Raw genomic sequence first — 144179 nt, forward strand, 5'->3', positions numbered from 1 at the left:
AAGGGTCCCTGGCTTAGGGTTTTCTGGCTTTTAGGGGGTAGAACTAGAGTAAGGATTCTCTGACATGGATCATGGCTTTTGTGGTTTGAGTTTCCCACCAGCACCAAAGAAACACCCATGCTTTCTAATCTGCTGATCCAGATGTGGGGCAAAAGGGAAACAGGAGTGATGGGGTTTAGAAACTCTAAATAGGCAAACATCAATAATAGAGTCAGACAATTTATTAAATTTAACCCCTGATATTTAAAAGAAAACGGAAATGTGTCATGTTTTATTTAATTGAATTTGGACTTGCTTAATTAAGTCATTATGGTGCACTAGGAGGCCTGTAGCCTGAGGCTGGTAAGGGAGATGAGAGTTCCATTGAATGCCTTATTTAGGAGCCCGGCATTGTGCATTTTGAGAAGTTAAATGAGTGACTTGGTAGCTGTCAGTAATGCCTAGGACTCCGAAAGGCCTAAGTTATACCTTGAAGAGGACTTCGATAGTTGTATTAGAAGGGGTAGAGACTTGTTCGACCTGGGTTACATTAAGGCAGCTGTGAGGCAAGAGATTTGCAGAGCTCTGTACCCCAGAGGTAGCAAGCTTGGAAAAGGAATTACCGTGGCTGCCAGACCATTGGCAAGGGATGAAGAATATGCAAACATTTGCAAATGGATCGTGTGTTTTGTTTCATTTTGTTTTGCATGAGCATTTGGGGCCAAGGTAAATTCCTGAAGTCTGAAGAATTTTGTTGCTCATTGGTTCTTATCATTTATCAGGGACATCTGATCCGGTTAAGGTGTGAAAACCAACAGCTCTTCAACAGGCTCCAACACATGTCATTGTGATGGTCTCGTCCATTAAGTATACAAATCCCTTTTGGTGGTCATTTAGTTGAATCTAAAGGACTATCAAAGAGTCGAGGAGAGGATTTACACCCACCAGCACCATGACCTTTCACAAGGAACTGAAGGTAGGAGCTATGCTCTTCTGGAAATGGCACGGACAGAAGGCTCAGGTTTGGCTCCATCTTGTAGTTACAATTTACATGTTAGCAAAGAGGACTCGATGACTGATTAGCTTGCAGGGTACTGATTTCAAGTTTCAAAGCATAATGGGCAGTTAAATATGGAAGTTCAGGGTCTCAAGGCCTGGGAATGTCTCTGTTCTAGGAGAATAAAGTAGAGCGCCCTGTCATTCTTACAGCAGATAGCATGGGACTGAGGAAATCAGGGTTTGAATAGCAGTTATTGAGCAACTTACAGCCGTCATGGATAGTCGGGAAACTGCTGAGGGTATGAGTGGAGGTTGCTAATCCTCATGTCATGAGAAGTCTCTGGGATACTAATGCCAGTGACTGTAGTATGGCAATTTGAGAAGATTCTAGAGCCTTTCGTAGTGAGATATTGCAAGTAAATGGCATAAATGGGCTTTAGTAAAATTTATAAAATTAAATATACTATCTGTAAAACCAAAAAAGTCTAAAAGATGCTGGATTAGGTTTTTTTTTTAAGGATTTTATTTATTTATTCATGAGAGACACAGAGAGAGGCAGAGACATAGGCAGAGGGAGAAGCAGGCTCCCTGCAGGGGGAGCCTGATGCAGGACTTGATCCCAGGACCCCAGGATCACGTCCTGAGCCAAAGACAAACACTCAGCCACGGAGCCACCTAGGGTCCCCTGGATTAGTTTTAATATCATAAATGCTGAGTGGGTCAATAGTTGTTTCTTGACAGTGTTAGGGATTAAAGCTGTTGAAGATGGGGCACCTGGGAGGCTAAGTTGGTTAAGTCTGCTTCTCCCCCTGCCCTGGTTCATGCCCTTTCTCACTATCTCTGTATCTCTCTCTCAAATAAATAAATAAATAAATAAAAGCTGCTGAAGATCTAGGAGTTTTTTGTGTTTCTTAATTTATATCTTGAAGAAGACCTGCATAATGTATAAAACCATTCTGATTCTTCAGGTAACAAATCTAAGTCATACTTGCGTTCTTTTGATTTTTCAAGTCCAGCACTCTCTCATAGGCAATAAGGCTCTTTCTGAGCCTGTAATTTCAACCTCTAAGTTATACCATGTGGAAAATCTTTGGTAGATGAGTAAGAAGTGATGAATTCATAAACAGGGCAATACAATGTTGTATACATTTTAGTAATGTATACAATTTAGTACAATACAATTTAGCAATATTAGTGCACTTGACTAATAAATTAGCTTTATATTCACTCGTCTGAAGTCTACTTGCCTTACTAGAGTTATATATGATTTTGGTTAATATATATTCCTAAATCTTATGGGTTAGTTGCCCTCTTGACATACAGATGTTTTTAAAGATTAATATAATACGCTTTCGTTTCAAGCAGCTTGGGGTAACCTATAAATCTTACCTCCCTCTGTCTTTTCATCCAATTTCATCCAATTTCACCAGGAAATTCTCTTGACACTAATTTTTTTTTCTATTAGCACTCCTTTTAAAATATAGCTTTAAATAAATAACTGCAAAAGCGAAGCACAAATAAAGAATTATATAAATTCATTGAAGAATTAAAAGTTGAAACTGACTTTGCTTATTTGTCATGCAAGGGAACACATACTAATGAAGAAATTCACCGAGTGGATCACTAAAGGGAGAAAAATCAAGGACTTTATGAGCAGAAAGATGAGGGCTTGTGATCTGTTAATTAGGGTTGAGAAATGTGTAGTCTGGGTGAGGTAGAAAGTCTGCACTGGTTGGTTCAAACAAGTCCCGTCGTTCACTGGCCAGGGAAGACACTTAGCTGAGGTCCATTGAGGATCTGGTGAGTGAGCTTTAGCTAAAAGTACTGAGTCATTGCTCAGCCTCATCTGGTGCGTCGCTCAAAGTGCATCATTGTTTAATAGTCTGAGTTCACTGAGATACCACTTGGTTTTGTTCCCACCTAGGCAACTGCTACTGTACGTGGACATTAGTCTTATTATAAGTCAGAATCTCTCACTAATTACCCTGCTGCTCGCCTCTATAAGACATCATCATTCTCATCTGGGTAATTACCACAGCCTCCTTCCTGGTTTCCCAGCTTTTGGCTTTGTTCCCTTACGAACGTGATCATTCAGAACTCTAAGTCAGATCATGTCACTTTTCTGTTCAAAAACCCGGATTCAACTACTCATTTCAGTTGCAGTAAAAGCTGAATTTCTTATAATGGTTAATAATACTCCAAAGTTTCTATACCACCACCCAGTATATCTGAATTCCATTCTGATATCCCTCATCACTTACTTGTCCCTATGCACATTTTTTTATCCCCTATAATTCAGCCACTCTAAGGCCTTGAACAAGCTTGGATCTTATTCCCCACAGATTTACCTTGCTTAGGGATCCCTGGGTGGCGCAGCGGTTTAGCGCCTGCCTTTGGCCCAGGGCACGATCCTGGAGACCCCGGATCGAATCCCACGTTGGGCTCCCAGTGCATGGAGCCTGCTTCTCCCTCTGCCTGTGTCTCTGCCTCTCTCTCTCTCTCTCTTTGTGTGACTATCATAAATAAATAAAAAAAAATTAAAAATAAATAAATAAAAATAAAAACATTAGATTTACCTGGCTTACTCCTTGAACTTGTCAAGTTCTTGCTTCAGTATTATCTTCTCTAAGCGGTTTAACTTGGTCCCCCTGCATATATTTGCAAACTATTTATTGTGTATTCAATTATTTTCTTAAAAAATTCAATGATATGTTTCTAATATACTTTATAATTTATTTATTCATACATCTACTCAGTATGTATCATACAGTTCTTATCTCCCCACAAAGGAACTTAAGCTACACAAGACGTATAGACAGATGCTTTCTGTTCACAAATATTTCTCAAGCATATGAGTGATTAACAGATGTTTCAGCAAACTCTTATAATTTAGCAGAACAGCATATATGAGGTCATAATGTGATGCCAAAATTTAAATAATTTATATGATATTCTCTGACAATAAGCAATGAAACTGAAAATTAAGAATGAAATACCAAAGCAAACTTCCCCAGCTGCAAATTTGTTAAACAAAGCAAGTCTTATTTAGTGAATAAGAAAAATAAATTAGTAATATAAACTTAAAATGCATGTTAACATCTTTTTCCCTGTGAGAAATTTTGTTCTTTTTGTTGTTGTTCTGTTTTTATATTTAAAATTTGAAAAAAAAATAAAATAAAATTTGTGGTTACTCTTCTATGAGTAAACTTTAGCTATATTCAATTTCATTTTTAATTTTTTTTCAAATATCCTGATATTTCTGATTTGCTTCTGACTTGAATCTAGTGTCACTTAAATTTTTAAAACTTTCATTTTTTGAGGGATTTTTAAAAAAATATTTCAACTATTAAATTTTACAAGTAGTATGATATGGTTAAATAATCTTTACTATTTCTATGTTTGATAATTATTAACTCTTTTGTGGCTTGATAACTAGCTATTCTTGAAATAAATATTCTAATGGAGGGCACCTGGGTGTCTTAGTGGTTGAGCATCTGCCTTTGGCTCAGGTCATGACCCCAGAGTCCTGGGATCCAGTCCCCCATTGGGTTCCCCGCAGGGAGCTTTTCCTTCTGCCTATGTCTCTGCCTTTCTCTCTATGTCTCTCAAGAATAAATAAAATCTTAAAAAAAAAAAAAAAAAAGAACTGTGAGGTGGGTTTATAAGAGAGATGACATGTGCTAGAGATATTTAATACATCTTATGTGGTGTATTTGAAAAAATACTATTTTGATAATCAAATGACTATTTTTTATAAGTATTTTTTTAAATTTATTTATTCAGAGAGAGAGAGAGAGAGAGAGACTGAAAGGCAGAGACACAGGCAGAGGGAGAAGCAGGCTCCATGCAGGGAGCCTGACGCTGGACTCGATCCTGGGTCTCCAGGATCAGACCCCAGGCTGCAGGCGGCTAAACCGCTGCGCCACCGGGGGTGCCCAGAAATGACTATTTTTTAACTACAAATTTTAAATTAAAATCCAAATTAAATTAGATTGAGTTAAATTTTTCCATATTAATTATTAAAACTAAGTCATTAGTAGGAACAAAAGGCCAAGTTTATTGAACACTTTTTGTTGTTGTTGAGTATTCTAAAAAACAATATCAGGATCCCTGGGTGGCGCAGTGGTTTGGCGCCTGCCTTTGGCCCAGGGCGCGATCCTGGAGACCCGGGATCGAATCCCACATCAGGCTCCCGGTGCATGGAGCCTGCTTCTCCCTCTGCTTGTGTCTCTGCCTCTCTCTCTCTCTCTCTCTCTCTGTGACTATCATAAATAAATAAAAATTAAAAAAAAATTAAAAAAATAAAAATAAAAATAAAAAACAATATCTGTGATTTATGGAAATATGAATAAAAGGTATTAAACTTAGCCTTTGAAAACTACACCTTTGTACATATCAAAGAAGTTATCATAATCTCTTCACACCTCATTTTTCTTTATACAAATATGTTTGATAAGCTGATTTAAAGGTTTTTACAATATTAGAGTAACATGAGAGAATTTTTTCTATAACTCATTTTGTTCCCAAACTGTAGTAAATTTAAGAATTCACAGCATGAAAATTATATATATATATATATATAAGTTAATAAGAGTCAGAACAACAAAGTCTCTAGAAACAAACTTAATTCTTAATTCTTCAATATAAACTGACACTGTAAATACAAAATTATGTTTTAAATGGTGTGTGTGTGTGTATGTGGTCCTATATTACATTGTATACATTATCAGCAGCATGAACAATTGACAACTGTTATTAGTTTCATCTCTTCTTAAAATTAAATGATCACCATATATTAGAATAAATTATCACTGCATAGCGATTTTACAATGGCACCATTGAAAAGTATTTGTTAGAATAATTACATTTTCCTCAAATTACCCCACAGCTTGATTAGGTCCATATTGCTTATATCTTTCTAGAGCTCCACTACACTTTCCCTTTTTCCCAACTGTGCAGTGGAATATATTTCTGCTTTGTTACTTCTGGCACCTTCACTGAAGAGGCATAGGAAATGTTATTATCCACCAGAGAAAAACAAAATTCTTGCTAGAAAAATATTGATTTACTTAACTGGATGAGACATATCATGTAAAACCTAGACCTGAACACTAAGGGGTTGGCATTGGAAAAATCGATTAAATAATTATGTACAAATGAAAGAATTGATATAATAATAAAAATAGCATTTACAAGCACTTTCCACACATTTTGCTAAACATTTATGTGCAATATTTCATAATTGATGGGTGTATTTGAATTATATTCTGTCTGAAACTTAGCCAATGTGATTAAACTAAGATATTACCTTCTATTTGTCTAGGAGCCCAAATTGCCGGATAGTTCACTTTTCAAATAAAGGCTGACCTGCATTTCACTTTCCATTTATAATTTGAGTGATCATTAAATGTAACCAGACGGAGTGAATAAGAGAATCAACAAAAAGTGGATTCTATCTTCTACGAGCTTTTTGTTCACAATTCAATTAATGAAGAAAAATCACTGGTAATAGAAATTCTCATTGAATATGAGCATGCCATATTAAAGTAAGCCAAAAAGTCTAATCCATCTAGCTTTTCTCTAGTGTTTAAATAGCTTGTTGTATCCATGTATGTGTGTGTGACTGTGTATATTTTTGCTTGAGAAATAGATGAAGTTTTTTTCGTTGTTTTGTTTTGGGTAGACATACTGACTTGGGGAAGCAATAACTAGGGCAGTAGAATCAATTATCATACTCACAGTGTTTTCTCTGGTTATTAAGTATCCCCAGAGCTAACATCAGCTTAGGAAACTACTGACTCTGGAGTCCAAGGTCATGTTTACTTTCATACAACTCTCATTAGGATCACACACAAACTCTCATTAAAGGGTGCAATGAGTGGAAGTATTTGCATATTATTTTATTACATAGTTCTTTTGGCCTTTTCTCCTCCATAATTCCAGGACGCTATTTTCACCAATTAAAAATATGTTGAGAAATACTATAAGGATTTACAAGACAATGTACTCTGTTAACACTTGGCCTTCAAGCATATGTAATACCACTGTTACTATAATACTCTCCTAAGTGCATAGAGACTTACTCTATTTAGTAGAATCAATCTGTGATCTGGGAGGGTGGGAAAATAAAGGAGAGGATTAGTTCATCAATAGCAGAATCTTAAGGGAAATTACACCAAGGGGCAGAGTAATTAGTGCTGTTATTTTGATAGAGTATCCCAGTCTTAGAACACTAGAGATGGGAGTGATCCACACTTCCCATCTGTAGAAAGAATTCTGAATTTAGTGACTTCTCATGGGAGAATTTTTGAAGGGACAAAGAGATTGGAATATTTAGTTATTAACAGTATTAATAGAAAAGATGGCAGGTGGAGAAAAGCTTAATAAAATTTTAGTTGGTTAGATTTAAGATTTCTAAGAACTTCCCAGATACTAACCATCCTTTTAGTTATGGAAAAATATGCAAAAAAACATTTCTTGAGAGACTACACAAGGGTCATGCAATACTCAATCGAATCACTAACCTCAGCCAATATTCAATTGAATGTAAATTTGCCTCCATTTCTCATTAAGGGTGGTTAGCTAAGATTTTGTGCAGAATGTCATGCTGACATTGTACAGTTAGGTGGTTCCATTCATAGAGCCAGAATGGAGTCTGCATCCTAGACATTCTCGCCAATGGGCCAACATGGGGATAAGACCACTTTGGCTTTTCAGACCAGAACAACCGGAGACTGCAAGTAAAAAGAGATTCTCTTCTTTTATTAATCTTCTTTGAAAGTGGGCTGCTTGGATGAGAACTTTGTTCTGGGCAGGATCTAGACTCATCCCTCTTCACTAAAAATCAAGTATGTAAAAGGGACACTGTCATCTAGATGTCTTCTCTCCAGTTTTTTTTACTCATGAAAATATAGGCCAAAAATGCTCAAAGAAAGAAAAGACATGGGAAGCCTGGGTGGCATAGTTGGTTAAGCGACTGACTCTTGGTTTAGGCTCAGGTCGTGATCTCAGAGTTATGAGATGGAGCTCCCTCCACGTTGGGGTCCATGTTCAGGGTGAGTCTGCTTGAGATTGTCTCTCCCTCTCCCTCTGCCCTGCCCACTTGCACTCTTTCTCTCTCTCTCAAACAAATAAATAAACCTTCAAAAATAAAAACAAGAAAGAAAGAAAGAAAAAGAAAGAAAGAAAGAAAGAAAGAAAGAAAGAAAGAAAGAAAGAAAGAAAAAGAAAGCAAGCAACCTTGACAATGTACTCCATACAATAAACTGTCACACACTGTGAATACTCTCCCTGACTCATCTTCAGGTTTATTTATCTATAAAGTCACACATTCAGGGGATCCCTGGGTGGCTCGATGGTTGAGTGTCTGCCTTCGGCCCAGGGCATGACCCCAGGGTCCTGGGATCAAGTCCCACGTCTGGCTCCCTGCATAGAGCCTGCTTCTCCCTCTGCCTGTGTCTCTGCCTCTCTCTCTCTCTCTCTCTCTCTCTCTCTCTCTGTGTGTCTCTCATGAGTAAATAAATAAAATCTTTTAAAAAAATAATAAAGTCACACATTCCTCTGCAAAGGAGTATCTTCTACATAAAACAGGAGTCTCACTCCTCAAGACTTTTATACATTTCCTCACCAAAACATGATCACACTCATATCAATTGCCACTTTGCCTTGTCTCACCCAAATTTATCATAGGATTTTTTAGATTAATAAGTATAAGCTGCCTTATTTTATTCCATTGGCTGCCTAACATTCAATTGTGTGGCTGTGATTTGACTTATGAAATTACTCCTCTTCTGTATAGCACATAAGCTTTTTGCCCAGATAAGCTATTATTAAAAACAAAACAAAACAAAAACAAGCAAAACACTGGCTTGATTCTCTTTATATGTAAATCTCATGCTCTGTTCTACACAAAACAAATATTTCTAAGGGGAATTGCTGAACACTAAGAAATACATATTTAATACTTAAGGAATAATAGTAGGTTATTTTTCAAAGTTGTAATTAATTTATACTCTCCTCAGCAATGAGAGATACTTCTAATCATTTCCTTAATTCTAAGTACTTTTTTGAATTTGCCAGTATTTTCACTTAAAACCTTTCTCTATGTATTAATTGACATTCTAATGGTTAAGATAGTTGAAAATTATTTCAAATATTTATTGACCATATGTATGCCTTCTTTGACAAATTGCCCTCTGTTTTTATTTTGCTGCTTCTTGATAGTTCTGGCACAGTATGCAAGGAATTCTCATTAGAAATTACTCTGCTTCTAAACCAGAAAACAGACTGTTAATTAAAGAGAAATGATGGTCACCGGAGGGGAAGGGAGGAGGGGGCAGGTGGGCTAGATGAGTGATAAGGATACTGGAGGGCACTTGTGATGAGCACTGGGTGTTGTATGGAAACGATGAATCACTAACTCTACTCCTGAAACTAATATTGCACTGAGTGTTAACTAATTGGAAATTTAAATAAAAGCTTAGAGGAAAAACAACAACAACAAAAAAAACCCCTAAAACATACTGTGAAGTTACTCTCAAACCAAAAAGAAATTACTTTGCTTCTGAATGAAAGGGAAAGAATTCAGAAATGGGTGGGTAGATTTGGACACTCAGTGGAGATACTGACTGTTCCGCCAGGTCCATAATCTACATCATCAATATTTTGGTCTCTCTTGGTTCGGTACACTCAACCTTTGACCAAATGTTGGGAACTTTTTCAAAGATTAATAGGCTGAAGAATTAAGCAGGGGTTGGACCAATAGTACTTTGTAAAGCACCTTAAATCCAACCTAGGACTTCAGTGACCCTATGTGGACTATCAAAATGTATTCAGAAAGATGTATCATGAGTAGGTGACTAATTTTAGAAGTTCATACTTAAAAAAAAGCCTATATATGATTTAGAAAGGAAATACACTCGCCTATGAGAAAATTTTATCTGTGCAAATAAATTAGGCAGGGACTTGGAGTCTGCTAGAGGCAATGGAGAGATTAAGAGATTTGGGACCGGGTCTCGACAAACTTTGAGAAAAATTGATCAGCAGAGTGTGATTGGATGTGGGATGGGAAAAAGAAAAAAGAATTAGGACTGATACCTTGCTTTATGGTTACATAAGGACATTATTTATTAAACAGGAGCAAGCTCAAAAGAATATATGAAATAAGCTAACTGGATGGACATTTGGATAGGTTAAGGTGAAATATATCTAAAGCCTATTTCCGTATTCCATAGGGAAATGATTACATATATCAATACAGATTATTTCTTATCTTCATAGACTTACCAATGGTGAATTCATTTTAAGTCACAAGGTACAAGACAACCTAATTAATCAGGTATATTTAGAGATTAAATTACATTGCTGACCCTGAACTTCAAACAAGATAAGCACTTTCCATTAAACAAATGATATATTAAATATATATATATATTTATTTATTTATTTATAAAGCCACTGTCTAATTTATTTTATTAGCTGTTTTACTATGGAAGACACAAAAGTGAAAGCCTACAGAATTCCAAAGAAATTATTTTAAAGAAGTCTTAATTTTTTTTTCCCTTGAGATCTTTTGTTCCTCGATTATTTTTGCACAGCTCAAGTGACTCTATTTACTTTGCTAAAACAATCATCTTTCAACAAAGGTGTTACAGATGTAATCAACGTGGTTTTCTTCTGTAATTTTACTGAGTAGAAAATGTTGGCATTACCATTTAGTCACCCAAAAATATTGTGACAGGAAAGAGAACACATAACATGTCTGCATACCTGGAAAAATAATGGCCAGACTTACTAAAATATTCTAGAGGTAAAGAAGCAAGATGGGATGGAGAACAGATGGAAAGGAAGGAGGGAGAGAGGGAAAGACAGGGAAAGAGAGAGGAGGAGAGCAAGCACAATTGTTCTTTGATATTTCTCTCACAGAACTGTGCTTCCTTCGGACTCTTCTTGAACAGCAGCTTTATATCCCAGGGTGCAGTTAAATATTTTAAAAGAGGAATATAAAAAGATCTAAAAGGTTCTTTCTGAAATTAAAATGGAATAGATCAATGAAAAGGATTTCTTCTTGCAAATCCCTTGCTTTAAAGTTCATCATTTCATTTTGCTGTAAAATTACAGTAGCCTTTGAGAATTTGATGCCATTTATGCCTAGTCTCTCATTTACCCTTGATTTTTAAATTCCATTAATCCTATTTTATGCTGTATTCCATCCTACACAGTATTTTATTCTCAGCACATTTTCTCCGTGTAAAATTAGGTATTTGTTTTGTTATCAGTATCTTTCCGTTTCCTTTTCTTTCATGTGTGTTGATAAGCTTTGGTTAATATTTGCTTAAATAATGAATATCTTTAGTGCTTAAATCACCTATTGAGACATTAAAGGATCAGATTACTTATAATTACTTATGTTCTGTTTGTACTGACTCACTTTTGGAACCATCTTGGACTGAAGTTATTGAGTGAGTTCCCAGCATTTAATCTCCATGGACTGTCATTTAACTGTATTGACATTTTAGTCCATATCTTTTGTACTATGTCATGGTCCCACTCACTATTTAGTGTGATATGACAAGCAGGGTGGGCCTGATAGGACCGTGGACACTTCCCTGAGCTGCCTGGACAATGAGCTAGCTGGAAACACTGCAATTCTCCCAGAAAAAAAAAAAAAAATGCTACCCCCAGGCTAGCTTCTCACATGACTAGTTACTTGCTGCCATTGCATGTACCTAAATCCAACTCCCAAAAGGCTCCTACATCCATAGAAACAGAGCTGCTGCCACTTACATCAAGACCTTAGTTGCTTCATTTGTACATTCGTCCACTCTGACAAAGTCATTATCGTTTTGAATTAAAGAGAGAAAGGAGAGTACCTGAGTGGCTCAGCAGTTGAGCATTTGCCTTTGGCTCAGGTCATGATCCCAGGGTCCTGAGGTTGAGTCCCTGCATGGAGCCTGCTTCTCTCTTTGCCTATGTCTCTCCTCTCTCTCTGTGTCTCTCATGACTAAATAAATGAAGAATCTTTAAAAAATAAGAAGAAAGAAAGAAGAAAAGAAAAAGAAAGAAAGAAAAGAATAGAAAGAAAAGAGAAGAAAAGAAAAGAAAAGAAAAAAGAAAAGAGAAGAAAAGAGAAGGAATCAGAGCCTGGGTTTCTTTTTCTGGAATGCAAATTCATGCCTTTGCCCATCAGCACCCCCTGACCCTGGCTTATGTCTTTTTGATTATAATGAGAGTCTAAGACCTAAGTCACCTCTATTTTGCTACTGCTGATTTGTAAGTTTCTTCAATAAAGCCTTTTTTCTTAGTGCGTGCCATATAAAATGTGGAACTGGTCAAGAACCCCCATTGTCTATCAGGCAGTCACTGCAGGTAGACCTATCTCACAGGTCTTTCTAAGTTAAAAATAAGTGCTGCTTTTTAAGTTAAAAAATACATAAACTTCTGATTCATTTATTTTGTGCTCATTTTATTGTAATCCTCTGACAAAACCGCAACCTTAGCTAAGTTTATCTCTCAAGATGTTCCTTCAATATGGTGGAATCTTTCTTCTGAAACAACACACAACCCTGGTCATTGGTGACCCTTGAATGATGATTTATCTAAAGTGAGTCATCACTTGTGCTGCTAATCTCTTACCTTCCCGCCAAGCATCAACTCTTTTTCTCCATGCTCAGATCCAGCCATTTTCTCTCTCTCTTTTTTTAAAATTTTACTGAGTAAACGGAATTATCAGAAAAGAACCACAATCTTCTATCATCTCATCTGTGCCTGTGAACTTTGCCTTCATTTCTACTGTGAAAACGTTCAGCGACTCCAATCCACATATAGCAAAATGCCTATAAGTTTCCAATGGCTCATACGGTCTATGGGATCTGGCTCCTGTTACCTCTTGGATCTCATCCCGTCAGTCTCTACCTGGCTTGACAGTCATAGGATAGGTATCGATCTTTGTTGTGCCCTTTGCTTGGAATGTTCCTCATCAGATAGTCACATGCTGCACTTTCTCACGACCTTGAAGCCTTACTCAAAGGTCACCTTCTCGGTCACATGCCTGACCCCTTTCTATTGAAAATTACATCCTTCAATCTTTCTCCACATGTTCGTCCTCTCAATTTCTGCAAAGCACTTACAACCCTCCATAAATATGTACATTTCCTCGCCTTCTCTCTCCTCTCTCTCTTCCTCTGCCTCTCTCTGCCTAGTAGTCTCCTGTGTAACTCCAAAAGGATCTGGAATTATCAACTGATCCTTGGTCCTTTTATAGAATGTTGCCTACTACTAAAGAAAGACTCTCAATAAATACTTTTCATTTTAATGTCACTATGTTTTCAACAGAATAATTAGGCATTTTTTTTTAGTGGCTGATACAAAATAGCAGCAAACACAAAGGCTCACAGTAAATTTTATAATTATTATCATATGTTATGATAATTTCACATATTTGATACTTTCACATATTTCAAGTTTTTTTTCTTTACTTTTATTTATTTTATTTTTTTTTAAGATTTATTTATTTATGGGCATAGGGGCAGAGGGAAAGAATCTTTAGGCAGGCTCCCCACTGAGCATGGAGCCCAATGTAGGGCTCAATCCCGCGACCAAGAGATCATGACCTGAGCTGAAACCGAGTCAGAAACTTAACCAACTGAGCTACCTAGGCTCCCCCTATTTTCAGGTTTTTAAAAACAATACTAGAACACATGAAAATATACTAATGAAAAAAATGTTTTACAAATAAAATGTTTTACAAATAATTATTAAATAAATAAATAAATAAATAAATAAATAAATAAATAAATAAGGTTTTAAATAAGGTTTTACTTATTTATTCATGAGAGACACAGAGAAAGAGGCAGAGACCCAGGCAGAGGGAGAAGCAGGCTTCCTGTGGGGAGACTGATGCGGAACTTGATCTCAGGACCCCGGGTCATGCCCTGGACCAAAGGCAGACACACAACCACTGAGCCACCCATGTGCCTCCTACTTAACAGTACTAACTTTGTACCCAAATAAAATAAAATCTTCAAATACACATATAGAACTTGATGATTCTTCCTAAGCTTAAACTAATAGGAGCCGAGAGACTACCAAAATGTTGTGAAGATATAGTAACTGAGTAATATATATTTGCTGATACCAATTTTTTTTTTTTTTTTTTTTTTTTTTTTGCTGATACCAATTTTGTGGGATTTTTCTCTTATCAATGCAGGGTAGAAATGTAATTCTTAAAAAAAATATTCAACTATTTAAAATAATTGATCAGTTCACGCATTAATTCAACTAGATTTTGGTGAACACAGCCATATCTACTCTGCTAAGGAAAATAAGCAGTACAAAACTGAGTAAGGCATAGATATTTACTCTGAAATCTTAAAGACATCAGCTATTTGAAAGACCCATTTTTCAAGGAGGAGTTATTACCTGATATAAGTGGCCAGGAGGAAGCTTGGCGAGATGGCATTAAACTTAGTCAATTTGACATAGTATGAAGTTAAACCTACTGCTTTGGAAATTGAATAAATATTTGTCTGTTTGTTTGTTTTTAAGTGCCCTTGAATTGACTGGATCTGAGATTCTGACTCAAACATCTACAAAAGCTGTCCTCTGTAGTCCATATGTCACACTTATTGTCTAACTTATGTCAGCTTGATAGTTGGAAATTTTCAGTGGTTTCAGTGAAACCAAGTTATCTGGTGGGGCAAAAAAGTCTATTTTTTTTTTTTTTTAAGTAATCTCTACATCCAACATAGGGCTTGATCTCACAACCCTGAGATCAAGCGTCACATGCTATAGGGACTGAGCCAGCCAGGAGCCCCCAAAGACTTCAACTTCCATCTAGATAATCCTTTTAACAAAAAAAGAAATAAATATGCAAGGAAATAGGATGGAAATGAAAGGAAATAAAACCAATTATTTTTAGCGAAAAAAAAACAAGGTTTTCCATGTAAAAAAAGAATTTAGCTTTTGCATTGAATTCTATAGCAATGATTTGAATTATTTCACTTAAAATGGAGAGACACAATATATGTGAGGACTTTGTGTTTATAATAGATTCCTATTGCTGCATAACACTTTTCAACAACTTGGAGGGTTCAAAAAAACACCCATTTATTATCTTACAAGTTCAATAGGTTAGAAGTCTGACCACAGCTTCAGTGGGTTCTCTGCTTAGATCTTATAAGGCCGAAATCAAAGTATCAGCTTGGTTGTTAGCTCTTACCTGAGGCTAGAGGCCTTTTTTTCAAGATTGTACGAGTTATTGACAGAATTCAGTTATTGTGTTTGTAGGACTGGAGTCCTGGTTTTCTTACTACCTGTAAGAGGCCAGGGATGCCATCAGCTTCTAGAGGCCACCCAGAGGTTTTGTACTTCCATAGTTCATCTCGTGGAAGTTAGCTGCCGTCTTCAAGGCCAGCCGGAGAGGATCTCCCTGATTTCTTCTTGTCGAAGTCTTACATAACAGCTGTGAAAAAGTCTCCCTTACCATTTTTAACAAGCATCAGAATAACTGTTTTTTTTTTCTTTATGAAATGAAGTGTCTCATAGTCAAATAAAATGACTATAAAGTGTGATAAGTCTGTGAAAGGAAACCAACACTTAAACATAATGTGAAAGGAACAGAGGAAATGATTGGTCAAAAGTTAGATACAGGAGTGAGGGAGGGATTCTCTATATAGGTCAGGATCTCAAGTGAGATCTGATACACGGCAGGGAGCCAGATATTTGAAGGCTTTCCAGGAAAACATTCTTAGGCAAAGAAGAGTGAATTCAAAATATGGGAGGCAGAAAATGTTTAAGACCTCAGAGAGGGGAGCAGAGCGGGGAGGAGAGACCTTGGTAGTTAGAGTCAAGTCAATGAGGGAGAATATATGGAGATTGATTGGCATTGAGAATGGAAATGAGGTTGATATTATTATACCAATTAGAGAAATATGGCTTTTTTTTTCCTTCCATGTTAGTAAGCTGCAGGAATATTTGCATCATGTATGTACAGGTTTGAATCAGGGAAACAGTTTATGGAATGAGAAATTTACTGTAAAAATCATGCATTATTTATTTTGAGGAAGAGCTGGAGAAGTAGGTCCAGAAAAGGGATTTGGAGGATTGAGGAAAGTCACAAATCAGATCACCAGAAGTACCAGATTATATAGTACAAAATCTAAATTAGGTTAAATCCTTTATTACTGACATTTAGAGCACAATCAGCATTGCTTCAAAGAATGTATAGAGGTTGTCATTTTAAATTTACTCACATGGTTTTAAAAATAATTCCCTAATCTTTATTCAACTGTAGGATTCCTGTGAGCAGAGCACATAATCATTTTTTCAAAATATATCCCTGAGTCTTAGCACAATATCCAGAACTTGTATCATACATTGAATAGATTAAAATACTTAAAATTTCTAGACTTTATTTTATCCAAATATAAAATAAGAATAATTGTCTTTTTTTTAATTAAGTCTAACTTTTAAGTGTTGATATAAGAATTAAATATGGGGCACATGGGTGGCTCAGTGGTTGAGCGTCTGCCTTTGGCTCAGGGTGTGACCCTGGGGTCCTGGGATCGAGTCCCACAACGGGCTCCCCTGGAGGAGCCTGCTTCTCCCTCTGCCTGGGTCTCTGCCTCTCTCTCTGTGAGAGAGAATGAATAAGTAAATAAAATCTTTAAAAAAATGAAATGCAATAAGGAGTAAGTCGCAACAGCACCTGGCATATAATAAGCACTGAACATTGGTAAATCAGTTAAGATCTCATAAAGATTACTTTTTAAGACGGGAATTCAGTCAGCATGTTTTTAATGAACACTATGCCACTGCATTGTGCTAAACATTGAAACATGAAAACTTTTAAGACATCCAAAGTACATACTGTTATTATCATGTGGAGTTGTGAAAATTACATGGAATTGGATTTACAGACAGATTTTAAATTTTCCTTCACTGATTTAACAGGCATCTGAACTTGGTAAATACTGCTACTGTCTGAACGTCAGTGTTTGTATAAATATGTTTTTATTGGTGACAATAATTTGTATTTACAAGAGTTGTTGTAAGGGATAAATGACTTCATATTTATAAGGCCCCTCTTCTAAGGAAGACACTCTAAAGTATTGCTTTTACACGCTATTGAGGATAAGATGAATCTTCAATGAAAACTGACTTAACGGTATTCAGTACATTTCATATTTTTGTTTTCTCAGAAGCTAATTGGCTATAAGAGAATTCGAATTCAATGTCTATACTACCCACACATCGTTTCCTAAGGTGACCCCAAAAGTCTATTTCTCAAATGCTGCACCCACAGACTGAAATAGACTTAGTAGTTTGAAACTAAAATAAAAATAAACCAAAGGATAGTTTTTATGTAGAAAGATAGACCTATTTTGTAACCTAAGAAGCGGGTAAAAAACGAAAACACCTCAAATATTACCACCCCAGGAAGTGGAGTCTGGATATTCCAATTAATTTTAGCGGAAGAGTTGAATACTTGAAAGATTGCATGAAACTCTGTGTGCAAATGATGACATTTCACAACCCATTCATAAACACTTCTGGAAGAAGAGTCCATGTATCATTTGAAAGTATATGTCAGTGCAATCTCATCTAAACCAAATGGCATTTTCAAAAACTTTTATATCTTTATTTAATGGTTTCTTCCAGCACTCTAAGTATTAATAGATTATCAAATTGAAAGATGTTTGTTCTGACCTTCACATAACTCCATTTCTCTGGTGGTTTAATGTCTCTTACAAAGTACTAGAAGTGCATTAAGTAATTTCTCATTTCTCTATGATTCCGTGATGCCAATGTCACAAGACAAATGCTGAATCAATTGATGGGTAAAAACCCAAATAAAAACACACAATAAAATATTTCCTATTTTCCTCTGACACCTTAATTCAAAATCCTACAACAGGAAAACATCCAGATATTTCAAATTTATAGTTTTCCTGAGAAATTTTGTTAATTGTTAGATATTTGGTAGAGGAGATTAAGCTGTATATTTGTACAGCATTTGTGTATATATATTTTAGAAAATTGAAACAAGATATTTAAAAAAAATGTTGGGGGAACAGAGGTTTGGTACATAAGAAAAGCTGCATGAGGGATCTTTGAAGTATATGCCACAAAGTTATATTTGTAAAGCAAACCATATCCCATAATCTTGGAGGCATTTTTAATTAAGGAGAAGGTGGAGACTGTGCTCCCACAAAATAAGGAAACCATCGAAGAAGTAGACATGTTAAGAGAATAACAAAGTTCAGCCCAACAGAGTAGTCCAGGAGAGTACTATGAAGTTAAATTTGCCTTCAACCAGGGAGTCAAAAATTTAGATAAAATCAGAAAGGAGTAGGGCCATGAGAAGTCTACAAAAAAATCATGTAAATTTCTAAAGAACTCTATTAGAACATAATGTGAGAATTAATATAGGAATAGGGCTACAGAAAACTAACAGATTAGAACAGAGAGGGCAGGTATTAACTTCAGCAAAATATAGAATAAGAGGAAGAAAAGTGGACAAAGATACGCACAGGCAGTATGTCGCAGTACGTGTGAGCGCAGTCGTGGAACCAGACTCCTTAGGCTGAAACTCAAATTTGCAACATACAAAAGCTCTGCGACCTTGGACATATTCCCGGGGCCTCAGCTTCCATAAGTGTACGCTAATAATACCTTTATCATTAAGTGAGTTCATAGATATGTTTAGAACAGTGCTTGACACTGTTTTGTGTGTGTGCGATGATACATATTGGATTAACTAAATGTATAAAATGACTCATACAAAGAAGATCACAGGCATATGTCTAGAAGACAAGTTTCAGAAGTAAATATTTAATCACACTAACAGAAACACCACAGTGGATTATCCCTTAAAATGTTTGAATTGATAATTTAAAAATCCTAAATAGTAAACACATTTTGAAATATAAAGGAATATATTGATCTTTGAAAGCTTGCCATGGAGCGCCTGGGTGGCTTAGTCCGTGAAGGAGCTGACTCTTGATTTTGGCTCAAGTTATATTCTCAGGGTCCTGGGATGCAGCCCTGCATCGGGCCCCATGCTCTGTGAGAAGTCTACTTGCAGATTCGCTGTGCCCCTTCCCTCTCTCGTGTTCTCTCAGTCCCTCATAAATAAATAAATAAATAAATAAATAAATAAATAAATAAATAAATAAAAAATCTTTAAAACTAAAAAATAAAGATTGCTATAGACTTTAAAGTTTCTTATGCAGCAGGCCTAGAAGGTACAGGGGATTGTATTTTTAATAGAGACCTATAACTTATGTGATAATTGTTAAACCAAGTCCATGAGTTATATTTATAAACAATTAAGATATACTTCTGTAAATATATTTTTGAATCATTATTTGTAAAGGGTTTTTTACATCTGATTGATTCTCAAATGCATAATGAGACTAAAAAGAAAAAAAGAAATGAGGAGAACTACTGTATAGTTATTCTTGGAATAATTCTCCTTTAGATTTCCACACATCTTTTAAGAACATTTTTTCCAGACTACTTTTTAAGGATGCTTTTACAACAAACAGTCTTGGATAATAGAAGTAGGGTTTCTTTCTAGGGCAGAAGAGAGATTCATTTTCTGACTAGGATACGAAGATAATGCATCCCTTCAAGGGCAAAAGTTGGGCAGCTTTCTAGCTACCCTCTTACAAAATTGGCCTTTTTTTTTTTTAGTTGAGGATTCTTTGGCCATGATACAAACCTATTATTTGTACAAAATCCACTTATACTTCTCTGTGGGAAAAATACCTGTGTGAAATGGGAACAGGGCAAAGGCATACAAACATGAATGGCATGCAGCATGGCAAGCTCTATTGTGAGTAATAAACTATATGGTTTCTGACCCTGAGATCTCATGTCTTCTAGAAGGATATATGAAACTGCGTTAGGCTAACCTGTCAGTGTACTCACAGGATAAAATCTCGTTCTCTTCACAGTTCTTGATTTTTTTTTCTCTTGTAAAAGAGGAAAGATTGATTAAAAGATTAGCTGTATGTAGCTGAAGCAATGAACCAGTCCCTTTGCTTGAGTGACACTAAGTTGAGTTCATTGGATCTGATTGATGAAGTGGCTTGAAGCCATCCTGGGTTAGGCACAAGCTCTTATTTTAATTCTGATATGAACCATCCTGTTTGTGATAGGGTACAAGATATTTAGAGTAATTTTGAGAGAGCACGGGAAAATCTGGAAGGTGCTATTAAAGTAAAAAGAAAAGGAGGAAATAGAATGTTTTTAAGATTAATTTTATTTAATTCTGTAATTGAAATGAATGGTCACACATTATAGATAACAGTACATGAAACAACGGTGCACAAAACTGATTACAGAAAAGAAACTGCGTTACTACCACACAGACCATTCCTAACATTCTGGAAGTTCCTGGTTTCCCTCCCAATTGCTCCCTTTACTCTCTAAATCAAAGAGCAACACTATTATGATTTCATACATCAAAGAGTAGCTTGAATACATGAAAGAGGCTTTTGAGGGGCTCCTGAGTGGGTCATTTGGTTAAGTGTCCAGCTCTTGGTTTTGGCTCAAGTCATGATCTCAGGGTTATGAGATTGCCCTGCATCAGGCCCCATACTCAGCAGGGGCAGGGAAGAGGGCGTCTGCTTGAGATTCTATCTTTCATCCCTTCCCCCTACTTGTGGGAAATATCTCTAAAAATAAAATAAATCTTAAAAAAAAAAAAAAAAGGAAAGAAAGAGAGAAAGATGGATGCCTGGGTGGCTCAGTTGGTTAAGTATCTGCTTTCATCTCAGGTCATGATCCCAGGGTCCTGGGATTGAGCAGAGAGCCTGCGTTTCCCTCTCCCACTCCCCTTGTTTGTGCACGTTCTTTCTCAATCTCTCTCTCCCCCTCTCCCTTTCTCTCAAATAAATGAATAAAATTTTTACTAAAATAGATTCTCTCTCCCTCTGCCCCTCTCCTGCCTCAATCTCTTAGATTCTTGAAAGAGACTCTTGACCATTCTGAATATATATATATTTTTTTCATTCTGAATATTGTAATCTGACCTATATTGCATTTCATGTAATCACTCTTCAATAGAAGTTAATCAATTATTAAACATACTTATAAAGTTCTAAATCATATCATTGTGTTTTTAAATTCTAGATTGTGGTTTCACTGATTATTATTTCCTGCAGATTTTCTTAATCTCCTTTTTTCATAACACATAAGATGCGGTTTTTTTTAAGTCTCTCAGATAACTTTATTATCAAAATTCATTTTGAGGTCAATTCTAGTCTCTATTGTTTCTTTTGCTTTCTTCTTTTATCTTGTAATCTCACATCCTTGATTATTTTTGACTGATGAATAATTGTAGTAAAATGGAAGAAAAAAATAGCCAAGGATCATGTTTTCTCCAGAGAATATTTACGATTGCTTTAGGTGAGAGATAAGAGAGTTTAGCAATCCCTGATCACTTCAACTTCATTGTAGCATTTGGCATATTTTGAATCTTGGCTGTAGTTTCCCAGAAAGACTTACTATTTCTAATATCTTTATTTTAACGGGTATCATTTCGAGTCCCAATCTGAAAATATATGTTGTTTGCTAGGAGTCCATTTACTTGGTAACATCTGAACTCCAATTTTTATGTCTCTATATATGACACACTCAAAAGTTCTATCCCATTGATTTAACCTCTCAGCACCTTCTTGCTCTTTTTCACCCATGTTCCCTGGAACAAGCTACCTAAAACATAGCCAATTTCTTTGCATTTCCTTCTCTCAAAATACCTTGGTTCCCCCCAAAAAAAATTAAAAAAAAAAAAAAAACCTTGGTTCCATAATTCATCCCGACTGTTCAGGTTGATCTAAGATTTGTTCTTCTGCATTCCCTAATCTAACATTACTAGAAGTAAAAATTTAAGGCAATTTGTCCATCAAGGATAAGCATGAAAGAAAAGCAATGAAAACTTTCTTCCTTGCTATGATATTAGTTTCCTATGACTGTTGTAATAATTTCCATCAACTCTGCAATTCAAAAAGAGCAGAAGTGTTCTCCTTAGAGTTCTGGAGGCCAGTAGCTGAAAATCAATTAGCAGAATCATGTTTCCTCCAAAAGCTCTAAGGGAGGATTTTTTCTTGCCTCTTCTAGCCTCTGGTGGCTCTAGGAGTTCCCTGGCTTGTGGCTGCATAACTCCAATTTCTGCCTCTATTTTCACATGGTCCTTTCCCATGTGTCTGCGTCTTTTCCTCCTCCAGTCTATTATGAGAATACTTGTCCTCGGGTACACCATCCTCCAGGACAATGCAGGATATATTCATCCCAAGGTCTTTAATTATATCTGCAAAATGCCTTTATCCAAATAACGTCACAGTCAGAGCCTCCAGGGATTGGAATGTGAACGTATCTTTTGAGGAACCACCATTCAATGCACTACACGTATGTTGAAACTTAATCCAAAATAATCTCAGGGTATAGAATGTTTTGAGGACTCTGGGGTTTTAGGATTTGAAGTCAAGAGGTGAAACTCAACCACAGTGTTAAATGGAGGATTTGAATTACATTAATTAAATATAATGCATCTTTTCTACTAAACTGAAATGGAAAAACAATAAAATGTGACCAGTTTTCTTGTTTCATTTAGAAGTCAATCAGTATTTGGTCTTCTTTATACATTGGAAAAAATCATAAATATAAACGCGTGGTGAATTATATGCATTGCAAAAACTTCTAAAATGCATATAAAATACATATATAAAAATGTTATATAATTTGGATGGGCTTTGCGTCTGGGTCCGTGGGGGATGGTTTGGTCCTGGAGAGGGCTGGAGCCTGGTTTCCCAGGAGCCAGACTGCAGGCTGGGACCACAGGGGCTGTCTGGCCCTGAAATAAGCTGACCACACGGGCCTATGATTGTTGGCCTGTTACTGGAGCCTCAGAAGCGAGCCTGTAGGTGTGATCTGGCAGGGGGTGGCTGGGAGCCTGAGACTGACCTGAGGCTGACACTGCAGAAGCTGCCCAGGTGTTGGGGTGTGCAAGAGGCCTGACCTGCAAGAGTCAGCTTGTGGTTGAGGTGGGTCAAGAGCCTACTTTTCTCATCAGACTTGCACGGGGCTTTGTCTGGCAACCTGGGTGTGTGGGGAGCCTGCCAGGAGCCTGGGGTCACAGGAGCACCTAGGACACAAGAGCTGGCCAGTGCTGGAGTGAGCCATGGCTTGGGATCACCAGAGCTAGGTTCTTTAGACTACCAGGTGCCCGGTGTCTGCCTGGGGCTCTGGGAGTCTTCAGGTACCTGGAAGCCTGGTTGCATGGGAGCCCTACAGGAGTCACCTTAGATGTGGGGGGTGGCCTAGTCCTGAGGTCCATGGTGAAGCCAGATTCTCAGGTTACTCTCTTCCTCCCAGGGGGCAGGTGTCTCTCTCTCTGCATCAGGCTGCCTGCACTTGGGTGAGGAGTGATGGGGTAATGGGAATCTGTCTTTCCTGTTTCCCTTAATGTATATTAAAAAAAAAAAAAATCTGTACTTCCTCCAGGTACTACAATCTCTTACCTGGAATTCTTAGATCCTGCAAAGCTACATTCATGTACAGTTGATTGTGCAAGTCGATGCTTCTGGGAAAGACAGGCACAACTATCGCTCTGCTCTATCCTTTTGCTTTAAAATTTCAAAAGCAAAGTAGCATTGCCCCACCATGGACAGACAATGTTCTATCAGGGCTTCCTACAAAGTATTTGACTTTTGAAGGAAGAGTCGCTTATGACAAGTCGGCATCCCACTGCCTCACTCCAGGCTGGCTGTTTACCAACATTTGACACACGTTAAAAATGAGAAGTTAATAGGTTATAATTATGCTCTGGCTGCGTGTGTGAGTAGGAGAGTGGCGTATGCAAAGTCACGCAACTGGCGACTCTCAAGCATATGCAAAAACAATTTTGTAAAATGAAATTTGGAAACAAGATTTAGTAAGGGCGATTCACTAAAGCATATCAGTAAACTGAGGAAAAATAACTGAACGTTCAGCTTAATCCAGGGCAAATTCTCATGAACTCACACTGCCAGACTTTGTAGACATGCTGAGGATGAGCACATACTGCTTTGAGGAAAAACTCCATTTAGCAAAAAATGTCTCTTTATTCTTCTCTGCTTAAAAGAAAAACATAACTTTTGCAAATCACGAAGCCATGTTTAAAACATTTCAAGGTTGGTGTTCGCTGTACAGAATGCCCCATTCTTGGACATTTTTCTTGTCTTTTCTTCCTTCCTCTTACCTGAATGTATTGCACCTTGAAGTTCTTACCCACTTCTAAAGTTTTGGCACCATATTTTCTAGTTCAGGTCTCTTTCCTGGGTTCTACCCTTTCTCTACACTACACATTCCACAGGATTTTCAGTACTTAGATGACCTTAACTCATCCTCTTCTGCTGGACTCTCTCTTCTTCCAGAAATATGTTTTTTTTTTCCGGTTAAGAATATCACCGTCCACTAAGTAACTAAAAAGAATGTGTAATCTGACTTATGTTCTTTCCTTCCTTTTGCTGCTGAACCTGAGTCCGTTACTAGGGACACAAGGGAGTCTCTTCAGGGTATGCTCCGGCCTCCACGTTGGTAATCTGTCCCACAAATCCTAACCTTGTTGACCTCTCTGATCTTCAAAGTTGATCTCTTCCACTCAGCATCACTGCCTGCTTCTGATAGAGAATGTTTTCCCTGTAACAATCGCATCCTGAAACTTTCCAGGCAGCGAATCAGGCACTCCTAGGGCTCATCCTAAACGTTTCCTTCCTCCTGCAAACTAGTATCCTTTTCTCTTTATTTCAAACCTGAAAACCCGTGTTTGTATGTGGTACATGTATGTGGTTTCCTAGTTGTTAAGGCTAGATGGTAAATCTAGTTCCTCATATCCCATCATAGGCAGAAATGTTTGCTAGTGAGAATTTCTCCTTAGAGTTGGACATCTGTAGATTTTATTGTTTCTTTTTAGCAAAGCAATACATATTTTCAAACAAAAGTCTGTTCCATTACGACAACAACTCTCTTGCTTATTTATTTCCTTTAAGTGGAAACTATAAAGAAACAAAGGGGAAAAGTGGTAAAAAAGTACATTGTACCTACTGAAGGGATCCTAGACAGGAATTTAAGACTCTTGCTTCCACTCAGCACAGGTAATGATCTGTTCTCAGATGCCATCGACCTGGTCTTCAGTAGAGTAGGAATCATCCTATGATCTCTATGCTCTGGTACTCAACAGGCCTGGCACACTTTGGAAAGATGGAGGGAATCACTGCTCCCCAAAGTCTGGGTGGCTAATCCCACATACTGAGTGGCCTGGATACTCTTGACATGTCTTCTTTTTTCTTGGCTTTCAGTTTTATCAGCCTTATTTTGAATGTTTAAACTCAACGTTTCCTAAATTATTATTTATGAAACATTATTAAGAATGAGGCATTCTTTGGAAGGGGAGGTGGGCGGGGGGACGGGGTGACTGGGTGACGGACACTGAGGGGGGCACTTGATGGGTTGAGCAATGGGTGTTATACTATATGTTGGCAAATTGAACTCCAATAAAAAATATACAAAAAAATGAGGCATTCTTAAGAAAATTTCATTTCACACATTTTAGCATGAAACAAAGTGCTAGAACTTAAAGGGGAAATAGATGTACAATTATAGTTGGAAATTTCAATGCCTCATTTTGCGCAGTTGGTATTGGAAATAGGCAGATTGTGAGCAACGTTTTGCCTAAGAATGACAGAACACATGTTTTTCTAAAAAGACACAGAAAGGTTAAATAAGGTAGACCATATTATGGACCATAAAACAATTCCCTGTAAATTGTTTAAAATTGAAATTATTTAAAAAGTATATTCTATATTCTTAGGAGGAGATAAATATAAATTTGAGAATAATAGCAGAAATATATCTGAGGAATCAACAAAACATTTATACATGACAGATTTCAATGAATAAATTTTAAGGAAAATTATATTTTGAATAGAATAAAAAAATTAAATGTATACAATTTTCTGGAATGAAGCTAGAGTAGTGTGTTGGGGGATTATAGCATTAAATACTTGTATTAGAAAATAATATATGTATCAGATGTTTTATTTTCTACCTTAAGGAAGAAAGAAGAATATTTTAAAATAAATCAGATGGAAAGAAATAATAGCAGACATCTAAAATATTTTTTTAATTTTTCAAAGATTTTATTTATTTATTCATGAGAGACACAGAAAGAGGCAGAGACGCAGAAGGAGAAGCAGGCTCCATGCAGGGGGCCTGACATGGGACTCGATCCCAGGACCCCGGGGTCACGCCCTGGGCTGAAGGTGGAACTAAACCAGTGAGCCACCTGGGCTGCCCAGACATCTAAAATCTTAAACAGAAAAGAAAAAATAATTATCGATATTCGAAATGATATGAGAAACATCACTTCATTTCCTATCATTGTAAAACGACAATAAGGATATTCTGAGCAATTTTATGTCAATAAATGTTATAAAGAAATGAAATGGAAAAATGCCTTCAAAGACACAAACTCCATCACCCATTCAAGAATAGGTAATGTGTTTCCCTGTATCTATTAAATTGAATATAAAATTGAACTCACAATTAATTTTTTTCAGTAGAGTAAGTGCAACAACAAAATCTTGATTTGCAGATGGAATCACTAATCATTCCCCAAAATTTTGTTCAGAAAATAGAACAAATCATTCTGCTGTCAAGATTACACTGACCCTAAGACCAGACTTCACAAGGGACTTACTTCACAAAGAGATGCCTTTATATCATGGTTGAGCACCTGTCTTTGGCCCAGGGCATGATCCTGGAGTCCCAGGATCGAGTCCCACATCGGGCTCCTTTCATGGAGTCTGCTTCTCCCTCTGCCTATGTCTCTGTGTCTCTGATGAATAAATAAATAAAATAGTTAAAAAATATATAGACATAGAATCCCTTAAAAGCATTTTATAATATAAAATACCATGCTACACAACACAATCATGAGAAGTTTATTCAAATAATGAATGCAAGGTTGATTCACCCATTAAAAATCAAGCAATGTAAGTAATTCATAATACATGTAACATTATCCATGTAATTAAAAAAAAGTCATCTTAAAGTTGAAGATCAAGCATTCAACAACATTCAACGTTCATTATTCATTAGGAAATCTTTTAGCAAACTGACTATAAGGAAACTTTTTTTTTTTTAAACTGATAAATGGTATAAAAAAGAATTAGCACCTACGACCATACTTGATGGTGATTATTGAATACTTTCTCACTAAAACTAGAGGAAAAGCTAGGATACTCGGTTTCTCCATTTCAGTCTTATCCTGAAGTTCCTGTCCTCTGCAGTAAGACAATAAAAAGAAAGAAACCCAGGTAGATTGGAGAGGAAAGGCAACACTTCTGTTATTCACAGAGGACATGAGCATGTATAGAAAAAATTCTTCTTTTAAAATAATTTAGTTAGTTAGTTAGAGAGCGTAAGCAGGGAGGAGATGCAGGAGGATATATAGAGAGAGAATCCCAAGCAGACTCCACGCTGAGTGTGGAGCCCAACATGAGGTTTGATCCCACGACCCTGAGATCATGACCTGAGCTGAAATCAAGAGCTAGGTGCTTTAGTGATGGAGCCATCCATGCTCCCCAGAAAATTCTAAGGAAAATATAAAAATTTATGAGTTTTATAAGATCAGGAGATAAAAGATCAATAAACAAAGCAAAAATCGATTTTCTCTTTATATACTAGCATTGAAAAAATCTATTAAATAAATAAATAAATAATATATATTTAAAAATCACATTCACATCAGCTTTGGAAAGAGTCAAATAGGAATCAATGTAACAAAGAAAGAGAAAGCATTATACAATGAAAAGTATAAAAATTGATGAAAAAGCACAGAAATGTAAATAAATGGAGAGACATTCCATGGGAATGAATTGAAAGATGATATTATGGTAGTTCTCAAATTTAACTGTAGGTTCAATATGATCACATCCAAAATCATAGCTTGTGTGTGTGTGTGTGTGTGTGTAGAAATTGAACAGTGATTTTAAAATTTACATATAATTCGAAGGTCTTGAATAGCTGGAACAATGTGAAAAAGCAAATATGTTCTCGTACTTAGGTCTCAGATTTTTCTTCCCAGCACTTCACCCAGTCTTGATGAATTTGCATCATCCCTCTCTGCTTATAAGGATTTTACTTCTCAAACTTTTTAATGCTGATTTTTATTTTTATTTTATTTTAAGTAATGGAAACAATTAGAAGGAAATCTGTATACACTTTCACCATCAGAGCTACTGTGTCTTTACCTTTCTTTTTCCTTTTCCTATTTCAATGCATGGATCACCCATACCTAAAGTCACCCCTACTCGTCCACTGGATCCCACCTCCTCTTCCACTTAGGCAGTAATACCTTTCCTGAGGACCTTATATAAATAAGCAAACTTGCATAATTTCAAATCATCCTTTCTTAATTTTTATGGCATTTTAAACCAAGATAATGTAATGTAGAAGGTTGAGTTATTTTTTTTTTTTTATTTTATCTTCAATTTACCATTCCATTGAAGTATGAGGTACAGATAATGGGGGCTTTGTCTTTTTACTGTTATGTCTTCATTGTCTAGACCAGTTCTCAGCATCTGGTAGGCTGTTAATATCCTTTTCAAGGTCATCACTTTAGCAATTTTGAGGTTTTTCGTTTATATCATTAACATCATCCTCTCCACTAATCAACACCATCTGCATATACCATGTTACATTATAACTCATTTTAAGGACAAAATACAAAACAAAACACAGCATTAATTCCAAGTTATGGTTATTACTCCCTTTTATCAGATCCTTTTATTTTTTCCAGCTGAACTCCCTTAAAAAGTGTTGCTATACTCTACAATTTCTCTCATCTCAAATATTAAAAGTATCTTGTGTTTCTTTCACTGTTTCTACTCTTGTCCAAGAGATAATATTCAGTTATTTGGATTATTGTAATACATTTTTAACTGGTCTCTGGCCCCCACACCTGGACATACTTCAGTGCCAGATTGATCATTTTAAAATAAAATAAGTCATACACTTGCTTGAAATCTTTTTGTTTTAATATTGTATTTAAATTCAATTTGCCAACATATAGTATAACACCCAGGGCTCATCTCAACATGTACCATCTGTAGTGCCCGTTTTTTTGTTGGTTTAGTTGGTTGGTTTCTTTTTTATATATATATTTCATTTAAATTCAATTTGCCAGCTTGAAATCTTTTGATTTTTTTTTTCATTTTACTTATAGTGGAGGCAAAACTCTTCATCAAAGCCTCCTAAAGCCATATGCAATCTATCCCCCCACTGGTTTACTGACTTATTTTCTAGTTACTTCTTGTGCCATAGCAAACACACAGCCTCAGTGTTGGCCCACAGCATGCCATAATATCCTGAGCCTCAGGTCTGTCTGTTGTAAAGAAATATCAATACTTTAATCTGTCAAATACAGAATTAGCAGCATTATTTTCAATAGGCCTTATTTTGGAGCAGGCAGCAAAGTTTTTATGACTGAACAGAAATTGGAGATGCCATTGACATTGAGAAGTTATGTTGAACATGTCCTTTAAAAAAAAAAAATCCCATACCTTTAATACCAATGATTTATTTTAAAGGGCACGGGAGGAAAACTTAAAAATTGGAAAGGTGATCGGTTTTGGGAAGCTTTTGAGGGAGATGAGAAATAATTTTTGCTACTTTGTCCTAATGAGAATAAGGTGGTCAGTTGGATAGAGGTCACTCATTTTAAAAGGTTAATTAAAAGAATTGCATTATTTCTAAAGGAAATTTGCTATATGAGGAGCCACTAAATCACCTTTAAATAAATGACAAGAAGCCAAGATTTAGGGGACTGCTGTACCAGTATTTGAAAATAAGAAGAGTAAATATTTTATAGGTTCTAAAAATGATAGACAACAAGTACAAAAAAAAGGAAAACAAATATAGCTCAAAATAAGGAAAATTTTCTATTAATAGGATCTGTCTGGAGCTGTCATAAAATCATAAGGAAATGGCTTCAGTTTACTGGTTGTATACTAGTATAACCTGAAAGACTCTTTGGCAAATTGTTTCAAAAGCATGCAATAATCAGTTGAGTAGTCAAAATAGAACATATTTAAGAATAAAATCAAAGTTGAAGTTATTTTATTTTCAGCATTACAAGTATCTCTAGGCCTAAAGCATTTAATGACACGCTCTCATCCTGGCCTTACCATGCAGTCCTTATAAATCACCCTGAACAGGTTTTCCTTGGAGATAATAAAACTACTGACTTCTCGAACTCCTTTTTAATTGAGTTACACATAGCACAATTTTAAAACACATAGGCCAAATGAACACCATCAAATAATGTTTAATAAGTAAAATTAAAGTGGAACTAAAATGCAGGTGTTAATTATGCTAGCCTAAAGCAAAGTAAGCAATAACAGTTCATATTTTTAAAGTTTGTAAAAATTTAATAACATATTAGAACTGTAAAGGAAGTCTAACTCAACAGCAATGAAACTTGCTCCATGTACATGAAGTAAAATTGCTTTATGGAGTCAATAAAGGAACCATTTATCCTTACTTGTGGGATATTGCTTCTGTCTTTTTAATAATCATTGGTAAACTCAATTATTTCATACACATTTGTGAATATATGTCTTGAGAGAGAAATTGAGTCCATTTTAAGTTATGTCAATAATAGTCTCCAAAGGTTTGAGCTTTCCTAAGTCCTAAAATCCTAAAGAAATTTACCAAACATGAAAAGATTATATTTTTCTGTTAATATCTAGCTCTTGCCTGGGAAAATGAATTTCCTTTTCTCAAATAATTCCCTCAAATGCATATTTTAGCATGAATAGCTTTGTTTTAATAATGATTTGGATTTAAATTATGACATATGTTTTGAAGTGAAGTCAAGAATCTTCATTTCACTTCTGAAACTGTCCTGCAGAGCTAGAGGGGGACCATGCTCAGAGGTTTTAATAACTTGGCATCATTAATCATCCATAGTGGATTCATACAATCTGATTTCAAATATAAGCCAATCACCTATAGTTCTGTGGCCCAAAGTAAATTTCCATATCTAATGAGTTAAGAATCTTTACTTGTAAAATGAAAATAAAATGGAAAATGTAATTTTTTTCCTTTTGTACATCATTAAATATTATCAAGAATTAAATAAGAGTACAGGTAGAAAAAAAACTAACAATGTCTTTGAATTAATTTTGGTCAATTTCATAAATTTTATGAATTCTGAGTCTATCGATCCCTTTTCCTCCTACAACTTCATGTAGATAATCTAGACCAGGATTCAAAAAACTATGCAGGGTGTTCATATAATGTCCATTTTTGTAAATAAAATTTTATAGAACACAGTCATGGTCATTTGTTCATTTTTAATTTCCTATGGCTGCTTTCATGCAAATTCGGATAATTGCCTCAGTATGGCCCACAAATTTACTATGTAGTTCTTTGAAGTACAGGCTTCCTGATCCCTGACCTAGAGATCAAGAGTAATCTATGAATATGCTTTTGTTTTACCCAAACTTCTTATGAATTCATTCACAACTAATTTTATTATAACTTCATTTACTGTGTTTGAAATGGCTTTGAAAACAATATTTATAGTTTCTGATCTATTATTACTACTACAGTTACTAAAACTTATAAGACTTCCACAAGTCAGTAGTCTAACATTAATTGTAAGTGTATAGATTTGTGATTTTCTAAGATTTAAGTTGTACAGATACAGTAACATTTTTACAGCTTTCTTAGTTTTAAAACGTTTCTGAATTTTGCCTGTTATTGACCTGTCAGTTGTTAACCTACCCACTCTTCTTTCAATGTTATTTTACATTTATTCTAAGACACTTGATCTGTTTCAATTTTGGATCTTCTCTATGTCAAAAAGAAGAATGAAGCCAGATCATCCTTTTGGAAATACAGAAAATTACTCTCCTCCTTTGGATGTGTGGGAATCCTAATAGCAGATGGGAAGAGACTCAGGCTGGTGCCTGTGAGCAGGATATAACTTACCTAGATCTGTAATTCTGGATAATATTATTATTACTATTATTAGATTTACTTTTCCCTCAAATTTCAGCCAACTCAATGAGGTGGACAATTTATTTGCATGTGGCGAAGAAAAGTATTTCTCTATAATTATTGTACTCTTCTCCGTATCTATTATTGCAGCTCCATCCTTATTATTATTCTAAATAATTTTTAAAAATTACTATTGTGCCTTTTCAAATAATTTTGTTAATTCATTTTGTGTTTTTTCTTTCAAAACTCAGTATCTTGTTTTGTGTGGTTTTATATTTTAATTTATTTTATAATTAATTTAGTAATTTTATTTTTGATCTCTATTTAGTTTTTTTAGTATGACTCTCCTTTTTATCTGAATGCTTAGTTCCTTTTTTTGAAAGAATGTTTTAGTTTCTTGTAATTTATTTAATATTGAAGTTGATACTATGAGTTTTATTCTGAGCATCATTGTAGCTAAATCCTTTCCGCTTTAACACATAGTACTTGTCAGTGTTATATTCTTGAAAGTGTTTGATTATTGATTTATTCAAGCATTAGTTATAAAAGACTTTACTGATGAATATTAATTTACAGATGAGATTTATAAGTTTAATTTATGAACAGACTGAGATTGTGTGTATCTATACATTATATATATTTTATATGTGTATATAATATGTGATATATATAATATTTGTATACTTATTCACAAAATTATATGGAGCTATCAAAAAAAATTATATGGAGCTATCCCACATATCTGTAGGACATAGATATATGATATGCCCCATTAATTTTTTTAAAGTTTTTTTTCTGGTTTTCCTTGAGAGCTGAAAAAATTCCCAGAATTTGCAGCTTAGACTAGTAATATTTTTAAATAGTGTTCTATTTTTTCAGTTTGTTAAATAACTTATTTTTAATTTATTAAGTTTATTAAATTTTAATTTATATATATTATATATAATTTATTAAATTTTAATTTATTTAATGTATTGTTTTAATATCACAAACCTTTTCTTATTCACATGTAATTTTCTTTAACTGCTTAAATGCATTGCACTTTATATTTTACAGTGTTTTAAATTTTTTGTTTTGTCTCTACCACTAGGTGTATTCAAGTAGTATGCATGTGCTGTAATAGTTTTGTCTTTTGCTTTATTTTGTTTCAGGTTCTTGAATCACATTAAACATTTGACAATAATTTTATCTACAGGTATGACTTTGAATATACTCAGATCCAGTAGCCCCATATAAGACCATTGCTTTCCTTTGACAACTGTTGAGTGTCTCAGATGATAGCGGGCTGACAAGCCATGAGAGAGATCTGAGGTAGAAACATTACATTGGCCGTGGTCAGTAAATGTCTAGATTTGCTGATTTATGTCTCTGCTAGAGAAGAGCACAAGTGAGTCTAACTCCAAAAATACTTCTTTCCTGAGTTTTCTCTATTGGACCGTTAAATTAGTAGTACATGAGGGAGCTGCCACTTTAGGAAAAGTATTATTATTATTATTATTACCACAAATTGGCTGTTAGTGGAATAGATAAATCACCCTCATGGGAATATAGAAGATACATATGATACATATACAACTTTCTATGGGTTAGCCTAACCTAATATCTTCCACAGAAATACCAGCAGTGACATTTGACCAGTTGGTTGTCCATTGTCAAGATAGAAATACAATGGGAAAGCTGATTGAATTTTTAAGTAAGGAGAAACATATGGATTAGAACCAAATTAATATCAATCTGTATATTATTCTATCACTTCTGGAATTCCTTGTATTTCAATACTAAAATCTCTATAACTTGCATGTCTTACTTTGCAACAGTTTTACTGTGAGATATAGAAGATGGCTTGAATAAATGATGGCACATGGTATTTTCCTAAATTGACCCATTAGTGTTAAGAAATCATCCTTCCTCCCATACTAAATGTCTTCATCAAATGCAAGAAATAATTAAATTGTAAATTTTGAAAGTTTGAACTGAATAATGTAAACGAAAACTTAAAAGAAATAAAATTTACGTGGAATAATAACCAGGTGGTAATCCTTTTGAAAAAACTGTTTTGTGTAGAAATAGATCCTCGGATTACAATAACAAATCTTTAAAAATCTACTCCATCTTTATAGGTAGATAGACACGATATATAGATAAACAGATGATAGATAGATATTGTTAATAGGTAGACATAGATTAGATTTACAGAGCAGCAAAATAGATGTAGATAACTCTCTATTGGTCTATCTATCTATCTAGTCAGTTTACACCAGCATACACTACTTACTCAGTAATTTGTTAGGTCAAATAGAAAAGTTCATTAAAAGAAAAAAGAAAATTATATCTTTAGCTCTTTTCCTAGTCAAAACAAAGTCCACTAGTCAATACTGAAATGCAAAAATTTCAAATTACAAAAGTGCTTTAAGAATAATTGAGCATTAAAAAAAAGAATTGAGCACTTTCAGAGTATTGAAGAAAATGTAGAATTTCTAAGTATTAATTCTAAAGATATACTCAACAACAAAATATATAGATACACTCATATATTGTTCAGCTGAACCACACTGTTAACAACAAAGAATTTCAATATGGAGAGATTATGTAAACAAAACTATAAAAGGCAAATTGTAAAATACTTTAACCAGAATATATATGGTAGATAAATACATTTTATATAAAACCTGTATGAGAAGAAGTTAACATTTGAATTCTAAGATGTTTCGGATTAAACATCTTGTATATTATCTCAGCATATGGACGCCAGCTGGAATCTGTATTTTTGCATCCCCTACTGCTGGGTGTGCTGGTATAACTAGTGATGATGATTAAAGCAAGCAGAAGTGATGTCTATGGGTCATGATCTGATAAGTTAATGTTTTTCCTCCTCACTTCCTTTTTCTTTCTTCCAGATGCCTGGGAAATGGGAAGAAATGGAACATCATCTTGAGCTTCGAGGGGAAGCCATATAATGAGAACAACAGCACCACCCCCATCAACCCATCAGCTCTTAACGTGAGAGAAAAATAAAACTCTGCCTTATTTAAGCTATGGCATTTTGAGACCTCTTTATTTATGTATTTATTTTGAAACCTCTTTATTTATCTTATACTGAACCCTAACAAATACAAACAATAGAACCCATGGGGACACAGTTCTGAAATGATGAGAAAATGTTTCACCATTTGGGGGAGGAAACATTATAATATACATAAAAAGCCTTAAAATGTTCATTATCTGTAACTTAGCAATTTGAGTTTTAAAAGTGATTCAAAAGAAAATATAAGTACCCGAAGGTTGTTGTGCATAATTGGAAAAACAAAAGAAAAAGTGTCCATCAGTAGAGAATTGACTAAAGACGTCTTGCGGCATTTGTTAAGGTGTAGTGGACAGCTGCTATTGCTGCCTTAATAGCCCCGTTCTCCCTTTTCGTAGAAATGCTTTACTCTGGGGATTCATTTTTTCTGCTACTGAGCTTCAAGCCTCCTCTTTCTGTAATATATGGGGAATATAAACAGCTTACAAATTCCTTAGGAGCAAAGTTAGAGAGTCACTGCTTAATTAGACCTAGAGAAACACACACACTATTTTTTTATACTGTAACACATATTTACTTTTTTTTTTTTTGCTAGGCTTTTAGAAAAGCAACTAGAAAAGCTAACACTCCTGCTGCATTTCAGGATTATTAGTTCAGTCTTTCCTCCTTTCAGTAATTAAATAATTCAGTACAAACGAAAACAGCTGAAGTTTCTTTTGACACACGGTCTTTTGAATGCTATCTGAATGACCAGAGGGATCATTTTGCCCTTTTCCTACAGATTATTTTAAAAGTTCCTATTTCAAAATGTGATGCTGTCAAAGGATAATAGGCATGTACCCAAAACAGATATACTATTTTCCCTTTTGGGTACTTTTGTTTCACCTTCATGCTTAACTAAAGAAACATTCAAAATAATAATAACCCTACTTCAGTTTGTCATAGTCTCAGAAGGATGTTTTGTTTCCTCCTTTTAAAAGGAGGCTTTCAGATTTTTCAGGAACTTTAATTTTCACGGGACTTGAATTTTTAGCGAATACAGGTGATGCTAAGTTACAAACAATGGAGATAAATTAAATGATAGGACCTAGTAGAATTCTTGTACTCGATTCCCTGGGAGATATTTTCAAAAGAAATACAGGAAAAAATTCTTACAGTCATTCTATTTTTTTAACACATCTTATTTGATCAATGCACGAAGACTTTTTTTTTTCTATTTGAATACTTTGGGAATGGGGGAAAGTCTATGTATCCCATCTTATCTCCATCAGCCATGAGGAAGTTCTAACAAAGATGCCATTTCCTGAGTACTTACAAATACATTTATAGATGTTCAAGTCGTTGTCTTTACAATTAACTCATTTCTGTTGTTGGCACCACACATGCGGCATTAATTACCTCTAAAGTCTTCACAAAGATTACAGTATGGCTTGAAAATAAAACTTAGAGTGACTTTCATTTATCTCTAGCAGGGAACTAGAAGAGAGGGTCATTGCATTCAAAGATAGTGGCATAAATTTGACATTACAGGAATAAATATTTACGGCTGGAGGAAAGACTGCAATTCTTTACTTTATTGTAAAACACAAACTGAGTGCTTTGTGGAGCCTAAAAATAGAAAATACACATATATAAATAAAGCTGGGTTACAAAAGGATCACTTGTCACATGCTGTGAAATTAAGTAAGGGCTTACACTATTACAAGGTGTTTCATATGAAGGCAGTTCATATCCATCCATGATGGACTGTAAAGATAATCAGGAAAAACTTTGTGTCACTATTTCATTGTGAGTATGTTTTCTTATTAGTAGAATAAGAAAAGTTGGTGCAATTTATAATGGTGCTATCATATTTTGTAAAATATGGCATTCAAATCAAAAAACATTGAACACCAATTAAAAAAAAAATCTTCTAAAAAAAAAAACATAAAAATAAAAACATTAAGAAATATTCAGAGTAGCTGCAAAATTCTCCCTAATGCTTTTCCAGTTTCAAATTTCTTTCTAGGAGCTCAGGTACTACTTAAATATTAGATTTTTAAGAAATGCAATACATATATGTATATACACCCCATATATTACACATATACATACGTAGACATTACACACCTATGTGTTACACCCATATACACATATATGTAATATGTATATGCATATACATGTGTATGTACAAGCATGCAGTATGTATATGTAAACACATATATACACATACATTATATTTTATTTTTCCAGATGATCATTTGTTTAAGAGTAAATTTCCCATCACTCTTGCTAATTGGGAATTTCTAAAGCACAAAATGAAAATACTCAATAATATTTCAAGGCAGAAGACTATGGCAAACCATTTTTTTTAGGAAAGTTTATCAAAGGATGACACGTTTCATTGTATAGTAATCATAAGTTTTCTATGTCCATGTTTGTGTGAGGGAAAATGAGTTAAATTTAATAGTTTGCTAAGTACATAGAGTAAAAGAGAGTACTTATGAATATATTTCTTGCACATCACGTACTATGACATGTAGATGCACCTGAATGCTCCCAAGCTGAACATGGAGTCAGTTCAATATTCTTAACATATTAGAAGTGATAGGTCCATGGCAGGGCTAGTGCTTTCATGAACTGATGAATAATATGCTGCTGTGAAATAGACAGGAGCTCAGCACTGAATCTGTCTCAGGAACATATGCTCAATTTTTAAAATTAATGCTATGTTCATTTTCTATTATCATTTAACTTTTTTTTTACTTTTTAAATATTAATCCCATTTTATCATCTTAATTCAACAATGTTTCAAAAGCTCTGAAGAAATTATTTTAATGAGAGTCATAAGACACTTTGTTCTTATTCTTTTTAGCATATTATTTTTAAATGGTTGGTACAATGGGCATTTTCTATTTTATACTTAATTATAACAAAAATAAATCAAATGAGAAGGAGAGGGAGATAAATTAAACTAGAATAGGAACAGAGTAAGATCAAAGTGAGAAGAAATAGTAAATATATTAACCCACGTCTCTGTCAGCATAGGATACTCATGATGAGACGACAAATGATCCCCTAAATTTCACTGGTTTGCAGCAATTTATTTCTCTCATGCTACATTTTTTGTCATGGACTTGTCTCATATTGTTTCCCAGTTTCAAGCTGATGAAATTGCTTCTATCTGGAATACAGCCAGTATGGAGACAAAGGAAAAAGAGCACAGCTTTACACACAACTTGACCACACATTTCTCTTAAAACCTCTGATGGAGTGTGACTATGGTTCTCCTGTCCAGGTTCACTAACAACTTACATGGCCAACATGGTTTCTTCAGGAAGAGTTAATGGATATTTGTAGACTCTTGTATAATCTGTCACGTTCAGTCAAAACAGAAGATGGGCCTTGAAAAGAGTAGTGACAGTCAAAATGCATTCATTCATTCATTCATTCATTCATTCACTTAACAAATAATTACTGACCTCCTATTGAGTTGAGACAATGTAGTTGACTGGTGAAGATAGCCTAGAGCCCTACCCTAAAACACATATATAGTCAGAAAGAATATAAATGTTAAGTAAAAATTACAATAATGCATGATGAATATATTCATAGGTTTCATTGCACAGATGGAAAGGAATCAAGTAGGTGGATTCAAAAAACCTTCAAAAATAGAATGTTGAGGCCCAAAGATTGGGTGACAGAAAATGTTCACAGTAACCCTAGGTTACAAGGCTGAAATAAAATATAGATATTTAAGATTTGAAAACATGAATTTAGAAGTGATATCTCATGAAAGGAGAATAGAATGACCTAAGAGCAAAAGGCCTGAATCTTGAGTCAGACAGAAGAAAAAATAAGTCAGTGATGGAAAACACTCAAGAATTAAAAATGCAAGGCAAGAATGACCAGAATAATAGAGCTAGAGGGTTAGTACAGATGATCAGTGATATGAAATATGAAAATTCCTATTTATTCTTCTCAAATCCTATAAAACCAAAAAATAATTTTAAAGTGTCATCATAGGTTCAAATAATTTGAAATATTTGAAGTTGTTCCCAAAAAATCTGCACAAATAATCCTTGGATTCTTAATATTTTGATACAATAAAAACACATTTTTCCACACAACCCCATGCAGGAATTTCTTTATTTTTTTAGTTATTTTTATTTATTTATTTATTTTTATTGGTGTTCAATTTGCCAACATCTAGAATAACACCCAGTGCTCATCCATCAAGTGCCCCCCTCAGTGTCCGTCACCCCATCATCCCCACCCACCGCCCACCTCCCTTTCTACTAGCCCTTGTTCGTTTCCCAGAGTTAGAGTCTCTCATATTCTGTCTCCCTTTCTGATATTTCCCACTCATTTTTTTTCTCCTTTCACCTTTATTTCATTCAGGAATTTCTATCCCAAATTTATCATGAGATTGTTCAGGAATCCAGATTCTTCTATGTTGCGAATCTACTTTTATCTGATTCACCACAGATCTCCACATCCAATGAGTAGATGGAAGAAGAGATAGAAAATTCCAAGGTATATTTCAGTCCAAGAGTGAAACAAATAATTTCTGTCACATTTTATTGTCCGGTATTCTATCCTGTGGCCTCACCTAGATGCCATGATAGCTTGGAAATGCAGTCATTTCCAATGAAGCCAGTTGCCAGCAAGAAATTCTACATTATGGAAAGAATGCCCAAATCCTTGATGATAACTGCCCTCCCTTTAATAAGAAGTAATAAATCAGTCTAAATACAAGTACAATAAAGCCACAGTTCAAAACAAAGTAAGGGAAATATAATAATTTCTTTCAGAAATGAACCTGAGCTGAACACAAAGTCAATGCATAAAGAGATCTGGAAGGACAGTGAGTCAAATAACTCATAGATTAATGTGGAAATACGTGTAGTGGTAACAGAGATAATCACACATACCTACATATGCACCCACACAGGTGCACGCACATACATGTAAATGTAAGTGTAAATAAACAGGAAACAAAGAAAACTAAATAGTTGATAAAAATGAAGAGAAAAAAGGTAGAGCCAGAATAGTAAATCCTCTAAACATATATACAGTTGGCGAGGTAGCCAGAAGGATATCTTAGCCGAATGTGATTTCTGGAGGCTGCAGAACTAGAAGTCAAAGGCTATATAGGAAAAGAGATGTGGTTGTCTATCAACACCAAGGAGATAGTTGGAATTGAGAGCCTACCATAGTGGAGCTTCTGGAAAGGCTTGGCATTCTACGTAAAGATGAACTGTGAAACCTCACAAACCCGCCTCTACTGTGAAAGAAAAGGATGATTTATGTGAAATATGTCTTATCATTGGATAGGAGATGAAAGTGAACTAACACAAGAGCAGATATAAACATATAACTAATCATTGTCCAATAAACCATTTGAAGCAGAAGTAAATTCCAAAAATTGAACATAGGGAATATATCCATATGTCTCAAGAATGCCAACAAGAGGTAAGTCATTTTGGCCAATGATGACATGACAATAGAAACTTAGCAACTCTTAAGAGGCAAATAAGAGGGAAATATAACAAAAAATTACAATAATAATTAATAATTATAATAATAACCTAATTCCCTTTAAATATTTGAACTGGAGAAAACACATAATGGACAGTAACTCTAGACACAAATTCACATGATTTCAGTATTAACTACATCTAGCTAATCCTTTAGAGAGATCACATATCTTTTCTTTTTAATTTATTTTTTATTGGAGTTCAATTTGCCAACATATAGCATAACACCCAGTGCTCATCCCGTCAAGTGCCCCCCTCAGTGCCCTCCACCCAGTTGCCCCCACCCCCCGCTCTCCTCCCCTTCCACCACCCCTAGTTCATTTCCCAGAGTTAGGAGTCTTCCATGTTCTGTCTCCCTTTCTGATATTTCCTACCCATTTCTTCTCCCTTCCCCTCTATTCTCTTTCACTATTATTTATATTCCCCAAATGAATGAGACCATATAATGTTTGTCCTTCTCCATATCTTGATGGAACGGAAGAGATTGTTAAGTGTGCTCTGCATTCTGAAATTTAGTCCTACTAATCAGTTCTCTACCTGACCACATTCTGAAGCCTACTCGGGAAACACCCACACGCAGTAATAATAGCAACAACAATAATAATAATAATAAAATGTGGCTTTGAGTCAGACAGACTTGGCTACAAATTTTACTGTCATGTTTTCCCAGCTATAGGATGCAAAGAGAACTAAATTTAGTGTAGTCTTATGTAAAATCATATTAATAATAAATCCTATGCAGGACAGTTGTGAGAATTGATGAAGAAGCAAAGAACTTCATTTCTGTTTAATAAATAATAGAACACTTAAAAAAAAGTCTGTAAAAGCTGATTTATAGAATTTGATCTTTGGATATACTCTTATAACACAATTCCTTTCAAACATTTTCGTAATATGGAGCAATGATTGTTTTTTTTTTTTCTGGAATTAAAATTCTATTGTGTTTGGCCTATTCAAAACTTATTTATTTACAACTTCTCTGTGTAAGGGATCATGGAATGACAATTTATACATCATTAAAATTGCCACGTTTATTAGTGTATTCTACAGGATAGAATAGCAAACAAAAATGCTCAAGTTTTATTTGTTGTCAACTAACAGAACTACTACATGCTTGTTTTTTTATTTTTTTTTCCCTAGGTTAAATAAATAAATAGTCCCATCTCAGGCTGTGGAGTGGAGTGGGAAAAATCCTGTGGTAGGACACTAGATGCTGGAAGGAGTATGACTACAGCTGCATGCTGTTGAGCAAATATATCAGTTAATCTCTATGTAGCTTGGCTTCCTTATCTATAAAAATAAGATGGTCTTGGAGAACCTTCTAATTAGACATCTAGGAAAAAAAATACTGTGTTGATTTTCACTGTTGAGTAGTTTTGGGAGGCATACCCTGACAGAAAGGTTAGCATGAAGTCCATTAGGAAATGGAATATTCATATTGTGTATAACAGCAAAAGAGAACTAAACTAAATAATGTAATCATAGATGTTTGTCTTATAAAATGTTCATGAGGATAAAGGCTATTTATTCATCTTTAAGTACAGAGCAGGATGTGTAAGGAATGGGCAACAGCTCATGCAAAATGCATGACTAACTCTTTTCACTAAGAATATGTAGCTGCATACTCGCAAGGTGAGCAAGACTTAGCCTCATTTAGCTAATGAGAGTTGTGGCTGCATATTTCATATGCAACAATGGAGGTGCAATCTCATAGAGGTTATTTAAAAGAGCAGAGATACAAAAATACAGAACACAAATTAGCCTCGGTGACCCAGAAATGACTTAGATATCAAGAAAATGGTTTTACATCTGATATACTACTTACTCATCGGAGGGTTTAATCGTATTTTAAGAAGTTATTCAATATAACTTACCTTTCCATCATAACATCAGCATTAGTTTGCCTTCAGAAAAGACTATAGTTTTATTTTGCAAATTATTGGCATTTACCTTATTTTGATTTAAAAAAAAATAATGGGATTTCTAGCTTAAAAAGAGTTTATACCTAAAATCAAGGTACTTTAATGTAAAATCACATGGGAAAAACAGTTATTATCAACTAATTTTAAAATCCTCTGCACTATCTTATATAATAAGGTAGATAAATTCAAGTAATGTATCTATTCAAAATATTTGCTCTTTCAGCCTCTTTTGGACATGCAAACCACTTGTAAATATTCTCAATCTTAGAACTACTGCCCTGCTATAGAACAGAAATAAAGTACATATTCTCTGTGGAACTAAGCTTTCCGGAAAAAGTGCAAAAATGCACAAAGTTTCAGTTATGCAAGGGAAATAAGTCCTAGAGATTTACTGTACGGCAGAATGCCTATACTTAAATTTTTATTATATTGTGTGCTTAGAAATTTGCTGTAAGTATAGATTTTATATTAAGTGTTATAACAGGAGCACCTGGGTGGCTCAGCAGTTGAGCATCTGCCTTTGGCTCAGCATGTGACCCCCAGGGTCCTGGGATTGAGTCCCACATTGGGCTCCCTGCAGGGAGCCTGCTTCTCCCTCTGCCTGTGTCTCTGCTTCTTTCTGTGTGTCTCTCATGAATCAATAAATAAAAAATATTTAAAAATGTATTACAATAGGGATCCCCGGGTGGCGCAGCAGTTTGGCGCCTGCCTTTGGCCCGGGGCGTGATCCTGGAGACCCTGGATCGACTCCCACGTCGGGCTCCCGGTGCATGGAGCCTACTTCTCCCTCTGCCTGTGTCTCTGCCTCTCTCTCTCTCTCTCTCTCTCTGTGACTATCATAAATAAATAAAAATTTATAAAAAAAATGTATTACAATAATAGGAATAATAATAATAATAGGAGGAGGGAGGAGAAGAAGGAAGCAGCAGTGGAGAAAAACAAGAAGGGAGAAAGAAGGGAAAGAAGAAAGAAGGTGGAAGGAAAGTTTTAGAGGCGATAGATGTTTATGGCATAGATTCAGGTGATGGAGACAAGGTAACACTCATCCCCAGCTCATCAATGTACACAGTACATATGTACAGCTCTTTGTATGTCAATTATACCTCAATAAAGTTGTTTGTTAAGAGAAGGAAAACATTCTAAAATCCTTGTAGCTTAGTTGACTTAGTTTATTGCCCTGGAATAAAAACTATTCAAGAATTGTGGTTCTAAGTATGATCCCTGAAACATCAGCACTGCCTGGGAACTTGTTATAAATGGAAATTTTTAGTCTCAACCCCAAAATACCGAAACAGAAGCTTTGTGCCTAAGAAACCATCCAACTGAGCCACGCCAGAGTGAGAACCGTTATCCTAGTGAAGGATGGAGAAACACATCTCTGTATAAGAAGGGTATCTCTATCATTTATATAATAATGAATGACTAAGGAGTTGAAGAGTTTTCAATCCTGTGAAAATAAAGTAATAAAATAATAAATAAAATCACCTTTCCTCACTCTATTGTTCAGAAGTATGTGGTTGGCCCAACATGCAGTAAGGAAGATACGGATCTCTCTGATAGTACTTGAGCGTCTTGTATCTGTTACCCAGAAAAATTGCAACTGGGTAATTGGAAGAACGCTGTCCTGGGAAATTGGACAGAAGAGAACTCATCGACATGTGTGGTAACCATTAGTTCAAATCTTTATTAAATATATTGCAGGATGAGAAGAGCTCAAAATGACAGTTCTGGGAGCAGAAAGCCCGAAACTCTGCCATGTGTGTAGACTGGGGAGCCTACGTAGCTGTTCAGATTTCAAGAGGAATAGAGAACGTGAAGGTTCCTCATTATACAGGATCTGCTGGACCGAGGCTGTGGTTTCAGCATTAGTTGGTCAAACTGGGCTTTGCAAGAGAGGGGAGAAATGGTTAAGGGCCAAAAATCTTATGCAGGCTTTTGGTCCTTCAACATCTTTTGCACTTGGCATAAAATCTAATGTGAAAGAGTCCTAGGAATAAGCCACCCAGTATTTTCAATCACATAACAGTTAATATTCAGGCATCTTATATAATGATTTTTCGTTTCTTGACATTTTACATGTAAGGTGTCACCTCCATATGTTGTGGGCAGATCAGCTCATTTAATCCTCATGTGTTTGTAGTAGGATTTCTCCCTCATTCCACATTTTACAAACCTGGGATGATGAGCTACAAGGTCAGTTTCCAACTGAAGTCTTAGGCCAAAGAATTTCCTCTTAGTTGTTCATCTAAACATCCTTTCAGTAAATTGAAACAAAGACAGTTTCAAGCATGCTTAGAAACGGTATATACCAATGATAGGAATGAAATAACATTCATTTTGTTAATGTAATTATCTTGTTATGTCTCCATTTCTACTAATGACCCCCCAAAAATTATCAAGTAAAAATCAGTAAAAGCCACACAAACCAATGACAGTCCATTAAAAAAGAAAACCCTGATTATTATGTGACAGGAAAAAAATTCCTCGGTTTTCTAGATCAGCAAGCTCTTCGGAAAATACCATGTTCTAATCATACGGAATATATAATATTGAGAATGAGCTATTCTTTTAGTTGTAAATGTAGAAATACACGCGTACGCACAGAGGACTAATTTAAATATTTTTTTAAAAAAGAGATTTCTTAAAATGTCATGTTAAACTGGATTTCAGTTGACCAGAAAATCGGATACCATGCTATAAATTGCTGTGTTTAATCTGTTTAAGGTCAAGCATTTTGCACACAATTACTTAATTCGAAGAATGTGATTCGATGTGGACGAAGAACAAGGTTAATAATGATGATGATAATAATAATAGTATCTTAAATAACATATAATTAATACTGTATTGCTTCTTTGCCAGGTCAGTATAGATTAATGTCATACAGAGCCTGCTACTAATTCAAGAACGTCTGTGGATGGAGTAGCTTGGAATACGACTCTCTCTGTCATATTTTCCCTAGGCAGCTGGAAAGCAAGAGTCACTAAAGTGATTTAGCAGTCAAGCTCTCCGTATTCCCAGCCCTTCACCAGACTAAAGTAGCAAATGCAAACCACTATTCTTAAAAACAAACAAACAAACCAAAAAACCCCACTATTCTTGGAAAGCTCAAGCAAAATTATGTTTTTCCACTCTTTCAAGCCCACAGGAGAGAGTATGATTTACTCCAGGGTTAAATCAGAATATCACTGGCCAAACATGAGAGCAAAAGCTTAAATACTCTTAAAATTCATTGCAATATTCTCTCAACCATCAACCTATGTTAGGTAACATTTTCAGGTTTCTCGACTATTTAAAATTCTTCAATGCTATTTGCAACTCCCCGAATAATTAATAATACTGTAGAAGAAAGAATGATATTTTGTTATTTTTTTACCATTGTCCACTCATTTTTAAAATTATGCATTTATTCATGAATACATTAGATGATTCCATTGTTTCTTTTCCATCTCTTCTTAAATTTCCTTAGTTAAGGCACTCATCAAGTGCCATTATGTCAAAGAATCTACTCCATGTCTCTCCCCTAAATTCATTTTGTTGTGATGTCCAATCTCCTTATTGCAATCTTTAAAATACTTCACATTTTGGCACTGTCATACATTTGCAGAAAGAGTGCTTTAACCAAAATCTTATTCCTCTCTCCTTAACTCCATTGCATATTCTTTATTTGCACATAGCTGGGAACCAAAAGTTAACATACTAAGACTCTATATTCAGAGTTGAAGGTTCTACTGTATGGATGTTCCATCAAACTCTTCAGTTTATTCTTCTTTTCTTCCTCCTTTGACTAATATTAAAACAACCAATAGTATCTATGTATCTCTTAAGTAATAGGCAATGAACCAACTAATTTACATGCACAATACAACATAATGAAAAATGAACAATTATTTTTACTGTTGTTGTGTGTAGCAATGAGATCTAGGATCTTTTCTTGTATTAACAGGAAAACAGATCCTTTCTCTAATAATAGAATGAGCCTCTAGTTGTTATCTTCTCAACATTTAATTAGCCCAAGCAAGTAAAAAGCTGCAAAGAACTGCAAACAAAAAAAAAATTTAAAGAGCTTAATTAGTTTAAAAATACAAATGAAGAATTCAAAATTTCCAGTGAATTTCCAAGCATATGATTTGTTTTGATATGTATAGTTACTTTGTGGTATGGGTGGAACATTATTAAATTAAAAAATTTATTTAACTAATATGGAAGGAGGTGAAACTGAATCCAAGTTATCTGAAATTTGGTTAAGGGATCATTATGCTCTCTCAAACAATTTCCTGGACAATAATGCTATAAAATATATATATTCCTAAAGTTCACCATGAATTTAATTACCAAGCTCAAACATGAACTCACAATAATACTTACTTAGAATTTATCTCTGAAGGAACTTATAAAATCCTAAACCTCTTCTATGTCACTGACAGCAGTAAGATAATAATAGAAATGGAATGCATAGTTCCAGTCCTTACATTAATTCTGAAAATTGATATTCCTTATAACATTGAGAAAGCAACCCAGCCATCCTAGACCTTGGTTTTCCCATCTGTGTAATAGAACAGTTGATGATTCTCAAGAAATGAAATATTGAATATTTGGCTGAAGGGACATGATATTATGATTGGCAGATGGCAAAAGAAAGTCTGAATCAAAAGACTCTGGCTTTACATGATGTACTTAAGGTCATAAAGTCACAGAAAATTTGATACAACTGAAGTTATTCTTCTTAACTTATTTGTGCAAAATATTAAAGCCATCCTGAGAGACTCATAAGCTATGCTTGTGCTTTATGAATTTCTTCTCTTTTTTTTTCATTATGGGAGTTTAAAATCACACTGTTGAATAATGATAATTAAAATTAGCATAAAATCAATGGCACTTCAAAGCAATGTACAAAATCAGTTGAGGAATAAAGAAATAAGCTCAGAGTAACTAATAGTCATGTTTTTTAAACCATTTTGTTTGATGCTTTCTTAGGTCTCAAATTTTCCTTTTTGTAAAAAGATAGTATATTGTCTAAAAGTGTAAATCCTTACAGAAGCTTATTGAGAACATGGAAAACACTACTTTTAAATGAATTATCCAAACTCTGCAAATATTTATTTTTTAATTTGAACATTAGATAGATAAGTATCCCTAACTTTATTAAAAACTTTGAAAGATAGCAAATATTTTCAATGAATATAAACAAATTTATATGTTTCCTTTTATTGGTCTTGAAACATTGTAAAGACCCACACTCTGTCATATTTAAATTATTTGTAATTAAATTATAATTTATGTAATAAATTATAGAATATTTAAAAATCTTCTACCTGTAATCTGATTTACATACTTCTCTAATAAGCAAACATATTACATAGAGCTCCCTTGATAATGATAATTTAAATGATGCACATCTGGGGAAGAAATTGGCACTGAAGTTTTAATGATTTTCTGAAATAATTTCCAAGCTAAAAGAGCACATAACATTTCTTAGAATTAAATGTAAGAAGCATGTGACAACATATCCTATTTTCTTTGGATTTACCTAGTCAGGAAAAGAATCAGAAGAGAAAATTAACAGAAACTAAAAAAAACTGTTTTTTTAGAGTCAAAGCTAGCATCATATTCTGGAGACCGGTGTTCCTACTATATTAGGTTGCTTTCTGCACAAATTAGTTAAGAGAAATTTATTTATTTTTATTTATTTTTTAAATATTTTTTTTTAATTTATTCATGAGAGACACAGAAAGAGAGAGACAGAGTGTGTGTGAGAGAGAGAGAGAGAGAGAGAGAGAGAGAAGGCAGAAAGACAGGCAGAGGGAGAAGCAGGCTCCACCAGGAGCCTGATGTGGGACTTGATCCCAGAACTCTGGGACCAGGTTCTGAGCTGGAGGCAGACACTCAACCACTGAGGCATCCCAGGCATACCAAATAGGGACTCGTCTATGCTAGTGGCAACAGGTCTTAGAGCAGTGGCTATAGATCCTGGTTCTGGGTTAACTACACAAGAGTTAGTTGGAAGCAGGAGTGCGTTTTATGCAATGGGTTTCTGGAACTCACCTAACACCTAACACATAGCAGGTGTTATAAATTCTCACCCTTAACAGGTCCCAGATCCTCACTCTCAGACATGATGGGAGCCATTATTCTGGAATATTCCTTAGTGGAGAAGTTTGTGGGTATCTGTTTGTTTGTTAGATTTCATTTATTTATTTGAGAAAGAGAGAAAGAGAGAGAGAGAGTAAGCATTAGTGGGGACAGGGGGTGGGGAGGGGGCAGAAGGAGAAGTAGACTCCCTGCCAAGCAGGGAGCCTGACTTGGAACTCAATCCCAGGACCCTGGGATCATGACCTTAGCTGAAGGAGGACATTTAACCAACTCAGCCACTCAGGACCCCAGTGGAAAGTATAAAACTAACCATAATAAAGCTGTTGTTTTGTTTTGTTTCTAAAAAGGAAAATTGGTCTAGATGTTCCCAGAAAAAATCCTGAAGTGAAGATTTGAGTGCAAAACCTTGAACTGGGTTATTTATTCCTGAAATTTCAGAGAGAAAGAGTGAGATCCAAAAGAAAAGGGAAGGAAAACATTGTGGCTGTGCAGTGACCACTATGGACAACTGGAAAAAGGATGTTGGGTTACTGGTCTACCAACTTTCTGCCATTAAGAGCTCTCTCCAGGGCTATTACTAACATTTCCTCCTTTCCTCCCTCTCTCCCTCCTTCTCTCTCTCCCTCCTTCTCTCTCTCTCTCTCTCTTTCACACACACACACACACACATACACACACACACACCCCTCTGACTCACACTGAACTTAAGAGAGTTACCGTGGTCATATGCAAAAGCCCTGTCAGAGTAAGAGGTGTTTGAAGTAAGAAGCTTTTGTCATGCAGAGGGATTTGTTAAAGATATATAGGTGGGGTATCAACAGTGTTTGCTATATTGAACCCATTGTAAGCAAATTAATGATTCACATAAAAGAACAATTGCAGTGTGTGTGTGTGTGTGTGTGTGTGTATCCACTGAAATCTAATACAAATAATCTATAGTATAGTGAGTATTTCTTTGGTATAGTATTCACAAATTTAGCAAAATAACAACCCAGGACATTGAGTTAAATTTGACTTCAGATAATGTATCCCTTTTTTAGTAAAAGTATGGTCCAAATATTCTATGAGGTATATTTATAAAAAAATATATATTCATTGTTTATCTGTAATGCAAATTTAAATATGGATCCTCTATTTTATCTGACAACACTCCTTTGGCTTTAGTAAGGAACTGACTTTGCATGATTATTAGAGCTTATTGTTTTATACTTAAGAACATTCTGAGAATTCTTTGACCCCAAATCCATTTTTACCAAAACATTTTAAATAAGATTATGTAAAGTTATTGGATATATATGAAAAATTAAAGGAAGCTCTCTTTCAGTGTTATCTCTATAGTAGATGTGAATGCAGAAATGCACTTATAAATAAATCTTAAACATCTCAGAAATATTTGAATTATAGTTCTTTCTTTCATTGTTTTCTGGCATTTCTCTGGTAGACTTTTCCAGTTTGGAGGTGGCTGATCCTTTTTATTGCATCGAGACTAAAGAAGACTGGCCTGTGAAGTAAACTTCAAATCTACAGGTTTTAAATTTACATCTACCTACTATAAATATGCATGTTCCCGCAGGACATAGAAATAGTCAACATTCAAAACTCTGGGAGAATTATGTGAATAACTCACTTCACAACGTTTTCTATGTATAATGTTATTTTCTTTCCATGGAAAACATTGATCAGCAACTTATATGTAAACCAGAAACATAATCCAGGTACAATAATATAGCATATCAGTCTGTCTTTCAATTCGATGGAGGCATATGCTTACAATACCAAACTTGCTAAGAGCAGTAGCAAAAAAAAAAAAAAAATCAAGGGAACAAGTTAAAATCATTATCTTTCAGGGTGGATAATCTTGATTGGGCATCCATTTCTGTTCCACAGATTCACTCTATTTCTCCAAACAACTTACTTCTTCTCCATTAGGTACAAAAATATTTTGAAATCTGCGATACTCTACTTAGAACTTTACCATGCTCTAACTTGTCCAATTCTCTCAATTAAGTAGATACATTCAAATGGCAATCTCCACAGCTTCCCACCACCAGATCTATATAAATAAGCCTACATTCACACTTGTTTTCTTCCTTTCCTGCACATCTCCTTTTGAAATCTGATCACATCCTTCCTTACAGGAACATTGCCCAAGAATTGTCCTTTCTTCTGTTTGCTCAACATCTCTCTCTCATATTCTCTCTCCTGGATCAATTATATTTATATTGGATCAATCATGTTGGATCAGTTATATTTATACTGATACTCAAACTCAAGTTAACTTATCATAAAAATGCTTTTAAAAATATTTTCCTCTTATGCTTCATTTTTATCCAATTACCACCTTAACTCTGCTGTTCATTATCAATATTCTCCTGACTTCTCTGCATTTGCACTATCCATGTATTAATTTATTTCTCATTTATGTTCCCTTTTCATCTTTCTTCCTTACTATGCCATGGTTTCTATTTTATTTTATTTCATTTTGTTTATTTAGTTTTCACGAATCACTGGTGGCCTCTATCAATTAAATCCAGTAAATATCTCTTAATCCTTATTTACCAGTCATTATACCTCTGATGACACTTTGGTTTTCTTACTTGTTTACTTGATTGGTTGGTATTAACTTTCTTTCCTTGGCTTCCGTGACATCACACAAACTTGAATTTCCTTTTATATCCTTAATCCTGGTTTCCTGTCCTATACACCATTGTTTCTACATACATAGAAGTTACAAGTTACACAGAAAGAAAGATACCCTTTTCCTCTTTCTAATTCTAAACACTCTTTCTAGAAATGCATATTTTCTACCACGTTTCTAACCTGCATTACTATGCTTAGAAGAGCCAAACATATATGTCCAGCAAAGACTGTCTTCTAAGCTTCAAGCTTCCATTCCAATATGCAAACTTCACAATTTTTTTGATGTCTTGTTGCAGACCGATGTCAGGATAGTCATCCATCCATCCATCCACCTATCCATTAAATAACTGTGTATTGAATGATTACTATACACAAAGGGGGAAAAATAATGAACAAAACAGAAAGAAAAACAACTAAGCAAAATTCTGTCTTATATAGTTAAAGCATTATTTTGAAGAGTGGAACAGACCAAAACTCATTAATATGTTTATTTTTTATTAATAACATCATATTAGCTGAGGAAAGGGTGACAATATTTGGGTGATAATTGAAATTTTAGATGTAGTGGCCAATGTGTTACAAGTAAAACAAGTAGTGTTGAGGCTTCTTGGGGGAAGGCCAGGCCAATCAAAAGATAAAAGTGCAAAGACCCTGAGGCAGACATATGACAGTCTGTTTGAGAAATTGCAAGGGAGGCCAATGTGCCTGTGTTAGCAAGGTGAAGATGAAGGATGAGCAAAGAATATAGAAGAAAATAAAATAGTAAAGTTAAAGGAGTAATGGGGGACCTGACTAGTAGGGCCTTATACATCCATTATAAGTGGTTTGGGTTCTTTTTTTTTTTTTTTTTCCTTAAAGGTTTTATTTATTTACTCATGAGAGACACACAGAGAGAGGCAGAGACACAGGCAGAGGGAGAAGCAGGGTCCATGCAGGGAGGCCCCATGTGCGACCCGATCTATATGAGTAAGAAGCTTTCAGCAGGGTTGAGGAGAGGTATGGCAAGAATTGTTTACATTTTAACAAAGATAAATTTCTGGTTGATCTTTAGGTTTGAAGAGATCAGGAGAGAAAATAGGCCAGACGGAGTGCTATTGAAATAATTTAAGGAATGAAGTGCCTCAGAAAAGGGTTTTAGCAGTGGAAGTGCTGATAAGTATTAGGATGCTAATATTGCGTATTGCAGATTGAAGTATTAGTTCTGATGTAGGCGTAAGAAGAAAGATGGGTCAAGGACAATTTCAAGATTCTTCATGTTACCATGTATGCTTGAGAAACTGGAAGACTTTGACACTTACTAACTAGATTAAAACCAGAAACTGACATGAAATATTGAAATTATTCATCGAACTTAATTATTGTCTGGTGTTTCTTTTGTTAGTATATTGTATAAACCAGTTACTCAATTCAGGAAATTAAATGATGTTTATATACCTCTTCCTGAGAAAAATATTTATAAATATATGTATATATTTATATATATTCAAGTAAGAATATATAAAGATATACTTGATATATAAATGTATAGTAATATATTAAATATCCATCTCTCTATATTTGATACTTAGATCTCATCAATGTTTGGAGACCAATCATTGACTCCATGAAACCAACCCCTTATTATTCTCTCTAGTCCAGTCTATTACAGAACAGACTTCATCAGATGCCCCATATTCATTTTGCCTTCTTCAAATTTATTTTTTAATTAATAAAGAAAATGCTTTAAATTAGAAAATGTAGATCCTTAACTGAAAACATTGTGATTATTTTCCCAGTTTCTCTTAAGTTCAGAAATTCTCAATTTGACCATGGGTATCCTGAATATTCTCATTGCTATCACCTCTCCAGCTTTATCATGAACCAAACTATGCTTTTGTCCATATAGTTTTCTTCCAGTTCCTCTCTTTTCCATAGTCGGCTCTTCACATGTGTTGTTTCCCTATACAGCTAATATACTACTTAGTTCCAAGCTTTATTTTGGTCTCCAATATGGTGTTTCTTTGTATTAAAATGTAATTTCTGGGGCATGTGGGTGGTTCAGCAGTTGAGCATCTGCCTTTTGGCTCAGAGTGTGATCCTGGAGTGCTGGGATCGAGTCCCACATCGGGCTCCCTGCATGGAGCATGGTCTCCCTCTGCCTGTGTCTCTGCCTCTCTCTCTCTGTGTTTCTCATAAATAGATAAATAAAATCTTTAAAAAATGTAATTTCTGAACCCACAGAACAAATTAAGTTCAACAGTCAAGTATATTTATGGTGTTTTATGCTATAGTTATTTATTTACTAACTTGCCATAGATATTATAAGCTTCATGAGGAGAGAGGCCCAAAATGTCTTGATAAGATATAGATCTGCACTTATGACATATAATTTTTTTTAAATTAATGAAAGGGTAGATTTTATATTGGTTTTATTTTTGTGTCTCCTATCATATCAATTATAAGTGTTTTCATGAGATTATATATTAAAAATGCACGTCTTAATGTATTATTGAATATATGCATTAATGCATAACACATTCACTAAAATATCTACAAGTTTATATATGTATTAACTTAATGAGCACTTTCTTAAAATTATATAGTTTTGTTGTTGCAATGTAGCAACATTTCCCAAGTTGTGTTTAGAAAACTTTAGAGGATTAAGCAGTATGTTTACCAATGCAAATAAATTCAGAAACGCTGAATTAAATAAGTTTTTAAAATATACATCTTTAGGACACAGGTTCTCACTGTTTTGATATAATAAAATGCATTATGAATCTCCAAGAGGAAAATAAAACATGAAAAATTTCCCAAACTAAGTGGAATTTCTAACACTAAGATCTTACTTGATAAAAACTGGCCAGTATATGAACATAGACCATCAGAACAACCTGTTAATTCATTTATTTTAAGAGCTAAATCAAAGTAATGAGAATACATTCAGTCACAAGTGCTCATTTAATGACAGCTAAACCCATATGATATAGTCTAGAAGGAAAAAATAGAGAATTCAAGTAAAGAGATGTAAGACTAAGACACAGAAGCTGCAACAGTAATGGAGTCGCCTTTCATTATCCATATGAATAGTTCACTAAGAAATTCCCTAGTAACCCATAATTTTGATACATGATGAATTTGTCTGATTTTTTTAATGTAATATTCTTTACAGCTATTTAAACCAGAAAGGACTGGAGGATCACTTCAGATATTGTGGATGTCATTAAAGAAAAAGTAATTTCAAGGAACATATATTCTTTTATTACAAGCTGAATTCAAAAATAAGAAAATGCCCCAGGAATAGAGCTCAGATCAATCCATTAAATTGTATACATGATTTTATTTTCTCACAACATAGTTTAAAATACTTTGCTTTCTACCAGATGTTGTATGTTCCTTACAGGGGGTGAGAGTGGGGGGAGCAGAGGAATCTTAAGTATGTACACAGTACTTAAGAAATGCATTCCATAGGGACACCTGGGAGGCTCAGTGGTTGAGCCTCTGCCTTGGGTTCAAGTCATGACCCCGGGGTCCTAGGATCAAGTCCCACCTCAGGCTCCCCACAGGGAGCTTACTTCTTCCTTTGCCTGTGTCTCTGCCTCTCTCTCGGTCTCTTATGAATAAATAAATAAAACCTTAAAACAAAGAAATGTGTTCCATATAATATTTTTGTATACCAATACTTATTTAGTACCCCTAGAAAATGAAAAACAAAAGCATTGTAAATTTATCATACTATACTCAGCATTTGATAAGACATCTGAAAAATTCAAACTTACGTCCTGATAGATCTTTTAAAATACTGTGTGAACCACCTGTGAAATTTACTGAAGTGAACTGAATCCAGGGTAGCGAAGAGCAAGACCTCGAATGAGAGCCAATAGACACTCTATAAATATCCATGGGCAAGGTTACATCTGAGTATTATTTTTTCAAAAAAAGTAACAAAAATTACAAGACTCCCTACCTGTTAAAATATATTCCTTGTTATCTATTCATCTTTGCCCTATTTTATATTAGGATTAATTTTGCTTTATGAATTCCTGAAGGTGTATAACTTGCACATACAGCTTAAATGCCATAGCCTTCTCTTACGGAGAGCACCTCTCCAGAGAAACGAGTGTATATTATTTTGCATTTCTATGGCTTTCTTAAGGTTATTCTATAAATCCACTTTTTCTGTGCTCTGAAATGTCAATTAGAATCCTTCTTGCCTCTCCTACTGACAGTTCTCCATTTCTCTCTGCAGGACTTTTCCCTGGAGATGGTCCATTTTCAAGGAGTTCCTCTATCTCGCCATTTCATCTGGGCTGTGGTTTGCTTACCTTAGCAAAATATACAGGACTCATATGTTATTTTTGAGTTTTCCTTAAGAGACTATGTTTTACAAGGTCTATTTTAAAGTGCTTTTTAAAATGTTTCAAACGGGATTCTAGAATGTGAATTTTTGCTTTTTGTGGTATTTTTTGAGTCAACAGTTTTACAACATTCCCGGTCCCCAGGAAGATTTGGTGATCAGGTCCAAACCGTACATCACAAATTCGAGTAGTGTTGATCCTTTTTCTTAAGTACACAATACACTGGGGACTTATGTTTATATGATTTTGATTGTTTTGTTTTATTTTGTTTTTGCAAATGATAGGATAGTGAGTGGACATGAAAGTTGACTTCAAATTTGAAGGAATTTCATTTTTACAAAGAACAAAAAAAGCAATAAGATGCTCAATGTTATAACTTAATGGGATAAAAATTAAGCCTTAATAGAGGAAAAAATGAAACATTTATACTCTACCATGGAATAGGAGGTCTCTCATGGTTTTTAAGCAAATGACAGATAATTACTTGGCAGCTGCATTATAGGACAAAGTCTGGCACTAAAAGAAAATTTATTCCAATTAATTTTTGAGGACCTTTTGACTGTGATATCTTACAATTATTTCAATCTCTTATGTTAGGAAATGAATAGCAAAAATTCTGTTTCTGGAAATCCTGCATGCTAAAAAGCAAAAACTTCTCACTACAAAATTAAACAGAAAATCACTGTAAGTACAAAAAAATTAATTATTTTCTTACATTAAAAAAAGAGCAACAACCAAGATTCAAAAAGCAAAGAGGAGGAATAAACTAGACTTGCAAGCTGAAATAAAAGTTCCAGCTCCTAAAGGAATTCACTAATTTCAGTAGACTAGAGAATAACATTTTTAAAGTTTATCCCAAGGGAATGAAAGAAGACATGAACTATAACAATGTTAGTATTTGGAAAGAAAAACTCCACTAACAGCAGCCACAGAGCCAAAAGTTCAATCCTATTAAGAATTAGGTGCAAAAACCAGGATGATAGCAAAGAAACAAGTTCTGGTCTGACAAAAAGGCACCCTGAGAATTTTAATCACAAAAATACTCTCTAACATAGCTAATTTTTGAATTTTTATGAACTATTAGCCTCAGATTCAGGAAAACATCGTTAACAGAACATAGTCCAGAGGATGTATCAAACTTAGTACTTGTCATTAAAAAATGCAATTCTCTCTGAGGAGTAAAGTCCAGCTTACAGGTTCCATTAACTGAACTCAATTGAACATGAGATCACAATGGAAAATTACAAAACAAAAGGAGGGGAGCCAACAGAAATACCACTGAGGCAACGAGGTCCTCAGGTTCCAGATAGTGAAATTATAGAAAATAAAATAAAATAAATGGTAACATGCATATTTAAAAAAGTAAAATTTTTTTAAGGTTTTATTTATTTGAGAGAGAGAAAGAGAGAGAGTGTGTGCATGAGCCCCAGGGGGTGGAGAGAGGGGCGAGTTGAGCAAGGAGCCCACCATGGAGCTTGACCCCAGGAACCAACGATCATGACCTGAGCCAAAGGCAGATGGTTAGCTGACTGAGCCACCCAAGTGCCCCCCAAAAGTAAAAGATCATAAAAATAGGAACAAGAAACAATAATTTTAATAAAGACCAGAAGACTCTTAAAAGTGACAAATTTTACGTCTTTATATAAAAATAGTCTTACTGCAAATCAAAATTAAAAAAGATACAACTAAAACAGATAAGTTAGCTTGTAGATTAACATGAAGAAACTGCCAACAGTACCTATTAAAAGAAAATATATTCATAAAGAACAAAATTAACGTATAATGTGAATCAAAATAAATTTATCTTAGATACGAATCACAGACAAAATATATTTTGAGGCAAATTTTATTTTCAAGGATATTGATCATATTTGTGGATTTTCCTTGTTGCACCCAACTTCATCTAGCCTCATCAAAGGAAATAAATGTTTATTACCCTCAGGGGCTTGTTTGCTTTCCCTCAAGTGAAAGAGATAGGTAATCATGTGGATTTGCTACAGCAAACAGAAATATGTGATATTAGTTCCAGTGATAGGCTATGGAAGTTGAAAAGGTGGTTACTTACAATGTAGAGCAATGACGCATCTGACAAAAAAGTGCCTACCACAGGATGGTAGGCCTGTGACTTACCTCAGTATCCTGACTCTAGAAAACGCTAGATAATTAAAATTGCTGGTGTGCCTTGCTAGCCATTGGTTGTTACTGACTCACTAGATGAGCTCACAAAATAATGGGCCAATGTGTAAGGCAGAATAAAAGGAAATCAAGAGAAATCTGATATGTTTACAATTATAACTTTTTCTCATTTCCAACTGGTAAAAGATTAAATTGACAGGAATTTGTGTATTGGGAGAGGTATAAAGACTTATAGTAATTTTTTAAAAATGAACAATAAATTAAGATTCTTTCTTGAGAGTGGCAAGTGTAAGGGATATAAACATAGCATGCCACAGACTGGGTCCGAACTGTAGTGTAGTATTTTATTTTTTTTAGATTTGGTGGCATTTAGTTGATTTTAATATTTATTATGTATTTTATGCATAAAATATTTTATAATACCTTTAACATACATATAACATATTTTAACATTTTCTAGAGCAGAGAAGTTTAAAAATAGGAGAAATTACTGTATCAAAATAAAAATATTCAAAAGAAAAAAAAAAAAACCAAAATAAAAATATTCTGCAAGAAATCACAGTAGTTTCTAGAATTCCCTAAAATCAGGGGAATCTCAAAGTCACCTCTTCATATTTGACTAAAGTAAATTACTTGTGGAGTATTTGCAAATAAAAGAACTGGAGAAACCAAGGTGAAAAGACTGAACATACTATTACATTTTTAAAGAAATATCTCCTTTTAAGCAAACCTAAGATGGAAACTGCCATATGAGTAGAATATATTAATTATGGTCATTTGGAAAATCAGTGATTTGAAGAGTCCATGTGTTAAAATAGAAATATGATTAGTCATGGACTCAGAGACTTAAAGTAGGATTCTAATTACATTGTTTAATAACTTCATGAACTAGTATTATTAATTTGTTGTATTTTTACATGTAATAATAACAGTTATATGTGTGTGTATATATACAACTAATATTTACTGAAAACTACTTTGTGATAAATACTATTGTAAGTACTGTGTTTATGCACTTAGTAAAAAAAAAAAAAAAAAAAAATGATCCTTGCTTCCCTATAATGTTAGGATTTAGAGAAGATGATGACCTTCTCTGTACCCTCAACACAAAACTACAAGTAAACAAGTAGGTAATTGCTATTTGAATTCATGTTCAAGATTAACCAGTAGAGCTTATCTAATGAGAAAGGTTCTTCCTGCAAGAGTTTTCTGAGAAAATTACCTTTAAATGGGAATCTAAAAAGGCAAAGAAAGCAGCCATTAAAGAGCTTATGCAGTGGTACAAGGAGGGTTTCCAGAGCAGATCAAGCCAGGGAAAGACAGAAAAATGCAGTCATTATTTAAGAGTTTGGCATTTCCAAAAAAAAAAAAAAAAGAGTTTGGCATTTCCTAGGAATCGAAAGAGGGGCCCTAGGGCTAAAGCATAGAAGTAAATAAGGAGAGTGCGGGAAGGGAGCATAGAAGTAAATAAGGAGAGTGCGGGAAGGGAGCTTGCACAGATAGGCGAGCTCCAGGGAACCAGAGCCTGCCCTTGGTCTACTTAAAGAGCTGTTGGTTTTAGTTTAATTAGATGAAAGCACTGGCTACAAAAGCATAAAAGTGACCGGTTGGATTTTCTAGTTCATAAGCCTCTGGTGTACACGGAGTTGAGCAATCGAGGCTTGGAATAGGATAGAGTCAGTGGCACTTTGAAAGGTGAAAAATTTGAGATCTATTTTGGAATTAGGCATGAAAGATGTATTGATAAAATGCCCATTAGAAAGAAGAAAATAAAGAATCAACTACTAGGAAAATGTTATGCTTCTAACCATTCAGTGGATAGGAGAACCCTTTATGAATCAAATCCGTAGAAAAGGATATTATGGTTTTTGTTTTTTTTTGCTTTGAAAAGTATTTAAATGTGGAAAATCTTCATGATAACCACATGGAGAGTTAAAGTAATGAACTGAATATTGGACCCACGGACAAGTGGGTTGTGACTTGGCGAGCGGGAACACAGTTCAGACAGAAATGTTTCCTGACTCATAAGATAGAGACTTTCCTCCAGGCAGGCCATGATGTACATCACAAACTAAGTTCAAACACATTTAAGACTTTTTCCTGTTTTGTCTGTCTGTCCATCTGTTTGTTTAGACCCGTCCTTTCCAAGGTAAGACCCGAGACATACAAATTAAAGAGGAGAATTTCTTGGCCTCCAAATATAAAATTGCTGACTGTTCCGGCAACTACAGTTCACAAAATCTGGCCATTCTCTACTTGCACAAGCCCATGACAGACTCTAATAATCCTGTTTCTTTGGAGTAGTCTTCCCTACCTCCCCCTTTTTGGGAGGCCTCCTGGTGTTCCATGGTGTATGCCTTTCCTTGCTTCAGCAAGTTAATAAACCTAACACGGTTTCATTACAGATGTGTTTGTGCAGGTCTCTAGGCAGTGAACAGGCTTCATCAACGATCAGTTCTATGAACTATCAGTGAAGTCCTTAAGTCTGGAGCTTGAAGAAGGATTTTGCCTGGTGATTGGGCATGGCATTATCACTCAGATGGTGGTTAAGGCCTTGGAAAAGGAAATCGCCCATAAGGCACAACAGACAAGTGAAGAATGTTGGGTTCTAGTGATGAAAAGGAGATTATTTCAAGAAGGAGAAAGCCATTGACAGTGTCACATGCTAATGAGAGAGTGACAAATATTAAGGAAGGGAAATACCCAAAACTAATTTTTGATTGAATGTATCCATGGAGACCAAATTGGAAGGGTGGGTAGTGAATGGGGTTGAGGGATTATAGACAGAGCATGTAGACAATATCATCTAAGATGCTTTGTTGAGAAATGAGAGAGGGATGAAAAGCCCGGTGGATAAGGGTTTGAGTGTATTTGTATGCTGCAGGGGATAGCTCAAGACTTAGGAAAACTAAAAGGATTATGTAAGGAACTACGTTTCTTTAAATGATAAGAGTTGATGCAATACTCCAGGGCACAGAGCCAGGGTTACCTCCTTGTGAGAGGAGGGAAGCTGCTTTAGGTTTAAGAGAAGGTAAAGGGTAAGACGAGGGCAATTGCAGAGTTTAGAGGTGGAGAGAGGACATGGTGTTGATGTAGCCTTCCTTCCTTCCTTCCTTCCTTCTCATTTTCCTTTTTGAGCAAATGAATTATGGGTGCAGAGGGTAGAAGCTAGAAGGTACTTTGAAGAAAAATGTGGAAGAATTTGTTGAGCTTCTTACTGAAAGTAAACAACTTACTTTTTGCATGAGGATCATCCAACTATTTGTACATATTCGCAGGGAAAGAGGACAGGAAATCACTTCAGGACAAGAATATCACAGAGCTTATTGTGGTAGCCCAGGTGAGGGGCAATATACTCTAGTGATTGCGACAGATACAGGAGAGGTGAAAGATTTGAAAACTTGAGAGAAATTTTGTAAGACTGATGTATGATAGAGGAAGGCAAATGGTGCTAGACTTTCAGCAAAAGCTACTTCTCAGATAGCTGTGCCATTTATATTGGTGGTGATTTAGGTAAATGGAGAATGTCAGTATTTGGGAAGTTCGATTTTAAAGATATCAACTTTTAGCAGTATTCAGGCAAAATTAGTCATTTTCTTACAGTTACAGCAATCAAGATGTGTGATTTCTTCATTACAAGGTATTTTTTTAAGATAATAATTAAAATGGTTGATTATCGGGGCACTCAGGTGGCTCAGTGGGTTAGGTGTCAGACTCTTGGGTTTGGTTTAGATCATGATCTCAGGGTCCTGAGATTGAGCACCGTGTCAGGCTCCACGCTCAGTGCAGAGTCTGCTCAAGATTCTTTCCCCTCCCTCTCTTTCCTCTCTGCTGCTCCCTCTGGTCACGCTGGCACATGTGCTCTCTCTCAAATAAATAAATAAATAAAATACTTAAAATAAAATAAAATGGTTGATTATTTGGAGATGAGAATAAAATATGAATAAAGATGAAAGGGACAGACGGGTGACATTAAAATCCTGTTTTAAAATCCAAAGATCCTTGAAATAAAGAAAAAAAAGTAGTAAAGAGGGAAAACAAAGGAAACTTTTTAATATAGAACTTACCACATATATCTCTACTAATGAGGATAGGATAGATTCTGCTCCAGTGCTAAAAGCAAAAGCAAGCACCCCCCCACCCCCCGATTTTTTGGCAAAAAAATCGCCAAATTTAGCAGCTAAAGAAACCAAGGTTTAGTTCTTGCTCTTATCATAGTCTGATTGGTATCATGAGTAGCCATCTACATGGCAACGAAAAAAGCAGAGACTTTTCCAGTTGTGACTCTTCTGCCCCAAAGGGCCTACTCAAAGTCTTCCATGGGATCCTGCATTCAGTGATCATTTTTAAAGAAAGAGTGAGCCCTGGGTCTTATGGGAGAATCTAGAATGGAAAACAACAGCAACGAAAAGAATGATGTATACTGTTTTCCATAAAAAATCTTAAAAAAGAAGAATTGATGTATACTAAGATTTTTTTATTTATTTATTCTTGAGAGATACACAGAGAGAGAGGCAGAGGCACAGGCAGAAGGAGAAGCAGACTCCCTGCAGGGAGCCTGATGGGGGACTCGATCCCAGGACCCCAGGATCACGCCCTGAGCTGAAGGGAGACGCTCAACTGCTGAGCCCCCAGGTGCCCCAGTATACATCAATTCTGATCATATTCCATTAGCCTGAGCAAGCCGCAGAGTGCCAACCCAGCCATAGCTCTCCTCCATACCTGGGAAAAGATGATGGAAAGATGAACAGTCCCCACCATGGTTGAGTAAATTGAAACCACATGTGTCTATCATGACCTTCATATTCAAATTAATTAGGTCAATAACCATATCTATTTATCTTTAAGGTGATCATTATATCCGAAGTGAGTGAGAGAAAGTGACTTTTCAACTCTAATGAAGAGTTTTGTGGCATGACAAAGATGTCAAAGTAGCAAATGAAGTAAGACATAAGCCAGCATATGGGGCACTTGGGTGGCTCAGCCAGGTAAGGGTCTCCCTTTGGCTCAGGTCACGATCCCAGGGTCCTGGATCCAGCCCCACATTGGGCCCCCTGCTCAGCGAGGAGCCTGCTTCTCCCTCTCCCTCTGCCAGCCGCTCCCCCTTCTTGTGCTCTCTCTGTCTCTCTCTTTGTCAGATAATTAAAATCTTAAAAAAAAAAGAAGTAATCTAGCATATTCCACTTGCAATATAGCTCAAATTAAAGGTGGATTTTGATAAAATGTGGTGGTGAAGAATAGGGAGTCTCTTAAGGAAAGACAGGTTTGCTTTAAAGAAACGATTCTCTTAAATAGTAGTTCATGCACCCCAAGAAAAATCCTCCGGTATTATTTCACTTAGCAGGTACAGGATTAGGTAAAGAAGAAGTTGATGTATAAGGCTTTTTTAAATCCTGAGAATGGTTAAATTGAAATAACACATTAATTCTTTATAAAATCGACAAAATTAATACTGTACGTGAAAATACAATTTATATGGAAAAAAAGATGTCCAAGAAGAAAATAAGGCCTCGTATTAGCCATTAATCCGGTACTAGACTCCTGTGGTATAAAATCTCTTGCCCTAACTTTGAAGACTCAAACTTAAAATAGATCAGCCTTAATGCTGACGAATAACAGAATATACGTGTGTACTAAAGAAAGAAAAAAAAAAATCACTTATGTGTCCTTAGCTCTTTGCTCCTGAAAGGATAGTTTTAGGTCCTAGTCATTTGCCTTGGGCAGGCTGACTTTATGGATGGAGATTTAAAAAAAAAAAATTACTAAATACTGTATGGGGTAGAGTCAGCACACACCACTTCATCCCCACTCTTCAAGGTATTGCTCTGAGTTATGCTGCTTATTAGAGTATCAAGGGAAGCCAATTTTCAAAAGTACCAACATAAATGTGTACACAAATCCTAAACTGGTGTTTGTAATGGGTCCTTAGGAGCACAAAATGGGTAATGGCACCACAGATGCCCATATACATATGTGAATGTTTGATTTAAAAACCACTGTTGGCTATTATTTCTAAAATCTAGTTATGCGGTGTTATTGGCCAATTACACTTAGAACTGATTCAATGTATATGGAATTTTAGACTAAATAAATGATAAAAACAATTCTTACTTCTTTCAATTTGTTATTATATTAAAACTCATGTGATTGCTATTTGATATAAAATGACTTTTATTATCAGTATCGCGTGGCTTACGGGTTATTATTTTTGTGGCTGTTAGATATTGAGTAAGTCAGACATTAATTTCGATTACGTAGACTACGTGAGATTGCCATTTTGCAGATTATGAGAGCAAGATTGTGGCAGATTTTTCCATTGGGATTTTTCTTTTCTTTTGCTTTGTTTTTACTGGTTTCTGTCATAAAGTAATGTATATAAAGCCATCAAACGACTTCAAAACTGACATATTATTTTATGTATCGTAAAATGCTATGACTTTCAGCAAATTTAAGAACACACTGTATTTTATAATCTATGAATAAGAAAAAAAAAGCCTACATCTAATATTTCTATAAAAGCTATAGAATCATAACTTCATAATAGTAACTTCAAGACATGTAATTTTTCTTGCATACTCAAAGGAGTAGAATTATCTTTGATGAAACTAAAGTACATTTATTTTCATGAAACACATCTCACAATATTCTCTCATGTAGATAAAACAAAAAAATATTCTATGAAGAGCAAGAACAGGCAGTTCTGTGATGTTGAGCTGTTACTCATAGTGGTTTCCCCAAAAATGCAAATTCCTAGTAGAACATATATTTATATCTCTCATGACTACATTTCCATTACATTTGAAAGATTACTAATTGACCATAGAAGAATAATTTAAATATAGAATTGATATAAATAAATATATGGAGGTTCACATCATGGCTCATTAGGGATTGTTTTCAATTAAACATGTACTGAACTGGGCTTTCTGATGTTTGACAAATATTTCCAGCCTACTTCACAGGGCTGCTCTTAAATTATATAAGTTAATAGATGCAAATAACTTAGAGACCCTCCAAAAGAAACAAAATTATTTTAACTGTTTCAGTCCCACTGTTTCATCCGTACCTACACAGCATGAGTCTATCTGCTTCATCCTTGGCTATGCATTATCTTACTGAAGTTTCTAAAATTCCTGTAAAATTTGTACTCCAACTTTACAGTAAGTTGTAACACGGGGCCTTAGGTTGAGATATCTGCATGATTTACTCAGTATTAAAAAGCAAGCAATAAAGCACGCTGAGGATTTGAATCAAAGCCCTCTATTTTTTTTTTAAAGCAAAAACCAAAAAAATGAAAGCAAAAACAAAACTATATTTCTAAGCCAAGCACATTTTTTTCTTCCACCCCAGTCCCCTTGGACTGCTTTCAGCTGTCTGCACACTCATACCTCCAGTTCTGGATGCTTGACTTCCAACAGCTTCATGCTGCATCCTTCTTCAGAGGGCTGCTCGTCGGCCACTGGAGCTGCCTCACCAAGATTCAAAGAGCAGAGAGGGTGCCCGAGCAGAAGGGAAGGGTCAACTGATACGGGAGAGCTGGGTTCTTGTCTCCCGGGGTCGAAGAATGAATCTCGTGGACAACGGAGAGTGAGCAAAGCTATAGATGTTTATTAAGCAGAGATGCAGAGAAAGCTCTCAGGAGCGAGAGGGGTCCCCACTCCCCACAGCGTTGCCACTGGGGGCGTGTAGGGTCTGTCTTTTATAGGAAACTAGCAGGGGACCTTGGTCCATTTCCTGTCACTATCAGGGTGGATATTTAGAACAAACATGGTGGACTTGGAACCCTCATAATAACAAAGGGGATGGCTTTTTGTAAATCTCATGAGCCCAAACAAGGGGCTCCCTTCTCTCAGGTTAATATCTCCTCTATAACATTTCTCTACATCTGGGATTTCTGTGTTTACTTAGTCACCATTACAAGGGGGACACTCCCTAACATTTTGAAACTAGGGAGCCAGGTTTATTTATTGATTGATTGATTGATTGATTGTTTTTACTGTCTTACCTCTGTTTTCTTGGGATGGGTAGGAGCCTGACCCCAGGGCCTCTTGCCCAGTCTGCCCCTAACTTGTTCCTACATCAACACCTTCTAAGAAAATCTAGAAGAGTTACCCATAAACTGTAATTCCTTTTTTTTTTTTTTTTTTAGTTTTATAAACTGTAATTCCTACTCAAGTCCAGTCCAGGGCCAGGCTAAGGCTGAGACCTCACATGAAATTGGGCCCTTGCCTCTGTCTTTCTCTTCTTGATTCTGTTTAACACACTCTATTCATTTCTCCTGATGGAACTTCCTTTAAAAATCTCTTGCACTTGGACCTTGATCCCAGGGTCTGATTTCAGAGAACAGAGTCACCTGGTGAGACTGTTAAACACAGGTTCCGGGGTCATGGGTTGCTGGTCCCAGATTCAGTAGGTCTGGAAGGGAGACCTGAGAACTGGCACTTCTTACAAGCCCTGAGCTGATGATGATCCTAATGGTCTATCATTCATACTAATGCAGCTTCTTTGTGGACAATCTAACCCAAGATAGTATCCTAAAGACAGGATTTCCTCCCTTCATTGTGAATCCCAATACCCTGTAGGGCTTGTGAAAACACCAGGTGAAGGCCCTCCCTCACGGTTTTGCATGTGTCACTAAACATAATGCACTTTCTAGGAAGACTGTTATGCTTTCGATTTCAAAGAAATTCAATTTCAATTACGAGATGAAAAGAATTACGTTTCTCATGCTGATAGTAGAAAATGAAAAGTGGTTTTGTATAACTTAAAATATTTTCCTATTGGGGCACCTGGGTGGCCCAGTGGTTTAAGCTAAGCCTCTGACTCTTGATTTCTGCTGAGCTCATGATCTCTGGGTTGTGGGATCAAGCCCCACATCAGGCCCTGTGCTCAGTGGGGAATCTGCTTGAGATTCTCTCCCTCTCCCTCTGCCCCTCCCCACTCATGTGCGGTCACGCTCTCTCTCTAAAATAAGTAAACAAATCTTTAAATATATAAAATAAAATATTTTCTAGTAAATTGTATTCAAGGTAATTGTTTTTCTATTCTAATTTTTATTACTCAATTACTCCAAAGATGAATACCTTACTTCTTACTAGAAGGACTCTAGATTAGCATGAACTACCCAGTGCTGTTGGGCTAACTGGGTTGTGTGAGGAAGAGGAAGGACAGAAGGGAACTTTTTTTTTTTTTTCTAAAGATTTATTTATTTATTCCTGAGAGACAAAGAGAGGCAGAGACATAGGTAGAGGGAGAAGCAAGCTCCCCATAGAGAGCCTGATGTGAGACTCAATCCCCAGACCCCAGGATCACACCCTGAGCCTAAGGCTGACCCTCAACCACTGAGGCACCGGGCCATCCCCGGAAGGGAACTTTTGAACTCCACTCATGTGTAGTTCAGGTGAGTGTCAACATTGGACAAAAAATGTGCAACCATCAATGGAATGATAGCACTCTTGGTTGCCAGGTATATCTTGTTATACTCATTTACATCACTATAAAAATTGATAATGCATTTGTGTGTGTGTGTGTTGCTCATTATGTGGTATTACTTTTCTTATTACTAAAATAATAGTCTTTTAGAAAGACTTAGGGAAAGGCTGAATACACACATACACATATATACACACACAACAAAAACAAAAATCAGTGACTTGCTAATAGGAAACAGACTTCATTTTGCACATCCAAAATTAAAATGTTCGGTTGAATTTATTGAAATAAAAATATTTACTATAATGCCTAATACGAATACGTATGCATTACTTTAATAAATTAATACTGTACCGTAAATGTATTTACATATAAAGCTATCAAATTCTGATGGTTATTTCTCTTGAAGGCATTTTTTAAAGGCGTTTATTTCTTTATTTAGAGATTTTCTGTAAGAGACACAGTGAGAATAAGTGGAAAGAGGGGCAGAGGAAGGAAAGAAACAATCCTCGACAGACTCTGTACTGAGCACACAGCCCTTTGTGGGGCTTGATCTCAAGACCCTGAGATCATGCATGACCTGAGCTGAAATTGAGAGGTCACTTAACCAACTGACCCACCCAGGTGACACTCCCTAAAGGCAAAGGCATTTTTAAAACACAAAGCATTTTAACATAGTTTACTTTCAACCTTCTCTGTATAGAAGCCCTGCTATGAAAAAAATGTCATGACCACATAATAGCTTTTTAAAAAATAGTAACTGACTATGAAACTTCCATGAAGAAACCTATTAGCTGGAAGATAACCTAGTGTAGCAGTGATATGAGTTTTATTTGAATAGATACAGAAATTTATGATCCAAGAATTATAAATTCAACATCGGATATTTTAATATACTTGAGACTGTCGATGTCAAGGATCATATAAATTCTATCATTTGTTTAGGATACATAGAGTCAGTTTATCAGCACTCTTTTTATCCATCTAGTACAATATCTCTGCATATGACTTATTGGTACAGTCCATCACAGGGTTCCATGTACACGCAAACAACTTACAAGAAACAAGACAAAATTAAAAAAAAAAAAAGAAGAAGAAGAAGAGGAAAGAAAGAAAAACACTAAAAACTTCATCCTAGAATTTCAATTTTTGTAAAAGCTGGGCCGTATGACTCCTTTTCTGCTTCATTTAGACATTCAAATGTGACATTGACATTTTATATCCTAAGAAGCAATATTTCATTTTTAGTACAGGTCAAGGGATAGTAATGATAGATTTATGGCTGTGCCAAGATCATTATATGGATAAAAATAATGTAGAATCTCAAGAAATCCTTAGTCAGCTCTTCACATAGCCTGAATCTTACATCTTTGGAGGTGACTTTGATCTTAATTCCTGTCCAGGGCATCTCACATCACAACTACATTTGTCTTATTTCTCATATAACATTTCAGCTCTGGGAAATTTTTGCAACCCCCATTTAAAAAAAAAAAAAAAACTGCTTTGAACACCAGGGACGAATAAACCATTTTTTTTTTTCCATGTCTCACTTAGAGGCAAAGACCATGCCAAATACCTTTATGAGAGACATTAACAGCTGGAATAGTCCAAGCTAGGAAATACTATGCTACAAAGCAATGGTTGAAACACATTTTCCCATGAAACTATTTATTATTAATCATCTTGCAATTATGAGCCAGTCTTGATGAATAAGTATATTTTTATTTGCAGTATGTAGGATTTTGAAATGATCCATAAATATTAAATAACAACTTTGTATTTTCTAAATATACATTGTGAGTCAGGATATTTTCTGGAAAATACAATATAAATATATTGATCCGTTAGAATGAAGTGCAGTGATAAATTAATTAAATTAGATATTCACACAAATCCACAAAGGAAAGCATTTCTGCTTATTTACAGGCTGTTTTTCCCCCCCCGCATCACTAAAAACAATTCATCTTCATGAAATCAATATATTATTAGAGAAATATTTGTTCATTTTATATATGTATTAAAGTGCTTATATTTATCCACGCAGTGCAATCCTATTAGGTATATGTGTCACGTAAAAACAGCTTGAACATGGATTTTGTACTTGAGAAGCTTGTCAGTTAGCAAGTGTAATAGAGCATGCCAATAAAAAGACATAATTAGATAGAAGAGTGATAATTGTCCTAGGATTTTCAAAAATAAGCAGGTATAAATCTTATTCTATTATTATCTCAAGTGTCAATTTTCCTTATTTCTCTCCAGTATCCTAACATAGGATTAACATTTCATACCAGCGGTAGTCATATGGTTTGTAAAATATGTACTAGTTGGGATGCATTTGTTGCTTACAAGAAAGAAAAATCCTCTGGAGCTAACTATCAAAAGAAGGAGTTTATTTGTCATCAGAGAGGAAGGGGTCTCAGCACCAGGGAGTTGGGTCTTCTTGTTCTGTCAAAGATCTAGAGGCTGGAACTGAAATGCTGATAGCTGGGGCGTAGCCCTACGTCACCATTCTCCTCTCTACTTCTCCCATGAATCTGCACTGTATCTCTCTTTCTCTACTCTGCTTCCCTTGCCTCCCTGGTATTCTGGAATAAATACAGCAGCTCCCTGTTATCCACGGAGAATACATTCCAAGACACCCAAGGGATGCCTGAAACCACAGATAGTATGATAATAATATGATACATGATAGACAATAGATTACATAGATAGATTTTTTCTAAATATATACATACCTATGATAAACTTTAATTCATAAGTAGGCACTGTAAGAGTAACAAAAATAACTAATAATAAAACAGAACAATCATACAAATATGGTATAATAAAGGTTTTGTGGGTGTGGCCTGTGTATCTCAAAATATCTTATTGTACCGTATTTTCCCTTCTTCTGACGATGATGTGAGACGACGAAATGCCAACATGATGGGATGAAGTGAGGGAGTGACCTAGGCATTGTGATATAGGGGGAGGCTACCGTTGACCTATTTGTCAGAAGGAGGACCATCTGTGTCTGGACCTCAGTTGAAGACTGGTAACTAAAACTGAGGGAAGAGAAGTCATGGGTAAGGAGTACTGTTGTATTGGAAAATATGCCCGTTGAAACATTTTGAGAGAACACCATGAATCTGTGAGTGCACATGGTTTGGCTGGGGTCAGGTGCTTATACAAGGTCTGAGCACTTGTACCTGAGATGGCTAGGAACTTAAAACCATATTTTGGTGAAATGGTTCCATTTATGAATTTTTAGGAGCCTGTCTTCTTTTTGATTCTTTTAATTCACATCATTTTGAAATTATTTATTATTATTGCTGTTGTTATTTTTAGCACCAATAATAGTTTGTATACTCATGGTATACACATTGTACATAATTCCAATTATACCAAAGAATATATAATGAGTCACATATTTTCCTCCCATGATCACTGCCAGCTACTAAGTTCTCTCAGCGGTAAGCAAACACTATTAAGTTTTATGAATATCTTTCAACCATACTATTGATTATTATGGACTGAATATGTCCTCCCCAAATTCACGTGTTGAAGCCTTTATGCCCTCTGTGACGATATCGGAAATGAGATCTTTGGGAGTGGGGCTCCTATAAGGTTTAGCCTCCAACTAGCTCTCTCTTTTGGTTGTTGCATAAAAAGCCATGAATCACTTATATCACCCTGACCCTTGACAGTTGTTAGCCATTGACAATAAAGGCTAAAAAGTATATCTTATCAATGCACAAGGTGTTGACTTACTCTTTTTTTTTATGCCTTTTGTGTTTTATTTCACAGATAAATAATGACTTAGAAAAATCACCTATCAATTTACCTTTCCATTTAACCAATACCATCATCACCAACAATATTAAAATCAATGCTGCATGTACTTATGCGATCCTTCACATATCTGAATATGTCTGTAGGATAATTCATATGAATTAAAATATTGTGATTAATGGTAAGCAATTTAAATTGGTGTATATTGTCAAACTGCCCTTGATAGTAATTTTAGTCTCATGACATTATATTTCTCCAAATCTCCACCAGGACTGTGTGCTTTTTGACCTTTACCAATAACTGAAAAATACTTATTACATTTATTTTATTATATCTGTTCATATGTTTAAGAAGATATTTTTTCTCCTAATAACTGCTCATATTGTCTTTTTCTATCATGCATTACTTTATTGTTTTGTACTGTTTCTAGGTTAAAGAAATTAATTATTCTCCTATTAAACATATGCATCTGTTTTCATCCTAGTTTGACATATTTTTGATTTGTTAATGAGGAGTTTGAATTTTGCCATGCAAAATATTTTGTATTTATATAGCAGATGTATCTGCTCTTATTTTTAAGACTTCTGGAGATTTTGTTATAAAATCCTCCAGAACTCTAAAACTATACATATTTTTAAATGCACTCACAGATTTCTTCCATTATTTATAATTTTGATATTCAATAATTCCATTTAAATGTGAATCAAAATCAAGTTTGTTTCGGCAAAAGACATGAGGAAAGGTTTCAAGATTTTTTTTTTAATTAAGGAGATTTGTCACAAATCATCTTATCTCTATTGATTTGAAATCACATATTTCCATCTGTAGCTATATCTATTTTTAGAGTTTTCATGTTCTTCTATTGAGTTTTATGTCAAGATTGCACATTTAAATAAACAATTGGTAGTGTAGAGTGATCTCTTTTGGGGCCAGTGCCCCTCATGACATTCTTCTTCCTCTATTTCCTCCATTTCTTCTCCTTCTTTTACTCCATAATATAGCTATTATTACTTTTTCTCACTATTCTTAGTTTATTTCTATTTCCACAAGATCTTCAGAAGCAGTTTGCTATTTTTTTTCCAGACTTAGATGTACATTTATTAGGAAGAAGTTAAATTCCCACACTCATACAGGATGTTTTTTCAAGTGTAAAAATTCATTTCTTGCTCACAGTAATATTTTGTTTTCTTTGTATCATTGTTGCAAAATTATTGTTTAATTTATCTTTCAATATTTAAAAACTTACCTTCAATTATATTGTCAGTATATGTTTGTTTTTACCTTATGCATTAAATATTTGGTAGCCCAACTTTCTGGTCTGAGCTGTATATTTATAAACATAAACTATTAGAATAGTAAATTTGCTGTGTCCATACTTTGTAGCAATTGGTTTCTATGTATTATTTCTTATCCTCACAACCATCAGTAATACATAGCTTTGCTTGGTTTTGATCTCTGCACACCCCTCTTGGGGAATTAATTGGAAGTGGTCATTGCCAGTGGACTAGTTCTTGGAAAAATCTTACACCTTTGTCTAATATATTTGCAAAGGATTCTCAGACAGTTCCTGGAGGTCTTTATTTTCCAGCACCTACATAGCCTTAAACCATATCTATGAAATCCCCCCCTCCAAAAAAAAATCCATGAATTCTATCTACTTCCATTAATTTGTAGCTCCTGTTTCATTAATGTATTTTATAGAATGAACAAATAAACAAAAAAAAAACCCCACATAGTAAAGGTGGGACAAAGAAGATAAAATATTATCTTACCAATCAGCAATGGGGAAAATTTTATACCTTTAAATTTATAAAATTGAAAATTAAATTTTCATCCAATGCATATATTCAAATAGAAGCTTTACTCACCAGAAAGGTTAGTTCTTGTTCAAATATTAATATTGCTATTAACAATATTGATATTAATAACATTAACACCATATTAGTATGATTATTACTATATATAGATATATTCACCCTTTTGCTGAGGAATTTATACCATTAAAATAACCTTACAGAGAATGCCTCTTTTGCTTGTACAATATTTGAAATTTTGATTTAATTTTCCAATAAACAAATTATGTTAATGTGCAACCAATCTATCTTATCTTATCTTATGTGATGCTTTCACTTAAAGAATATAAGATAATAAGATTCTCTCTGGTAAATGAATATGTGCCATTTAGAAATAAAAGCAATAATAGTAAAACACATATGTAATTCATCTATATTGGAAAAAAAAAACTTGTTTTACTTATTTTTTTATTCAGATTATAGCAAAAAGAAACCTAAAAAGTATATATTATATTTAGTAGGAACAAAATTTGAAGACATTTTAAAATAAACTTTTAAAAAATTCATTTAAGAATAAGCATTTAACTATTCTTTTAACATCAATTTGTTTCACAAAATATAGATTGATAAGCTGATGGCTGACAGAATGAGTTACACATTAAATTTAACTTGATGGTCAAATATAACAGTAGAGAGAGCCTATCAACTGGGGGAGAACATGTGAATAAATTACATTTCTGACAAGCTTTCACAAGGTTGAAAACACATGAAGCACGCTCAAAAGAGTAATGTGTACGTAGAGTACATAGTGACATTTGGAAAATCAATGCATGTTTTCTATTATGGTCTACTTTATTTTTTTATTAAAGTTGGTGATTAAAGGCTTTAAAATATAGGCCAACACAAGTTCTTAGAAGCAATTTTGCTGTATCACTGCAAAATTCGTTCTGAAGACTCATTTTTTTTTTTTTGAAAACACTTTTTTTTTTTTTTTTTTTTTTTTATGATAGGCACACAGTGAGAGAGAGAGAGAGAGAGAGGCAGAGACACAGGCAGAGGGAGAAGCAGGCTCCATGCACCAAGAGCCCGATGTGGGATTCGATCCCGGGTCTCCAGGATCGCGCCCTGGGGCAAAGGCAGGCGCTAAACCGCTGCGCCACCCAGGGATCCCTGAAAAGACATTTTAAAGAAAAACAGTTCTGGGATAAAGTTGTAGCCCCTAGTATTTGATAAAATGAAAAGAAAAGCAAAAATACATTAAAAATATGTTTTAAAAGGGAAAAAAAATCTCACTGCTAAAATTAAACAAGAAAAAAATGGAAAAACTTTATTTCTAAAACATAAGGAGAAAAATAAAATTTTATGGATTTGAGAGAATTAACACAAGTTTTGAGGCATCTAACCCTATCACCTTTTGCCAATCTTGCAATCAATAACTTGGAACGTTTTGAGAATTCCCACTAATATTCCGAAATATTATTCTCAGTGGGGAGAAGAAAGATAAATGGAGAGCAAGCTGTATAATCACGCTCACCTTTTCCTCTGCTGGTAGTGGAATAGTAGAAATAGTTTGTCGCCGACAATCAAGAGAAACGAGGTATACACACACAAAAATGAGCCAGAAATTTTACACCCAATGCTATAGCTATAGATTATATGCCATGAACGTCCCTCTAAGTGAGTAGATGGTTGGGTTTGTCGTGAAGATGGATTAATGTGTCAATGACCCGGTGAAATTCCTCACCCTTCCACCTCCACGTCACATGAAACAAACAAACCAAAGCAAAGGCATGGTGTCAGGGAAATATGACTTCCTCAATGGAATAAGCAGGTCTCCCTGCCTGTCCCGGGTCACCAGCACAGTATCAGAGCAAGAGGCAATCTCCACAAACTGTGCCAGGTCATGAGTGAGATTAAATCTAAAAGGAGGGAACGAGGATACACACACAGAACCAGCAAAACACAGCACAAAATACATCTAGGTAGGAGGCCCAAAACCTACCCTGGGATAAAGTGTCACTGAAGAACAGCAGGAAGTTCCCCACAGCAGCGCCCACGGTGGACCTAGTTAATAAAGAAAAGTGTCAAATGAGAGGAGGGATGAGAGCTAATAATTATCAGAATGGCATAGATGGTCGGTAGCAGGCCTCCGGAAACAGGTTCAGTAACCAGGGACATTAATCCCAGAAGTCCTAAAGATTTAAGAACGGTAAGGAACAGAATAGATATAGTGGAAAATCAAATCTCGAACGTGGAGATAAAGCTTGATATAAATACAATTAATTCTTATAGAAAAGAAAATATGATTATATATAATTATGATAATATATATGTAATCATGAAAAAAGACGATTACTAAAAAAGATAAATTGTGCCCCTAGATGGGAAGTGAAAAACATTAAATGAATCACACAGAAAAGAATATGCTGCATTTGAGAATGTTTGGTTAGAAATGTTGTTCCTCTCTAACATACACTGTAAAATATGAATATTCAAAGATAACTCCTAAAAAACATTAGGTAATTTTTGACTAGGTATTCAACTAGCCAAAAAATCAAAAACATATCATACAGAAGCAATGAAAAATCAGTCACATACCAAAATTTTCTCTACAGTATAAATATAAGAGAAAGTAATGCAATGCTTAAAAGGCTTCAAAGAAAAAATATTTTTTAAAGATTTTATTTAGTTACTCATGCGAGTCACAGAGAGAGAGAGACAGAGACACAGGCAGAGGGAGTGGCAGGCTCCATGAGGGGAGCCCGATGCAGGACTCGATCTCAGGACCCTCGGGTCACACCCTGAGCCTAAGGCAGATGCTCAACCACTCAGCCACCTTAGTATCCAAAAATAAATTTGTTAAACATTTAGGTTGTATGTATTCGGAGAAGAATACCTGTGTTTGAAGATGGCCGGGGCGAAGAAGAAACAAGATGTGAGACCTACAGTTAATGGTGGGTACGGAATAGTCTGCTGAAACCCAGAGCTCCAAAGTCCTAGGGGTGAAGTGAGGCCAAATCGAAAAATAATATATTGACTCAGTTGTGGCAACTACGTGTTATCCCCTATTAATTATAAAACTTCATATAGAAATAACAATTCTTAGGACCTTGCTCTGTTGCTGGGAAGGCTACTGTCAGACTTTCAATTCAGAAAGGGAATGACATCGAATGGATGTGTAGGATATGGACACAAAAGCATGCTTTCCGGCAGTAGCTAAGTCAAGAAAAAAGATGTGTTAAAAAGGGTCGTGTCCTCTAACTTGAACTTTTTCTTCTCTTGGCTGACACTGTGCTATATTTTTTTTTCCTATTTCTAGAAGACACTTTTTTGTTTTTTGGTTTAGTGGCTAAAACCCCAGCTTCCTAGTAACATTTGGGGTCTGGTTTTTTTTTTTTTTTTTTTTTCTGCTTCAGCCTCTTTGGGAAAGAAATATGTCTCCAGTGTGATTCTTTATAATTTAAATTTTTTTTGTATAAAGGTAGATAATTATACAGATGTTTCAAAATTCAAAACAAAACCTCTATTGATTACAATGAAACAATTATTTTTGGTAAAAGATTAGGACAGTGGGTAGTAAACTTTGTATAAGCAACGCTTCCAAGATTTATCGCAAGGATACCAAGTTGATGATTGTTTCTGTACCTACACATGTAAAAAAAAATATTAAAGGCATTTGCAAAAAAAAAAAAAAAGAAAGAAAGAAAGAAAGGAAAGAAAGAAGAAAGAAAGAAAGAAGAAAGAAAGAAAGAAAGAAAGAAAGAAAGAAAGAAAGAAAGAAAGAAAGAAAGAAAGAAAGAAAGAAGAAAGAAGGAAAGAAAAATATATTATTCTAAATCACTGGTAAAACTAGTAAAAGGTCATAATCAAAAATTACCCTCAATCATTAATCTAAGTTATACTTAGTTCCATGTCCGTGAACCACCCAAAAACACTTTAATAAAGTTATTCATTCCATAGTTTGGAAGGTTTAGGTTAAGGAATTAGGATGGAGTTCGACTTAAGAGATATCTAGCATCTCTCTTCAATGACTTGAAAAATAATTAATCTATGAATCTTTCCATTCTACATTTCCTTGAAGGAGAAACATAAAATGAAGAGTAAAAGCTAATATGATGAGATTTTACCTTACCATAAAAATCCCAAAAGCTATCAAAGAGGGAATTATCTTTTTTTTTCAAGTAACTCCCTATAAGAAGTACAAAGGACAGCTAATATCCCACTTTACAGTGAAGAAATTAGAGCTAGAAATTACCATTTGCCCAGATTTGCAAAGTTTAAATTGATAAAGCTTGCAAAAGGAGTATGGATTGGAGTAGTAGCAAAGCCAAATGTTTCTTTTCCTTTCTTTTTTCCCCTTCTTTCCTCCATCAGAGGTGACCCCCAATGTCTAGGCACTTAAGGAGATACCATTACAAGGAAACTAGATCAAACAGCCTTTCCAGATGCCTTCTAAACTGAAGATTCCATAGAAGAGTTAATAGATCAGGATCAACTCTATCAAAGTTTTTAAAGAGAGCCAAGAGACTGAAAACTAAGAGAAAGAAATAGCCAGAGACAGCAGGAATATTATTATTTTTTAACAGATATTAGATATGGAAATAGAGCCAACTACTGATTTTCTCTACTTCTAGTCTGGCTTTTTTTTTTTTTTTTTCCCTAGTCTGGCTTTTGCGTTGAAGACCCTGATGACTGGCTGTGCAACTCTCCCATGATGACGTCATAAATACTACAGGAAATACGATCAGTGATGGTGCATTTTTGCATATGATCAGTGCTTTCATCTTATTCATGCCTTGTGCCATAAAATTCCCGAATGCAATGTGCAACGTGGACTTTTTTTTCTTCCTGTTCTCAAATTAATGTTGGCCATCAATATTGGCCATGGAATTGCTTCTGAACCTATGATCACTGCTTCTTTGTTTCTACCAATGGACTTATATTTATCAATGAGTCTTTTTCTTTTCTTTTCTTTTTTTTTTTTTTTTTTTTTTTTAGGATTTCAACTATTTATTTTAAAGAGAGAGCATCCATGTGAGCAGAGAGAAGGGCGGGGGGGGAGGGAGAGTCTCAAGGAGACTGCACGATGAGCAGAGAGCCTGACATGGGGCTGGATCCCACAATTCAGAGATCATGACCTGAGCTGAAACCAAGAGTCTGATACCTAATTGACTGAGCCACCCAGGTGTCCCTAATGTACTACTTATTTTTGACACACTGGTCTGATTGGTGTAGGATTAATTTATTGGGTTCCCTTTTAACAACTCTAAAATTTATGAGAGGTCAGATGGTCAATCATCATGATGCTACCCCTGTAAGAAGTTTGCCACCCAACATGCAACTATAAAATTGACTTTTAAGAAGTCTACTGACCTTTCAGACGATCACTTCTAAGTCTGAAATTTACAATACATGCACACATTTTTTTTTTCAAAACTTCCTAATCGGTTTTGTCTCTTTCTTTTACATGCCAGTTTGTATGTGAATCTGGGGTGCTAACATCAGGAGAGAGGATAAAGAATGAGGTAATGCCACAGGACACAGTGTTGCATATATAGAGAAATAGATGAATGTGTGAGTGATTTTGGCTTGGAAGTGAAGCTAAAAAACAAGCAAAAACCGTATTTTTGGTCAAACTAGAAAGTGAAATCAGAAAGTGGATTCCAACATTTACAGTTTCCAGCGCCATCTGATGTCATTCTGCTAGTCAATAAATAAGGATGCATTCAGTGTGCACTGTGACGGGTAGCGGTCACCATTAATTTGACACCAAAGAAGTGAATGCTGAATAAAAACAATCGAGTAAAAGAGTGCCTGGGTGGTTCAGTTGGTTAGGCGGCAGACTCTTGATTTTGGCTCAGATCATGATCTCAGGGTTTTGGGATGGAGTCTAGCGTGGGGCTCCACGCTCCGTGGGGAGTCTGCTTGAGAATTCTTTCCCTCTGCATCTGCCCCTCTTCCCATTTGCACTTGCTTTCTCTCTCTAAAAAAATAAAATAAAAAAATAAAATAAACAAATAAGTAAATCCTAAAAGAAAAATTGAGTGACTTAATAAACAGACCGGGTTGACTTAGCCATGTTAAATGTATCATGTTTAAGCTTGCATTCATAATTTAAAAAAAATCAATGTTCAAACATATATTATGATGGTCGTACAATTTGCACAAAAGATTAATATAGAGGTAATGAAATTCCTTGAATGTTTTCACATTGTGTTATTGTTATGTTCAATTTTGAATAGTTCACTGTTTTTCGACTGGAAGCCTTTGAAGCTGCTTGTCCTAAAACTTTTCTTGATACAGACTGATAAAATTTATATCTGTATCTATAATTTCAAGTTTATTAAACACAAAATGAAACAAATGTTTTTATATTTGTGGGGAGCTGAATAAGCTTTAGATAAAAAGTCTGTCCACACATCTTTGATTAACATGGATTCCAGCTATTTTCACTTTAGTTCTCTGGTAACCTCATGCACTTGAAAGAGCCTTATTATTGTGTTTTCCTGACAGTTGAGAGTAGACTATGTGACACTCGATTTTGAGCAAAAGTAGGATATTCTATCTTCTATCACTCCCAGTATGAAATTGTATGTCATTAGAGCATTATTAAAAATGATCTGAGTTTTCCTGTCCAAGAACATGGAATGTTTTTCTAATCACTGTCTATGTCTTTCACTAAAGTTTTATAATTTTATGACATAAAGGACAGAACAACTTTTGCTAGATGTATTCCTTGGTACTGGGTATTTTTTATATCTTACAAAAATACAATGAGATTTTGTATATTCATCTTATTTACATTTGATATACATAAGTTTTGCTGATTTTCAAAAATTTACTTTAACTATAAAATCTCTTTCATTAGGTTTACCATTTGGAAAATCACCAAATAATTTTCAAATTATGAAAATTTAATGTCTTCCTTTTTAATAAGTTTTTTGCTTATTTTCTAATTTTTGCACTGGCATCTATATTTCCTTTAGAATGCTATATGGAAGTAGTAATAGCAGGTTGGCTTGACGTGCTTAAAAATATACTTTTAACATTTCAGCTTTATGGTTTGTTTTTGACAAAGTACCAGTAAATATAATTTATCAAGTTAAGGATTTTTTTTAATCCTATCCTGAGCTTGTTAAGGGTTATTATGATAAATGATTATTGAATTGTATTTATTTTGTTTAATTTATGGAAATTATAATACATTACCTCAGATTAAAATGCATTGAACAAGGGTGCCTGGGTGTTCTCAGTTGGTTAAGTTCAGCTCAGGTCCTGATCTCAGAGCCCTGGGATCAAGCCCTGCATCACCCTCAGTTTTATGCTCAGCGAGGAGTCTGCTTCTCCCTCTGCCTCTGCTCTTCCCCGTGCTTGTGCTCGCTCACTTTCTTTCTCAAAAAATAAGTAAAATATTTTTAAAAAATTAAAAAATATAAAATGCATTGAAAGGTTTTCTATTGTGAAGTTAACTTGCATTCCTCAAATAGCTAATAATTAGGATTAGCCAATTTTTTAAAATATTTTATTTATTTGTTTGTTTATGAGACATACAGAGAGGGGCAGAGAGATAGGGGGAGAAGCAGACTCCCTACAGGGAGCCTGATGCAGGACTTGATCTCAGGACCCTGGGATGACAACCTGAGCCCAAGGCAGATGCTCAACCACTGAGCCACCCTTAGTCAACTTCTTTATCTCCTTAAGATTATCTCATCAATGTCTTTATGCCAGGAATTAAATAATTCTGATTGGGATCAGAAGCCCTTGTTTGTTTGTTTGTTTGTTTCTTTCTTTCTTTCTTTCTTTCTCCTAAACTCCAAGATCACAACCTAAGCCGAAACCAAGAGTTGGTGGCCCAATCGACCAAGTCACCCAGGAGCTCCCAGAAGAAGCCCATGTTCTTGGTCACCATCTCATGGTGCCTCTTCATTACCCAGGATCACACTAGGATGAGTGTGCCAGGACATATTTGGCAAATGTATGGCTGTGTATATATAATATTACATTAAATTTTATAATATATCATTATATATCATGTTATATTCATTATATAACATATAATAATGACATGATGCAATAATATATAACATCTTATTGCAACATAATATATAAATTATTAATTTCAATTTTATATTATTGAAATTAATACAACTGTAAATCAAGAGGAAATGAATAAATCAGACTTCTATCATGAATATATGTCATAATACTGGACATATTAAAAAAACACATCCCTATACACCTACTGCTATGCACACATTTACCTCTGCACCTACACCTCTACCTTCATCTTCATGTCTGTGTGTGCATATCCATCTATCTGTCTGTATCTGTATTAGCAAGGGTATAAGGTAAGCACATAATATCCAATTCTAAAGAAAAAATTAATATATAAACCACAGCAATGGAGATTTAAGCATTTGTGTAGAAATACTATATATGTTTTATAAATATGCATATATGAATGCTCATTAGAAAACAGAATCGTGCTGTGCCCCAGGAGAACAGAGTAATGGAGAGAAAACAGGGAAAACTGATGAAAGGAACTGTGATTTTGTATGTTTTTCCTGACTTTATACATACATGTATGTGTAAATATATGAAGTGAGAAGATGATTAATGATAATAATTGGTAAATGAGGAGTGTATGCGTGTACTCGCTTAAGTAGCAAAAGTTTATATTTTAGGGATCCCTGGGTGGCGCAGCGGTTTGGCGCCTGCCTTTGGCCCAGGGCGTGATCCTGGAGTCCCGGGATCGAGTCCCACAGCATGGAGCCTGCTTCTCCCTCTGCATGTGTCTCTGCCTCTCTCTCTCTCTCTGTGACTATCATAAATAAATAAAAATTTAAAAAAAAAGTTTATATTTTAAATATAGTCATAAAATAAGTAGAATTTGAAACATGAACTTTTGAGACAATTGATATAATTTTAATCTGTCCTCCATTCTTTAATAACCTCTGATATGTGATTATATCTCAATGGCAGGAATAAAAGAAGTTAATAATTTGGACATCTTAAAAATTAGAGACACCAATTATTTAATTGTCTCAAGATAGCTCTGTGTAAATTATCAAAACTATGCCATGTTTCAGTTTAACGCATTTTCTTGGCTTCTTGTATAATACTTTGAACAGTAGGAAAAAAATGCTTCAAAATTGATGTAATCATAGTTTCTTCTCTGACTCAATATATTCTCTTTCTCATGGGTACAATGCACCTTTATTCTGGATTTCATTTAATTTAATTTAGACAAAATTTAAATTTAAATTAACTCTTAATTTATGGGAGATCTGGATGGCTCAGTCAGTTAAGCATCTGCCTTCCGCTCAGGTCATGACTTCAGGGTCCTGGGATCCAGCCTGGGTCTGACTCCCAGCTCACCAGGGAGCCTGCTTCTCCCTCTGTCTCTGCAGCTCCCCCTCATTGCACTCTCTCTTTCTCTCTCTATCAAATAAATACATAAAGTCTTTTAAAAAAATTAAACTTTTATTTTAGGTTTTCTGGTTTAGGGATTGTTATTAAAACTGGTGAAATGAGATGCCTGGGTGGCTCAGTGGTTGAGTGTCTGCCCTCGGCCCAGGTCATGACCCTGGGGTCCCGGGATCGAGTCCCACATCGTGCTCCCCGCAGGGAACCTGCTTCTCCCTCTGCCTGTGTCTCTGCCTCTCTCTCTCTCTCTCTCTCTGCATCTCTCATGAATAAATAAATACAATCTTTAAAAAATAAATAAAATTGGTGAAAGAGGGGCATCTGGGGGACTCAGCTGGTTAAGTAGTGGACTCTAGATTTCGACTCAAGTCATGATCCCATGGGTTCTGGGATCGAGCCCTATGTGGGCCTCTGCACCCGAGGGAAGCCTGCTTGAGATTCTCTCTCCCTCTGCCCTCCCCTGTGCTGGTGCATGTGCTTGTGCTCTCTCTTTCTCACTCTCAAACAGATAAATCGTTGAAAAGAAACTGATGAAAGAAAAAAGTAGGAGTGTTTTTCTTACACACGCAGACATTCTTATTCCAAGATGTGTCCAACATCTTTGCAGAAACTGTCACAGCCTCCTAGAATGCAGCTGGATTGATTCGGTCTGTCTCTCCACTTTACAGCAAGGGAGAACCGTGAGGAATTTAAAGGAAAAAGAAGTGAGGCGGGGGCACTGCCGGTGAGTCTCAGGATAAATGGCCGAGTCACTGAAACCGAAGTAAATGATGAATTCTGTGCCTCACATCATTTCCATTTTAATCTGCCTGAATACAAATAAAACACTGAAATAGAACATGTTCTAGAGAATGTATATTTGGATATTTTATTTCTAGTCAGTCGACTTTCATTCTATTTATGGTTTAAAAATTCCAGCTGAAATATGAGGAGTGATGATATTAGCGAAGTGGTCACTAACTTGCTGATGAGGTACATTCTCGCGTTCTGCTGCTTCATTTGCAAACCCTGTAAAATGAATTCTGTTCTCTGACAGGTCACTTGTCATTCTTTCCCATTTTATTAGAATACAGAACACTTCAACTCAGCACCGGGAATAATGCAGCTATCTTATTTTACGTTACTTCTTGGTAGTTTATATGACAAAGATCTGATCTACTATGCATTTCAGTGTGTCACTATTTTAATGAGAAAGGGCTACCTCAAGAGCATTAATATAGTTGCAGGGAGTAATCGTGGGGCACTGGGTTTAAGTGGGGAGCCAAGAGATGTGACCTGAAACCGTAATATTACCACAGATCGGTAATCATATACGGTATACGCCATTCATCCTCAGATTTAATTTAAATCAGCAAGAGTGGAGCTTCATAAAATCACACTTTAGAGATAGGTGAGCTCCTATAATAACATAATATAATTCTTTCATTTAATAAATGGGAATTCTGAGATTTCCCTAAATGGATTTTAACCTTCTCAAGACCATTCACGTACCCATCCATGGTAGTATATTATAACGCACAATAATTTTTATTTTATAATATCTGTATTTATGTAATAGTACATTTAACAATAAAGTAAATCTAATCATATAATGCATTAGTTTTCTTAGGCCTTGAGGAGAGACTTTCCTTTGGGTGGGCTTCTTTTTTAAAAGTTTCAGCAGACACCCCACTGTGCAGGGAGCCTGATGTGGGCTCGATCCCAGGACCCTGAGATCTTGGCCTGAGCTAAAGGCAGACACTTAACCATCTGAGCCACTTAGGTGCCCCAGGGTAGGCTTTTTATCATTCTGAAAACAAATCTGAGAAGTCAAATTTCCAGTTAAGGTACAGGACATCCAGTTAAATTAAAATTTCAGATAATCAATGATTTATTTTAGAGTAATTATATCCTATATAATATTTGTAAGATATTGATGCAAAAAAAAATTTAGCCATATATCTGAAATTCAAATTTAGGGGCACCTGGGTTGCTCAGTTGGTTAAGCATCTAACTTCTGATTTTGACTCATGTTGTGATCTTGGGGTCGGGAGATGAGGCCCCGTGTCGGGCTCCAAAGGAGTCTGCTTAAGATTCTCTCTCTTCCTCTCCCTTTGCCCCTCCTCGCTCACACTCTCTAAAATAAAATAAAATAAATTTCAAATTTAACTGAGTATTTTTATAGTCTTAATCTGGCAACTGCAGTCCCAATCTTCAGCTACTTTTAGAACCTCAGACCATGAATAAAAATCTAATTCACAGGATAGTTTGTCAGTTTTTATTAGTTTATAGTTTCTTGTATATATATATTTTTAAAGATTTTACTTATTTATTCCTGAGAGACACAGAGAGAGAGGCAGAGACACAGGCAGAGGGAGAAGCAGGCTCCATGCAGGGACCCCGACGTGGGACTCGATCCAAGGACCCCAGGATCACTCCCTGAACCAAAGGCAGATGCTCAACCATTGAGCCACTCCCAAGTTCCTTATATATTAGACTGACTAGCCCTTTGTTGGTTTTTGTATCATGAATATATGTCCCTTCATTATAACTTTTCTTCCATCTATTTTATGTTATGCTTGATGAAAAGAGACTCAGTTTGAATAGAGTCAAATTTCATTAGTCATTTATTTTATACTTAATAATATTTGTGTCTCATCCTTCTCTTTCCCAAAATCTAAAGAATTTACATGTATTTTCTATCAAATATTTGAAGCCTTAGTTCCTAAGATGCAAGTCATAATCCGCATGGCACTGGTTTCTGTATGAAGTGTGAGATAGAAATATCATTTTTCACTGTTACATAAAATAGCAATTTTTTCCCAGCTCGTCTCTCCACTGAAGTATCGTGCCACTTCCCTCACAGAGCCACAGACTCATATATGCACAGGGGTGACTGTAAGCTCTGTGTTTCATGCAAGTTTAGTTCTCCCAAAGGGAACCACCATACTCCCATATTTAAGCAGGACCTGAGACTAGAAATAAATACTTCCATCCAAAACCTTCACGTGACCTGAAGCATTTATCCAAGACAAACATTCTAGCAGGAGGTAGGAAAGGCTTCCTTCTATAGGGTAGCAAATGCAGTCAGACCTGGCTGAAGACTTAAAAAGAAGAGGAAATGTAGGAGATAAAGCAGCTTTGTTGAAATACAGTTATTTGGTCGTGTACATGTAAATAGCAGGTAGCGGACAAAATCATACCTTGCATGCTGTGTAATGTCATTCTTCACAGCTCCCAGGATGCCCATCAGCACTGTCAGTTTCTGATCTGGGTTGAGGAAACAGTCACTTTGAATGAAAAATTATAAAAGATATCATTTGCTTCAATTTTGCAATCAAAATTTTGAGGAGGGAGATCCTGGTAGATCCTTGATTGTTCTAGCAGCCAGGCTCTAGGCTTGAGCTAGAGAGATGTTAGAAGTCCGCACAATGAGATGTAGGATATGTGTGTGGGGAAAGTAGCCACTGGAAAAAGGAAAGGGAAAGTTCAATTTTGCACAGTGTGGTGAATGTGCTCCAAAATATCTGTTGCTGCTGGGTGTTGAGTCTGGAAGCAGGTGTTTCCTCATCGTCTTATCTTGCAAAAAACCCATGTCTGGTGGTGCAGATTGAGCAACTCAGCAGAATCAGCCATGCTGGAGGAGAGGAAGCACAGCCTTGATCTTTCTTATAAAATAAGCTTAAGAATGCAGGACTTATTTTGTCCCTCAAAAAAATAAGTAAGAAACTGTAATATACTAAAAAGTAAAATCTGTATATGTGGGGAGAAATCAGAGATATCATAAAATAATCCAGCTGCAGCAGTTGAGAGATTAAGCTGTCTCAATGGGTATTATGCATAAAGAAGGTAATGTTTACTTCTGGGATAAGAAATAATTTACAGATATCTTGCACTATTTTCCTGTGCTAACGAGTTTTAGAATCTGCCTTCAGATTTCAGGTAAAATTGATGCTCTGGAAGAAGATATACATGTTTAGACTCTCAAATGCTTAAGATCATACACCACAAATTAAAAGGAGAAAAAAAAGCACCATGAACCCCTACTGAGCACTGAATTTGGCTTTTTATTTATTTCAACTGCTTCAGGATTGCTTTTAATTGGAAGTTAACACTGAGGCAAAGAGGGCAGAATGAAACTCTTCAATCTTCATCATGAATCACTATGAACACCGATAACACAAGCAACAGAAAAGGGGAAAAAAAGAATACATAAATTGGACTTAACCAAATTTGAACTTTTATGTCTCAAAAAAATGCCATAAACAAAGTGAAGAGGCAACCCACAGAATGAGAGAAAATATGCGTGAATAATATGTCTGATAAGGGACTTATACCTAGAATATATTTAAAAAAAAAACATAATTCACTGGTAAAAACACAAACCAAAGGAATTGGTCAGACATGTCTCCCAATGTGACATACAAATAACCAACAAGCACATGAAAAGATGCTCAACATCATTAGTCAATAGACACAAATCAAAACCATTATGAGTTATCCCTTGACACCTACTAGGACAGGGGTAATAAAAAACACAGAAAATAAAAAATGCTGATGATGACATTAATGGTTGGCTGCAGGGTGGGGTTGAGAGAAGCAGGACATGGGCGTAGGATGATTTTGGGAGGGGGTGATGATGACAATGTTTTAGAACTGTGGTAATGCTTACACAGCTCTATGAATATATGAAAAATTATTGAATTTACCCTTCAAATGGGTGAATTTTATGGTATGTGAATTCTATGTCAATAAATGGGTTACAAAATAATTAATAATAATAATAATAATAATAATAATAATAATGTCACTATAGTCTCATCCACAGTGCTCAGTGGAGCCTAGAGACAGAGCTAAATCCATTAAATGGGAAATAAGCATTCTCAGTAACACTCCATTCAGTTGAAGCAGGTAATGGGCAGGAATCACGATGAGAACTTGCCCCACTGATTTCAGGTAATGCCCTGTGACACAGAAAGAACATGTTGAAATTTTTTTTTAAAGACAGCCTAGAACGTGGGAAGCTTATCTTCACTGAGTGTGAAAGATCTACCAAGACTGGTTTGGAGTCCAGGGAGAGAAAGCTGCGAGCCATCACTACCCGAGGTTAAAAAAAGATAATAACAATGAAAACAGCCTGAATAAAGACCCTCTCTAAGGGGGTGATAGGCCAGAGTCACCGCATAGGACTGCAGGAGGAGTTCAGCAAGGGGATGACAAGCACAAAGCACCGCCTGAGACAGGGGGTTTTAACCACAAGGATAGTGTATGGGACGCATGTGGCTTCGGCTCTGGATTGAGACAAAACTGATTAAATGAGATACTGAAGGTCAAAAGTCCATTAAAAACAAAGAGGAAATCCCCAGGAAGTGTGGGATCAGCAAACTAGTTTGTCCTAGATGGAGGCAAAGAGCTAACGAGCTCTGCAGGAAGGAACAAGGCAAGGCCGGAGACAGACTGAAAACCCATACACCTGACCAGCTGTGACAGAGCGAGCCGACGCTGGCAGGTGGCCGTGTTGTCCCAGCCACAGCCACCAAGCCTGCAGGTGCACCTGCCCCGGCCAGCCCAGGGCTGGCAGCTGTTGGCACCTGAAAGCAACAGCCTGGGCCATTAGTCGAGGTGGAGAAACAGCAGTAGTTCTGTCATCAAGACGAAGCTTGACCACAGTCACTGCAACTTTCCATAGTTGATTGGGCTCTCAGGTGTTTTTCTTCTATTTGATATTTTGCAGTAACAAAATATTTCTTTATTATAGCAAAACAAATAGGCATTGAACGCTAACTACGCTTCTCAAGTGAAAATATGAAAGTATTTCACACGCCGAAGGCTTCCTACTTTGCATAGGTTCACCTTGCTAGTGTGATAGTGATTTTCTCAAGATCTATAGGAACCCAAACTGGTTTTGTCTGAGTTTATTGACTAATTCATTAAAAAAAAAAAAAAATGGAGCAAACTTTTATTTTTGACATGTTCCACATAATTAAGGGGAAAAAAAAAACACAACCTTTTTGATTTAAATCTTTATTGATGGGTTAAATTATTCTTAGAATGGCTATATAAACTGGAATATACCAGTAACTGTTTCTCTAAATGAATGTATAGGATGAGCGACAGGAAAGGAACATAAACTTAGAGGAATAAGAATGTATATTTGCATCTTTTTTATTTCCAAGTTCATGCATATTTGCGAATTAGAACTTGAATAGGAAAATGTCTGCCTTTCTTTTCCTTTCATGCCAACAGTATAATTTTCCTTGTGTTAGCTAAATGCCACTTCAGATATAAGGATGAAAAGGGATAAAGAAGAGAAAGAAGATAAAAGAAACAAGGCAACAATAAGCAAATGAAAGCGACCTCTCATGCAGCTTTAAAGAGACTCATAAAAAAAAAAAAAAAAAAAAAAAACCTGTATGGTGCTTCTCTGCACTTCTCTCTCTCAGATCCTTGTTCCTAGCTCACCTTCAACCATATTGCAACGAAATTCAACTAGAATAGAAACTTCCTCACTTCCCATTACCATTCTCCGAGCTTACAAATGTTGGAAATAGGCAGCAGAGCTTCTGAATTACTAAAGAAAAATTTCTGATATTTTCTCAACATAATTACAAGTGTTTAAGGGCCTGTGTAATCAGGTCTCTTACGGACTGCTGGGTTATTTTAGTTGTACTCACAGAATAGATAAGCAGAACATCGATAAACCTCAAGGAGTAGGATCCTCTAACATTTTAAGGAATCTATTCAAATAGCTTCAATAAACAACATTTATTAACAGAGAATATGAAATATTTCCGGTATGTTCTGTTTCTGTTTTTGTGTTTTTTTGTTTGTGTGTTTTGAGACAGAGAGAAAGAGATAGAGAGCTTGAGTGTGAAAGGGGCAGAGGGAGAGAGAAAGAGACTCCTAAGCAGGAGCCACACTCATAGTGGAGCCTGCCCCATGGCTTGATCCCATGACCCTGAGATCATGACCTGAGCTGATTTCAATAAGCCTGTGCCAACCAACTGAGCCACCCAAGTGCCCTGAAATATTTCTGTATTCTTAAAACCATTTGCTATTTTGTTTAAGTCAGAAGTTATAGTCAGTAACTGCAATACAGCTTTATTTTTTTAAGATCTTATTTATTTATTTCAAAGAGAGGGAGAGAGAAAGAGAGAGAGAGAGACAGAGAAAGCCCACACAAGCCAGGTAAGAGGCAGAGGGAGAGAGAGAGAAGCAGACTCCCCTCCGACCAGGGAACCTGATGCGGGGCTGGACCCCAGGACCCCGGATCATGACCTGAGCTGAAGGCAGGTGATCAACCCACTGGTCCACCCAGGTGCCCCTGCAATACAGTTTTAAAAGAGGGATTTTCAGCTTTCCCTGTGAATCAGCAATTAATCATTATGAGTCTCCATACCAGTATTGTTCCTGGAATAAGAATTTCAAGAGAAAAATACAGTAAGAAAAAATTTAACATACTTTGCCAGAGGGAAAGAACTGCTTCTTTATTCAGAAAACAAAACAAAATGAAGCAAAAAACAAAACAAAACCACAGCACTTCAGTGAGCCTCCACTGTGTATACATATTAAGGACAGGTATAAACCAAAGGCAGTTAAATTTGCTTTTTAAAAATAAAATAATAGGGGTACCTGGGGCTTTAGTTGGTTAAGTGTCTGACTCTTGACCTCAACTCAGGGCTTTATTTTAGGGTCATGGGTTCAAGCCCCTTTGGGCTCCAAACTGGGTATGGAGCCTACTTAAAATATAATAATAATAATAATAATAATAATAATAATAATAATAAATACAAAGTAGCATACTGATACCCCCTGTACGGTGGTAGGAAGACACATCTAGAGAAGATCAGGAGAAAGATGACCAGAAAAGGGGGTAAAAAAGCCCCAAATACAAAAACCCAGCAACAACAATTAAAACAACAATAGAACTACTGAAGGCATGAAGCAGTAACTGGTTGTGGAAAATCACCAGTGAGTTTGTAAACTGTGATATAATCACACTCTGAAAAATCAAAATCTTGAGTAAATGAATGTTACTTGTAAAATCTGGTGACACAAGAGTCGAGGTAGAGAGCAGGACAATGATGCAGTACCCTCAGCTTGGATAAGAGGCCTTGAAAATAATTTTTTTAAAGATTTTATTTATTTGTTCATGAGATACACACAGAGAGAGTCAGAGACACAGGCAAAGGGAGAAGCAGGTTCCATGCAGGGAGCCCGATGTGGGACTCCATCCCAGGACCCCGGGGTCACGCCCTGAGCTAAAGGCAGATGCTCAACCACTGAGCCACCCGGACATCCCAAGGCCTTGAAAATAAATCCTCCAGTCCCATTGTATCCTGATGTCATCATTCCAACGTGAGGTCAAGCATATGTCTATCCAGCAGGGGGGAGAAGCAATGATGACAAAGCCTCCTTGATCACTTAATTCCAGGCGCTTCCTTCCAATTTGGCTCTTTACTATTGGACATTTGTATAATAACATAAAGATTGACTGTGTGGTAAAGTGATTGTATTTGTTTCCAGAAGCGGTTGCTCAGGATGCGTGTCTTTAATATTCCACTACAGGCAACACGATAGGCTTACGTTGAAACCACGCTCTTAGCAACAGTCCATGAACTAAAGATGAAATCCAGCAGATTTAAGACAGATCTCTCTCTCCACGAAAACCGTATCTGACCTCTTGAACCCAGGGCCCTCACTCTCAGCAGCGTCAGCTCTCCACTGTTGATCGTCATCATGGAAGGTGGCTGGGTCTTGAGTGAACTATTCGTCATCACTAGATGCCTAATCACAGAAGCAGCAGCAAAAGGGAGCCAGAGGTTTAGGTACAAAAAAGGTGGGCCCAGACTGTGGGGTGCCACAGTTTTTAGTGAAATTATTTAGGGCCTGAGGGGCCGAGTTTTGCGCTTAAATTAGACAACCTATTTCAATGTTAGGTAAGATTTTTCTTGGTCTTTCCACAACTTGGAAAACATGGATCCCATCACAAGAGATACATTTCTAGTTGAACAGGCAACCGTATCCTCTGTTGAGAGAGCCTATCTGTACCAGGGGACCAGGAATGTTCTAGAAATGGCTACTGACTGCATATGAGTGTATTTAGTACCTGCAGGAAGCCTTAGTCCAAAACCCAGAGACCAGAAATTCTTAGCAGGATCTTAGGATGAAAATTTCACACTTGATATTAAGACACCTGAGTGAAAAAACAAGCTGGATTTAAAATTTTCTTTCGGGCTACTTACACTGTATTCAGACACTCTTATTTTGGAAAATCTCATCTAAGTTTGCTAAACGTCAGCTTTGTATAGGTGCTTTCGCAGAGCTCCCTGGTATGGAATATGCATCTTCCAATGTCCAAGGTGCCCAATTATCTGCTAGGCCTCCTCTCAGCACTGAATAGTGATAGGGCCGGCCCTCTATCCCTTAAGGCTCTTGGATGTCTTTAGGGCTGCTAACGCGTACGTCCCAAGAAAGTCACTACGGTATCAGAAACTGGAATTCTGTCCTCGTTGAGTGCTTTTTAACCTTTGAGGAGCGGAGTTTAGATGGGAGGTGGTGGGAACAACACAAAACAACAACAAAAATATTGAAACAGAAAACTTCTAAAGGCATCATGGAAGACATGATCCAAAGGTCTAATTGCCCCCTCTTCATGTTTTTGTTTTATTCTGTTTTGCTTTTCCTATGAAATTCACTCGGTTGGAAAGACACTCCTGGCCTTTATCCCCTCTTTCACATTCTTTCCTTGGAAAACTGAGCAGTTTATTTGATCTGAAAGAGTTAGAAAAGTAAACTGAGTGTTCCCGACTCAAAAATTTCAAAGAACGAGAAGGCTATTGGAACACTTTAGGCGGGAGATAATCCTTATCATCTTTTTTTAAATAATTATTTAAAATTGAATAATGATCATAATAATTATTATCTCATTAATGTAATTACAGAGAATATTTTTTTTAAAAAAAGAACATTTGAGAGAAACCAATCATGCATAATCAGCTGTGGTCCATCGTGTGCTAAAATTTGTTCACAGCACTGGGAAGAGGCTGCGCTAATCGAATGGTAGTGAGGGACAGGAAAGAAAAGGAACCTACACAGAACATGCTAGCTAGAATTAAGCACTATCTGTATGTATAAAATGGTAAGGAGGAAAATTTCTAATTTCCTTAGAGCAAAGACCAAATATGTAGTGAACAGGAAGCCATGTGTTGGGGGTAGGGAGCAATGCTGAGTGGAGGAACATTAACAAAGACATGCTTCCTCCATCAGGAATGGCCTGGAGGCCCATGTAGCTACCAGGCAATAAGCCGAGGAAAGTGACCGGGGCTGCCTCTGTCAGCAAGGTGACCAAGGCAACACTGAAATAGAGTTGTGTAGACCCAAATCTTCATTTATTAAATCACTTCTATTTATTTTTTTTATTTTTATTTTTTTTACATTTTGTATTATGTTGTTGAGCATTTGTTTAAACCAAAATAACTCATTCCACATCAAAGGTATTTTCATATTGTTCTGTTTAGGGGCTCCCCAAAGTAGTTTCTTCTATAATATTCTTCTGGCCACTTAAGTCATTTTAAAACTATAGTAGTGGGACAGCTGGGTGGATCAGTGGTTTAGCACCTGCCTTTGGCCCAGGGGCTGATCCTGGAGTCTCAGGATCGAGTCCCACGTCGGGCTCCCTGCATGGAGCCTGCTTCTCCCTCTGCCTGTGTCTCTGCCTCTGTCTCTGTGTCTCATCTGGATAAATAAATAAAATCTTAAAAAATAAAATAAAATAAAATAAAACTTTAGAAGTAACATGTGGAAATACTTCATGGAGCAAAGTCTTTCTTGGGGTAAACTGTGAGATCCTCTGGGTACTAAACAGTATATTTTAAATAATTTAGGAAAACATCTCTTAGGCTATCTCTTCCCAACTGGAATTACTAACATTTTCCATTCTCTCTTTGAAAAACACTCAGATGGGAGTGCATGTATCTCTTTAACATCCTGATTTCACTGGCAGTATCATTCACAATAACCAAGGTATGGAAAAAAATGTAAGTGTCCATCAATGGATGCATGGATAAAGAAACTGAGATACATTTAACCTTAAAAATGATGAAAATCTTGCCATATGCGACAACATGAATGAAACAGGAAGACATTATGCTAAGGGAAATAAGCACTTTCAAAGCATAAATACACCATGCTTGCATTTATATGGAATATATAACATAGTCAAACTCACAAAAACAGAGAGTACAATGATGATTTCCAGGGACAGGGGGCTGGGGTAATGGGGAGCTGCTGGTCACTGGGTATAAAGCCATAGTTACGCAGAATGAATAAGGTCTAGAGATCCACTGTACAACATTGTAGCCGGTAGTTAACAATACTCTACTGTACACTTAAAAATCTGTTAAGAAGTAGATTTCATATTTTTTTTACTATGATAAAGACTGTAATAAAATGAAAAAAAAAATAGAAAAGAAAAATGCTCAAAAATGCCCATGGCTCACTGGACACTTATGCTGGTATCCTACTCCCTATAACCAGGTGTACACCTTTGTTTTCACCAACTGTGTTGTTGGCTTATCAAAAATCAGTTGTGTCATCACACCTGTCTGGGTCAATAGTGTATTTTTTATTATAATTATTTAAGGTAATTTTTTACAGTCTCTTCCAGAGGAAGGGCTTTGACTCCATGGAAAATCGTCACTGAATAAATATACAATTATAAGTTTAAAGCTTAAATGAAATGTTTAAAGTATCTACATATCATTTTTAATTTTCCACTTTATTTAACTTTTGAAATTAAGTTAGTGCTTACCGGGCTCAAATAGAAGGGCTTCTACTCTGTAGTGTCACTGTTTGTCCTTTCCCTTTGTTTGTTTGTTTGTTTGTTTGTTTGTTTTAAGATTTTATTTATTTATTCATGAGAGACAGAGAGAGAGAGAGAAAGGCAGAGACCAGGCAGAGGGAGGCTCCCTGCAAGGAGCCTGATGTGGGACTCAATCTCGGATCCTGGGGTCATGGCCTGGGCTTAAGGCAAATGCCAACCACTGAACCATCCAAGTGTCCCTCCCCTGATTATTTATCATTAACAATTCCTTCTTTTGATCTTCAGAACTCTGTTTATTTCTAGGGCTCCCTTCAGTCAGTACAATCTCTGAGAGTATGAGTATCTTAAGGAGTTTCAGCAAATGTTTTAAGAGTGACTAGCTCCCCAAACTGACCCCCAGCTACACAGCTAGACCCTGATAAGATGGGCCATGCTGCAGACGCCTGGAATGGAAATGGGCTAGAACACATATTATAATATCATGATGCCTCCTAAGGCCTGGTGTTTAGGGAGCAAAATATTTATGTGTAGGAAAAAGAAATAGGGCTTTCTCGTGGGATGTTAAGAGGGATTTTTTATTTCTGACTCTAGTTAAGCGTGTGTCAGGTTTGAAAAAAATGAGGAAAAAAAAACAAAAAAAAGCTAGAGGACAAAAAGGCAATGGAGCCAAGAGTCAGGCCCAATTAAATTATGTAACCTAATGGATAACTTTGTGCGTGTGGGCTCAGCGCTTGAGGCCACCGAGGTCACATAGATGTTCCCTCCTGCTCAGGCGCAGGCATTGGTAAAAGGCAATTGCAGGGAGGTTACAGTGTGGAAATATTTGAGTGGCTGAAGATCATTTGCGGACCAGAAAAAAATCATTTCCTATTGGTTTCCTGGGAACGGAATCTCGAGATTGAAAATAAGCACCTCGGGCTTATATATTATAGTCATTAAAATTTGAAAATAAAACTTTTCTGAAGTCTAATTAACAAGTACAGCCTTGTCACATCATCAGCCCCAATAAATTAATAGTAGGATCCTCTACATTTCATCTTATTCAAGTATTATCATTCAGGATATTAATTTTCAAAAGTCTTATTCTTGGTGCCAAACCAAGCAGACAGAATAAATATGCTTTTTTTGGAAATGCAACATATGAAAAGTATCACAGTATTTCTGAAAGGAAATCAAATTATGCAAATAGTAACGTGATATGTCATCAAGGCAACAGAAAAAAAAGACTCAAGTAAATTATAAATGTCATAAGTGTATATTGTCAAAGTAAATATTAAGGGCAACTGTACTGCTTAATGGGAGCAAAGTTTTTATTTTGAAGCATTATAGATGTATTAAGAATAAAATTCCATGTACTCTTGGTGGACAGATAATCCGAAATGGAATTTAAAGAAAAGCACATGGGTTTTAAATATCTGTACGAATCCTGATGTGTTATTACAGAAGTAGAAGTATTTACAGAAGTAGAAGTTATTACAGAAGTATTTTTACTTCTGTACTAACAGAAGTAGAAAATATTTAAAGGTTTATAACAGGGGTTGGCATTACAGAAGTAGAAGTATTTACAGAAGTAGAAGTTATTACAGAAGTATTTTTACTTCTGTACTAACAGAAGTAGAAAATATTTAAAGGTTTATAACAGGGGTTGGCATTTTGAAGCATTTATGATGGTAATGTGATACATCCTTCATTAGCAAAAGAAATGAGGCAGAAGCAGCAACAATAGAGACAAAAAAGCACCCTCTGATTAAAAAAAAAAATACACTTACTGAGCCTCCAAACCTTTGGGAAAAATGGAATACTTGAGATACATACTCATGTATATGCGACTAGGACAGTTTCAGCTTGCCTATGGAGCCCATAAAAGACCTATGTGCTTAATGCAGAAGATAATCATCCCTAGAGAAATCATAGAGAAGGAGGAGAGTAAGAATAATATAAAAAGATTTTTAAAAAGGCAAAGAAAAGAGTAGAGATCAGCCTCACAGAGAAAGTGATAGCCAGAGCTTCAGGCTGTGATTGTGGAAATAACTAGAGAACACAACTCAGGGTTTTAGAAAGCTGTTTCAGCTAAAGATGTAACCATGACTCAATTTAAAATGCTAGATAACACACATTTCCTTTATTTCTGGTTCTAGATCATAAAGTCGGTAGTCTTGGGTGTAACTGACAATTACAATTTCCTCACCAAAATATTACTATGCCAAAGAAAGAATTGAATGTCTCCAGTCTGGGTTTCTTGATTCCCTCCACCTTAAAAATAGCTATGTTTCTCCACGAAGGCAAAAGAAACAAAAGCAAAAATGAACTATTGGGACTTCATCAAGATAAGAAGCTTTTGCACAGCAAAGGATACAGTCAACAAAACTCAAAGACAACCTACAGAATGGGAGAAGATATTTGCAAATGACATATCAGATAAAGGGCTAGTTTCCAAGATCTATAAAGAACTTATTAAACTCAACACCAAAGAAACAAACAATCCAATCATGAAATGGGCAAAAGACATGAACAGAAATCTCACAGAGGAAGACATAGACATGGCCAACACGCATATGAGAAAATGCTCCGCATCACTTGCCATCAGGGAAATACAAATCCAAACCACAATGAGATCCCACCTCACACCAGTGAGAATGGGGAAAATTAACAAGGCAGGAAACAACAAATGTTGGAGAGGATGCGAGAAAAGGGAACCCTCTTACAGTGTTGGTGGGAATGTGAACTGGTGCAGCCACTCTGGACAACTGTGTGGAGGTTCCTCAAAGAGTTAAAAATAGAGCTGCCCTACGGCCCAGCAATTGCACTGTTGGGGATTTACCCCAAAGATACAAATGCAATGAAACGCCGGGACACCTGCACCCCGATGTTTATAGCAGCAATGGCCACGATAGCCAAACTGTGGAAGGAGCCTCGGTGTCCATCGAAAGATGAATGGATAAAGAAGATGTGGTTTATGTATACAATGGAATATTACTCAGCTATTAGAAATGACAAATACCCACCATTTGCTTCAACGTGGATGGAACTGGAGGGTATTATGCTGAGTGAAGTAAGTCAGTCGGAGAAGGACAAACATTATATGTTCTCATTCATTTGGGGAATATAAATAATAGTGAAAGGGAATATAAGGGAAGGGAGAAGAAATGTGTGGGAAATATCAGAAAGGGAGACAGAACGTAAAGACTGCTAACTCTGGGAAACGAACTAGGGGTGGTAGAAGGGGAGGAGGGCGGGGGGTGGGAGTGAATGGGTGACGGGCACTGGGGGTTATTCTGTATGTTAGTAAATTGAACACCAATAAAAAATAAATTAAAAAAAAATAGCTATGCTCCGGGTAGACTTGCATGTTACGGAAGATGCACGGTTCAGTTGAAAGCTTCATACACAGAGAAATAAAGTCTTTTGTCCAGTATTCAACTCAGTAGTAGCAAGATTTAATTTCCCATTTGGAATCAACTAAATATAGATTTGGAACGTGTGTGTATGCACACATACATATACATATAAATATTCACATTTATAAATATATATGTATATCAATATATAAAATAGGGTTGTTTACAGAAATATGGTTTCCGTTATGTGTTATTATGTGTATGTTTATTACTTTTTTAAAAAGATTTATTTATTTATTTATTCACGAGAGACACAGAGAGAGAGGCAGAGACAGACAGAGGGAGAAGCAGGCTCCTCACAGAGAACCCGATGTGGGACTCGAACCCCTAACCGGGGATCATGCCCTGAGCCAAAGGAAGACGCTCAATCACTGAGCCACCCAGGCATCCCTATTATCTTTTACCCTGTTATAAATAGTTCTCTGTACTTGTGGTTAGTATCCACTAGTATTTACATAGAGAGCATATATATGGGAAAAGGATTTAATTGTGTGAAATCATTATACAAATAACCATATGTCTAAGTAAAATATTAGGTTATCATTTTATCTATATTCTTATTTCTCTACAGTTCTGTACTTCCTCTTTCTCGATCCAATATGCAACTGTTGCTTCTTCTTTTTTTATATTTGTCCTCTAAAACACCCTTTCACTTTATTCAAGAAAGATTATTTTCAAATCATTCTTCATATTCGACAGTAAATTTAGAAAAAGACAAAAAAAGAAGATCTATCGATCAAGTATCTTCAAGCAGGAAGTACTCAGTGAGTCTACCTGGGTCTCTCACATGTGTGTATATCTTCCACGTAGATGCACTGATTGCCCTTTGTCCTTCACTCTTTTCAAAAAGAGCTGTAAAGTGAACAACGTTGGTAGGTAGAGATAATGGCTCCTTTTGAAGCAAAGACCAGGTGTGCTTCCCGTCTGGTTAAATAAAGATAATGTCTTCCTAGAGTGAAAGAAAGAAAGCTGACTGCCCAACATAAACATTTTGGCCTCCAACTCACCATTTATTGCCTATAATTCAACACACTCTATGGGCAGGGTGTTTGGGGCTTCTTAAAAAAGATCTGTAAAAACAGTGCATTCTCACGAGAGCAGAGTAGAAATTCTGATAACTCTGATGGCTCATTGCCGTGGATGTTAAGCAGTCATTTACGTCTATCCCAGAAATCTTGTGTTCTCTTCTAGAGGCATCCATGACCCTTAACAGTTGACAAATTAAGGTAAAATCTCAGATATCTCATAGCTCTTGGTATCTTCATTGCTTTGACAAGGCTCAGAAAGCCTCTCCTGATGTAGTCGTTGCTTGCTTATCCAGCCTGATCCTTTGTTCTTGTTAACCTCTCCCAATCGGCCTTGCCATAATTAGGCCTTTATACAACATTCCTAATGTTCTGACTTTTATTTTGTCTCTTCTCATATACTATTCCTTCCCCCCTCTTATACCTGCTGCCTGATATTCCACTTATATATGGGTAAGAATTTCATAGGATGCATTCATCTTTTAGGTACTTCCTAATGCTGATTAGATTTTCAACATATTGGTCATTTAGCATGCTCTTTATTTAGTCAGTGAACCTTTTTGAACACCTTCCCCACATTTTAGAGAATTTCAAATTATGTGAGCATGATTTTGCAAGACTGGGACCTATAATTCATTTTTCCTGTCTCTTTTATAACTATGCCAATTAGATATACCTAATTCATAAGTTAGTGAACCTGCAAAATTAGGTCACGTAGAGGTGCCATCCTGATGGAGAAGCAACAGGGATATTCAGCTTCCAGATTCAATAGTGGCAAAATATTAGTGGCTGAGTCCAGAGTCTGGTATTAGTAATGGAGTTTTAATGTCCGTGCTCCCTGACAATAGAAATAGAAATGTGGCACATGTGTCATCAGCATAACAACCTATGCAAACCTTGGGATGGATGTAAACCTTGGGAATTAAAAAAGAAACGACTAAGAGTTGTTCCAGTTGCCTCTAACTATACAGAGGAGCTAAATAAAAAGAATGGAATCACTTGAATTTTGAGTTAAAAAAAAAGTCAAAGGCATAGAGACTACCTCTCTCCTGAAAGAATCTTACCCCTTTCAGATATAATATTTACATATTCAAAATTCACACTAAGGATTTGCTCCTTTGGGTTGCCAAGTTAGATCAGTTCAGTTCCTTGCCTCGTTGAATTTACTACATGAAAGTTCAGTCATTTATTAGGAAAGATGAGACTAAAACGATTCCTGGGACTCAAACCCAAAAACCCCACTGATCATATTTTGCCAGCCAAAGCTGTTCTGTGTGTATATCCTAGGAACCATTTGATGGAGTCATTTCTGCATTGCTTCAGAATGTTGAACTAACTCATGACATTCGCTGCAGGTAACTTGCAAGGAGAATCCAAATATCTTCATTTTACTATCCCCTAGGTCTCATTTTTTTCCTGATCCTATAATAAGAGTCAGATCAGCATTTACCTTTGGGGTCCCATTGCAAAGTTAAACCCAAGAAAAGTCAGCTTATTTACAAAAAAAGAAGAATCGGAAGGTTTATTTTTCTATATGTATCTGTGGGTGTGTATCTCTGTGTGTGCACTAAAAAACAAAACATGAACTGTGTGTGTGAAATTTATAAATCCTACATAAGCTTAACCGGGGAGAAAACCATAATTTTATATTAGACAAGATATTGACTTTAGTGAAGTAGGAAACTGCCTATGTTGCTGGCCAAAATCCTCAAAATTCTCTGAAAGACAGTGCCACAAACTCAATTCTCTCAGGAATTAAATACTTTACCCCTCAGGCCTTAGCTATGACATAGTACAGACTGGGGAAAAAGTTTTCACCCTTTGTGTCAAGTTGGAATAGAATATGGTGTCATTTTCACTCTAACCCTTGCTGCAGAAGAAACCTAAAGCTGCATCTCACCCAACACCTCATCCTTGCTTATCCTTCCCCCTTTCCTATTTCACTTTTCTCACTTGAGCATTCCGTCAATAAATTACATGTACAGAAATCCCAACTCAGGTTCTGCTTCTAAGGAACCCAACCTAAATCAATGGCTACACGGAGAGGTCCAGGAAACAGAGACACAGTTCAGATTTCCAGAACTTGGTTACCTTTCAAGTGGTTGGTAATAAGGATCTCATCACTGATGGTCAGGAACATATCGATAATTCTAAGTATGTGATTACAATGCAATTGCTAGAATTTTCAACTGTGACCAAGGAGAAACAAGAGCAAAAACTCCCTGCAGTGGCTTACGTAATGTGGCATTTGAAAGATAGAGTGGAGCTAGCAATTATGGCGACTGTGGAATCATGGGGCTATGGCAGATCACTGTGGATATGCTGAAGAGAGATACCGACAGGCTCCATTCAATTCATCATGAATTTAAAGCAAAGTATTAAAGTCAATGGACTATTAGCCATCAGAAAAGGGTGAATACTTAAACTATTTACATCAGCGTGGATGGAACTGGAGGGTATGATGACGAGCGAAATAAGTCAATCAGAGAAAGACAATTATCATATGGTTTCACTCATATGTGGAATATAAGAAATACTGCAGAGGCTTATAGGGGAAAGGGGGGGGACTGAATGACTGAAGTCATCAGAGAGGGAGATAAACCATGAGAGACTCTTAACTCTAGGAAACAAACAGAGTTGCTGGAGAGGAGGTGTTGGGGGGAAGGGGTAACTGGGTGATGGGCATTAAACAGGGCCCATGATGTGATGGGTGTTCTATGCAACTGATGAATCATTGAACTCTACATCTGAAACTAACGACGTACTATCTGTTGGCTAATTGAATAAATTATTCAAATAATAACATAATGTGATTTATTGACAGAATGCTCAAAATCTCAAAATGAAGAAAACCTTGCCATTTGTGACAGTGTAGATGGACTTTGAGAGCTTTATGATAAGTGAAATAAGTCAAACAATTGTTCTAGGATCTCATATACAACATCTACAGAAGCCAAACTCCTTGAAACAAAGTAGACTAGTGGTTACCAGTGATTGGGAAGTGGAGGAAATGGGGAGATACTGTCAAAGGATACAAACTTCCAGTAATAAGATGGCTTAATTGTGGAGATCTGATGTCCCATATGGTGGATTTATTTCCTTTGGTTATGTAGTCAGGAGTGGGATTGATGGATCATGTGGTAGTCCTATTATATCTTTAAAGAAACTCCATACCGCTTTCCATAGTAGTTGTTCTAATTTTTGTTCCCACCCACAGCACACAGGGCTACCCTTTCTCTACATCCTCACCAGCACTTCTTATCTCTTGACATTTATTTATAACAACTATTCTAACAGGTGTGAAGTGGTATCTTGTTGTGGTTTTGATTTGCATATCCCTGATGATTAGTCATGTTGAGCACATTTTCATGAATGTCTTCTTTGGAAAAATGTCTTTTCAAATCCTCTGATCCTCTTTAATTACATTATTATTATTACGATTGTTATTATCATTATTGCTGTTAAGCTGCATTAGTTACTTATGTATTTTGGATATTAACCCCTTATCAGATATATGGTTTGCAAGTGTTTTCTCCCATTCCATATGTTGCCTTTTCATTATACTGTTTCTTTTGCTGAGCAGAAAGCAGAAGTTTGGTGTAGCCCCATTTATTTATTTTTGCCTTTGTTTCCATTGTTTGGTGTCATATTCAAAATCTAAAAAAAAATCATTGCCAATGTCACTAATGTCAAGAAGCTTCTGCCCTATGTTTTCTTTTAGGTGTTTTATGATTTACCAATAAGTTTAGGTTTTGTTTGTTTTGTTTTTGTTTTCCCATAAAGATCTAACTAAGGAAAAGCTGGGCTTATCAAGAGAGGAGTGATATCATGTATCTACGTATTGAACCTGGCAAATGGGTATGAGCAGAAACAAAGAGAACATGCCTAAGAGTGGATCCTGAGGAAGCTGGATAAGGAAGGTGAAATATAAAGCTGGAAAAGAAAACCTTTGTTAAAATACAGCACTCTCCAAAAATATAGCATTTGATGGGCTGGGAAAGCCTTGGAGGACAGTGTTGATAAAGTGCTGGAGTGGTTCTTGGGAGTTTGACAAAAATGAAATATTTAAGTAAGGAGGGCTACATTAGAATATGAAAGAAGACTTACAGGGACGCCTGGGTGGCTCAGTGGTTGAGCCTCTGCCTTTGGCTCAAGGTGTGATCCTGGGGTCCTGGGATCAAGCCCCGCATTGGGCTCCCCCCCACACCACCACCACAAGGAGCCTGCTTCTCCTTCTGCCTGTGTGTGTCTCATCAATAAATCAATAAAATGTTAAAAAAAAAGACATACAAAGGTTCAGATCATTGAGAATACCATAAAGGATCCAGTATGTGAGGCCTGCAAACCCACTGGCTCTTAGGGTTCCTTAGGAATCCAGAGCAAAGCCTCTTTACTGAGTGATAAGAAATGCTCCATGCAGGTTGGTCCACGTGAGCCTGGGTGACTGAGTAAATAGAAAGCTATGTCATATCCTAGGTGAAATCTCAGAGAAAACACTGTCCCCAGGACTGCAGGGATGGTGTTTCCTCTCACACACCAGTCTGGCCCCATGGAAAGTGACCAGTGGTCTTCCTCACCTTAAGGAAGGAGCAGCTCCAATCGCAGCTCCTATGCTGATGTGACATTTTTACTGAGATAGATTACCAATGTGTCTGATATGTGTTATGCAGCTTTTGACCTAGTCTGTGCACTCTTTTCCATTTCTGAGTAGAAAGGGGCAGAAAGCAGTTCACAGTCATCTCATTTGGAGGGCGGGATATATTTATGCGTTGCCCTAGGACTCTGCTATTTTTCTAGCTCTCTGCCACAACAGACTCTAAAGAGAGCTGAAATCTGGAAATTCTGTGAAGTATCACCCTTGGTCTATTCTAGTGATTCTGATGTGTTAATCAGAACTCATGCTCTGGATATCTCGGGGAGAGATGTGCACTGTAGAAGATTAGAGATAAGATTTACAAAGTTTTAAAAGCTTGTCATCTTGGGGAACATCTTAGCATTCTAGAGTTCCAGTGCACGCCACAGACGTCACCTCCAAGAAAAAGTACCTGTGATTAAACTCCTTACCACTAAAAAATAAGTACAAACATATCAGATCCTGCAGTTTGGAGGCCCTATATTCTACACTTGGAAATACACTTAGATCTTTTTATCAAGTGACACGAATGTCTGTAGGTTTTGAGTAGAGTCCAGTGCAAGTGCAAGCAGAATGTCACTTCGGCCATATGGCTCATCAGATACCACGGGAATAGACATATCCATAGCAGAAAATAATTCTGTGTAGTGCTCCCAGCAAGGCACCGAAAAGGGGTTTTAATGCAAAGCCATAGAATTGTTACCATCTGCAACAGAAAACTACACGCCATTCAAAATCAGCCCCTGGCATGTTAATAAGAGTTGGTAGAGACTAACTGGCCATGGCTTGCAAATGACCTTGTGACTTGAGCTTCCTATCATGAGCTATTTGCTTTCAGATTCACTACATTTTCCAATTGTTGAGTAGGCATGAGAGCATCCATCCTAAGATGATAGTTGTACGTTTGGTACCGGGAATACGTCATCTGCATTAAACAGGTGGTCCAAATACTCATGTCAGTCATCACTGTCATACCAACACTGTTGCCATAACTATAGACTCATGGAATATTCTTTATGTGCTCTAAGGATAGAATAAAATTACTAGATTTGGTTCCTGGATGAATTAGCTTGTATGTTGGTGTGAGCTGAAAATGGTCTTCTGCTATGCTACAGAAATGCATAGATATGGTGTGAGAGCCAATGAGAAGTAGATTATTCTCCAGAGGATGGGCTTTTAGTACCGCATCTGGTCATTCACTTGACGTGGAGAGAAACTGTCCTCAGTTAAGGATACACATGGATTCATGTGCATTTTCAAATGGTTTGCCTGGCTGGTCCTGGAAGAAGCAAGATTTAAAACTGGGACCAGATGTTTAGAAAAGAATCACACAGACAGACCTATGGCACAATATACCAATAGTGGGTGTTTGATATCTTCCAGAAAGCATCTACTGTGAAAAATACACTGAAAAAAAATGGGCAGAATTATTTGGCCAAGATATAAGAGGCTCAAGATTTATGCATGTCTTTCCTCAGCTACCTTACAGATTGTGTAATGGAATACATAGGTAACAGAGATCAAGTCCATGCCGACACTCATGAGTGTGGACTCCCTCTCACCAAGGCTCATGCAGTTGAATGGTCTTGAATGGTCTGTTGCCTGAATGGTCTGACCTGCTTGCAAAAAAAAAAAAAAAATACATAAATAAAAATAAAATAAACAAACAAAAGACAACAACAAATAAACAAAAAATACCTGACCTCCCAACAACCTGTACACTTGCAGACACTTACAAGACACATGTTAGCAAGTTGATTATATCTGAACAATTCTAGATTTTGCTTAAAGATCATCTTTTTATAGCTTCTTGCCTTTTCTTATCTTGCTTACCTCGTTTCATTACCATTTTCTCTAAAAGTACTCCTTTAATAAATCAAATATTCATAAGTTCCCATCTCAGACTCTGCTTCTGGGGCATCTGACCTAAAACAAGCACATTTAACAGAGATTAAGATTACAATCTGCTAGTTTAATACACAGGCAGATGTTCTAATTGTTTGCTTGGTTGATTAACTGAAATCTCTACTCAACTGTGGCCGTTTCTATAAATGAAGTTGAAAGACAAAAATTACTTGCTGGAAGGAAAAGAAGGAATTTAAATACTTAGGGAAATTGTAATGTTATGAAATCCCCAAATATGCCTCTTGGGGCAGCTCTGGTGGCTCAACAGTTTGGCACCGCCTTCAGCCTAGGGCATGATCCTGGAGACCTGGGATTGAGTCCCACGTCGGGCTCCCTGCATGGAGGCTGCTCCTCCCTCTGCCTGTGTCTCTGCCTCTCTCTCTCTCTCTGTGTCTCTCATGAATAAATAAATAAAATTTATTAAAAAAAAAAGTGCCTCTTAAACAAATCCAGGAGATCCTATTTTAACCTTAAGATGGATACATTTATTGGTAAGAGGAGTAGTGGCATCTTTATGATTGGCCACTGTGATTGTTTTCTATAAAATCTGTTTCAGTTGAAACAAGAATCCTTCCTTCAGTAAGAACAGAGGATTTTTAGCTGTTGAATTGAGATGATAGAAGTTAACCTTCAAAGGCAGGTGAGAATGGCGTCCAAATCAGGTCAACCCCCACTGGAATCTTTGGTGGTAGATAATAGATCATTAGGTTCCTAATTCATAAATGTGTGAATAACCCACAAAGTAATACTTGATCTACTTAGCAAAGAAAACAACTCTGACTGAAATTTGAGTTGTCTTGATAATGACAATAATCTTTCATTTCTTTTCCAGACCCACTTCATTCTCAAAGGCAGAGTCATTTGAAGAAAGGGAGAATTGGGAACCTTTGAAGAAATAGACTCCAACAGCAATAAAACTATGCACTGAATGTCTACTGAATAGGTGATATGCTTTTGGGATATTCCTGGGGGAAGCAATTCACTGGAGAAAGAAAAAATCCAGATAACTGTGGAGATTACTTTATAAATTCCATGAACTAAAGCTAACCCTTGGGATAGAAAATATTATGGTAGTTGAATGATTAGAGTGAGGACTTAGAGAGTTCAAATGAGAAATGGAGTTTTGATCTAAATATGCAATAAATTAAGTCCACTGGAACCTAACACTTATGTCAAGATGACTTCCTCATTAATACTTTACACTGAAAGTCAGGCTATTGTAAAGAGATTAACCCTATGACTTGGATAATGGGGAGCCAAGGAGTAGATGATCATGAATTAGCCCCTGTGGGGTCAGGATTGGTAGAAAGACATTTGGATTTGTCTGCAACAACCTGAGGCAGTTCTCACTGCCTTCCAAGTTCTGGCTCATAAGGCACTGACACCCTCTAGCAAACTGGAAGCTTGGTTTCAAGCCCTAGAAATTGTTTGCATAAGAAGGGTGGCCTCTGAAGGGTGGGATGGAGCATTACCAAGGATGCAGGATTGCTCTTGAAATACAGTGACCTGGGGACGCCGGGTAGCTCAGCGGTTGATCACCTGCCTTTGGCCCAGGGCATGATCCTGGAGTCCCAGGATTGAGTCCTGCATTGGGTTTCCACATGGAGCCTGCTTCTTCCTCTGCCTGTGTCTCTGCCTCTGTGTGTGTGTGTGTCTCTCATGAATAAATAAATAAAATCTTAAAGGAAATACAGTGACCTGGTCAATACAGTAACAATATGCCTTGTGTATTCTAAACAATGACCAAGGCAACTGCCAAAGAAATCTGGGGCCACCCACCAAAATTCAAACTGGTGAGTATTGGCAAATTGATTATATTGGCCCCTTCCTTCCACATGAGGGTTCCAAAATAGACTTTGGTTTGTGCAGACACTGCTACTGGCCTAACCCAAGGATCTCCCTGTCATTGCACAAACCAGGCTGCCACCATGAGGGGGTTAGAGAAGTGAGTACCAGTAGGGATACACTCATTCAATAGACGGTGGTTGGGGGGTCACTTTTCAGGGATCATTATGTGCATGTTGGGCAAAAGGGCATGCCACTGAATGGAAGTTCCATCTCCGAGTTCACCTTGGCTGAATGAACTCAAGCACTATCCCGGGTTTAAATACATGGAGATGCGGGAACCTGGGTGGCTCAGCAGTTGAGCATCTGCCTTTGGCTCAGGGCATGATCCCAGGGTCCTGGGATTAAGTCCCCCATCAGACTTCCCACAGGGAGCCTGCTTCTCCCTCTGCCTGTGTTTCTGCCTCTCTTTGTGTCTCTCATGAATAAATAAATAAAATCTAAATAAATAAATAAAGAAATAAATAAATAAATAAATAAATAATAAAGGAGATGATTAACCAGGAGGGCCTTTTACCTCATATGGCAGGCTGGGGCCCTCTGCTGAAATAACTCAGTGCTGTAAAGGTATGGAAGCAGTTGGGAACCAGCCATTGCCTCAACCCTCACTAGGGATCAATGTACTGTGCTGTTACAATCACCAAGTCCCATCACACCTAGGGAAGGCATTCTCTAAAGGAATTTGCCAGGGGATGTCCTCTAGGATGGGTGGATTACTTCATACCCCTGGGTAAGGGGGGGACTACTCAATCTTTTTTTGTGGGGCAAAGCCAGTTACCTATATAGGCAAAATTAAGTAACATGAGCACGTAGTTCACCTTTCTCATGTACTTACTGCTGCCAGGATGTCCCATTGCCAAAGCTCACATCTTTAGGTTCTTGGAAGTTTTCTATGACCATTTAACTGAGAATGAATATTTTAAAAAATATGGTTACAGGCCTAAGATACTTTTGCATTATTTGGTGACATAGTTGGAAGTGAATCTTGGGACATAAAATTGCAGTAGAGGTAATCACACTTGGAGAGAGGATGGGGGAGATGATTTCATTTTGCATTGGATAAAACTTACTTGTCTTCTTCTCCTGGAAGCAAAGACAATCTGAGGTAAAGATTTATGGAAGTTTGTGGAAGAAGATTGATGGTTTTGTCAATAGTTAGGAATTTTTAACAAAAGCTATTATTAGATTAGTTAAAAGTACATTCTTAGAAAAAAAAATAAGGCATCTATCCGAAGCTTTCTTTCATACATGAAGCCTTCAAAAATTAGATCAGTAACATGATCTACCCTGTGGAATTAGTCTTTTCCCCCATCTTTACTGCTTTTGAAATGGATGGACAAACCAAATGACCCTGGTGTCACATGCTCATCGATATAATTGTCCTGCCTCAATTAGTGATCTGGGTACCAGTCCTGGTGAGAGCTCAATATTGGCAACAGCTAAAGTGAAACTAGATGCTGTATCCTGGTACCAAGAGCTAATGGGGCCAGTTGACTCCATCGGATCCTGTCCTTCATAGAAGGCACAACATGCTCACCAAATTGCATTGCAATTTGATTTTTGTCTTCCCTCTTCATGATGTATTCGTTTATGATGCCACTCATGAAGCCACCAAAATGCCATATTCACCACACATTTTTATGCCTAACTTTTAGTATTTCTAAAGTATTTATTTTGTGGTGAAGAACGATGGAAACAGATCATTTCCTTGAGATTTGCTGATCTTGGTTTATGCTGTGTCACCTACAAGAAGCTGGGTTTATTACGAAACTGAAAAATAGGTTTTGAAACCTTATAAGTTTGAGGTCATGTCCCACATGATACGGTGGATGTTCTGAACCAGAAAGAAATATGCTTCACGGACATAGTTACTCTGACAGCCAGAGTGTATGGATGGTTCCCCAAAATATTTTATTTGATGAAAGGCGTCTATATGTGCCTAATGTATGTGTGTATGTGTATACATGTGTGTATATACATATATATACATTAAAACATACATATTTTTTTTACTTCACATTTGCCCAATTATGGTCTCTTCTGAATTAGAAATCTTAGGTTTTCTCAAAAGAAATAATTCCACAAAAGGAACAGCAAAACATTTTATTGACTAACAAGTTCAGACTGACATTTTGGCATCTTTGCTACTAACACTATAAGCCTCTACCTATTACCTATCAATTATGTCATTTCTATCTACTGTAGAGTCTGTTCAAGCTGCTATAACAAAATAATACAGACCGGTTAGCTCATAAGCAACAAAATTTTATTTTTCATAGTTCTTGAGGTCGGGAATTTCAAGAATAAGTGCAGAACCTTCTTTCTGGTTCATAGTTGGTACCTTCTCACTGTATCCTCTCAGTGTAGAAGGACTGGAAAACTCTGTTGGGTGGGGGTCTCTTTTTTAAGGCACTAACCCCATTCATGAGAGCTCCACCCTCATGACTTAATTACCTCCCAAAGTCTCCATCACATAGGGGCATTAGAATTTCAGCATCTGAATTTTGGGAGACACAAACATTGAGACCATAGCACAATCTGTAGATTGTGATGTATCCGTAGATCTAGATACCAAATGATTGCTCTACATGTGGGTGCTGTGTGGTACATATGAACCTACAATCCCTAGAATGCTTCACAAACTCTCATCACGTCTATGAGGTAGAAGTTAAAGGAGTTGTACAGCAAACTGTGGAGGTAGGTAAAACTAGACAAAGGTAGAAAAGTGTTATTACACCCTAAGATGAGGGTGCTAAATGCTCGCTGAAGATGTTATTTCCTTGTCCGTATAATATATGTGTGTATGTATTTAAACTGACTTCTGCCTCTTTCCTGTATAGTTTGAACACAATATAAGCATGCTTTCATTTTTTTCACAACTAGATAATTCTCAATTGATTCAGAACATTCTAACATTGCTCTTTATTTATTTTTTTTTATATTTATTTATTCATGAGAGACACAGAGAGAGAGACAGAGAGAGAGGCAGAGATACAGGCAGAGGGAGAAGCAGGCTCCATACAGGGAGCCTGATGTGGGACTCCATCCTGGGACTCCAGGATCACGCCCTGGGCCGAAGGTCGTGCTAAACCGAGGAGCCACCCAGGCTGCCCTAACACTGCAGTTTTTTATGGTGTTGTTGTCATTGCTGCTGTCTTGTGTCTGTTTAATCTGTTTAGATGAGTTATGTTGGCAAGTGAAGAGGTGGGCAGTATTGGATAACTGTCAATGTAATTGGTTGACCAGCATTCCATATACATTTTCCCTAGACAAAATTTAACTCATGTGGTTTCATGACTCTCAAGAGTAGAAACCAGAACTTTACTTGTCTAATACTTCAACTAGGCACTTCTTCACGGAAATTCTGTTCAGAAACTACTGCCATGTAGAGACAAATCTCTAAGTTTATCTGGATGAATGTGGCAGTAATGGTATAATATTCTGGGCCCAACCTGAATGATGAAATTGATGGTGTCTATGCCCAGAAGAAGCAGCAAAAATTCTTCATGGTGATAGTCCTGTGATGCAATTTAAACAACATTCCTGGCTGAGCACCTGCCAAACTTGATTCTTTTGTATTTCCTTGAAAATTTGCATGTGATTTAATGTCGTTTAATAAATCTCTTCCCTAATAAAACTAGCTAGTGTGGATTTGCTATATTCAATTCAGAAATGATAATTGCATTACTCTCTTATGCCCCATCAAATCCACTGTACCGCTACTAAGATCTCCTTATTGTATTGTGCTACAGTTTCCTATCTTTCTTGCTATCTCCCTAGCTAGAATATAAATTTCACAATGGCAGGTGATAAATCCAACTCCTTTAAAAAAAATAATCCTAGCACTTAATACAGAGGCCGGTGCAGATTGGGTTTTGAAAAACATTTAGTAAGTGAAATAGGTTGAGTATAAAGTTGGTAACTTGCATATGAATATTGAGTATTCAGATATTTGATTTTCATTTGCTCCATCATAAAGCCACATTGTGTTTTCTACTGGATAATTATTTATCCGATATATAACAAGGCATAAATAGAGACAATGCAATGTAAATGTTTCTGTAGGTGTTGTATTCAGCAAAACTTACCCTACAAAGAAGAGGGTTTATAGGAGGAAATTTGATTTAGGGGAAGGCCGTTATAGAATAAATGCAAATTTGTAACAAGAGCACTAAGAAAAATAAAACAACCCTAATAAAATTAATAGAGAAACATGTTAACTTCTTAATAAATAAACACTATAATATAAAAGGACATAACCTTTAAAGAACAGGTGAAATTACTTGAGATTTCTGAATCATGGGGGTAAAAAAAAGCACAAAATGCACAAAAATGGTATAGATTCATTCACACAAAGCTTGAGGTCAACTGGGCACCGAAGAAGGAATACAAGGTGAATGGACATGTAAGTGTCTGAATTCTACTGCTGTTGTTTGCATTTAGTTGTTTGGTGTTTTCTGAATCCACCTGATGTTACTTTATGATGTGAAACCTTAATGAATTGGGAAAAATAAGATATGAATCAATGCAAATATTGCATTAAATTGACATCTTCTTTATGTTAACCAATCACATTCAACTACTTCTCAATACTACAAAACAATGTGTAAGTTATATGGCAAATGAAATAAATATTATAAAAGTCTTAAATAGCCTATAATGTATACAATTTTAAATGACTAAAATGATTTTGACTTAGGGAGTGCTTACAATGATGTTCCAGGAATTTTGCTAGACACGTTTTTCTATTTGCTTGGTAACCCCCAACATGAGCATGTATATTTACTATCACCAGTAGGAGCTGTTGTCATACTTGAGACTCTCTCTGATTCTATAAATTACTCAGCATCGTATACTCAGGCATCAGACACTAAAAAGTGGGACATAGTTGGAGAGCCACTCCAGAATTTCACTCCAGAGTCCAGTACCTCCAAAGGATTCTTATATGCTTTTTATTCTGAAGCAGCAATATTTAAGAATCTCTCTGGAGACAATAAAGAGATACACCCAAATCTAAATACTTCCTAAATTAAAGGCAAAACAGGGTACCTATTTTTTGTGAGATAATTACCATCTCTACATACACATGCCCCTGAGATTACCATTTCAATTCGTGTAGAATTTAAATTTATAAATTCTGCAGTGATATCTCCTGAAACTTAAATATCAAGCAGTCGATGAGCTTAAAGGTATTTTCATTTCCCTGTTATACATTCTGAAACATGAAATGCTATATTTCCTGAAACATAAAATGCTATATTTTCTGAAATATAAAAAATTTACGTCTTCTGCTTTCCATTCATGGACTCAGACTGTTTTAAATCCACACTCCAAATATACCATTTCATTAATACTATAAAGTCCACAGCAGAAGAGTAAAATTAGGTTGTTTTCCCCATAAAATCGCAGCTAGCGATAGAAACTGAGCAATAAAATACAAACCGCACCTAAATGTGCAAGACTAGAAAGGAATTTCTCATTTAATGTAATGTTAACAGAGGGCTTCTTTGCATCAATGAACCATGGGCTTTGAGACTTTTAGATTGAATACCCTTCTACTTTTTTTTTTAATTAGAAGATCCTAACAATATGTAAATTTCTCAAAATGTCATTGTCTTCTTCTGTTAAAACTAGTAATTAGTCATTTAATTATTCTGACTTTACCTTATGCTGGGTGTGCTCAATATTATAACAAGTGTGTGTGTGTGCATACACACACGCACGCACTTTAATAATTTTCTTTGCCTCTTTCTCTTCTTCCTCTTCCTATTATCTATTCCATTGGCTTTTACTACATGCTAATATCTTCCCATAAATTAAATAATATCCTTTTACTATTTATCCAATGAATATATGATTCATTCTTAAGATACACTGGGCCGTGTGCTAATTTTCTATCAAACAAACAGTTTGCCTCAGATAAAGACACTTTTAAATTCCAGATAGGTAGAAGCCAAAATGCCATATGGTTTACTTATATGTGAAATTTAAGAAACAAAACAGATATACAAAGGGAAAGAAAAAAAGGAAGAGGGAAACAGTAAGAGTCTCTTAACTATAGAGAACAAACAGGGTAGCTGGGGGGCAAGTGAATGGGGAGATGAGCTGAATGAGTGATGGATGAGGGCACTTGTAATGAGCAGTGGGTGTTACATGTAAGTGATAATCACTAAATTCTACTCCTGAAACTAATATTACCCTATATGTAAACTAACTGGAATTTAAATAAAAACTAAAAAAAAAAAAGGCAGATGCATTTAAAAAATAAAGCAAACCTAAGACACATGGGAACATGTAGGCTATATTAACACAGATGCTCATGCTTTTTGTATTTAAGGAAGTGGCTATTGACCCTGGTTGCATATTAGAATCTCCTGAAAAATATTAAAAATATCTTACTCTGGCTACATTATCGGAAAGTCTACTTTAATTGACTGTTGCTATATTTTGAAGTTTAACATTTTATTTGAGTAGATACCAGTTTTGAGAATTACTAAGGCCATTAATAAAGTATCAATACAGTTCTTAATTACTGAAATATTGTTGACGTTTGGATATGTTTGTTGGACAAATTTCTAAGGTGGCTCCTAAGACTCCCTGTGTCTCATATAAACATCCCAGTGAAATCTGGGACTTTCACTCCCTTGGATAAGACTCCAATTTAGGAGATTGAGTAGAGAAATTTAAAGCCAGTGGGATCTCCTTCTAGGTATAAAAACATAAGCTATCATTTTTTAAAGATTTTATTTATTTATTTGACAGAGAAAGAGAGAGAGAGAGAGAGCACAAGTAGGGGAGCAGCAGAGGGAGAGGGAGAGGGAGAAGCAGGGTTCCCACGGAGCAGGGAGCCTGATGTGGGGCTAACCAACTGAGCCAACCCACGTGCCCCACAAGCAGTCATGTTTTGAGAGGGATTTATGACTAGGGTCGAAGGCAACTTATAGGAGCTGAGAACAAACCCTGGCCGGGAGCCCACAAAATGACAGAACTTCAGTTCTACAGCTTCAAATAAATAAATTCAGCCAACTACTTGAAAGAGTTCAGAAGAGATGCCTCAGTCTTAAAGAAGACCAGAGGTCTGACCAACACATTCACTTCTTCTTGGTGAGACCTCAGCAGAAGACCCGGAAGACCCCAGAAGACCTCAGCAGAAGACTCAAGGTGATTCTTAGACAATACATGTGGCCATTTAAGCTCCTAAGTGTGTAGAAATTTTTGAAACTTTAACAGAAAATGCATGAGGCAACAAATACCTGTTTGTTTTTATTGTGATGACATCCAAGTGACTTTGCTGTCAGCCTTTTTATTCAGACTGAAATCATTATCCTATAAATCCTTTATTTTTTGTTCAACTCCTAATCTCCCTGTAGTTATTAGTCAAGAAACGGTGATGAAAGAGAATGTGATGACAGAAGTTATTATGACTAAAATGAGTGGGTCGTTTTCAATTCGATTATAATGAAGACATCCAGGGGATATAGACATTTCCTAATCCCGCGTAGGTACAAGACTTCGAATTTTAAACAGGGGGAAAAGTGCTTAATAAGAACTTTAGTCATACAAGAACAATCTTCTTCCAAGTAATCTCTACTTGCACCGGAATATTGTAATAAGTAAGATGATTACATGGAAACAAACCCGAGCAAGCGCTGCCTAGTAACAGCTATCACTAGAGTAGAGTTTTGACATATGATTAACATGTATTGAAACAACCAGAAGTGTTTCTGTTTCCTGTTATGCTTTGGAAAGACGAATCTGTATGAATCTGAATATCCCATTAAACATAAAATGACTGCAGTCCATTATAAATATGCTCTTGATCTTCCACTATTATGGATTAACATCCATAAGGACTAGGGTGACTCAACTCAGGGTTCTTCTCTTCTCTACCAATGTAGATGAGAAGCGTGCATAATTTTACTGATCTTTCCTGACGGCACTGACGCTAGAAATGCTTTTGTGTTTTTTTGTTATTTCTCTCCCAAGCATTTAAAGATAATAACCGTCAACATCTTAAAGGTCAGAAAGTCATAGGTAAGCAATACAAACACTTTCACTCACTGCTCTTTCCCCATTTTCCCCTTATAATTTGTTTGCGTTATTCCAGTGTTTCAAAACAATGTGAACTGAACCATAATTAAAGGCCAATTCAAGCTAATAAGATCATTTTATATTCTAGTTATTGTTCATATCACTTGCATTTCCTCCTCCTGTTTTGTGAGACTAAAATACATGGTATTGTGCTAAATTATTTGGCTAATATGCTCATATTAAGACTTTCCTCTGTTTTCTGGTAATGAAAGTATATTCAATACATAAAAACTTTAAGCACAATCTTTATTCGCTAAACATGTTTCCACTTGACACATTTTATAATTTGTAAACTAAAGTGTCACGCATATAATGTTTTTTTTTTTTTTTCTCAATAGTGTCCTTAATATCAGCATCTCCATTACTTAAAGCTATAAGGCAAGTTCCTCTCTACGCTGCTCTCCATTCTATCAAGCCCAGAATGTTAGCGGCTTCCTCTGTTCATTAAGGCCAGTGTCATGGAGGGCACAGTGGGGCTTCCTCTTCTACTTTCTCATGCTCACTCCACTTACTCTGAACATCTCTCTTCTTAAGCTACTCTCTCATTTTGCTGGAGCAAATTCAGTCCTCATGAAAGGAAATCCAGGAAGGACATTGTCGGAGTCCCTTCCTGGAAGCAAATACTTTCATGATGCTCTTATAATCAATTAATATTCTGGGATTCCTATTCTACATTAAATAATGTATTCTTCAAAGATGTGAAGGCACTGTTTTGTTGTTTTCTAGTATCCAGTGTTCCTATTGAAAAGTCTGCTGCCATTTTTATTTTGATTCCTTTATTTGCTGGTGGCAGTGGAGGTATTCTTGGCACTCTCGATAATTACCTTGATATTACATTATGATGCTTAAAATGGACTTGTAAAACTTCAATAAACAAAGTCTCAATTTCCTAGATCTCCTAATTGTTCTGATTGTATTATGTCAAAACGTCCAGTTTTAATTTATGCATAAACATTTTCATACACACTAAATGTAATGATGGAAGTTTTGTTTCCCTTTGTTCTCTGAAGTATTGATTGTTTTTGTCTAGATCCCTCCATTTCAAGCTTATTCACCTTGTTCGTTTGCTCAGAAAGTGGGACTGAACAGAAGTATTGTAGCTGTGAGTACAGGTTTAGTGCTTCTAGGCCAACAGTGTTCTCTTTAGGCTGAGAACAGACAGGAAGAAAATGGTGTGCGAGGGGCAAATGGAAACTGTAGCCATTGTGTCCTGCTCCTCATCTTTCCTTAGTGCCAGGGCACTACGTGAGGTCTTTTGTTTGCACTAATTGCTCTGTAAGCACACTAACCTACCTCTTCATCTTCAACTTCAGGTCCCACTTTCCTTCTCTGATCTCACAATTTTGGATTTTTTTTTTCCTTTCCCATCAAAGTTTATCATTTATTCATTGGTATCTAATGAATAAATTTGTAATTTATTACAATGTTTTTGTGTTTTGTAAACATTGCTTTGTAATTGTGGAGTTCCCATCTACTGTCTAACTAACAGTGTAAAATAGAAGAGGTATTTTTTTTAGAATAAGTGATATATCAAAAAGCCCTAATCAACACTTTAACTATGTTTTCTGTCTTTTCCGTTTAAAGTTCCATACTTTTTTCAAAGATTTTATTTATTTATTCACGAAAGACACAGAGAGAGAGGGAGACAGAGAGAGAGAGGCAGAGACACAGGCAAAAGGAGAAGCAGGCTCCCTGCGGGATCCTGATGTGGGACTCGATCCCCAGGACTCCAGGATGACACTTGTGCCAAAGGCAAATGTTCAGCCGCTGAGCCACCCAGGCATCCCTCCATATTTATTTTAAAATTGGCATTTTGATAAATTGACACTTACTAATTGCAACTTTATTTCTGTGAAATATTGCCTTTTATTCTTGATGCATGTTGCTCCTTTTTTATTATTAAGCTATATTCCCTTTCTGTGGAGTCATATAATGGTACATTGGTTTTTAAATGATTCTTTTGAAAAAAAAATGATAGTGTGCATTTTTGTTCCTGATTTAAAAAAAAATCAGTCTATGAAGTGATGCATTAAATAGTAATAGAGAGAAGATCAAGTTGATTTAGCAATTATTGGAATGTTATTTGTTTTGATGCCTCAGTATTGATTAGATTATATAAAAACTTTACAATGTAAGCTCTTTAAAAGCATAGACCATGTCTTTATTTATCATTTCTCTCTCCCTGGTGCAAATATCAGATCGGATATCAATAAATATCTACCAATAGTATTACAGATACTTTAGGGTTAAAAGTCTGTCTGTCTCTTTTTCTCTCTCTCATAGGTACAAAAATAAATACTAAGTACTATCCCCCAAATAAAAAAAAAAAAAAAAAAAAAACAGGTCTTCCATCTCTAAATATAGGAAAGATTTTTTGTATAAATGGGATGATTAGAAATGAACTTATAGTCTAGTAAAAGGATAAGCAAAGGAGTTGGAAAAAATATAATCTCATAAAATTATATGACAGGGGGTGATGGAAAAACTTCAATTTCTTAAGTACCCACAAGAAATAAAATGGATAATTTTATTTCATTTAACAAATATTTATATAATACTGCCTACTGTTACTGATCTAAGTATATTGTAAATATTAACTTACTTAGATCTCATACTGTCAGATTGTTAGCTTCATTTTATATATGAAAAAAAATTAAACACAGAAGGTTTAAGTATCTTGTTAGTGATCATACAGCTCGGAAGTGGTGAAACCACTATTGAACTTGGGTAATTAGACCCTAGCTTTCACGAGTTAAAACCATTAACCCATGCCGCCCCATATAAATATCTAAACACAAGGATATTAAAGTGAAAAAAAGATAGTGTTGGCTGCTTATATATCATGGACATCAGTAAAATTTAACAGAAATAAGTATCCAATTTGTTATTAGCTGGTGAATTAGCATAACATCAAGTAAACCTGCCATGAGGAAGTGAAATATAAATGTATTTTATTGTTCATTGCTTCAGAATGACGGCTCCTTGGTCTTTAGTAGACTAATCAAATTGAAGATACTAAAGCAGCACTAACAACTGTCATGAAATTATGCATATTGATACATATCTACACATATATACAAACATAAGAGTATGTGTCGCTATATATCAAAATGATATAAAAATATAACTTCCAATAAACAAATTTAGAAAAACAAAAAAATAAATCATGGACAGATATTTAGCATGTACCTTAATCAAAAAATCTTAATCACAGGGGCACCTGGGTGGCTCAGTGAGTTAAGCATCTGCCGTTGCCTCAGGTCATGATCCTGGGGGTCCTGGGATCGAGTCTTGCATCCGACTCCCTGCTCCCCGGGAGGCTGCTTTTCCCTCTCCTGCTCCACCTGCTTGTATTCTCTCTTTCTTTCTCTGTCAAATAAATAAATAAAACCTTTAGAAAAAAAAAAAAAAACAGAAGTCTTAACCACATATATTTTCCTCTCTTTATATTTAATTTATGTTCACAACCAATCAGTGAAGTTATTCAGAGAAGCAATCTTTTAGTTTAACCACAGACACACCAGCCAATGAGCATTTATAATTTTGCAAAGGGCGATGGAAATCATTAGAGAAGATACAGATCTTTCTAAATTAGGTATTTTCACTCACTTGAAATATGCCTACGTTTATTTTTTGAAATTATGGCTCATCATCTATATGTTCTTTAGTTTCAGCATAATATCTAGACCTGTTTCCAATCAATGATTATGAAATTTATTATATGACATATGTTATCAGTTAAGGGTTTCTTGATTTCAGGAGCTAGAGTTTGAGGACTCAGCACAGTATTTTGAGTGGATTCCAAAGTTTGTGAATCCACAACGCATATATAGATGCTTAAAAATCTTCACACAACCCTCAATCCCATCTACAAAATTTTCACGCATGTGAGTTTTGTGTATAAACCAATGTATGAGAGAGAAAAAGGGGTTCATTAGATTTCATCTTTTAAAAGTTATCATGGTAGAGGAATTTTTGGTAACAGCTTTGCCTAGATTTTAAGGATTTAGACTTCAGCTATTAACTGTCAACAAATATTCTTTGCATAATTTACCTGGTTTCCAATCTCCCTCTAATTTTTAAATCAATTTTGATAAATTCATGGTCACAGAGAAGTTTTTACAATTTGCTACCAAAGTGATTATAATTTACATTCAATCCATAAAATACTAACTTTATCATATTGTAATAATTTTTGTTACAATAATCACTTACAAAACACAACTTTGGTGTAGAGGAGATGCTTAATAAAATTCACCCCAATCCAAGTGTAATTTATAATAGCTAAGTAAAGATAATAGTATAGTTATTATTTCCTTATTTCTTAACTCAAAAGCCTCTTAAAATTGTAGATTTGATATTGCCTACTTCCTTTCCTAGTTAGTTGAAGGAAATTAATATTTACTTTGCATTACAAATGTGCTAGGATCTTTTAAATGAAGACAAAGTTAGTTTGGGTTCATTCTACAAATATGCAAATACTACAAAATGCAGTATAATGAGAGCGTAAAGATATGCAGGGATGAAGTGGGAAGATAAAACAAAGAATATTTTTTAGAACCATCTTACAGAAGGGTTTAAGTGTCAGGATAAGAAATCTGGGTTTAGTCAGGTCAATGGTGAGAGACTATCAAGAAAAATTTAGCAGGGCAATAATAGGATTAGAACTGTGTTTTAAAAAGATAAAAACTAAGAGGCAAGGCATGAATCTGGAGCAGAACAAGGGAGAGTTAGGATAGTGGCAGAGAAAATGACACTCTGTAATTGCACAATGATTCCTAATTTGACTTATTTCTCGTTTTATCACTTGATTTGCAGAGCAATCTCATTAAGCAGGAAAGCACAGATTCCAAAGAAAATGCATTTTTATTTTATTTCCATAGTCTGAGAAAACAAGTGAATTATTTGTCTGCAAGGAATTGATGTGTAGAAAACTAGCTTTGGAAATCTGGATACAGTTTTCTCCAAAGAAATGCTATATTAGTAAATAATTAATGAAAGGTAAAATATCAGTCATGAGAGAGACAAGTGTCAATATTGATCAAAAGAAAAAAATAGTTGGGGCCCCTGGGAGGCTCAGTCGGGTAGACATCTGCCTTTGGCTCAGGTCGTTATCTCAGGGTTCTGGGATCCAGCCCCGCATTGGGCTCCATGCTCACTGGGGAGTCTGCTTCTCTCAATCCTCCCTGTTCATGCTCTCTCTCGCCCTCAAATAAATAAATAAAATATTAAAATAAAAAAAGTCAAGTTTTTGTGACTTAGGAAGAATGCTTCTACTGAAACCAAAAACCATGGGAAGGAGTTGATATGTGCAGGTAGGGGGGGAGGTGGATAGAGGATATTGCTTAGTTCTTGTTTGCTTGTTTATGTGTGTGTGTGTGTGTGTGTATATATACAGAAAGAAAAAATATTTTTAAAAATTATATTTGTCATAGTCAGGTCTCTACCTCAAATATTTTAGTCATGAATTGTTAAATCGTGTAATAAAGGATGATTTACAAGGGAGCCATGTGGAAAAGGATCAAACACTCATGACAAAAAACAAATGTCATCACAACAATATAAAAACATGTGCAATACGTTGGTATTTTTCTCATCTTACGTGTTTGTGCTCTCTCTCATGTGTGCATAGACACACGTACACATATAGATATAAACACACACACACACACACACACAACGTTTTTTCAATAGAGAATCCTGAATCCACTTGGAAGTTCAAAAGAGAATCAGAATCCAAACGTAATTTACATATTGTTTGATTGGATTTACATGACATACTAAAAGACAAAACTATGAGAACTGTTTCGAGGTTCAAGGTGGTTGCAGGGTAGGTGTGGGAAGAGGAATCTGAATGACTGGGATACACAGTACCTTGGGGTGATGGAGATATGCTACATTTTCATGATGGTGGCAGTTCCCGATTTTATACATTTGTCAGAACTTTACATCTAAAATAAGTTCCACTTCACTGTGTGTGAATTTTACCTTATATGAACCGAATTTTTAAAATATACTTTATTATACCCCTCCCCTTGGAGGGAAACCAAATAAAACTCAAGTATAAACAGTTACTTTTAGAAATCCAACTCAAAGTAAATTCCCTGTACATCCAGCTTCTTCTCTTTGTGAAAATATAATTGGCATCGGTGGCAATCCATCACTTAAAAAGAAGGAAGAACTATCATCGCCGAAAATTAAACAGTCTGATAGATTTTGGGAAATTTTCAAATCAGATTTTTACAGGTAGAATCTTTACCAGGAGGTCATCTCCATAAAAGGCTGATAAGCAGAAAGATTAATTCACTCACTGATTCGTGAAATTAAAAATATGACCTAACATATATGTATCAGACAGTAGTCCAGGTGCAGGGTACACGGAAGAAAACAAGATAACATTTCTGCCCTCCTGGGGCTTATATTCTCGCTGGGCAGATATTGCAATAAACAAAAAAGGCAATTAATACACATAATGCAAAATAAGCTGATGAAAAAATTTAAGGGAGCATCAATCCAACTACTGCTGAAAGACTGGGAACTGGCTTTAATCTCGAAAAAAAATGTTCAGGGTCGCAAGAGAATCTCTGAGAAGTTTTCAACTTTTACTGGTGATTAACAACGAACCGTGACCAGACCCTCACCCCTACGTTCGATGGAAATTTTCCTTTATGGTGATGTTGAGGAGGAAGTGATAGAAGCTCCTGTTGACCTTATTTATGGATGAGAAGTCTGTTACTTTACATATTCCTCTGCGATTCCCAAACACCCAAAAGGGAGATGCACTAATATTTTATGCCAGGCACTGTGCTCAGTGCTCTCACACGTATCAGACCACGTATTGGTCGTTAGACCATGAACAGTAGGCTTCGAGGAAGACTTCACTCATGTCATCAATGAGCCACACTTGCCAGTCCCCAAAGCTGGAGATTGGTAAAGTGACTTGTCAGAGGTGTCCCAGCGTGTGGTAGTTGTGTCCACACTTGATCCCCGGAAGCCTGGTCCTAGGGCTGATGCTTGTCTGTGTATCTCCTGTCGAGGTCACTGGTGGGAAGGCTGTCTCCCCGCAGGGCACACCTCAGTGAGCCCCCCCGGGATGTGGTCATAGAAGAGTCACAGAGTCACAGGTCAGCGTGTTGGATCTACCCTGTATCCTTTCACTCATGGGAAAAATCTCATGGAAGTAGTTCGGGATGCCTCGTCCATATCACAAAAAGCCACATTCTCTCTCTCTCTCCCCCTCTTTCTCTCTCTCTTTTGATATTAAATAAAATAACCAACGTTAACAAATGACCTGTAGTGTGATCACACCTGGGCTTTGTGTCTGTTTAATTCACTACCATGCCCAGGCCACGCTAGGACAGTGTCTGACACATATTAATTGTTCCATAAATATTTTTTTATTTGGTTCCTTTGAGTTTGAGCGCCAGATACTCGTTTCTCAAGTTGCTCCCTGTGCATTATGTTAAGTTAACCAGATTAGGCTCAAGATGGACTCGCTCACGTTAGGCCCTGTGTCAGCAAACCAAAACTTGACTGTTTCTGTGCTTGGCTCTCGGAAGAGGAAGGCATAGGTCAATAAATCAGCGCTTGCTAGCTCAGCGCAGGTGATCTGATCCAGCTCCCAGATTCCCCTTTGTTCCATATAAGGCAAGTAACTCTGCTTTGGCCAATCAGCAAATGCCTAAATATAACTTCCTTATCCCTGCTCACTTTGGTCCATACAAATCTTTCATTTTGTACAGCTCACCTGGAGCTCTTTTCTACATGATACACTGGGTCTTGACCAACTCATGAATTGCTGAAGAGTGCCCACTAGATCAGTAGAGTGTCTGTGGAAATTTTTATTTTAACACTTATAACCTGGTATCTTTTCATCACGTGGGTGTGTTTATTTCTGGTCAGATCTCCCCATGGATTGAGATGAAGTTGGAGAACTATAGCGCATTTCACACATTTCATAAAGTTGCCATTGTCACATTCTTGTAAATCCCACTGCATTATTTCTACTTCAGTATTTTCCTATTTTACATTTAGGATTTGATTAGTGAAAAAGCATTCCCAATTGCTGGGTCCTTTATTCATATGCATGGAAATAATTATGAAAGCATCATACAAATATTCTTGTTCTCTCCCGGGGATGTGATTAAATTGTACTTTCTGATGCTCTTTGAACTTGGATATACTCCCAGATTGGGAGTAATACGAGTAATTTTAAGGTAGAGATTTTAAAATCCAGAAAACAAGTCACCATATCACAAGACAAGCTCTTATCATCCTACTGCAAATGACCTGTGGGTGGTTTTGAGTCTCATGTTCCAACTAGCTGGGTCCCCGAAGCCCCAGCATGAACTCTGTGAGCAGAAACTACCCCAGAACTCCACACTGGGCTTGCTACATGAAAAAATAAAACCTTTATTTTGCTATGTGCCTGAGATTTGGGCATTTTTACTGCAACCTGTCATGACGTAATGGAGAATATCCTGTCCCATAGCTAATAAAATAGTAGCTATTGCTAAAAAAAAAAAAAAAAAAAAAAAAAAAAAAAAGTCTTCCTCATCCAATCCCCCTACTCCCCAGCTCTGAGTAAAGATGATCAAATGTACAAACTTTGATATAAATTATAAGAGAAATAAAAGAAATCCTGGGGATATAATGCACAACATGATAACCGTAGTTAACGGCTACACGGTATAGTTGAAAGGGGTTAAGAGACTAGAGCCTGAGAGTTCTCACCACAAGGGGAAAAAAAAAGAAAAAAAAAACCTCTTTTTTCTTTCTTTTTCTTTTTTTTATTTGTTTTCTACCTGTGTGAGATGATGGGTGTTAATTAAGCATATTGTAGTCATCATCTCACAATATAGTAAGTCAGTACACTGTGCACCTTAAACTTATACAGTGCCATACGTCAATTATATCTCAATGGTGCTAGAAATAAATTGATAAAATGAAATTTTTAAAAATCTCATGCTAGGCCTTGTGCTAGGCTATTCATACACCTGAGCTCAGTAATGTTAGATAAGCAACATTAACACATGCGTGTGGAATGTGATCACCTTCATAGAAACCACATGCATTGCCTGGATAATTACACGGATTTCACAGTTCTGGAAATTGAAGCTCATGAGAGTTCTGTGTGTGCCCAAGGATCCATGGCTAATGGTCTGCCTGACTTCAAAGTCTCTGCTCCCTCACTCTGCTGTATTGCCCCCTGGCTCACCTCTCACTTTTGAAGCATCCTTCTGCCCTTTGCCTTCAACTTGTGACAAGATTTTGGATTCTCTTAGAATGAGAGTTTCAAAGAAAAATAAATTGCTTGCACTGTGCCTCTGGGAAGTGACAAAATGCTACATGGAGAAGAGTATCAGATGTGGAGAAGAAGCTCGGCGGTCCATTCAGGCAGGAGCATACCTTGGCAAGTAGTAAAGAATCGCTGCTTATGGTGGCAAAAGAACAGTGACTGTAAATAGTTTCAGTTCCTAAAAGAGCGCAGAGGAAAATCATTGGATTTCATGATGAAGTCAACAGTGAAGCAATCATTCCCCAAACTGATAATAAAATGTTGAGGTTGGCAAAGTGGCTTCAAATTTCAATTAATCACAATCCAACACAACAATGTATTTTTATAAATGTAGATTCATTTTTCTTTTTTTTTTTCTTTAAATTCAATTTGCCACCAACTAGTATAACAACCAGTGCTCATCCCATCACCTGCCCTCCTTAATGCCTGTTACCCAGTTACCCCTTCCTCCCAACCCATCTGGGGGGCAACCCTTTATTTCCCAGAGTTAGGAGTCCCTCATGGTTTGTCTCCCTCTCTAATTTTTCCCATTCAGTTCCCCTCCTTTCCCCTATAGTCCCTTTAACACTATTCTTATCTTTCACGTATGAGTGAGACCATGCGATGACTGTCCTTCTCCGATGGACTTACTTCACTCAGCATCATACTCTCCAGTTCCATCCATGTCGAAGCACATGGTGGGTATTCATCCTCTCCGATGGTTGAGTCATATTCCATTGTATACATAGACCACATCTTCTTTATCCATTCATCTGTCGAAGGACATCGTGGCTCCTCCCACAGTTTGGGATTGTGGACATTGCTGCTGTGAACATTGGGGTGCAGGTGTCCCATTGTTTCACTACATCTGTGTCTTTTGGGTAAATACCCAGTAGTGTAATTGCTAGATTATAGGGTAGCTTTATTTTTAACTTCTTGAGGAACCTCCACACTGTTTCCAGAGCGGCTGCACCAGCTTGCATTCCCACCCACAGTGCAAGAGGTTTCCCCTTTCTCCACATCCGCTTCAACATTTGTTGTGTCCTGTTTAGATTCATTTTTTAAAACTAACTTGCAGTTAGTTATAGGAAAAATGTATAGGAAAAATGTATAAAAATACATACGGTGAGGGATTCATTGCAAAAAGCAAATTATATTAATTAATTTTCATTTACACTGTGTAAATATACATATCATAGCAAGCTGAAAGGTAGCCGACAGATATATTAGCATCCTAATTTTCAAAACTGGTGAATATTGCCTGATAAGGAAAGAGGTGAATATTATTTCATGTGGGGAAAAAAAATGTGACTAAGTAAAAGACCTTGAGAGGAGGAGTCTCCCCTGAATCATCACGATTGGTCCCAAATGCAGAGTCTGGGCTACTGACACTCACAGAGGAGGAATCTTTGTAAAGACAGAGGCGGAGATTTGAGTGATGTGGCCATGAACCCAGGTATGTGAGCATCCACCAGAACCCAGAAGCAGGCAAGGGATGGAATCTCCCCTAAAGCTTCCAGAAGGACTGTGTCCTTGCAACATCTTGGTTTAGGATCTTGTCTCCAGAAAAGTGAGAGGATAGATTTCTGTTGTTTTTAAACCAAATCTGTGGTCATTTGTTATCGTAGCGATAGGAAACAAATACAGATTTTAGTAGCAGAAAGTAGGATACTGCTATGACACTTAGAAATATGGACGTAGTTCTAGCGTCAGGAATGAGGAGACTGGAAGAATGTTGAGGCGGGACAGCCGTGAGGCTAATACACATATTTAGATTCTGTTGACCAAAAGATTTATATTTTTCCATCAACATACACTGTATTTACTGTTGCTTCATAAGAAACCTGGCTGAGAACTTTATAACTTAAACAATAAAAACAGAAACAAGCACCTAGAAAAAAATTGGGGCTCAGATTAAACAACGAAAGACCTACATGAAAGGTAATTAAAAAATTAAACCATTCATTCATATCAACTGCTGTCCTAATATGACCACTGTCACATAGCGCGTAATATACAACCTTGCCCTACCAACATGATTCTTACATACATGTATATATTTTTTAAGATTTCTTTTTTTAATAAATTTATTTTTTATTGGTGTTCAATTTGCCAACATACAGAATAACACCCAGTGCTCATCCCGTCAAGTGCCCCCCTCAGTGCCCTTCACCCATTCACCCCCATCCCCCACCCACCTCCCCTTCCACCACCCCTAGTTCATTTCCCAGAGTCAGGAGTCTTTATGTTCTGTCTCCTTTTCTGATATTTCCCACACATTTCTTCTCCCTTCCCTTATATTCCCTTTCACTATTATTTATATTCCCCAAATGAATGAGAACATATAATGTTTGTCCTTCCCCGACTGACTGACTTCACTCAGCTTTTTAAAGATTTCTTAATAGCTTTCTTTTCTTTTTCTTTTTTCCAGATGTGTTAAGGTATAATCAACAAATAAAACTTACATACATTTACGGTATATCATGTAATTTAGCAATTCTATTTTTGGGTATATATCCCAAGGAAATGAAATCACTATCTCCAAGTGATATATGCACTTCCATGTTCATTATTCACAGTAGCCAAAATAAGGAAAGAACCTAAGTATCCAGTGACAGATGAATAAAGAAAAAAATATACATATATAAAATGTAATAGGTATACATTAATATAAAATTAATTAATATTAAATAATATAATAATTGACTTATTAATGTAATAGGTGTATATCAGATTAATTTAATAAATTAATATGATTAACCATATTCCCTGATAATCAATTATTGAACCATATTTGCATTTCTGTGATGAATTACACTTAGTTATTATCTTTTCATTTATTTTTCATAAAATATACTGCCCTAGCTATTTTTTAGTGTACACACTTCAGTGGTATTAAGTACATATATTCATACTACTGTATAACTATCATTATAATCCATTTATAGAACTTTTTATCCTGCAAAACTCAAACTCTGTTCCCATTCAACAATAGCCAGCCGTGACCCCTTCCCCAACCCCCAACAATCACCATTCTGCTCCTTCTCTCCTTCTTTATTTTTCTCCATTCTTTTCTTTCTTTCTTTTTTCTTTCTTTTTTTCTTTCTTTCTTTTCTTTCTTCTTTCTTTCTTTCTTTCTTTCTTTCTTTCTTTCTTTCTTTCTTTCTTTCTTTCTTCTTTCTTTCTTTCTTTTCTTTTTCTTTTTTCTTCCCTTCCTTCCTTCCTTCCTTTCTTCCATTTCTCTTATCTTCTTTTTTTTTTCTTTTCTTTTCTTTTCTTTTCTTTTCTTTTCTTTTCTTTTCTTTTCTTTCTTTTCTTTTCTTTTCTTTTTTTTCTTTTTCTTTTCTTTTCTCTTTTCTTTTCTTTTCTTTTCTTTTCTTTCTTTTCTTTTCTCTTCTCTTCTCTTCTCTTTTCTTTTCTTTTCTTTTCTTTTTTTTCTTTTGTTTCTTTTCTTTTCTTTCTATCTTCCCTTTACATGTATCACTAGTTCAAATAGCTAATATTTTGTAAGGGTGATTGTATCTATGTTTAAGAAAATTATTATTCTCTAGTTATATTTCCTTGTCATCCTCGGCTTTTTAGTATCAGGATAATGCTCCTGTAAAATGAGTAGAGAAGTACTGCTTTATCTTTTATTACCTGGAGGAGATTAGAATAGCTGTCATTTCTTCTTTGAAAGTTTGTTAGGTTTGACCACCGAAAGCCCTATGAATAGATGTCTTGTTTTGCTTTGTTTTGTATTCTTTTTGGTAAGGAGATTGAAAGGGGCCCATTGAGGCTTCACACAGGCTGTCTGGTTTCACAGTTCATGATCTTAGCCATTTTACTTTCCGTAAAGTGAAAAATAAACTCTTATTTATGTTGAACGTAATCAGAAAACAATTACTGAAGGTTTTCAATGATTCTCTAGAATCCTCAAGCACAACTGTAGGAATGTTAGCTGATTTCTTTTAAAGGAAAGAAAATTTTTCCCATTCCATTTCATATAAATGTGATTTTGGAAGTGGCATTCCTGCAAGAGACTATACTTCATAGAACAGGGATGGGACCACTTGACTAATCCTTGCCAAAGAAATGTGAGTGAAAGTAGAGGCTTTCATTTCAAGGCTGAAATGATCCAAAGTGAGTGTGCCTTTCCCATTTTGTCTTGTCTTTCTTGGAAGCTGAATACTAATAATGCCAAGTTGTTTTTAGAGTCATGTACAAAGATGGAACAGTATCTGTCCGATGGGTCCCTATCTGAGTTTGTAAAGCAGAAAAGATTCACCCTCACATTGGCCCCAAGCTTCTATTTTGAAATTTTAAGAGCATAAGAAATAAACTTTTACATATTAATCCACTGGAAGTGTGGAGGTTGTTACAGTTGCTTGTGTTATCTTTCCTGATATAGGAGTTGTAAGAAGTGCTTACCAATTCACACAGCTAGTGGCAAAGAAATATTTATCAAAGGCTTAGGAGGTGGATACTCTTGTGCATTTGGTAAAACTGTTTCTCGAGATAATGCCGAAGACAGATCTAGCCTTCATAGCCTGCGGCTGGGGGAAGCGATGGAAGGACAAGGTTATTGGATGCTGATGGTTACTTGCTGGATTCTGAAAGCTTTTGCATTCTGTTCTGTTCAAACATGTGACTCTGTGATGCAGATTTTTTCATATATAAATGACAGATGGGGGTGATGTCAATATAATGCAGAAGACATGCTGCATAATGATTTTTATTATTTTCTAGCATGTTAATAATTTGAACCACCTAGTGATAGCAACTGACTGCACACATATTAACAATGCTGAGTACAGCAGAGACGCAGGGTTATTCATCACAGCCCTCCAGCTCACTGTCTCCCTCTTCACGCACATGGTCCAAGTGCTTGCCACATCGACGTGAGAATCTTTGTGTATTTGTCACATTTGGCTTATTCCAGCTTCCTTTGCATACATTTTCATCAAGCTACCTTTACCAAAAGTTTGAAGATGAACTTAATACGTTTACCAAAGAAAGTCTTCATTAGTACTTTACATCATTTTAGACTTTGGTGTTGTCTTAAGGGATAAATTGCTTTGTTTACAAAGTCACAGAGATTTTGGTTGGCCTATTTTTCTGTCAGAGTTTATTCATTGCTCACTCTTTCAGAAAATATAAACTTTTTCAGGAATATATATGGAATATTTTCAGGAGTATAGCTGCATATAGCTGTAAAAGAAAACAAGAAAACTCACAAAATAATTGACTTATTCAAGGGCAGAATTGAAATAAGTAAAGAGATACTCAAAGTTTAAAAACTCAAAGGTTTGAAAAAGCAAAATCCTGATAGATCCCAAACAGTCTGAGACAAAGTTCTACAAAAACCATTTGAACAATGGTCTACTCAGATTTTTCAGTCAAACATAAAAATTCAAACTAAACCCCAAATCCATATGTCGACTTAGATTATATATTTTCCTTTTTTATAATTTTTTAATTAAAGATTTTATTTATTTATTCATGAGACACACAGAGAGGCAGAGACACAGGCAGAGGGAGAAGCGGGCTCCTTATGGGGAGCCCGATGTGGGACTTGATCTCAGGACCCCGGGGTCACAACCTGAGCCTAAGGCAGATGCTCAACCACTGAGCCAGCCAGGTGCCCCCAGATTTTATATTTTAAACATATATTTTCAAAATGGAGATTTCATAATTTTATATAATCCTGCACTACAGTAGTTAAAATATACCTTCTTCCCCTCAAAAAAAGACCAAAGAATAATGGTGTATTAATTTTCTAAGCCTGACACAACACGATCACACAGATTGGGTGGTTTAAGGAATAGAAATATATTTCTCACAGTTCCGCAATCTGGAAGTTCAAGATCAATATGGCGGCATGACCGGTTTCTCCTGAGGCCTCTTTCAGTAGTTGGTAGATACCTGTCTTTTTGCTGTGTCCTCGGATAACCTCCTATCTATGTGTACGCATCCCTGGTATCTTTTCTTCTTCTTATAGGGTTATGAATCATTTCAGGTATGGGTCCTCCCACATGGCCCTATCTGTCCTTAATGATTTCTCTGAAGACTCTATTCCTAAGTGAAATCCCATTCCTAGGTTTTAGGGATTAGAATTTTCAGCCTTTGAATTTAGGGAGTGATCCTGGAGATCATGATCGGATCTCCTTGCAATTGTTCATAACAGATGGATATGAATGTTTTTGTTTTAATATTTTTCAAATGAGATGATAAAGTATAAAGAAAAAAAGAATTTATCAGAGACCAAGAACTAAGGAGGATGGATTAATAATACAACAAAGCAAAAGGAGCACTAAGTGAAGTCGGTTTTTACCACAAGAAAATTTGAGTTGAGCTTTTATGGCTTTTCAAGAAGCTGAGAGCATGAAACAAACTATAGAGTCCATACAGGTTCTGTAATCTAATAGAAACCACTTCCCACAGAATTATGATTACCAAAATCTAAATTCACAATATAAAAGCACTCTAAGAATATAAGTTTTTTTAAAAGATCTTATCTATTTATTTGTGAAAGACACAGAAAGAGAGGCAGAGACACAGGCAGAGGGAGAAGCAGGCTCCACGCAGGGAGCTCAATGTGGGACTCGATCCCAGGACCCTGGGGTCACGCCCTGGGCCAAAGGCAGATGCTCTACCACTGAGCCACCCAGGGATCCCTCTAATAATATAAGTTTATCCCCTGATGAGAGACATGAAAGTTTAGAATAACTTATTTGGAGGTACAGAATGAGTTACTGAAAATAAAAAAAGGGATATCAAGACAGTAGGACACATTTTGAAAAACCATTTTTTTTACATATCCAGATTCTTAACAATTGCATTGACAGACAGTGTAATGTACAGATCGTATAGTTTGATGAGTTTTTACATAGTTATACACCCACCAACCAATGTTCACAATAATTAAATAGCACTCAAAGCCCCCCCGCCCCATACATATTCTTGATCAATGCCACCTTCCTAAATGGTAACCAGCATTTTTTTTTCATTTTTTTTAATTCAATTTAGTTAACATATAGTGTATTAGTTCCAGAGGTAGAATTTAGTGATTTATCAGTTGTATATGACAACTGTGCTCATCACATCACATGCCCTCCCTAACGCCCATCACCCAGTTACCCTGTCCCACACCCACCTCCCCTCCAACAATCGTATGTTTGCTCCCTGTAGTTAAGACTCCCCTATGGTTTGGCTCTCTCTCTGTTTCTATCTTATGTTAGCCCAGATGCCCATCGACTATTGAACGGATAAAGGACATGTGGTATATATACAATGGAATATTACTGAGCCATCAGAAAGGATGAAATCTTGCCATTTGTAACAATGAGGTTGGAGAAAGTATTATGCTAAGTGAAATAAGTCAGAGAAAGACAAAAACCATATAATTTTATTCATATGTGAAATTTAATAAACACAACAGATGAACATAAGGGAAGGTAACCAGTATTCTGACCTCTATCATTATCGATAGATTTTTGTCTGTTTTTGCACTTGAGATAAGAGTGGACTTAAGTGATATAAGGGCACTCAAGTGGTCCAAAAACATCAGTGATCAGCAAAATAATATTTTATTGCAATATTTTTAAGAAGCAAAGCTAGTGAAAAAGTCTGTGGTGAACAAATTTTAAATAGTGGAAGATCCCCCACCTCTCCACCCCCATAAAAATATGCAAGCCCCAGACTGCATACTGACAATCAAATAACTAAATTTTAGCTAAATTTGTGGGTGTATAATGTTATCTCAACATGGAATTGTATTTCCCTAATCCCCAATAATTTTGATTCATTGTTATGTATTTCTGTTTTAAAAATATTCTTTTTATGAATGATTTATCCAGGACTTTGGTCATTTTTAAATATTACTTTCTTATTAACCTGTGAGAGTTCTTTACGTATAGTGACTCTGAATCCTTTTCAAGGTGTCACCCTGCCTGTTTTTCTTTATTTTTCATTGACTTTATGATGCATTTGATTAGTAGAAATTCTCAATTTAATGAATTGGAATGAATCTGTCCTTTCTAGCTCATAATAATTTTTAATAATTAGACTGTGCTCTGGGTAGAAAAATGCCCAATCCATTCACACAAGCAAACACACACACACACACAAACTACATCCTACCCTGTAAACAATAAATATCTTACTTAGCAAAAAAGACTTAGCAGATTAATTTAAAAGTCTTGAGAGGTGAAGGTTATCTTGGGGGTATCTGGATGGGTCCAATGTAATCACAAACATCTTCTTAAGGGGAAGACCTAATATGAGTCAGAAAAGATGACACAGGAGAAGGGAGAGTCCTGAAGAAATTACATTGTCATCTTTGATGGAGGAAGGGGCCATGAGTCAAAGTTGCAAGAGGCCTGCAGAAACTGGAAAATGCTAAGTAGCTGCTTCTCCCTGATGCCTCTGGAAAGATGGCAACCCTGCTCACAGACTCATTATAGACCTTCTGACTTCCATAGGGGTAAAATGATAAATCTGTGTAATTTAAGCTCCTGCATTTGTGGTGATTTGTTAAGCAGGAGTAGGAAACAAATATATATTTTGGGTATCCAGATGTGGGGTGCCACTGTAGCGAACACCTCCAAATTCACAATTTGCTTTGGGATTGAGTAAAAGGTAGGGCATGAAGAATTTTGAGAAGCCGAATAGAAAGAGGTTAGTTTGCCTTGAACAGAGGGTTAATAAATATGGATATTAAGAACTTTGCTTAGTGAGAACTCAGAAAATGAGGAGCATGGCAGAGAAAAAACTACATTGTCTAGAGAACACACAAACCATCATGAACTGACATTCGGTAGGAATATGGACATTAAAATAACCGCTGGAGGGGCAGCTGGGCGGCCCAGTTGGTTAACTGTCTAACTCTTGGTTGTGGCTCAGGTCGTGATCTCAGGGTCTTGAGATCAAACCCGCTTTGGACTCTGCCCTCAGTACAGAGTCTGCTTGAGATCCTCTCTCTCTCCCTCTGCCCCTCCTACTTGTGCTCTCTCTCTCTCTCTCTCTCTGTCTCTCTCTCTCGAAACAAAATAAATCTTTAAAAAAAGAAGAAAAAAAGCAGTTGGAGAAGGTTCAGAAAGAAATGAGGAACACTTTATCAGAAATTGGATGAGAAGGAATCCTTCTGACACCGTGGAAGAAATCTTACGAGACTAGCTAGTAAGAGGGGAAACCTGCAAGCGGTTCCACCATCAAAGTGGAACTTTGATATTTTGCTGAGATTTCCGAATAAAGTGTTGAATGTCTGGTCTAGTTTCTTTTTGCTGCTTACTGTAAAATGTTGCTTATATAGGAAAGAAGGAAAGAACAGTACAGTAAAAAAAAAAAAAAAAAGCCAGACTTGCTGATTATGAAAATTCACAGTTTATACAAATTTTTAAAAATGCTAAAATTAGGAGATTCACTGTCAAGAAGAATGTTCTATAGAGAAAGTTAAGGATGTAGTTGGACAGCCTTTGGCTAGTGCCTGGGAGGATCAGGTTTTTCAGTCATAAAGCATGTTTTTTAATAAACTAAACATATGATTTATGGATCTCCTTAGCCATATTAGCGCAGAAACCAGAAATAGAGATAGAATTATCTGGGAAAGATTAATAGAGGAACCTTTTGTCTAAACAAATGAATTCCTCTGAAATACACAGGAAACCCAGAAAGTTATTGCAAATGTTTCACCAACAGAGATACTGCCATTGTGGACTAAAAAGGACAGAAGGAACATAAAATAAAAGAAGGCTGTAAGAGCCTCAAATTTCTACATGAGGGAAATAAGCTCAAAACATTTTTTATCATATGTAACCTCATAATATTCTTCCTGAAAAAGGAAGGATGTTTCCCAGCATGGAAGTGTGAGCTAGATGATGGGACTATGAACCACAGAGAATGATTCCTAGACCTTGGAACATAATCCTCGTCTGATTTCAAAATTGCTTGATAAACGACTCCTTTTTTCCTTCTATTATTTTCATTTTTTAAAGGGCATTGTCTATAACTATTGTACTATACCCGTCCCCCCATTGTATTTTGGAGCCAGTTGATATATTTTCTAGTTTTACAGCCACAAATGGAGCAGAATTTTGCTCCAGGGACAATCATATTGGTCTCATTCACACCTGATTTGGATGACAAGACTTGAGGTTTTTGAGCTGCTAGAAACTAAGTGAAATCTTAGACTATGAATTGATGCTATGATGGGTTAAGACTTTTCAGAATGTCAGCATGGCTAAATGCTCATGTGTAGATGGACATGAATCTCTCAGGACCAGAAGTCATCCCCCAAAATAGCCATAGACAAATTTCCTGAATCTATGAATTTGTCCCCATATGGGGCCAAAAAGCATTTTCAGGAGTGATTAAGTTGATAAAGTTAGGGATCTCGAGATACGGAGATTATTCTGGATTGTGTGGTATGAGCCCAATGTATTCATAAGTGTCCTTAGAAGAGGGAAAAACAAAAAAAAAAAAAAAAAAAAGAAGAGGGAATCAAGAGGACAGAGAAGAGAGAGAGACTTAACAATTCTATAGTGTTGGCATTGAAGATGGATGAAGCTGCCTTCACCCAAGTAATACATGTGACCCTAGAACGGGGAAAAATTCAAGAAAACAAATGCTTTCCTAGTGTGTTCAGAAATGAAATCCTGACTAAATCTTGATTTTAAGACTTCTGTCCTCCAGATTTGTGAGATATGTATTTGTGTTGTTTGGGGACATTATATTTATGGTCATTCTTGTGGCAGCACTAGGGACTTCATACTATCATGTTTATGAGACAGTTATTTAACTCAAATCCATATACATATTTCCCTCTAATTTTATCTGAAAGTATATTGTTTTACCTTTCACATTTAGACATATAATCCATCTCAAGTTACATGGATCATCAAATAGCCCAGAACTATGTATTGTTTCCCCCTTCAGCTGCAATGATATCTTTGTTAAAAACAGGTTGTTATACATTGTTGATTGTTTTTGGACTCTATTTTAATGATCCATATTTTTCTTACACTGTACTTATTATTGTTACCTTACTTCTGATAGGAACTGTTATTTTCTATTTTCTGTTCATATTTTCCTTATTCTCAGTCCTTTGTATTTTCATATAAATAATGTATAAATGGAATTGGTAAAAAAATGGAAAGTTTTCCCAAAATAGAGCCTAATCAAAAACATTTCAAAATACTCTTCCTCAGGCATAAAGTTCTGAGTTATAGAAGAAATAATGAACAAAGCAGTGGTAAGTATGTTGCAAATTCTAAGCAAACATTGGCAGTATTAGACAATAATATATAAAGGGAAAATACAAATAAATGCATCAATACAATACAATAACATACATATTATGGGAAAATAGCTAAGATAAAGCATTCTAAGTCAGATGATATGATCTATGTTTGCTAAAAGTGAAGATTTCATTTGATATGCTAAGCATGCCCATTAAAATTTATGGGCTAAATAAATTATTAATAACAATGCATAACTTTTTAGCAAGTAGATGTAAAAATTTGATGTAAATAATAATCCCAATAAAGGGAATAAATGAGAATAAGATAAAGAGAAAGATGAAATAAGACAAGAGAGGGATACCTCAATGGCTCAATGGTTGAGTGTCTGCCTTTGGCTCGGAGTGTGATCCCAGGGTCCTGGGATCAAGTCCCACATTGGACTCCCTGAAAGGAGCCTGCTTCTCCCTCTGCCTGTGTCTCTGCCTCTCTCTGTGTCTCTTATGAATAAGTAAATAAAGTCTTAAAAAAAAAGAAATAAGACAAGAGAAAAGGCAAAAATATGAAATATTAAAAAAAAAAAAACAAACACTAGGATGGATGACCTAAATCAATGAATGGCTGGCTGGATACTTGAGGAACACAGATCACGGCTGCACAAAATAACTTACAACTTAACCTTTACATATTTTCAGTGATGTGGTCACTGATCACCATACTACTCATTCTCTAAACCTCAGTGACTATTAATTAAGATTCTTAGATGTTTCACTTCTTAAATATGTGGATTAAATTTAAATATAGGTCCATATTTTACTTTTACCAAACAACTCATAAATGTGAAGAATAGAAAGCAGATTTTCTGTAGGTATGCCAATATTATGCTTCTTAAGAACAAACAAAACTGATAGGACACTTCTTAAGGTTAAATAAATGGTTGAGCAATACTGACAACCAGTTAGTATTCATTTAGTTTAAAAATACCAACCATTACTTTAACCAATGAGTTTTGTATAAATTTTGTGAGAATAGCCAAATCAAGGCTGATGTAAAACTCTTGATTTAAAGAGCTGTGAGTTTCAATTTATGTTCCTCTTGATGCCCACATTTTGTTCTACCATCAAGGGAAATGTTCTGTACTTGCATGTGTGAAACACCCACAAATGTTAATGCCTATAAAATTAATTTCAGCCTCAATCATCAGAATGTCCCATTTGGATTTTTCTACAGAGAAAACAACATATGCTCTAGCACTGTTTTCCTTGATTAGTCTGGCATCTACCATGCACTAGTTTCCTTTCTTAACACACTTGTGGCTTCTTCTGAAATATTTTGTTGAGTTATTCAAAATCCCAGTAGAACAAAGTGTATGTATTTTAAATTTGTTTCCACAGAACTACTTACTATGGAAACTGTCTAGTTTTCCCTAAGGTTTGATCATCAACATTTTTTTTTTTTTTACCAATGGAATTATACAAATGTGTTTTTAACAGTCACTTAATAATACTTCTATATTGCTCTGAGAATGAATTATATTGTTACATTTTTCACTGTCATTAACCCTTGAATTATTGCTATCAAAATGTCATATAAAACTAATAACATTTATGTTTCAGATATAAGGTAGGCCCGAAATAATGTCACAGTGACATAAAATATTTGCTTACATATATTTTTTAATAGGCAATGATAAAAAACAACAGCAACATAAAATCAAAGTACACATTAGTCTTCATTACCAAATAGACTAGGGAGACAATAATTGCCCATCTGGGATAAACCCGTTGAGTATGAAAGACATTTTTCAAGGTTATTTGCTAGGAGAGTCTCAGTTTGTTTTTCTCAGGATATTTTGGGATTACTGGGAACATCAGAGTATGGAATGCCCTGGCAGGAAATGAGTTTACAAACTTTAAAAAGAAAAAATATATATATATACAGATTATCTTACTTAAAATCTTAGGCACACAAATTCTGTGTCTGTTTTGGCTGTGTATCTCTAGAGTGAAACACAGTGAATAAAGAAAGAAATGATAAAATATAAGAGTGTGAAACAGAATTTCCATTGCCACCAACCCTTAACTTGAAATGTCTTATTTTGATATTGACATATATCTAAATTCAATTTAAGTACTAGAGGTAAACTTAGGGATTAGCTCTAAAAATAGGATTTTCCTGTTCCATTCAGTTGTTCTAAATTCCCACTTTAAGTACTACTATACTCTGAGGATTCTTATTACTTTCTATCTCTCTCATTAATTTTAAAATATTTTGTGAACGCTTGGTAAAATCGCCCTTGAGAAACCAGGAACAATGCCTATTTGTGCATTTCTAAAGCAAGTAGGACAAACATATAATAACTACTGGGTGATAGAATAAGTAAATGAACAAATAAAAGTCTGTGCTAGACAGTCATCTCTACATTTTTTTTTCAAAAATAAAGGGAAATGAGAGCCAGCACTATCATTTTAGAGAATTTACATTTTTGCCAAATGTGCTGAAGACATGACTAGACATTTTTTCCAAAGAAAACATACAGATACCCAACAAGCCCATGAAAAGATGCTCAACATCACTGATCATCAGGGAAATATAAATCAAAACTACAATGAGATATCGCCTCACATCTGTCAGAATGACTAAAGTCAACAACACAAGAAACAGCAGGTGTTGTTGAAGATGTGGAGAGAGGGCAACCCCCTTGAATTGTTGATGGGAATGCAGGCTAGTGCAGCCACTGTGGAAAAGAGTATAGAGATTTCTCAGAAAGTTAAAAATAGACCTATCTTATGATCCAACAATTGCATTATTAGATATTTATCCAAAGAATACAAAAGTAGGGATCCCTGGGTGGCGCAGCAGTTTAGCGCCTGCCTTTGGCCCAGGGCGCGATCCTGGAGACCCGGGATCGAATCCCACGTCGGGCTCCCGGTGCATGGAGCCTGCTTCTCCCTCTGTCTATGTCTCTGCCTCTCTCTCTCTCTCTCTGACTATCATAAATAAATAAAAATTATAAAAAAAAAGAATACAAAAGTAATAATTCAAAGGGATACATACACCCTGATATATATAGAAACATTATCAACAGTAGACAATTTATGGAAACAGCCCAACTTCCTATCAATTAATGAATGGATAAATCAGCGGAATAGTACTCATACACTAAAAAGAGTGAAATCTTGCCATTTACAACATGGATAGAGTAGGGGGTACTATGCTAAGTGAAATAAGTCAGCTGAGAAAGACAGACACTATATAATTTCGCTCATATGTCGAAGAAACAAAACAAATCAGTGAAGGGAAAGGAAAAAGAGAGAGAGCAGGCAAACCAAGAAATAGACTCTTACCTGTTGAGAACAAACTGACGGTCAGGAGAGGAGGTGAGTGGAGTGATGCACGGAATAGAGAATGGGGATTAAGGAGTGTACGAGTTGTGATGAACACCCGGTGATGTATGGAATAATCTATCAATTTAATTCTGTAAAATGTATAAAATACTCCTGGGCCAACAACCATATAAGTGGCATCAGTAACTTCCTATTAAAATGTGCATGGCAACGTCAAGTGCCCACGTGACAATAAAGAAACAAAGGACACTTCATCCACACTGTCATTGGCAAGAGCAGACTCTGCAGTAAGAATGATTAATTTAGGGACACCTGGGTGGCTCTGTTGGTTAGGCATGGACTCTTGATTTCAGCTCAGGTCATATTCTCAGGGTCATGAGATACAGCCCTATGTCGGGCTCCATGCTGAGCATGGAGCCTGCTTAAGATCCTCTCTATCTCTTTCTCCCTCTGCCCCTCTGTCCTGCTTGGGCATGCTTGCTCTCTAAATAAATAAATAAATAAATAAATAAATAAATAAATAAATAAATAAAAGCTAGGAAAATAATTTAGGTATATGAAAAATAATCAATGCATGTGAATGGAACAATGAAGAGTCCTACTCTGAAAAGTTCTTACACTCCTCCTCCTCCTCGAAAACCAAAACAAAACAAAACAAAAACAGCCAGGGAATTTTTGTTTTGTCATTTTTTTAACAACAAAGGAAAAAAAAAGTGTATCTTAGATATGTGCTCTACATTAAAGGGCATTGATATAGAATATGTTTTACCTAACTTTTGATATGTACGTAAGATATTGTTCATGTATAAAGACCACAAAACCATTTTGGTATATCGCCAGTTAATGTGGCCACACAGCTCAGGGGCGGCAGGAATAGGCTCTGGAGCCCCAGCTCCTAGGTTCAAATCCTGACTGTCACTTGTCAGATGCATGAAGATGTCTGGTAAACGGCTTTACGAGCAATTTGGAGACAATTAATGAATACGCCAGTGAGAAAAATGTATTATAACAATCTCTCCATTCACTCATAAATAACAAAAGTAATTAATTTAAAATGGGAAATTTGGAACAAATAAAAACTTATGTGCATTAAAGTCAATGGACAAAATTAAGTGTAAAAGAATTGTGCAAACATGGGGGAAAAAAATTTACCTACCCCGAAAGTAATTAATTTAAAATGGGAAATTTGGAACAAATAAAAACTTATGTGCATTAAAGTCAATGGACAAAATTAAGTGTAAAAGAATTGTGCAAACATGGGGGAAAAAAATTTACCTACCCCGAGAGGCCACTTTTTGTCAAAATATGATACATATATTGAATGGCTCAATTCACCCAAGTAAATTAATGTAGACCAGAAAGGTAAGAGAACAGGGATTGGAGAATAAAGAGAAATAGCAAACAGTATATCAGATTCCATGTTATGTAAGAAATCATAGTACTTTGCTTTCCTATATAACACGGATAGAAATATTAAAATGAAGAAAACCATTAGCATTTTGAAATAGAGATAAATTCAAACAAAAATAAGGTTTTCGTTAAAAATATGGAACTAAAATATGAAAATAGCTACTGAACCATAAGATAAACTGAAATAAAATGGAGATATGGTAAATAAAACAGAAACAGTAATAATAACATCTATTTAACTATATAATACATTACATAGTCTTAGTAAAGGGAAAGACAAAAATAGAGCTTAACTTAATATAAACGGCGCTTAGATGAGGCACACAAAAATACGCTGGTAAAAATGTTTCAAAGTAAACATATAAAATAAAATGGACTGAGATACATCAAATAAATATACAGAGCATTAAATGAATGACAAAATTACTAGCAAAATCACATCCAATTAAACGTGAGACTAAGTGAATAATTCATATTATTTTACTAACTATATTTGAATAATCCACAGTGAATTTAAGAAGATTTATACACACTATAGCATAAGTATTAGAATATGTGATGTAATATCTATTTACATAAATAATGGACAGCTATAAAAACCGGACAGTTTAATAGCATTTTGATATAAAAGACTAATAATACTGTTTGACAGATGAAGTAGAAAAAGTAAAGGACATGGAGCTTCAATAATAAAAGCAGCATATTTGATATATTGAAACTTAAACTATAAAACTGAGACTACCCCCTTTTTCATGTATCATGGAAACGCTGACCAGATTTAAGCATTATCATAGCTTAAAAGCAAACCTCAATGAATTCCCCCAAGTTACAGATGTTAACAGCAGATGTTTTTATGATGTTTTAAGACCAGCTGTATCTAACAGTGAATGTCCAGACGAAACCAAAGAGAAGTGAAGGTTAAATACTTTCTTCTAAACAACTTTATTGTCAAACATACATTTTAAAATGGCGTCAGCACCTATTTAGGAGTATGTGTCCCTAACACCTGATTTCTCTCAGCTCTGGGCACTCGGGTAGACCACATATCCCTTCAACCCTTCAACTGAATGTGATCTTGTAACTGAGTTCTGGCCATTGAAATATGGATCTACACGACAGAGCTCTTCTAGATTTCACCCACCAAAACCTCCGAGGTGCTGTTCTTTCTTTCCCCATCCATCACCTGAGACATACATAGGAACCGAGCCACAAGGAAGATGAAGCCTCAGTTTCCAAAAGTAAGCTCCTCCAAGGCTTTAAACAATAATATTTAATCTCTGTGATATTCATTCTTTTACTTATATTTTCCCAGAGTGAATCAATTTTATTCATGCTAAATGTTTGTTCAATTCTCTGCCCCCACAATAGCCTCTTTAATAACGTCTCTAATGCTCCTGGGGTCCCTTAATGGTCATGGCATTTGTCTTTACCACCAAAACAGGGAAATTGTGTGGATTACAATTAAGTTTTACACCTTTAAAGCCATCTGGAGCAAGTCTGCAATGCTATGTCTCCTCTTGCTCCTTTGCTTTATTTTATTTATTTTATATTTTTTTATTTTTATTATTTTTATTTTTTTATTTTTGGCTCCTCTGCTTTAAAAGGTAACTAAGATTTTGTTTTGCTTTGTTTGATAAAAGTCTAGGGCTCATGCCTAGTTATAGAGTGTTCTTTGTTCCCCCTTATTTTATGTCGTCCTTTTCATCATATATTTGTCTTGATAATCATTGTCAATGACGTACTCACAGCACATTCTACCTTGGATATTATTTATTTCTTGTCCCCCAACATCCTTCCTACTCTATAATTTGTTTCAGTCACATGGGTACATTTAATCACTTTTTTCATCAATTTAATTTATTCTACTTTCAATGTGATCCTTGTCCTAGGCTTGTTATTACTCCTTTCATTCTTGTCATAGCATCTGCCCTTTTAAGAAATGATGGAATAAATAATTTTTGTGAAATCTCTCAAAACTCAGCAAAACATATCAGTACTTGAAGAATAACAACTAGATGGCTGAGACAAAAGTGACAATAAACCATCACTAATATTTGTCAGTAGTAGATGGAATTGACAAGATTATGTTCTGGAATTTAGCTTGGTTTTAATGTAAAACAGTTGGTGAACTCAATGTTTAGAAATCATAGGGATCCTGTTATTTAGGTTTATATCTGCATTCTGTGATCTCTTTCCCCCTCCCTCCTTTTATCCAGGCATCTATCGATCCTTCCATCTATCCATCCATCCACCCATCCATCCATCCATCCATCCACTTACTTATTTACCCGCCTATCTAGCTGGGATGCTTTATTTCTCCAAATTAGATACAAATATAGGCTGTATTTTAGTTAACGGTCAAACTATACTAGCTCTGACCTTGCATTCCTTGCAACAGCATGAAGTTAGTGTCTTCATCTCTGTTCAAATTAGTATTCTGAGGTTCTCTTGGGAACATATGTACATACATTCCATTTGCCTTTCCTTATCTAGAGTCATACATACAATAACACATAAATGTGTGTATAAATACACAGTGAGTAGACTTTTTTTAAGATTTTATTTATTTATTCATGAAAGACACAGAGAAGGAGGCAGAGACACAGGCAGAGGGAGAAGCAGGCTCCATGCAGGGAGCCCAACGTGGGACTCGATCCCGGGTCTCCAGGATCACACCCTGGGCTGCAGGCGGCCCCAAACGGCTGCACCTCCAGGGCTGCCCTGAGACTTTTTTGCATGATAAGAATAATGACCATGGGTTTGTTTTTTTGGAAAAATTGGGGCACTTCTGAAAGTTAGAGGAATGCTATTAGTAATTTTGCTCGTATTACATTCAAGACAAGGCTGACCAGGATGCATTGAGACATCGATGAGTCATTCTAGCTATGGATACTTATTTTATAAGAGCTTAACTGAAAACCTCATAAAAACAAAGGGGGGGGGACACAGTTTATATTCTTTTTTTAATTTTTTTAATTTTTTTTAGTTTATACTATTAAATAAAAACACGGCTTGCAAGTTCAAAAAATGCTGCTTTTCTAGTTTCAACTATTTTAAATTCCAGCCTCACAGTTAAATAACAGAGGAAAAAGAACTTTTGACATCTGCAGATAGTTTTTTCTCAAAATATATGTGATTATATTTCAAGACACTAACATTTTATTTAAAATGTTGGGAAATATTGACATATGTAATTGAAATTGCTTCACAAGTACTACACTCTTTTTCATTAATTTATACTATTTCATAAACATGATGCCAAAGCAATACAAATCTTTTATGTAGAGGCTCAAATTCTTGTGCTCTAATCTCTCTGATTTCCCTTCAGCCCTGCTTTGAAATGCATGTGTTAGCTAGGGTCTTCCAGAAACACAGAATTTACATCATGTTACATTACATCATATAACATCACACCACAATACGTTGCAGGGCTTTGTCATGTTGCATTATGTTATATCGTTATATCATGACATCATGTTGTGCTGTGCTCTGTTAATTATATTATGTTACATTTTATTTTATATTTTACATTAGGGAAAGACAGAAGGAGAGAAGAAGAGAAGTTTTGAGGAATTGGCTCACAGGGTCACATGATCAGAAGGTTCATAAGTCGGAAATCTGTAGGACTAGCTGGCAGGCCGGAAACTTAGTTAGAAATTGAAGTTGCAGTCTTGAGCCTGATATTCATAGGGCAGGTTAGAACACTGGAAACTCAGGTAGAGTTTCTTTATTATACCCATGAGAAAGAACTCCTTCTTTCCTGAGAAACTTGTAATCCTACGGCCTGCAACCAATTAAATAAGGCTCACCGACATGAGCAAGACTAATATCCTTAAAGTCAACTGATTTTTTTATATTTATAAAATGTAATTTCATTTACATTTTTATGTTTCAAGTTTGTTTTTTGTTTTTTAATTCGAATTAGTTAACCTATAGGGTAATATCAGTTTCAGGAATAGGATTTAGTGATTCATCAGTACTTACATATAACACCCAGTGGTCATCACAGGTGTCCTCCTTAATGCCCATCACCCATCCAGCCCATAACCCCACCTACCTCCCCTCCAACACCCCTCACTTTGTTCTGTATAGTTTATGGTTCCTTTT

The 144179-nt window shown here is 36.0% G+C and overlaps 1 long non-coding RNA gene across 1 annotated transcript; it reads right to left on the reverse strand.

Moving 5' to 3' along the window:
• Positions 1 to 27093: 27093 nt before the first annotated feature.
• Positions 27094 to 85462, reverse strand: LOC140632729 (uncharacterized). Its single transcript, XR_012030421.1, has 4 exons — positions 85305 to 85462; positions 74699 to 74760; positions 38348 to 38436; positions 27094 to 34932 (listed from the first exon to the last, which is right to left on the reverse strand). It is a non-coding gene; the product is annotated as an uncharacterized lncRNA (long non-coding RNA).
• Positions 85463 to 144179: the final 58717 nt, after the last annotated feature.

Source organism: Canis lupus, chromosome 4, assembly GCF_048164855.1.
Source record: "Canis lupus baileyi chromosome 4, mCanLup2.hap1, whole genome shotgun sequence".
In the NCBI taxonomy this organism is placed as follows: Eukaryota; Metazoa; Chordata; class Mammalia; order Carnivora; family Canidae; genus Canis; species Canis lupus.